Genomic DNA, 144,179 nt, shown 5'->3' with positions numbered 1-144,179 from the left:
TAGTTTATATTTATAAATATACATATCTGATTATATATATATATATATATATATATATATATACATATATATAGCATTCTGACGTGGCAGACCACCACGTCAGAAATTTTCTGACGTGGCAAATTTTGCAACGTCAGAAATTATATCATTTTTAAATTTTTCAAATTTGTAATATTTTTCTGACGCTCCAACATTTAAAACGTCAGAATTTTCTGACGTGTCTGAACAGACACGTCAGAAAATTCTGACGTGTTACTATTCACACGTCAGGAAAAATTTTTCTGACGTTTTATATATAACACGACAGAAAATTGCTGAGGTGGCAAAAAAATTACACTGTAGCACACGTCAGAAAACCCCTTTTTTTTTTGTAGTGATTCACAAAAGAGTCAATTGGAAATTTATTTGGAGGAACCTAGGTCTGTGGTTCTAAATGATTCATTTGGCATCCTTTCATTTTGGAAAGGAAATGAATTTCGATACCCTGAAGTAGCTACAATGGCTCGTGATGTTTTGAGTATTCCTGTTTCTACGGTTGCTTCAGAATCCACTTTTAGTATTGGTGGACGTGTGATTGATCAATATAGGAGCTTACTCAAGCCTGATATTGTTGAGGCATTAATTTGCACTAGAGATTGGTTGTATGGAGATCAAGGTAATATTATTTAGGGTTAAATACTCCATACCCCCTAGGGTTTCTTAACTTTATTTTTTTCCCCCTGTGATTTTATTTTTATCACAGGAGATCTCTGTGGTTTTGATAAGTGACCAAGTTAGTCCATCCGTTAGTTGACCGTTAGGACTGACACGTGGACCAATCAGACGTCGACACGTGGCACATATTTAATTTTTTAAAAAAAAAAAATTAAAAAAATTTATATATTTTTTTTAAAATTAAAAAAAAAAAATTATTTAAAAATAAATAAATAAAAAGGGGAAAAAATTGGGGGTGGCCATCTGGCCGGATGGGGGTGGACGAGCCACCCTCTGGGCACCAGGGGGTGGCTCGGCCACCCCCATGGAGCCTTGGGGGTGGCCGAAACCACCCTAGGGCTCCATGGGGGTGGTTTCGGCCACCCCCTTGGAGCCCAAGGGGGTGGCCGAGCCACCCCCTGGTGCCTAGGGGGTGGCTCGGCCACCCCTATCCGGCCAATTTTTTTCCTTTTTTTTTTTTTTTAAATACATTTTTTTAAAAAAAAAAAAAAAAACATTTTTTTAATTTTTTTTTTAAAATTAAATATGTGCCACGTGTCGACGTCTGATTGGTCCATGTGTCAGTCCTAACGGTCAACTAACGAATGGACTAATTTGGTCACTTATCAAAACTACAGGGACCTGATAAAAATGAAACTACAGGGGGGAAAAAATAAAATTGGGAAACCCTAGGGGGGTATGGAGTATTTAACCCTATTATTTATTTGCATATTTAATTTCTTCATTTACTTGTATTATTTTTTAACAACACTATAATAATACTAATTCATTTTTCTTCTTTTTTTTTTTTGATATAGCACAAATTAAGTTGGATAGCATAGAAGAAGAAATTTTGACAACTGATGTTAATTCTTGTGACATTCCAAATTCATCTAGAGCACAATTTGCTAATATTTCTTAAAATGTTAACCTTATTTAGTTTATATTTTGTAATGACTTTAATGATGATGGGTCTTGGAAACCTTATTTAGTTATTTTGTTTAGAATCTAATGATGATGGACTATGTTAACTATTGCCTATATGGAAAGGAACTTGTAATTTGTAAAAGTTCAGTAGTATAGTAGTTTGATGGAACTGTAATGGGTTTTGTTAGGATTCCCAGTGGGAGCAGCACTTTTAATCCTCATTATTGATGTTTGTTAAGGATGCTTAAAGTTCTGAAATTATTTGAGCATTTGTTTGGACTTTGGAGCTTATTTGGTCTTGATGTGTTTTGGGTCTTGTATTTTTGGGGAGTTAACTTGTGAAATTCAATGAAAATATTTGATTGAGCACATGTTGATACACAATAGAGATAATATATTGTGATTGATTGATTATTGGATGACCTCTAAAATACCTAGGCACGCACTTTGTAATTTCACTAAAAACCAGTACAGATATGTATGGATGTATATCATTTAATCATTGTTTTGTTCCTTCTAGACTATATTTACTTTGTAGTAATAAATTTTTTATACTTAACATATAAATCCTTTTTTCGTGTTGCAAACCCAGGGTTTTAGTATATAATTATGCATGCAGATTATTTAGATTTCAGATCAACCAAACAAATGATATAGTCAATTTACTTTAATTATTTGTATACAATATATAATTGAAAACATAAAGGATATGTTTAGGGATTTTAGCTACATGTTTTTTTTTTTTTCCCCCCGAGTCGAATTACCTGTTTAGTGCATGGGTCGTGTCAGGTCGTGTCGTGTCTACTTGATCTTACCCGGTAATGTTAAACGGGTCGTGTCGGGGTACCCGGGTATTTTCTGTGTCATAATCGTGTCAGACCCATTAACCCGATTAGCTAAACTGGTCGTATTCGTATCTTAGGTAATTGGGTCGTGGGTCTTAGCAGGTCTTAATCGGGTTTACCCGATTACCTGTTTTGCCACCCCATTGATTGATGAGTTCTTTTTTTCTTTTTTTAATTTAATTTTTTTATGAGTTTTTATTATTTGATAGATGGTTCTATGACTCTTTATGCAGCAATTGGCTGAATTTAAAGAGAGAAGTTTTCGGATAGATCTTGGAGCTCACCTCTTTCTTTTTTTTTTTTTTTTCATTTAATTGAATAAGAAAAAGAGTTACAAAGGAAGATTCTTACCACTCTTGATTCGAAAAGAGAAAAGAGAGTGATTTTAAAACCAAAAAAAGGGTGAGCTCTCCAACAACAGACCCAAAACAAACTAAAACAGTATAGAAATAATTACATAAGATAGGAAATATATCAAACGAGTGATCTGGTCCTTTTAAAGGGCCGCACAAGGCGATTACAGAAGCAAAAGAGGTACAGATTAAGGTAAACCTATTTGAACCCCATATGAAACCGGAGCTCACCCATTCGACCAACTGGTAATCAACCTTTAATGGAAGAATCCTATTCCTTGCAATTGCATGATAGAAGGTTCTTCTTGTGTGGATAACCAGAATCTTTAAAGAGAAAAGTTTTGATTGAATGCGTAGTGTGTATTCAACCTTTAATGAGAGAGAGATCTTGATTTGATATCTCTAAACTTGTGTTCACATGGTCGATTGGTTTAAGCCTGAGGTGAATAATTTATAATTATACAATGAATTAGGCTTTTTAATTAAATAAAATTGTTTTTAAGTTTTTAACATGATAAAAAGTAAGTAAATAGTCTCTAATTATGGTTAAAAAAACAATAATTACTAATTAAATGTCGCATTATATATTCACATTTCATAGTCTCAACGTTCATAATTTCTTTAACGTTCACAATTCTTTACTTGTCCCACTTGTTTACTTTTTATGAAAGTCATATTTTCACATTCATGGAAATCTCGAATGCATTGTTTATAATGTTTGCATTATACAAAAAAATAGAATTAAACACTTAGAAAGTCTTGAATGATATTGATGGTTAATTTAGATTTGTTTTCAAAATTAAAAGGTTTAAAAGAAATTTGACAAATAGAATAAGAGATTTGTTATTTTTTCAACTCTACATCCATCTCCATCCATACTTTTTTTAAATCCACCACTAGTTCATACAGATCCAAAGGTGAATTTTTTTATTTTTTATTTTTTATTTTTTTAACATGTCCGCATAAGAGGGGGGAGGGGATTAGAACTAGTGATCTCCACTTCATTAAGTGTGGTCCTAACCGATTGAGCTACCTCTTGGGAATTTAAATTTTTTTATTAAAAAAAAGATGAATTTGAGATATATAGAAGAATAGCATGTCTCATAGAAGAAAGTGATCCAATTAAGATATTAAATTAGATATTAAAAAAAAAGACTTTTTTTTTTTTTTTGACCAAATGCATGTATTGATTATAGAATTTTGTTGACAATTAATGTCTATTACAATTGCTTATGCAAAAAATAAAAATAAAAAATTGATAAGAACAACGATGTCACAAAAAAGATTAAATGAATTAATTATACGATCCATTGAAAATGATATATGAGAAAAATCTGAATATAAAAATTTAATTAGTAATTTTATATTCCAAAAAACAACAAAAATAATGTTTCAACAAAAAATTATATTATTAATATTAAAATAAATATGATTTAACTAATATTTAAATATAAATAAAATACCCTCGTTAATTTAGACCTTAAAAACTATATAGATTCCATCGAAATCCTTTCTCAAATCGAAATCCAAACCTAACGTGTTAGCAAAGTCATATATTGTGTCTGTGTTTTATCTCTTTCTCGTATTTCAACACTTCTCTACATATATATCTTCTTTTCTTCGAAAGTTGGTGTACATTAAATCATTAATATTGTCTTATTATGAAATATCGAAACAATATATTCTGATCCCCCTCAATTTTTGGATTTATTGTCAACTTGGTATCTGAACTTTTATTTTGGTCAATTAATCCTCGAAATTTGGACTTGTCATCGGTATATATATACATGACAAGATTAGTAAGATTATTGCAGATTATGCTTACATGTTCAAAATGCTTCGGTGTTATACTAAACATCATATGATTCCTCATGGGGTCAAGAGGACCTTGCTAAACATCAATTAACATATGCTTTACAATATGTTAAAAGTTGCTAATTAACTGCCCCGTGATCGACCGTCTTGACTTCTGAGGAAGAGAAGGCAGGAAAATCAATTCAATACCAAATATAGAATGAAAGAGAAAGGATTAACTTACTGATTTAGTTCTAAGAGAACTTACTCTTTTGTTTTTTTTCTGACTTTTCTTCCTTTCAATTCATTTTCTTCTTTATATTGTTTGTTTTTTAACACTCGAGTCTTACGTTAGGAAGGCGAGTAGTTGAGGTAGAGTGGGTGAAATATAAAGGCATTCATATATAATTGCTCAGTTTCTTATTAGGTTAGATTAAACTTTATAAGTAATTTTAAGAAAATCTCAAATTAACTAATCATTTTAGAATGATAGAATATATATATAGGTCATTTTCTAAATTGTTACAAATGTTATCAGAATAACCTAGCAACATTATGTGGTATTGGAATGATACTGATGTTGCCTAAATGAGGACGTCAAAGATTTAAATGAGAGAAATTATAACACATCCCACCTATAGTGGATGGATTACAAATGCACTCATGGATTCTAATTAAGTTTCACATTAGCTCTTTATCATATGAAACTAATACACTTTTAGCGTCATTTTAAAGTGATAGCACAAATATGATTATTGCTTTCTTTTTACAAGACTGTGCACGTACAACGTGTTAGATAATTTTGTAGTTAAAAATTTGTAAAAATAAATGTTATTTTCATCATTTCAAGATTTAACTTGTTCAAAATGATATATAAATTTTCGTTATTTTAGCTAACTCATAGAGAATTTACAAATCGACAAAACCTAGTGAAGGAATTTTCCACCTCCAAGAAATTTCCTCAATATGTCACATGTCTTAGTAAAACTGGATGAAGTTTGAACTTCCTGCTAATGGGTAGTTGCTCATTTACAGATTTAAGTTGATGGGTTTGTTTGCAAGTGCAAGTTGATAATATTCTAAGAACCTATGCAATTGATGATTTATAAATCAGGGCCGGAATTAGGATTTCCCTAAGGAAAGGAGAGGACAAAACATGAATAAGGAATTAAGCCTTCGATACGGATCAAACCTAATTTTTGGGATCTATATAAATATATTTTAAGGAAAATTTTAAAACTGGGAGGGGCATGGCTCCGGCCGCCTATTCCATCGTCCCTGATCTATATGCTTTCAATTAATTAAAAGAGTCCAATTTTTAGTAGGATTTTCAAGTTATATGCTATGCAAAATCTATGTAATTATTTTATGCCTTCATGTATTATGGTTGAGAAGGTCACAAAGCCGTGGATACATTTACAACTTAATTGGTTGAAAATGAATCAACCTTAATATAAAATTAAATCAACTTGTTATTAGGGAAAACTGGGAAAGTTCATGGAGATAATAAGCCAACTTGGTTGGTACCTTTCACCGATACTTTTTAAAATATTAATCGAATAATTAAATTCATAATTTTTTTATTAACTTTAAATTTTGAAATAACTGATAACCTAATATAATATCAATGTTGTGACCGCTACTAATACACATAATTACCATCCCAAAGTAAGGCAATCTCTAGAAACAGATCTAAGCTCAGAGCTTGGCTCAAATAGTTTTTTTTTTTTTGTCAAAAAATTTGTCTTACGAGCCTATTCTTGCATTAATTGGCTAGCCCATTTGTGTTTGTAAAACCTGGGGTTTGTCTGGATTCCAAACATGCCCTTAATACAATACAATATCTTTTTATTGTCATCACATGAAGATAATTCAGCTCTGAAGAAAAGTCGTTTGTGGATACAAATAAATGAAAAATATATAAAAGAAAAGAAAAGGAAAGTAATGTAGTTTATATTCTTCCGTAAAAGAATTGATAGGCACCCTTACATTAGCTCACTAAAATGATAGTTAACTATTTAAAATTACTCCTTCAAGTATATATATATATATATATATATATATATATATATTAGTAATGCTATATACTTAACTTTTATCCAATTTTCATTCTATTAGCTTATAAGCTAATGTCACAGTGATATAAAAGTGAGATCGAAGTCAAATATTTAAAATATTTATTTTTATTTCATCCCTTTAAACTTCTTTTTCGTTTTGTTTAAGAAGTTTTGTACCAAACAATCTCTAGCTTTTATTAAACTGAGCTGATCATTAATGTCTCTGATAATAGACTTTTTTTTTTTTTTTTACCACTTTGATATTAATAGACTTGATTCTCTAATCTGAGATAGAATTAGGCCATTTAACAGCCATAATAATAACAGTAAAGAGAGAATCCCATTATAATAACAGAGATTTTAACCCAAGAGAGGAAGCTAATTTACTGGCCAAAGAGCTGCATAAGCTTCACCTTTATTGACCCCTCTAGAATTTGACTTGGAAGTACAAACCAGCCATCACCTTACCATTTTCATTTCCTCAATTCCGGCCGGCCTTAATTCGTCCAAATATGACATATTAACGGATTAAGTCAACTCTTCTAATGGAAATGATTAATTTGTTATTTTTTGTTTACCATAAGGAGTGATTAATCACTTTCTAAAATTTAGGAAGCTATTTGTCAAAATTCCAAATCACAAGGACTAAAAATATATTTATTCCTTAAATGTAAGAGCATTTACACCATGTTCCGCTCACACCTGCTAGATGTTAAATGTTCAGTCGCAATACTTTCCATATCCTTTTTTTCTTTTCTTTGTTTGGCCATTTTGGAGTGACCGAGATAGTTCGTCCACCCTATTTAACACATTAATAAATTCTATCAATTTTTTTAAACAAAAAAATATATATTTATTTTATTTTTATTTCTTAGAATGATTAATCACTTTTAAAATTCAAAACCTATTTGTCAAAACTAGTACTTAGACAAAAAATGTAGTTATCACTGCATTTATGCAATTAGACAGTGAATTCCAGCTTGATTTCCACAATAACTATACGGCGTTGAGTACGCCAACATTTCAACCGAGATAGTTCGTCCACCCTATTTAACACATTAATAAATTCTATCAATTTTTTTTAAACGAAAAAATATATATATTTTTTTTTTTATTTCTTAGAATGTTGAGAATGTTGAATCACTTTTAAAATTCAAAACCTATTTGTCAAAACTAGCACTTAGACAAAAAAAAATGTAGTTATCACTGCATTTATGCAATTAGACAGTGACTATCAGCTTGATTTCCACTATAACTATACGGCGTTGAGTACGCCAACATTTCAAGTGAGATAGTTTGTCCACCCTATTTAACACATTAAAAAATTCTATCAATTTTTTTAAACGAAAAAAATATATATATATTTTTTAATTTCTTAGAATGACTAATCACTTTTACAATTCAAAACCTATTTGTCAAAACTAGCACTTAGACAAAAAAATGTAGTTATCACTGCATTTATGCAATTAGGCAGTGACTTTCAGCTAGATTTCCACAATAACTACGCCAGGCGAGTATGGCGTTGAGTACGCCAACATTTCCAATTTTCAGTTGGCATTCCTCCTTAGACTCCTTCTTTTTTTTTTTCTTTTTTTTTTTTAATTTAATTCCTTCAAGTTGCTAGTTCTTATTACATAATATATAATAAAAATTAGTTCTTAATCTTTACTCATAAGTCAAACAAAAGAATAAATAAAAACATAAAATAAAATAAAAAATTGATAAACTATGAATGGATAGTGATCCATACTTATCAATCTGTTTGTATGTGGAAGTTGGTAAAAACCCATTTTCCAAGTCATCTTTAGATATTTATACAATAATCAATGCAAGATGTGGCATGCATCTTCCATTGTCATCTAACTAGTGAAGACCATTTGTGCTTTAAAAATTCAACATCCTCATGATGGCCTTATAGGCTTTTACGATGACTTATTTTTTATGAAAGTGAAACCAACTTTCAAACCCTACCTATAACAGCTTTGATACCGATTATAAATTTGATATGAATCCAACATGAAATTAACAGATTAGGGTTGAGAGATCTGACTTGTTGAATTAAATTTATCGGGTTATAATTGACCTATATAGTCTTTATACCCATGCTTCGACACTACAAGAACCCGACACGAGACACTAGCTAGAGCAAACAATTCTTGACATAACTCGCGAACCCAACATGAAATTAGTGGGATATAGTTGATGGGTCTGACCCATTTAATTAAATAAATCGAGTCATGATTGACCTATATAATATTATATCTATGCATCAAATCAACCTGAATTTGACACACGAATACAAATTGTTACCCTAGGCAATGGGTATTATCAAGAATGGAGATCCGATTCGATACTCACACGGTATTTGCCTTATTGCATTGCAATAAAGAAGGGATATGTTCGTGCAAAAAAGGATTCTACCTGTTCGACCATACAAAAGCTCGATCAGTTCAAGCAAATAGGGCTCATGCTACTCGAGTACAAGGCGGAACGGTTGCACCTTTCTCTAGGTTCACATAGATATGAATTAATAGGATAAGAATATTGCACTGGATCTTCAATTCGTACGTGGTTTCATACCCACACATAGTGCCTAGTCAATTGCCAACCATTCCACCCCTAATTAGTCAAATTCTATATTATTAACTACAATAGATTAATCATTTATGTACTTTGGAGAATCTTCATTTTGCATGTTAATTTAACTTTTGTGCATACTTCCATGCCTAACTAGTCTAATGCTATATTTATTATAATCCAAACAACTAGTATATCATTGTCTACACCTACTACTTGAATTAACCACATCCCACGGGTTGGAATTGTTGAAGTCACCTTTTCAAAATATATAATAAATAAAATAAAAAATAAAAAAAAAATTGATAGTTTGGACTTTGGAGGACATTGATGCCGTCTTAATTCGGGAGATATTGTAAATTGAGTATTTAATTTGAGGGAATGTCTATATTTTTCTCTATTAATTTTTTAAAGAATAAATTGAACCTTTAATTACACTTTTTTTTTTTTTCTAATACCTTTAATTACACTTAACCCTCCTCAATTATCACTCATTTACACGTTGCCCTCGTGAAATACCGTTTAATTGATACATTCAATTCCCTTCAAACTACCAGTCTTTAATTGGCAAAAAAATCTTCCATGTTAGCTCAAATCATTGAAATTGAGAGAGTCTAGATCACGTGCCATGCAGTCACTACAAAAATCAATTTTTTTGTCACGGACCATTAGTAACATGTATATGGTGTTAACACGTTACTAAAGTTTAGCAATGTGTATATGGTGTTAACACGTTACTAAAGTTTAGCAACGTGTCTATGGTAACGTGTTTGACGGGTTATAAAATTGGACGTAACTATTTCAATTTTAGTAACGTGTCAAAATTGACACGTTACCATTTGGTAACGTGTTAATATTTGACACGTTACAAAGGGGTTATAACATGTCAGATATTAACACGTTACCCAAATATTGACACGTTATTAAAGTTGGCAGGAATTTTTTTTTTCAATTTTCTCCGGTCGGCACCTGGTATACGAGTTGTATTATATAATCCAACTAATCCAAAATCCAATAATCTATATAAAAATAATCTATCAATCCAACATCAAATATATAATCACAATAATCTATCAATTCAACTATATATAATCACAATCCAACTACCAAATAGTTTTATTGTTAGATTTTTTGTTTAAATAGTAATACGTTATTGATCTAATATAAAATAAAAATGAGTTTTGAATTTTATTATATTTTTTTTAGAGAAAAGTGAAGAAAAAAGAAGTTGTTTGATAATAATTTTGAAAGGAGGTCGATATTCTTTTTCCCTTTTTCTTTTTTTTTTTTTTTTTTTTTTAAGAGAAGTGAAAACAAGGAAAATTGTTTGATAATGCTTCAATTCGATCAATATCTATTTGATGGAGCCTTTATAATTCACATACTTAGACTTTTCTTCCTTTCAATAACTTTTCTTTAGACAGAACCAACATCTTCCCTTTCTTTATTTTGCTTGTTTTCGTAAACACCTCAATCATATGTTGATAATATGATTAGTTAATTTAGTAAAAATAGCTGTTATTTTGATTATTTAAAGAATTAACTCGAGCATTTTTCCATCTCCAAGAAATTATCTCCATGTGTCACATGCCTTGGTGATCAATGGGGATGAAGTTTGAACTTGATGCTAGTAATGGATAGTTGCTTATTTACAGATTTAAGTTGATGGGTTTGCTTGCAAGTGTAAGTTGATAATATTCTAAGAGACCAAGCCTATATATATATATATATATATTCACTTGCAATTATGGCTGACAAAACATGTACCTTACAGGACTCGTTTACGACCCATTTATCCTATATACGTATTTTTATAATAAAGTTCTTCTAGGCGTCATAAAGAATAGTTACATATATAGGATAAATGGATACCTATTTATTTGCCAGATACCTATTTTGCCAACCCTACTTGCAATTTCTCCTGGTTCTGTCAATTTTTTAGTAGAATTTTTGTGTTATATGCAAAATATATGTAATTATTTTCTGCCTTCATGTAATATAATATGGTTGAGAAGGTCACTAAGCCGTGGATACATTTACAAGGTAATTGGCGTGAAAATGATACAACCCCGAGAAAAAAAAATTAAATCAACTTGTTTTTAGGGAAGGAAAAAAAAAAAATCATAGATACAAGCCAATCAGGTTGGTACCTTCTACCACTATGTTTTAAATATTAATTAAATAATTAAATTCACAATTTATTTATTAGCTTAAGCTTTGAAAATTATTGATAATTTAAATTTCTTGAATTCGGATATCAACGTCGTGGTAGGGTGCTAATACACATAATTACCATCTAAACCACAACTCCCATGGGCTTGAGAGAGCCTAATGAAACAGATCTAAGCTCAAAGCTTGGCCCAAATCATTCATTTCTTGTCTTACGGGCCTAATTCTTGCATTAAATGGCTAGCCCATTTGTGTTTGTAAAACTTGGGCTTTGTCTGGATTCCAAACAGTTCCTTATAATACAATATGAATGTAAAATTAAATTAGTATAACTCCGTCAAGAGCCGGCCCTAGGTTTTCTCTCTAGACGTAGGGAGAAAAAAACCAGACTTGTGGGGAGGAGGGAGCTCTGCTTTCCCCTCCCCCCTACTCCCCTCTTCTTTCCTCCCACTCCCCTTCTTGTATTTTCCTTTCTTTTTCCATTTTATTTTTCTGGTTTTTCCAACTAGTTCAATTGATCGAGCCATCCCTTTGCTTATGCTACACTATCTCCGTCCGCCCTTCATTATACTACGTCGCTCTTCGCCTCCTCAAAATTGGTTGGACTTTTTGCCTCCCTTGACTCAATTGTTGTAGCTGTTTACTGGTTTTTTGTATTATGTTTTTGTTGATTTTTTTGAATAAGAGTTTGACTTCTCCTTAAATCTGTTTTCATAAGCAATATTAAGGATGAAGGTTTTTGTCCTTGCCTTTGAGTTGAAGATCATTAGTTTCGGTGTGAGGGGTTTGCTCTTATAGCCAAGAAAATAAAAGATAGAAATATGGGTTAGCTATGTATTAGATTGAGTCTACATACGTTCTATAACTAAAGTTTGGACATGGGCTAACGGATGTTAAAGTCATAGATAAGACTTGATTGTAAGATTTTATGTTTGTTTTTATGACGTTGTAACTTCATAGTTTTAGCTATGATTTATCAGAGCTTTATCCTTTTAATCTTAAGGAGTGCTACACATCCAAAAAATTAGTTCACAAATGATGTGTCACTATCTTATGAAATTTATTATTTTGGGAAGTGTGTCACCAACTCATGGGATGGTGACACATCATTTGGGAACCAACTTAAAAAAAAAACAATTTGAGATGTGTAGCAATTCTCCTTAATCTTTTTTCAATGAATGAATATGTTCTTCTTAAAAAATATATATATATAGCGTAACTCTTTGTTTGCATTGTCCTCCAATCTTCTGTTGAGATTGCAATGTACCATTTCTGCTAACAAAAAAAAAAAAACTTTAAGCTACAATTTCTCGAATTTTTCCTTTTTACTTTTTTTTTATATATAATTTTTCTCTTTTTTTTTTTATAACTTTTGTTTTTCCTGAATTATTTTTTGTTTTTTTTTTCGCTTTTCTAAGTTTTATAATTTTTTCATTGTTTGTGTTTTTCTGTTTTTGACATTTTTGGAGAGACATTTCAACCACAATGACAATTGTCAATTGTGGAAGTATTACAAAAATTAAAACATTGAACGGAACATTACACATAAAGCAATCATTAGAGATAGGTAAATGTAATTTCCTCAAGTAATTACAATAGATCCTGGCAAGCCAAATCCAGAGTATTACGTTGATTTAGGAATTTGGAAACCAAAGAAACATGATAGAAAAACTAATACTAAACTTACAACTTTTTGACATGTGTCATCACATGACTGAAACGATGTCGGTTACTAAAATAATTTTAACACCATTCAATCACTTGTTAATTCATATAACGAATAATAATAAAAAATTATAAATCTAACATTTTTCCAAGTAGAAATATGAATACAAGAAAAAGAAATTAAAAAAAAAAAAGACTAATAGTCGTTATCCTCCGTTCTGGGCCATATAATAAGACATGACTTGACAATAACATTGTATTGTTTTTTATTTTTTTATTTTTTTATTTTTTGTGAAAACTAAATTGGTGAATTTTATTGATAATAAATCGTAGGTGAAGCATAATATTTCTAGCAAATAATCATTGAGATAAAGTTAATTGTTCCATCAAAATAATATTACCAATATAATTATAAGTAGTACCCCTTCAAATTCTATCACTGACATTAGTAGTCGTCGTTTTCTCCATCCTATGAGCCGCCTCATTTGCTTCGCGAAGAACTAAGACTCAAAGTGAGTAGTATACGCCTCGTATCTTCAATTAGATGCCCAAAACGATTCCATGTGCCCATAGCTGAGTTGATAGCCTCCACAATTTGTTTGGCATTGACCTCCAACATTAAATTTTGTTCTCCCATATTCCTGCGTAAACAAACTGCACGATCGGTGGCATATGCTTGGATGAATACGACCATTACAAACTTAGGTTTTCATGACTGGGATAATTACCATTATACCAACTAGACAGTGACTTCCACCTTGAATTCCACGATAACTGCGCCTGCGCCAGTCCAAGAGTGCGTTGTCAACGTGACAACGGCAACATTAATTGGCATTCCTCCTTTGACAATAGCTCTTTTAATTCCTCGAATTGCTAGTTTTTCTTACAAAATAAAAAATAAAATTAGTTCTTAATATTTACTCATAAGCCAAACAAAAGATAAAAACATTAAAAATAATAAATAAATAAATGTGAATGTGGGGATACGATGGTTCTATCTGTTTACGTGTGCCATGACGTAATTCCCCGAAATATACTACAAATTTGAAAACTAATTGAGACGATAACATTTAAAGAGTTAAATAAAATATAGATCAGATCTGAATAAAAAAAAAAAAAAAAACTATATTTTTAATGAAATAAATAAAGAAGAAGCATTGTTATATATATATATATTGCTCTAACCTAAAACTAGCATATTGATTAGTTCGGTTGTTAAAATAATGTTTGAAATAAATTAAATTTTGTTTTGGGCAAATTAAACTGTACATAAAATGAATTATATGTTTTTTTTTTTTTTTTTTTGTAATAAAATGAATTATATGTAGATCACCACACAATATATCATTATTTGAAAATTAAACGTCTTGCAGTAAAGATGAATTCTACATGTTTGAAACAAAACTAAGAGCAAGAAACAATAATAAATTATTTTTAAATAAAAATTATAAATTAAAAAATTTAATTAATATTTTTTTTAAAATGTCACTTAAATTTATTACCTTAGGAGTTAGGCCACAAAACACATCAGCCGGCCTAGTCAACTCTAGCCCTATATTATTAACAACAATAGATTTAATCATTATGTACTGTACTCTTACTACTGTGGAGAATCTGCATTTTGCATGTTAATCTTACTTTTGTGCATACTTCCACGCCTAATTAGTCTAATCCCTATATTATTATAAACTAAAAAACTAGTATATCGTTGTCTACACCTACTACTTGACTAGACCGCATCCCACGGGTTGGAATTGCTCAAGTCACCCTTTAAATAAATAAATAAATCAATAAAAACAAAAAAACAAAAAATAGCATTTTGACTAAAATGGGTACCCAAAAAAATAGTAGCAAAATACCTTTAAAAATTGATCATCGATTCTCACGTCCTTTCGAAATTTAGTAAGTTAGCCCATCGTTAACTTTTTCCGTCTTTTCAGATGAAATACTAGTGACTTTTTTTTTTTAATCATCCGGGACTCCTCAAAATGCCAATGGGGTAAAGTGTTAAAAATAAACAAATTAATTAAAAAAATAAAAAAAAATAGGGTTGGTCAAGGCGGCCTCAAACTATTGGGGGTGGTTTCGGCCACCCTCAAATTTTTTTTTCATAGCTCCTTTATGTTAAATCACAACTTATCCTTAAAACGTAAGCCAATAGGAAGAAATAAATTTAATCATTTAATCAATACTTCAACATTTTTCTTCACGTGTGGACTCAAACTTCTTTTTAATAGGTGATGCTCAACACGTGAAATATAATTAAAATGAAGGATGAATGGAGTCAAGGTTCAAACTCATGACCTTTGGCTCTGATACCATCTTAAATCACTACTTATCTCAGAAACTTAAGTGGATAAAAATAATTAAATTTAATCATTTATTCAATATTTCAACACTTTTGAGTATGAGCTATCATAAGACTCCACTCAGAGCGAGAAAATACCACAGCTTTCACAAATAATTTTTTTTTCCTTGATTATTTTATGGGAAATTCTAGGTGTTCTTCTAGTGTTCTCCTGATGTCCTCCCAACTGTGATGTGGCTTTTAAAATTATCGTTGAACTTGAGATTATCATTATTGACTTTTAATCTATTGCTGATTTTAAAAGTAACATCACAATTGGGAGAACACTAGAAGAACACCTAGCATTTCCCTTATTTTATTGACAACAAGATGCTCTTTAAATAGAGTAATGATACTTAAACTGATAAGAACTCTAATTAATCCTAATTCTAATTCTAAAACAATCTAATCCTAATTTAGAAAATATAGTCCTAAGGAAATGGAATAGAATTTCAACTCAAATAATAAACCTAAGTCTAGTCTTATATCTATCATAGACCTTAGCTTCTTTCTTACAGATTGAAACCCAAAAATAAATCTATGATCAACATCAACAACGACATGGGTTGCTTTTTTTTATTATTTTATTATTATTATTCTAGTGATACTTATTTTATTATTTCTTTTACGAATCAGCAATCAATTGTGAACTCCACGATTCTTGTAAAGAAATATTTATGTTGCCTGGCATTTAAGTTATGCCAGCTACAAGATCTTTCAACCTCAATAAATAAATAAAACTACCAAGCTCTAAATCAATCTGATTATGACACATATTATCAACTTTAATCAAAATTTATGCTAAAAGGCAACCTGGCACAACCATATATGTGCAGTACAAGATTAGGTCATTTTGATTAACTTTGTAAAATTGTAATTCAACCAACATCCTTGAATCAAGTTTTTTGAAACTATAAATGATTTGTTTATGTACTAAAATAATCTGTCTTCTAGATTGCCATTGATTCTCAAACTAAGCAGTAGACAAGTAAGTGAATGAGACATCAAAGATGTGGACACAAGTTATTAAGATGGATTGCTTGCTTCAAATTGCCACCATATATCCAATGCAATGGAGGGAGTCAACATTTTAGTTCACGAGTAGAAAGATTAAAAAATAGAGTTGAACAAAAATTAATTTAATTAATTAACAAAATTTAATCATCTATAAATGTAATTTATAATTTATTTTTTTCATGACTAGTCTTAATTTATTCTATTGTAATTGACGAATTTAATTTTGTATATGTTTCTTCATTTATAGCTCATTGCTAGATTAAAACGCCACCATGTTTTTTCAAATTGTCTTTCTGGAAAGTTATAGTTAATTGGTTGACTAAGGTTTTTTAGATCCTTGCTATTAAGTTGCCTGATGGGTGGGGAATGAAAAATATTTTATTTTTATAATGGTGTTTGGTAAATCTGGTAACCATGGTTGGTAAATGAATTATCTTTCTTTCCAAGTAATTCCCAAGGTCTTTCTCTCAAAATAATAATAATAATAATTCACGCAGTCGTTGTCAAAGCGTCATTAAACAAAATTCAAGGGGCCACATCAACAAAGTTGGATAAAAGTTTGGTATATAGCATTACTCTTTTTAAAAATACACAAACTTTCATGCTCTAAAGACATGTTTATTTAATAGACTGAGTTGAAAAAAATTCATTCAATCCAATTTGGAGAAAAGACTTTATTTGATAACACTTTTTTCCTTATCCATTTTATTTTCTCTTTTCAAAACAAAAACATCAATTAATTAATAAACAACCCAAAACACACATAATTACTTTCATTTTACGTCACGTGAAAAAACTTTTTTAAACAAAAACAAAAAAATACCTTCTAAATATAGCATTGACAAAGAAAAATCTTTTTTTTTTTTTACATGTCACAATTCAATCTAGTGACATTCGCTTCATGAATCATCAAGCATGACCTCTAACAGATTGAACTTACCCCCTTAAGGACATAAAAAACATTTCTTAAATAAAGTAAGATTAGAGAAAACAAAAAGGCGTGCTACATGTGATTAGATGTAAATTTCTTGAAGGCCGACACTTTTATTCCAAGAAGCAACATTCGTGTAGAGGTTCCTTTTCTTGTCATTAAAAATATTCCATGACATGGCACGCCCTATTGCCTATTGGGATTTTTTTTTTTACTTTGCAAAAAGTCTACATAATCACGACACGAAACTAGTACAATCATACAAAGCAAGAAATTAAAAGTTAGCATAAAAAAGCCACTGTTTTTGGCACATTCTTACAACCAATAACAGTCAACCTCGAACCGTCGAGCATATACACGTACATTTTGTCGAATGTATTATTGTCTTCATTTTAACCTAACCTAACTTTTCCTCGTTTCACACATGGCTTGTCTCTGAATGATCATATTGAAAATGGAGGATCCATATTGATCCACTTGTTCAGACAGGACCTTTGGCTTTGACTATAGCTAATTGATCATTGGCTGGCATATGTAATATTAGACTTCTTAAATACTATTAGAGATAATGTTGTATGGTAATTAATTAATGGTGGTCACGGCAACGTTGAAAAATTACACTTTAAATCTTTTCTTCCACTAAAAGATGTGGACAAATTAACTAAGAAAGTAGAAAGTAGCTTTGTATCTTAAACTTAGGAAAAATTAAAGGAAAATTACTGCTAGTGCTTTAAATCAAGACATCTATTATGGAATAAATAATATTTTTTGAAGTCATAATTTTATATTCATCAGACATAGATTGTTATTCCAGACCCTGATTATTATTATTATTATTGACTTTGTTGTTACAAAGGTGATATGATAATTATTCATGAAATGGGATTCTAAAGTTTGTAGCGTACCCTAATGGAATAATATTGATTGGAGACTCAACTGGTATACCTACCAACCACTGCCCACAGAAAGACCACGTAAAAATCCACTTTTAAATTTTAATAATTATAAAACGATAATTTCGGTATTGTAAGGTACAAAGTGGGGATATTTTGAAAATGTCTTGTCAAAGATTCAAAGTGGCCGGTTTAAGTTTTGTTTTTTTTTTCTAAGAAAAAACTTCTTAATATTCTATGGGTGGCCCACTGCTTGGCCACCCCCACTATAGATATCAATAGCATCATTCTAGATATCACTCTAGTGACAAATTTTGGTATATAAAGGAATTTTGTAGGTAATTTATTTAATAATTCCCCCAATTTTTTTTTTTATTATTATTATTATTATTTTTTTTTTTTTTTTTATCTTTTAAGATGATCAATGAAGGCAATAAGAATAACTGCCAACTGCCAACTTTTGTACACTAAAATCTAATATAATATTAAAAGAATAATGCCTTTTTCTAAGTTAAATTAGAAGAAATTCAGTTTATTAAATTGATATTTTTTCTTAAAGACATTTCATGAACAAATTTTACATGTTCTATTATATATATATATATATATATATAATTTGCATATTTTAAGAGCATATATCAATTTAATAGACTAAATTAAAAATATATATATATTAAAAATAAATAAAAAATTCTTCAACTTTATCCATACTAAAATTAAGGTGGAATGTGGAACCTAATTTTGAAGTGATTTTTTTCTCTACTTCTTATTATTAAAAAAAAAAAAAAAAAGAGAAAGTTTAATAGAGTAAAGTTAAACTTAGTTATAATTATGTGACTAACTTCATTAATTACCTGGTCGTTATTCACTAATTATCCATCTTTAAAAGAATTAAATAAGAATTGTTGAAATGATTTAAATGACAAAAATGGTGCGTTTGAGATTGCGGTTTTATACACAAAAAGTGCAATTTCAAAACAGAAAATAAATTATTTGGGATTGCGTTTTTAAAAACTTTGATTTTTCAAATCGCATAAAAATGTGTTTTTCTGAAATAGCAAAATTTTAAAATCACAAGCTTTTAAGTACTAAAATGGGAGGCAGCAGCAGCACGATTTGGCTTTAAAATGCTGCTTGTTGGTTGACTTCCGCGACACGAGGTGCACGAGCTCCATGTTTAGGCTCATTAATTTCCTCGTAGGTTCCCTCCATGGTTTTCTTTTCCAACGACATGAACAATTGACCTCCGCCAAAGAAAAAATAACAGGCGCTGCATACACGCAAAATCCACGAGTAATGCACGTTCACACATTCTTTACCACATTTTAATATTTCATTTTCCTTACATAAATTACAGACTCCATCGAATAAAAGCTTTACTTTTTAATCTCTAATATTAAAAAAAAATAATAATAGATCAAATATTGGAACATTAATAGTACTGTTGCAGTTTTTATTTTTTTATTTTTTTTTATTTTTGCGTAAAATTATATGGGTTGATCAGATCCTATTGTTAGGCACGTATAGCACAGAAATTTAGACAGTCTAATAAAAGAAATTGTAGGCTGTTTAGGATTGTGTTAAGAATAGTAAAAAGTATTTTTCATGTTTGGTAAAAAAATTTAAAAGTACTTTTTTTTTTTGACTTTTTTAGAGTATGTATGTTTGAAATTGTGTTTGAAAATTTAAGTCAAAAAGTGTTTTTAGCAAAAAAAACTTTATTTTTAAACTTTTGTCAAATGCATTTTTAGGAAAAACTAACTTAAAATTGAAGATTTTTATTTAAAAAATAAAAAACTCTGATTGACTTTAAAAACTCTACTTCCCAATGCAATTTTAAACATACTCTAAACAGGCTCTAAGAGCCTGTTTGAAATTGTCTTATGGAGTATTGAAACTTTAAAAGTACTTTTAGTATTTAAAAAGTTGTGTCCAAACAAATCAACACAGATAGTTTATTTGTTTAGTAAAAAAATGTTTCAAAAGCACTCATTTGAATTTTTTCACTCTAAAAATAGCTAAAACATACTTTTGAAAAAAACTTAAAAATAAAACTTTTTTCCAAAAAAAAAATTGTTTTAACTTTAAGAATTATATTTCCCACTCTGGATTTAACTTAGGTGGTCAAAAAATAAAAAATAAAAACACCGTGTTAAATATTTTTCAATAGCTAGCCAAGATTTAATTTGAAGTCATTTATTAAAAAAAAAAAAATAGCTATTAAAGAAGCTACATCACATTATAACCTAGGCCAAATTCTAGAAAATGGTATTTTTCCAAAATTCTCTTTCTTTACCAACCTAGTTTTCTAGTGTGAGAGCAAACATTAATTGTTTGACTTTGGTAATATTTCCACTCCAATCACAAGCATAAATGCCTATAAAACATGCTCATTCCTTGCCATAGCGTCTCCCACACACAAGAAAAAGAAAGAAAAAGAAAACAAGAAACATGGAGCATTTCTACCTCTCCCTCCTCCTCCTCTTCGTCTCCTTCGTCTCCCTCTCTCTCTTCACCCTCTTCTACAAGCACAGGGCACACTTCACCAGCCCGAACCTTCCGCCGGGGAAAACCGGGTACCCCATGATCGGCGAGAGCCTCGAGTTCTTGTCCACCGGCTGGAAAGGCCATCCGGAAAAGTTTATCTTCGACCGCATGTCAAAGTTTTCGTCGGAAATCTTCAAAACCTCTCTTCTTGGGCAGCCGGCCGCCGTCTTCTGCGGCGCTGCCTGTAACAAGTTCTTGTTTTCCAACGAGAACAAGCTTGTAGTTGCATGGTGGCCTGAATCTGTTAACAAAATATTCCCTTCTTCCAATCAAACCAGCTCCAATGAAGAGGCCAGGAAGATGAGAAAGTTGCTTCCCCAGTTCCTTAAGCCCGAAGCTTTGCATAGATACATCAGCATCATGGACACCATTGCACAGAGACACTTTTCTTCCGGTTGGGAAAACCAAAAGGAAGTTACTGTATTTCCACTTGCAAAAAGGTAGCAATTGAAATAACCTTTTTTTTTTTTTTATTGAATTAAAATAATTAAATTCTATCATTTTTTTTCGTTCCAGCTTTTTTACACGGCTAAGGGAAAAAAAAAAAAAAAAAAAAAACGATATTATTGACAAATAGATATTCTATCACCTTTTTTTAGAGTCAAATCAGTTATCTTATACGTCATATAACCCGTCAATTTTGAGTGGTGAAAAAAAAAAAAAAAAAATTTACATTTTCGGGTCAAAAACTCGTTTTCAAATAAAACTACAAAAACCGTTTGAAAAAAAAAAAAAAAAAAAAAAAAAAAAAAAAAAATTGTTTGAACCGCAAGGGTTAATTGCATTTTTAGAACACGACTTTGAAGGTCAGAAAAATAATTTTACTAAACTAGCTATTAAGAGCTTGTTTGAGATTGCGTTTAGGAAATATAGCTTTTAACTCAAAAAGAGCTTTTGGGTAAAAGCTTTATTTTTAAGATTTTGTCAAAAGTGCGTTTTGTCCATTTTTAGACTTTTTTAACCTTTAAAATCGCTTTTAATTTTTTTACCAAACGAGTAATTTTTTCTTCAAACAGGCATTTTGAAAGTTAAAAGCACTTTTAGACATTCAAACGCAATCCAAAATATGCTCTAAGTGCATAGTTAATAAATTAAGGTTGCGTTTAGAAATCACTAAGCTAAACAAAAATTTGGGTACGTTTGTGTTTATGATTTGAAAATGCAGCTAATCATGCGATTGTATAAATACAAACGCTCCTTTGCATGCGATTGAAAAACGCGGATTTTCTTTATGTAATTGAGTTAATATTGATTGGTAATATATGTGTGTATATATATATATATATGTAGGTATACTTTTTGGTTGGCTTGCCGGTTGTTTCTTAGCCTTGAAGATCCGAACCATATAGCAAGATTTGCCGACCCATTTAATGCTTTGGCCTCCGGAATCATATCGGTCCCAATTGACCTGCCGGGGACGCCGTTCAACCGTGGGATCAAGGCTTCAAATTTCATCAGGAAAGAGCTGTTGAAGATCATCAAGCAGAGAAGGGCTGATTTGGGGGAGGGCAAAGCAAGCCCAACACAAGATATACTCTCTCACATGCTCTTGGCCTCCGACGAGAATGGCCAGCACATGACGGAATTAGATATCGCCGACAAAATCCTTGGCTTGCTCATCGGCGGCCACGACACCGCCAGCGCTGCTTGCACTTTCATTGTCAAGTACCTTGCCGAGCTTCCTCATATTTACGACGGAGTCTACAACGGTAATTTTTTTCTATTTTCTCTATAATTTACTTGATTTTCTTTTTTTCATTTGAAACTATTGCTAGTAATTTAAAAAGTAAATTTGGAAGTACATGTTCGAACGAGTTGACCTATAAAAAGTGTTTGGGGTAACTTTACTTTAGACCCATAAACTATCACGCGATTTGACATATTTTCGAACTTTGAAATCTCTCAATTTGTACATCTAAACTTTTAATTGTAGTCAATTTACTTACCCCATCAATTTTTGCCGTTAAAACTGTTAAAAAGACAAAATTATCCTTCAATTTTCTTTTTACTAAAAAAATTTGAAAAAAAATGGTCACAAGGTAGCCCAACCGTGGGTCACTTTGTGATTATTATTATTTTTAATTTAAAATTAAGGGTAAATTTAAAATTTTATAAAAAAATCAGGGGTATAAATGTCATTGTCTCACTTTTAAGGTTTAAAATCTGATGGATAAGTTCAAATTTATTATAATTGAAAGTTCAAGGTCCAAATTGAGAGGTTTCAAAGTTTGAAAATCGGAGGTATATTAAATCGCGTGATAGTTCAAAAATCTAAAGTGAAATTACTTCAAATTCTTATATTTATTTTTTGAACACTATAGCTTTTATTATAATTATTTTTTACAAAATGATAAGACAATTTATAATTGGGGAAATCATTAAAAGGGTATGATTGATAATTAAGTTAATTATTAATTAACTAATTAAATTGATAAATTATTTTATTTATAAATTATAGTAACCGAATATTTTACCCTTTTTTAAAAAAAGGAAAAAAAATGGTACTATGAACGGGGATGAGTCAATATCCTGTCTGGATCAACCATGCCATAAAGTCATACTATCAAATCATTCTTGGTTTGAATATAAGAAAATATTTTCATGTTTGTATCGAATTTTAATTAAAAAGACTTGAATGAAACCGACGTGTGACTTTGTAAATTTGGTGACCCGTGATCCCCACCAATGCGCGTTCACACCGGCCACTTTAGCACATGAGTATTTATAAATATTCATCTTCATTTTATTTTTATTTTTATTTTTATTTTTATTTTTATTTTATTAAATTGATGTAATAGGATTAAAAGCTCTTTTTCTAAAAAATAAAAAATAAAAAATAAAAGTAGATTTGAACTATGCCATATCAACTTAATTAGAAATATGAGAGTAAAATGAAAGATAAGTATGTAATATTTATGGGTAATTTTACTTTAGATCTTTGAATTATCAAATAATTTGAAAAGGTCCTCTTAAACTTCAAAACATTTCAATTGTAATCAATTTGAACCCCTCCGTCAAATTTTAAATGTTAAAAGTGAAACAATTATGTTTATACCCCTGACTTTTTTATAAATTTTTTTTTTAAAAAAAAAAAATTAGGAATATTTTGGTCTTTTTAGGGGTAAATCAGAAAAGTTAATGGCTATATATGACGAAAAGGTTCAATTTGACTACGATAAAAGTTTAGAGGTCCAAATTGAGAAGTCTTGAAGTTTGAGAGAGGCTTCTCAAATCGCGTGGTAATCTAGGAGTTTAAAGTGAAGTTATCCCTAATATTTACTCTAATAATTATTTTACAAGAAATGTTGCATATTATATTTTTATTTTACTAGGCTAATATTTAACTAAACCCCTTTAGCTTTAGGAGGTTCGGGGCCCTCCCAAAATTTAATTTAGGAGGACCTAAAGGACCAGATTTAGCTATCTTAATCAAGTACTTGTGTCCACTATATATATATATATTAGTTTTATCTTCCTTTTAGATCCGCCCAGATGCTAATGTTCTTTAATCCTTGGATCTGCCCATATTAAAAAATAAAAATAAAAAATAAAAATTAACTTGGGGAAGTGCCATGCACATGTAGCATTTCTCTTATTCTATTTTATTTTTTATTTTTTTGTTTGTTTTTATTTGCTTTCCTTAAGCCGGCAAAGAACAATATTTATTAATTAATTAATTTAGTGCAATTATTGAACATTCATTTGATTCTTGTTTTTGTGTTTGTTTAGAGCAAATGGAGATAGCCAAGTCCAAAGAACCTGGGGAGTTGTTGACCTGGGATGATATTCAAAAGATGAGATATTCATGGAACGTAGCATGTGAAGTCATGAGGCTTGCTCCGCCGCTCCAAGGAGCTTTCCGGGAAGCCATTAATGATTTCATCTTCAATGGTTTCTCCATCCCCAAGGGCTGGAAGGTCAGTAAATCTTTATACCTTTCTTCTATATATCCATCATCCCCCTCCCCAACACCCCTACAAATAAAAGAAAAATTACTGAGGACCCCTGAATTTAATATGAATTAGGGTTTAAAGTCTGACTCATTTAATTAAATAAGCCAAGTCTAAGATGACTTATATATAGTCTAATACCTATGCCGCATCGACAAGAAACATTTAGGGTTAGGTAAAGTTGAAGACTCCAACCCGTTTAATTAAATAACTCAGGTTATAATTGACTTATATAGTCTTATACCTATGCAGTTATCACTACCAAAGAAACTGCAATTTATGCCTTTTTAGGCTATATATATAAACGGCACCAAACAGTTAATGCCGTTTCTCAAACGGCATTAACAATCCAGTCAGAAATTTATTTGCTGCGGCAAAGGATGAAAACGACATTAATTTATGCCTTTTGAGGATAAGCGGCATAACCCAATTTAATGCCATTTTGAATAGTGAGCGGCATTAAATTTAATGAGTTTTGTTGGTGTTGTGCATGCGCGCAGTTGTACTGGAGTGCAAACTCGACCCACAAGAATCCAGCTTACTTCCCTGAACCAGAGAAATTTGATCCGAGCAGATTTGAAGGAAGTGGACCTGCTCCGTACACATATGTTCCGTTTGGTGGAGGGCCGAGGATGTGCCCAGGAAAAGAATACGCCCGTTTGGAAATACTTGTTTTCATGCACAACTTAGTGAAAAGGTTCAAGTGGGAGAAGATGATTCCTGATGAGAAAATCGTGGTTGATCCCATGCCCATTCCTGCAAAAGGCCTCCCTGTTCGCCTTTACCCTCACAAACCTTGAGTGTTTCAGCTTGGAGTCAACGCCTCTCAAAAGTCAAAAATCTTTAGGTTTAATTATGTTCTATTGTTCTTTATCATTCGCCATACAATTAAAAGCAGACAACCCAACCTTTGTCTTTTGTTTTTTTTAATATTCTTACTTTTGTCCTTTGTTTTTGTTTTTGTCTTGTATTGAAGGCTTCTACATCAGCCACCTGTACGTGTGACTTATATATTCCCCTATATATATATTTTAAAGACCCAAAAAAAAGGAAAAGTAAAATGGTTATAGAATAATTAACTATATTTTGTGGCACCTTTGTGTTGATAATCTGTGATTGTTGCAACATTTATTGTTTTGTTGACCAAGTTGCAATCAGCCTGAGCGGGCCTACAAGAAAGGTCGTATTTACAAGGCTTACTTGTTCAGATAGGCATCGGAGCAATTAAGATCGACCAAGTAAATTTTATCGGGGCTTTCTTTCGATTGGTTGCAATTTGAACAATGAAACCTATTGCAATTGACTATTAGATCAGACACCACCTTTAATTAATGCTGGGAAAGTGACGAGCAAATTAATCGACAAGTACACACATGGTGAGTAGCTGAAGACATCTATATGTATAATGAATTTGATATGATATGTTGGCGTTTAGTATGCTTAATTGATAAGGCAAAATTTTCAAAAGCTTTATTAAAACGAGAGTATGCCCTCTCACATTATTCTGAAATATTTAATTTGTTCCTTCTCTCTTCTCAAAAATACAAAATTCTGAGATATTTTGAGTTTAACTCCAAAAGTCTTAAAGTTTCATTTGTTTTTTTTAGAACATTTCTAACAATATTGATTAAAATAACTAGTGAAATGGTACAAAGTTTTTATTTTAACTACTACTTTTTTAGTTTTTTTATACACACTCTTAACATACTCTTTATTATGCACCCTCTATTTTATTTAAATATTATTTCTCAAAGGAAGAGAATGAGGAGAAAGAGAAGAGAGGAGAGAGAAGAGAAGAGGGAGGAAAAAATAATTAAAAAAAAAAAATTCATATGCGAAAGTTTACTATATATAGTAAATTTTTTTAAACTTTTTATTTCGAAGCATATGCTGAAGGAGTAGAGTGACTCATATATAATATCTAAATATAATTAATATAAACCATATAAAGAGTTTGCTGAAAATCTCTTTAGCTGACTTTCTATTGATGAGTGACAATTATTATATCAATTATAAGACGCGTTATATTTTTGCACTAATTATTTCTCTAAATATAACTATTTTGCACAAATTGGCACAAAGGGGTGGCTCTGCCATTGGCTCCCATTAACACTTCCTAAAATGAGTTCAGTCTCTTTGCCATAGGCCCATAGCTACATTGGATCCCCACAGTGACCCAAATGTAGAAGAGGCACTTGTTGCCCTTTTTGCACTTTACACTGCCCAAACACATACAATTAGCATATTCTCCTCTAATCTTTTTTTAAAAAAATCACTATAATACTGATCTGAGAATTGCCTCGTTTTTTTTATACTCTTGGCCTACTCAGCACTTTTGAAAGCCGGACCGTAACCAAGATCAATAGAAGCGTGAACTATCATGCTTACAACATTGTTTATTGAGCCGCTATAACTAATTCTACCGCCGGTTTTTCCATATATTTATATCCCCTACGAGATTTACCTTTAGACAATAAAAATTACCCTCCTTGTTAGATTTTGTAGCCTTTTTGTTTTGATGGGCCTTTCTCTTCATTGCATTTATGTTTCAGTACTAGTATTTTGTTTAGGAGAATAACTCTATAAAAAAGGATCAAAATCCTAAGCAAAGGTACTTGATCAATACACCTTTCGTTCTCTTAGCCTACTACCTCCATAAAAATCATCCAACCAACTTAGGCATTAAAGTGTCCCTCACTAGCCCAAAACCAACGAGGGGAACCGATGGATACCTTATTGAGGTGTGGCCTGATGAATCCCAAACCAGGCAAGTGGTCCGGATCGGCTCTAAGATAGCCATGGATCTAAGGAAGTCACTTGTAACCTTTTTGCACAAAATGTCTTTTCCTAGATGCCCAATGACATGCTTGGAATCGACCTCAAGATCATAGCCCATCAACTAAATGTTGACCCATCGGTCAAACTGGTGAGACAAAAAAAGGAGTTTTGAATCATAGCAGAACTAGGCAGTTGCCGATCGAGGTCGACAAGCTCTTATCGGCAGAGATTATAAAGGAACAACACCCTAACTAGCTATCCAAAGTAGTTTTGGTGAGGAAGGCCAACAAAAAATGGACATGTGCGTTGACTTCACCGACCTCAATAAGATGAGATATTCAGTGAAGTTACCCTTAATATTTACTCTAATAATTATTTTACAAGAAATGTTGCATATTATATTTTTATTTTACTAGGCTAATATTTAATTAAACCCCTTTAGCTTTAGGAGGTCCGGGTCCCTCCCAAAATTTAATTTTGGGAGGGCCCATAGGACCAGATTTAGCTATCTTAATTAAGTACTTGTGTCCACTAAAATTAATGTTCCTTAATTCTTGGATCTGCCCATATTAAAAAATAAAAATAAAAAATAACTTGGGGAAGTGCCATGCGCATATAGCATTTCTCTTATTCTATTTTATTTTTTATTTTTTTGTTTGTTTTTATTTGCTTTCCTTAAGCCGGCAAAGAACAATATTTATTAATTAATTAATTTAGTGCAATTATTGAACATTCATTTGATTCTTGTTTTTGTGTTTGTTTAGAGCAAATGGAGATAGCCAAGTCCAAAGAACCTGGGGAGTTGTTGACCTGGGATGATATTCAAAAGATGAGATATTCATGGAACGTAGCATGTGAAGTCATGAGGCTTGCTCCGCCGCTCCAAGGAGCTTTCCGGGAAGCCATTAATGATTTCATCTTCAATGGTTTCTCCATCCCCAAGGGCTGGAAGGTCAGTAAATCTTTATGCCTTTCTTCTATATATCCATCATCCCCCTCCCCAACACCCCTACAAATAAAAGAAAAATTACTGAGGACCCACGAACTCAATATGAATTAGGGTTTAAAGTCTGACTCATTTAATTAAATAAGCCAAGTCTAAGATGACTTATATAATCTTATACTTATGCTGAATCGACACGCAACATTTAGGGTTAGGTAAAGTTGAAGACTCCAACCCATTTAATTAAATGAATCAGGTTATAATTGACTTATATAATCTTATACCTATGTAGCTATTACTACCAAAGAAACTGCAATTTATGCCCTTTTTTTAATGCCTTTTTAGACTATATATATAAACGGCACCAAATAGTTAATGCCGTTTCTCAAACGGCATTAACATTTCAGTTAGAAATTTATTTGCTGCCGCAAAGGATGGAAATGGCATTAATTTATGCTGTTTGAGGAGAAGCGGCATAACACAATTTAATGCCATTTTGAATAGTAAGCGGCATTAAATTTAATGAGTTTTGTTGACTTATATAGTCTTATTACCTTATTGGAGGTGTGGCCTTAAGAATCCCAAACCAAGCAAGTGGTCCGGATCGGCTCTAAGATAGCCATGGATCTAAGAAAGTCACTTGTAACCTTTTTGCACAAAATGTCTTTTCCTAGATGCCCAATGACATGCTTGGAATCGACCTCAAGATCATAGCCCATCAACTAAATGTTGACCCATCGGCCAAACTGGCGAGACAAAAAAAGGAGTTTTGAATCATAGCAAAACTAGGTAGTTGCCGATCGAGGTCGACAAGCTCTTATAGGCAGAGATTATAAAGGAACAATACCCTAACTAGGTATCCAAAGTAGTTTTGGTGAGGAAGGCCAACAAAAAATGGACACGTGGGTTGACTTCACCGACGTCAATAAGGCCTGCCCTAAGATCAATTTCTCACTTTCTCATATAGACATATTGGTCGACTCCACAGTGGGAAACGAATTGCTTAACTTCATAGATGCTTTGACTTTATGTAAGTTTCAAATATGTACGTATGTGTGAGTCAAACCGGCCGTTTTGTTTTGTCGAATAAGACAATCTCTTATCTCAGAGTACAATGTTGTTACCTGACTTTAGATGGCCTGGATCAAAATCATTATCAAGCCTTGTAAAGCTTTAAATATCGAGGGCGCCTCCCATATCTATTTTCAACTATTTTTGCAACCACTTCTTTTGACCTTATTTTAGCTGACCAAAATTAACTCAATTCATAATAAATTGCCTCCAAAACAAATCTCTTCCTCTAGCCTCACCCATCTAAAAGCCTCAAAATCCCACCCCCCCCAAACCCCTAACTTGTTGTCTCTCACTCCCTTAGGGTCAACATTGAAATTAATTTTGATGCAGTCATTAAGAACTAGGGGTGAATAGGCAGGTTACGGTTAGTGGTTATTGGCTAAAACCGCTAACTGTAACCGCCTAGATGATTAGTAAAATCTACTAACCACCACTGCTAATAGCCTAGGCGGTTAACTGGCGGTTAGCAGTTAAAATTTAAGTAAAAAAAAAAAAATCCCAAAATGATGTCATTTCTATGGTAATACGATAATAGCATACTACATATGACATTGTTTCTAGATTTTTATACATTTTTATATATATATTTAAAATTTTAAACACAAAAACGACCTCGTTTCATGTAATATATATATATATATATATAGGCGGTTAGTAGTTAACAGTTAGCGGTTTTGAAAAAACCTAAAACTACTAATCATAAGGCGGTTAGCGATTTTTCCTAACTGCCTTCAAAAGCAATTAACAGTTAACAGTTTTTCCTAACCGCCTTTAAAAGTGATTAGCGGTTAGCGGGCCGCCTTTTCACCCCTATTAGGAACTCTTTCTCTGCATTGGCTGCCATTACACTTTCTCAAATGAGTTCATTATCTTTGCCATCGCTACATTGGGTCGCCAATGTGACCCAAATGTAGGAGAGGCATTTGTTGCCCTTTTTGCAACTAAAATTGCCCAAACACATACAATTAGCATATTCTCCTCTTATCTGTCATATTTAGTCTTTTTTAAAAAATCGCCATACTATTGATTGGAGAATTGTCCCATTGTTTCTAATACTCTTGGTCTACTCAGCACTTTTAACAGCTGGATTGTAACCAAGATTGATAAGAGCGTGAATTGCCATGCTTACAACATTGTTTTATTGAGTTGCTAGAACTAATTCTACTAACAGGTTTCCCATATATATATATCCCCTGCTGGATTTACCTTTAGACATTAAAATTGCCCTCCTTGATAGATTTTGTAGCCTCTTTGTTTTGGATGGGGAGAAGGATCCTCTCCATTTCAAATGAAATAGAGAGGATCCATTTAGTTGTAATAGAACATTTTTGTTCAAAATAAAATAAAATGACAACTCCCCTCCTAAAAACAACTAACCGATTTGAAAGGAAGAGGATCTTAGTCCTTTTGATAGCCTCTCTCTTCTTTGCATTTATGTTTTGGTACTTGTATTGTATGCTTTCATTTATACACTTTGTTGGTTTGAGGGAAAGTGCCTTGTTACGTAGGATAGGACAATTTGGAGTACCAAACCTAGGCAAAAGCACGTGGACTCAATGATGCCACAAAAGATGCAAAAAAGTACACAGCATCAACTCCACAATTTGTTTCCTGACTATCATGTGCAAAGAGAAAATGAATCACTGCTATCTTAAGAGTGCAGCAGCAACCCTTCATTGCCAAAAAAATGTTCATGGACAAGGCTAGTCTACAGCATTTACTTAGTAACCAATGCACGTTATCATGTGCCTGATTGTTAAAATGTCCAAAGTTGTATTGATGTGTGAGATTATTAAGAACAATAATTCTTATGTGTAATAAATTTCATAAAATAGCACATCAAGGGATAAAATTTAGTGCATGGCACATAGACAAGAGAAAGACCGTCCGTTATAAGATCAATAACCAATACATTAGATAGATCTTCGAACAAAAATTATGAATACAAGTAGAGGTTTAATCGTCTGAAGGATAGCATCAAATGTGAAAGAATTAAAAGAGTCTACACTTAAACCATGTCCTGAGACCTTAATATGGCTATTTACTAAAAACAAAAATCATTCTTGGTTTTGATTTTCTTCATTTATTCTACATTCATGGAAAACAAATTAATATTTTTAGTGTAACTAAGTTAACAGGGTTTTAGTTACTCACACGTGATGGGTAGCATGGATAGCTTGTTACTAACTTTTTTCTTATGTTTTTGCTGTCTAAAGTATAAGTTATTGTGGCTTAGGGATTGAGATTCAGTGCAATATCACCAGATGCAATACATTTTATTGGATCGTTCATTTAGAATGACCGGCACACATCATAACAAGAAGAAAAAGATGATAGCTTGGAGTGTGCCAAGGGTGGCAGAGGCTCGGGGGGTTTCTTGTTGCTAAATGGAAAGAGAGAATATGCATATACAAGATGTTTAGAAAACCTAAATGGGCGGAATCTAGATCCTCAGCATTTTGCAGCCCAAATTGCTAGTAATTTGAGTAAGAAATGTGAGAGAGCTCATATAAAGCTCACTTGTCCAAACAGGAGAGCGAGCTGCCCAAGACTTATTCGGGTAAATAAGCCTCATAGGGACTCACATTTGTTGCCGGAATTGCTAGCAATCCGAAATGTAAATGTACGACAAAAGAGAACTATGACAAGTAATGATTGCATTGTCTTTTACTAACAAAACCCATAGTTATAATTACATAGTTCAAGTGATGTGAACCTTTCTGCTACGCATTGGTCTCCAATTGTGTTCCAAGCTGCTGCAACCCAGAGTCTCACTGATGATCCGTTGCCCAAGAAAATGGAGGATAGTTCACAGACCACAGTAGCACGAAACTGGGTGTTTTGGTGTGCCAGGTAAAGTAGCAAAAAGACAGTATGAAACTCTCAAGAAAATTAATCTCACCCCAATGAAACTCTAGGGAGATGCATGATCGAAAAAGGATAAGGGTTAAACTGCTGAAGAAAATCTCAATAAACACTCATGAAGTCGTATAGCCTAGATACACTAATGAACTCAAGATTGACTGACATAGAGAACAGGCACCAACCCAGCCATCTTGCCATCCCTCCCAGGGCGTTTCTTCTTCACCTGTAACAAGCGTGGCATTACATTAGGCACAGACTTGACAACCTTAGCAACATTTTCCAAGCATATTCAACTACAATCTACACATTTGCCACTAACAAACTACAAAAATCCGGGTTCTTTCCCTGAATATGATCCTTAATTCCATATACTTACAAAAAACCAGCCGTCCACTTCGTCCTCAATTTCTACGTCTTCTCCCGCAGTCAAGTTTAACTGCAACCAACCAGCCAACAGGTTTAACTTTCAGAGAACACAAGAATGAAAATATCAAATGGCAAGATGAGCAATCCAATTGACATAAAAAAAAGGTAGTGCATGCAGATATGCTGGAAGGCCAGACCGTCCATCATTCGTCTAGAAATCTTTAGTCAAAAATCCAGATAATCAATAGGAGACAACTAACCTCATCATCTCCACCAGCAGTGAAGTCATATAGTGCCGTTCCGACCTTTGGATTTCCAGATGAAGCTCGTTCCTCTTCTCGTGACCCAAAACTCTGGGATCCACGCCCAGCTAAGGGATTCTCAAAAGATTCATGTGTGTATGATGAAGGCTCTTCTCTAATCTGATGAAACAAAAACAAAGAAAAAAAAAAAGAAGATGATGCGTTAACAATTTAAAGTCGGTATCATACAATACGAAAAGTACAAAACTAGATGAGAAAAGGCAATGAAACTAACCGGAGAACCTAGACCCTCATAAATTGAGGAACCACCAGTGGGAGGATTGCTAAACCTGCTTGCTGAAGACCTCTCCTGTTTTAGATAAACTTAGTGGGTCACAACTAGAATATCTTTGAAATGAAAAAGAAAATGTGTTCTAGCCGAAGAGGATAAAAATTGGCTTTCCGTTAGAATTATAAAATCTGGGCCTGACTGCTACTTTTAACCATATACACAAAAATGCAAATGAATTGCATATCTAGATTAAACACCACTTTTCATGAAGAATAAGAAGCAGGGAAGCCAGGCCCATCTTAATCGGGGTCTCAAGAGATGAGCAATTTTCATCCCCCTAGATTCAGTTTAGGGTCAATCTTTTACGCTTCATCCTCTAAAACTTTTATTTTATTTTATTTTTTCATTTCATATTACTTTTGATTTTCCACTTTCAACACTCCAAAATGTAAAACGAACAAAAGTACTATCCTTACAGTACAAAACAACCTGGATGTTCATGCTTATATTACTTGGAACTACTATGCACTGTATCAATCCTAAAAGCACAGAACACCTTGGTACTAAAAGCTTGGCAGATAAAGGAGACGATTAATATGAAAAAGAGTAAGAACGAAAGAAAAGAAATAGTAGTCATACCGAAGTTTGTGCAGCCCCATATGTGGTGGGCCGTGAGCTGAACAATGAAGGGTAGCTCATTCCACCAAAGTGGGATGATATGGAAGATTCAACTGATCCTGTTGACTCTGGTGAAGAAGTCCCAGATGACCTTGCATCATCTTCCTGTCATCCAAAAAACAAAATAGATGAATAATTATTCTCTAGGAAATCACAGGAGACACAAACGCCAAGCTCCAAAGGTATTGCATGTTAAGTCCAATTTAAGTAGGATTTGGCAGAACGCATACCTCTAATTCTGAAGTTTCTAAAAGTGTCTTTGCCCACATATCATCATAACTAACTGAAGGTCTAGAGATGATGTTCTCCTCATCAACATCAGGAGCATCAGCTCCCACACCAGCAAGAAATTCGTTAACCTAACACAAAGGAGAGATGAAATGATCATTTCACTCAAGTTATTGATAAGCAGCCCAAAATCAAAGAGAAGTTATATAATTGCAAATATTTAGCAGATGATGCCAAATAACTCATAAAAATTTAAGGCTACTAGAATCCGAATTGTACAAATAAGTTCCTGCTCAGCTTGTACCTTCTAATCAAGGACAAATTTGGTATGTACAGGATTCTTCTTTAGGCACAAGACTTATTCAGAAAATAAAGTAGGCCATTCTCAAACCTATGTAAGACACAGTTCGCCCATGCCATGATCAAAGACAAATACATCCAACAAAACTCTAAGTTTCCTTTCATTAAAATGGTGGGGACTTTATAGATACAAGCCAATCTAATAAATCTACAAACTGAAAGGATGGAGGAAAATGACTTAAATATTTACTTATATTTGAATGGGAGACATGAGGAAAAAGAGCATGATTTTTTATGTAAATAAACGCTTAAGAGTCGTACTTGTCACTCAATTCTCTCTTGAGTGAAGTCCTTAATCTATTGAATAAAGACCAATGATTTTATGTATAGATTGATGATATCAATCTTAATGTGGCAGAGCCCCATCATAGATTATTATGGCTGACCACTTGGATGCTTAGGAATTAGTATTTTCAAGAATAATACAGGGGTGGCAACATTTAGTTTTTTAATCCATAATTATCAAGAGGAAAATCCATAGTTTGCAATTCTAGGATCCACAGTTAAGGAATCCACCCAAAAGAGGCTAATAACATTGTGTTGAAACTAGAGTAATGATATGTAGAGTGCCAATTTGATCTGTAGTTTGCGATTCTTGCCAATTTTATTGTTCATGACTAAGAGTGCCTGAGAGCTTCGTTCTCTCTTCACTCTCATCCAACACAGCCTGAGTCCAGGCGTGTGGGTGGCGCGTGTGATCTGTTTGGGTGTCTAGATTGTTTAGTTGTTCGGTTGGTGTTATGGCTGATGCAAGAAGGTGGTCTGTGGAGTCCATGAAGTTTGAGTTGCTGATAAAAAGTACAGGGGTGAGGATATTTGAAAGAAGCAGTAGGTTGCAAAAATCCATTTTTTTGAAAAAGGATGAGTTGATGTGGTTGGTGCGCATTGTGGAAGACTTGGTGGCAGTGGAAACGTCTGAGGTTTTTTGGGACCAATCCAGAGCAGGGTTTCCACGGATAATAGCGCAGAAATGTTCCAACAGGAATGGGCGTTTTCTGACTGTAGAAGAGTTTGATGGTAGGCAGAGAAGAGGTTCGATTATTGTACCAGAAGGACGAGTTGGACAAGGTTAGGAACGTTTCATCTCAAAGGTGCGTCTAGCTAAGTCCTCCCTGTGCGAGGTCAGGGAGGTCAGGGTAGATAAGAAGAAGTTTGAGGCGGCGGGAAGAAGGAGTTTTGCGGAAGTTTTGGGATCATCATTGAAACCAGCAGATGATTGTTTTGTTGATTACTCCGAGCCGATTGCCAGGGTACCTAAATGGTTGAAGAAGGCCGCTGCAGATAAGGATAAGCAATTCCATGCTTACACGGAGAAGGAGTTGGGCTCGCACAAGGCAAGTATTAAGGCGAAGATTGGCGGGGGTGGCGTGGAGGGACCAAAGAAGAACCAATCCTCTGACGTGGTGGGATTGAGCAACCTGAAGGCAGGGGAGCCACGGGCTGTTCGCAACTGGGCTCCGGCGAGTAGTTTGAATTCCTCGGCAAAGCTGACAATATCGGAAATTGGAGCTGATCACATGAAGGGATGGGAGGGGGTAGGTAGGCTCGAAGTGCAGCACTGGTTTCGTGTGAAAACTGAACTAATTAATGCGAAGGAGTCGTTGAGTAAGCTGAGGGGAGATTGACGTGGGTCTAGATAGGATTGAATTTGTTATTAAATATCTGGGAGAGAAGAATGATTATTCATGGGCTGGAGGGGCGTGCGTCTGTGGTCTGGCAGGAGGGATTTCATCCAAGCAAGGGGAGGCCCAGCCCAAGAAGATGAATATGGAGGGTGATGATCTGGAGGGGAAGGATAGGTCTAAGAGGGGAGGCCAACGGCCCACAAGAAAGCTTAAGGGCAAAAAGAAAGTGGTGGCTGTGTATAGGCGTAGGAAGGTGGGCCTGGGTCTAGGTTAGACCAGCCCAAGCTCGTCAGGTCTTAACTGGGTAAGACCCACGGGGTCCTCTTACCCGTTAAGATCGATCGGTTCGCCGGAGGGTTGTCGAAGGAGCCCGACAGGTGACCCAGGTGCGTCGACGTCGGCGGCAATAGGGGCGCGCACAGAGGAGATATCGCCGGCTTCAGTGGAAGGTTTTACTGATGGACCCGAAGAGTCTTCCGGTGGGGAGAGAACGTCGATTCAGGCCGGAAGTAGCTGTTGTACTCTGGAGGTCGTGCCAGACAAAGCCGGAGAGGCCGGAGGGAAGACTGTTTCTTGTCAGACAACGCCGGAAAGGCCTTTCGTGGTGGTCGCTGGTGCCGCAGAACTGGTCGGCAATAAACCCAGTGCTCCGGCGGTCGTGATTACGGATAGGGGGAAGTCTCTGTCAAACCAGACAGCGTCGGAGGTGAATCTCTTGATTGCCGCTAGTGAGAATCTTGAGTGGGTTGAGCCCGAGGAGGCGTCTGGAGCTGGAGGATCGCCGGGGAAGGTGGTTCTGGGTAGTGGGGACGCTGCCTTGCACCAGAGGATGCCGGTGATGCCAGATATAGTAAGTGAGGGTATTTTGGTGCCCTGGTCAGCCGGCGAAGTGATACAGGTTGACAGTCAGGCGAGTGAGGGTCTGGGTCATATGCAAGAACAAGGGGATAATGGTGGGTTGAATGTTTTTTGTTCCTATTGGGATGGTGATCCTTCTAATCTAGGATTCAGGTGCTCAGGCTTGACTGAGTCTCGAGGGGCTGGTCAGATGGTAGCTATGAGTTCTGGGGGTGAAGTCAGTGATGACGCTAGAAGTAAGGAAGTTGGGAGGGCAGGGGCGAGTGGAACAGAGAGGCCTTCGCCTTTGAACAGTTATGATCCTAATTCAGGGGGTGCGGCAGGACACTCAGATTGGGTTATTCAGTGTGCCAATGAGATTTATCCGATCTTGGGGATTTCGTATGTGGGTCATAAGCTGTAGCTATTAGCATTGCTAACTTCTCTAGAAGAAGAGCGCCGAAATAATGGAATGGTAACTAATTCAAGTAGTGGCACTAAGGGGAAAAGGGAGATGAGGAATTTGGAGTGCTCGGTGAATTATGATGCTAGAAGTGGGAGCTCGACTCGGGGTAACAGGAAGGGGAGGGGGAATGTCGGAGTTTTATGAAGATAAGTATACTTTCTTGGAACGTGAGAGGGTTGAATAAGAGGGACAAACGCTTGAGGGTGAGTAATTTGCTTAGGGATTGGAAGGCAAATGTTGTTTGCCTTCAAGAAACCAAGATACGGAGTATGTCTAGAAACATTGTTCGCAGTTTATGGAGGCGGAATCATGTGGATTGGTGTTGTTTGGATTCGAGTGGAGCCTCGGGTGGAATTTTAATCATGTGGTATACTAGGGTGGTGGAGAAGATCGATGTCTGTATAGGGGAGTTTACCATGGCCGTGTCTTTCAAGAATGTGGTAGATCTCTCGGTGTGGGCGTTTGCAGGAGTGTATGGTCCGAATCTTGATAGGGATAGAAGGTTCCTTTGGGACGAGTTGGCTGGTGGTCTTAGTTGGTGGAACTTGCCATGGTGTATAGGGGGAGATTTCAATGTTACTCGATTCCCTAGTGAAAGATCAGGAGGAGCTAGTCTGGATTCTGCTATGATGAGCTTCTCTGATTTTATTTCTGAACAAGGGCTTATGGACTTTCCTCTTGTCGGGGGTGCTTGCACTTGGTCAGTTTCTCAAGATCCTCCACTATGGTCTAGGATCGATCGGTTTCTTGTTTCTCCAGAATTGGAAGCCTGGTTTCCTGGGGTGAGGCAGAAGAGGCTTCCTCGCCTTTGCTCGGATCACTTTCCAATCATTCTTGAGTTGGGGGAGGTATCCCAGGGGAAAAGGCCGTTCAGGTTTGAGAATATGTGGCTTAAGGCGGATGGGTTTGTTGCCTTAGTGAAACAATGGTGGGATTCTTATGAGTTCCAAGGTACGCCGAGCTTTGTTTTCGCTTGCAAACTCAAGGCCCTAAAGCTGAATCTGAAGACTTGGAATGAGGAAGTGTTTGGTAACATTGAGAGGAATAAGAGGTTGCTTCTTGAAGATCTTCGGGTGTTTGATGAGCACGAAGAAAGTAGGGCTTTGATCGAGGAGGAGTTAGTGAGGAAGGCCGAGGTTGTTAGAGAATTAGAGAAGTGTACTCTTATGGAGGAGATAAGTTGGAGACAGAAATCTAGGGTGTGTTGGTTGAAGGAAGGGGACAAGTGCACCAAATTCTTTCATTCCATTGCCAACTCTAACAAAAGATTTAACTCGATAGAGACCTTGATGATTGGGGATAATCTTTCTTCGAATCAGGATGAGATTAGTGAGCATATTGTCGATTTCTATCAAAAGCTCTTTACTGAGCAACATAATTGGAGGCCCTTGGTCGATGGTATCTCTTTGGATTCCATTTCGGAGGAAGAGGCTAGCTGGTTGGAGAGAGTTTTTGAAGAGGAAGAGGTTAAAAAGGTCGTGTTTAAGATGAATGGCAATAAGGCATCGGGCCCCGATGGGTTTTCTATGGCTTTCTTCCAAGCTTGTTGGGATGTGGTGAGGGAGGATATTACGAGGGTGTTTAGTGCATTCCATGCTGGCGGGATGTTTGTATAGAGCCTCAACGCTTCTTTCATTTCGCTTATTCCGAAGATTCCTGGTGCCACCAATCTCAAAGATTTCCGCCCGATTAGCCTTGTGGGAGGTATGTATAAAATTATTGCCAAGGTTTTAGCAAACAGATTGAAGGTTGTGTTGGATAAGATCATTTCCAAGTCGCAAAATGCTTTCATCAAAGGTAGGCAGATTCTAGATCCCATCTTGATTGCTAATGAATGCCTTGGTTGTAGGCTGAGATCTGGGGAGCCAGGGGTCATTTGCAAAATGGATTTGGAAAAAGCTTATGATCATGTGAATTGGGGCTTCTTGATGTATGTGCTAAGGAGATGTGGTTTTGGAGGGGTATGGTGTTCTTGGATTCAACATTGCATTTCCTCGGTGCGGTTTTCGATTTTGGTAAATGGGTCTCCCAAAGGTTTTTTTAGCAGCTCCAGGGGTTTGAGACAAGGGGATCCTCTCTCCTTTGCTGTTTGTGTTTGTGATGGAGATTTTGAGTAGGATGATTTCGACAGCGGTTCATAGGGGGCTGTTAGAAGGCTTCAAAGTCGGCAACACTACAGTCTCTCACCTTTTATTTGCCGATGATACCTTGATTTTCTGCAATGCTAGGCCTGCCCAGTTACATTACTTGCGGAGTTTGTTTTTGTGGTTTGAAGCTGCTTCAGGGTTGAAGGTTAATTTGGCTAAAACGATGCTTATTCCGGTGGGGACTGTGGAGCAAGTGGATTCATTAGCCGGTATTTTAGAGTGTGAGGCAGTTACTTTGCCAGTGAAGTACCTTGCTCTCCCGTTGGGAGGCTCTTATAAGTCCAAGCATATTTGGAATGGAGTTATCGAGAAGATTGAACACCGGTTAGCCAGCTGGAAAAGGTTGTATTTGTCGAAAGGGGGTAGGGTCACCCTTATCAAGAGCACTCTTGCTAATTTGCCCACTTATTACTTGTCTCTTTTCCCTATTCCGGTGAGTGTTGCTAGGTGCATTGAGAAGCTTCAACGCAATTTTCTATGGGGAGGGATAGGCGAAGAGTTCAAATACCACTTGGTGAAGTGGTCGCAGATTTGCACTCCGATCAAGGAAGGAGGGTTGGGTATTAGGAACTTATTGGTCTTCAACCGCGCTCTTTTAGGGGAATGGTTGTGGCATTATGGGTCGGAAAGAGATGCTTGGTGGAGAGTTGTGGTAGATGCGAAGTATGGAAGTTTATAGGGACGGTGGTGTTCTGTTGAGCCTGGAGGGACGTGTGGGGTGGGGTTATGGAAGAATATTAGGAAAGGGTGGGAAACTTTCAAAGGCTTTACGAGATTTGAAGTGGGGGATGGGACTAGGATTAGCTTTTGGCATGATTGGTGGTGTGGAGATTCAGCTCTCAAGATAGCCTTCCCGATCCTTTTTAGTATTGCATGTGCGAAGGATGCCTCAGTTGCGGATAACGTGGAGATGCTAGGTGAGTCCATTCAGTGGAATGTGAGTTTTTCGAGAGAGGCTCATGATTGGGAGGTGGAGGCCTTTGCCTCCTTCTTTCAGGTGTTACATTCTACTAGAGTAAGAAGAGTGTCGGAAGATAAATTATGGTGGAACTCCTCCAAAAGAGGTACTTTCAAGGTCAAATCTCCCTTTTTCTCCTTGGCATGTTCGGAAGGGAGGAGGTTTCCTTGGAAGAGCGTGTGGCGGACACAGGCTCCCCCAAGGGCAGCGTTTTTTGTGTGGTCGGCAGCTTGGGGGAAAATTCTGACCTTAGATAATCTCAGAAAGCGAAATGTGATTGTGGTGAACAGATGTTGGATGTGCAAGAAGAGTGAGGAGACGGTGGATCATCTTCTTCTTCATTGTGAGGTGGCGTCTGCTTTGTGGAGTACCTTTTTTAGCCGTTTTGGGTTATCATGGGTGATGCCTAGTCGGGTTTTCGAGTTGCTAGCCTGTTGGTGGTCTGCAGGAAGGGGGGGGAGTGCTGCAGTCTGGAAGATGGTGCCTATTTGCTTTTTTTGGTGTATATGGAGAGAGAGAAATAATAGGTGTTTCGAGGATGTGGAGAGGTCTTTCGAGGACACTTTAGCCTATTGTTTCCATACTCTCTATCTCTGGACTGTAACATATGTTTTTCCGATTTCGATTAGCTATAATGATTTCCTTGTACGCTTTTCCCCTTCTAGTTAGGTGATCCTATTTGTATACTTCCAGTGTACTTTGGGGCGCCACACGCTTTTAATAATATCAGTTACTTACCTATCAAAAAAAAAAAAAAATCCATATCCTTTACCTAAAAATAATGGAAATAAGTAAAAAGTGCAAGGGGCCACAAGCTAAGTACATGGGAGTATACAGGAGAATCAGTAAAAGGAAAAAGATATGGAATACCTCATAGAGTTCAAATTGTTAATTTAAGCTCAATAATCAGACAAACTAAATTCTTACCCTGTTCATAGCCGGTACATTGTTTCCCAACAAGCCATCATCACCAAGGTTTGCTGCCCAAGCATTTACTAGGTCATCATCAAGTGAATCAGGCTCATCAGGGGCTGGTTTAGATTCATAGATAAGGTCAGAAATTCCAGTAGCAACAGCAGGATCACTCAAACCAGTCGATGCGCTTATATTGTGCCGTGTGCGATAGATGTCAAGAAGTTTTGCACTGTCCAAGATTTCATGAAAGAAGGGGGAGGGGGAGAGAAGCAACAATAAAAAATGTGAAAAGAAAAGATTGGAAATTATATTAAACATGAAATACAGAAATACCAGCCAGAACAGATTAGAACTGAAGCAGTTTCTTTTTTTGATGAGTAATTTAATGTCATTGAAAAAGGGTAGAGAGGTGCAACCCTAGTACAATAGAAATATATAAGAGCATCCCTCATTCAATAGAAAAAGAACAACAGTTCAAAGAGTAAGAAAAAACTAGAAAAAAGTAATTTCAGAAGTGTTCATCAAAATTACAATAACAACATATACCCCCAAAGCCTAGATGAATGATAAAAGGAAATTTTGTTGAGGAATCACTTTTTTGCATGCCTTTTTCTAAAAGCATGCATTCCAAAAGGTTAGCAATAATTCATTTTGATGAACAAGGAACAAGGTTGCAAGTTTTGTTGTTATGGAACCACCCAGCTTTCTCATTTGAAAAGGAAAACTGTAAGAGTTTTAAATACTATGCAGTTCTCATTTTTTTGAACAGTAATTGCAAAACTTGTAAAATTAAGAGTTGCAGCAATCAAGAAAAGGAATTGGGAGAAGCTAGATATATGCAGCTGAGGAAGAGAAAGAGAGTGACGGCAGAAACCACGTGTGGGTATCATCATCATCTATTCTCTAGGCGTAGATTTTATTTTCTTCATCTTCATTTTCTACCTCACTCAAATTTTCTAATTAAACATCTCGTAGAAAGGTAGCCCAGATTTTAAGCAATTAAAAGTTTTTCTCTTAATTGTTCTAAAACTAAAGATACAGGTCCTATAACCAGGAATTCTTTATTACACATACAGATGGAGCTCCAACTTCAATTTGAAATCTCCCCTTATGGTGCGTAGAAAGCAAATACATAAAGTTTCACACATTGAAGTCAAAATTATAGAACATTTTCTGCTCCAAATATTGCATGACTATAGCACCAAATCAACAGCAAATATCAATTAGCACTAACCAATCGGTGATATTGTTTCTTGCCTGAAAGCCTAAGTAACAACTCATGAATTGCACCAAAAAGCATTTAGATTTAATTAATCAAACCATCAAGTTTCGATCATATCCTCAAATGGTAGAACTTGCATAAAAAATATTTGCAAATCAATGACAAAATGTCACAGTGACATTGTTAATTTAAAAAAAAAGGACATAATCTATATTTTGTGGAGGTGATGGTCCAAGTACACACGACAACTAAGATCCAATTGGATGTTCTCCCGTACAACTCCCAAATTCCACTGAGACAGTTCTTTACATGCCACACTCCTGCACGTTTCCTAAGATAAAGCACTTCAGACAATAAAAGGAAAAATTCTAAGCCTATCATTGATCTCTAATTTTTCAACTATGACAGGATTATTATCAGTCCATTCAAGCACATATGCCGCAAGGATAAATGTTGTACCTTATTGGCCCCAAAGGTAGATACTTTGCTCTTGGCACATAACAAAACAAAGAAACAAGATCAAGCAATCTCTCATGGGTTTCATATAGTTTCTTGAGTTCTTCATCTGTCCATTCTTTCTTAGTATTGTCGTGATTCCGTATTTCCCTGTTTATCCACACGGGAATTTTAATTCATGTTTGTAAAAGAAAAGAGACATTTTAACTTAGTAGTGAAAAGGAAAATTAATTCATCAAGAAAAAGAAATATAAAAACATCCGTTCTTACTTGATCAAATCATCTTGTGCTCTGTACATTTCATCAAGAACTTTTATCATAGGACTTATTAAAACTCCAAGGCCGGTGCCACTGGCCCCTTGATCTTCACCATTACTGAGATGCATCTCTGAAAATTGAGACTGCAAACCACCCTGTGCTAAAGTGTGTAAGAATTCATAGATCTGTAGCCTAAAAGGTTCACCAGACCTGACTGCAATTGTTGTAAGAGCTTGAGCAGCAATGATACGAATCTGTGAGTATCCATTTAAATCAGTCCACATAAGAAAAAAGAAAAAGAACAAAAGCAGTATAATCGTCTAGAATAAAAACATATCTTCTTGTTTGTTTTTGATAAGTAATAGCCAGTTTTATTGAAAGTGTAAAGACGCCCCAAAGTACACCGGGAGTATACATAAAATAAAAACATATCTTGATAACAACAGTACTGATCTAGAACAAAAAAACTGATGCAATCAGGGCAATTAACCTCTTAAATTGAAGTTTATATAGATTAGTTCAATATGGAGCAAGTCGTGTTTATTAACATACAAATTGAACATAAATAGTTAAATTTTCATTTTTAAATATGAGAGAAAAATTAGAAGCAAGACCTAAGGGAAAACTAGTCAGTTGTCATCCCAAGATACATGCAGTAAACAATTAACCATTGGAGGACCACTCAGGAAGGAATTTATACCTCCCAGCTGCCACTGAAAGCGCACCTCTGAAGTCGAGTCAATGCACCAGCTAGAGTAGGGTTACGTGAACTGGCAGCAGCGACCATTTTATCTGCATCTAACATCATTAATGCTGTACCAGGAGGGGTTGCAGATTCCCAAGCATATTCTGAAGCAGCATAATTTGCATTTTCTCCAAGAAACCATACCTGCAATTATATTAGTTCTCAAGCATATCAGTGCAGCGATTACCATAGTCAGAACTATAGCCTATAGGATTAATAGAATAAAAAGGTCTATTGATCAAATAAGATGCTTACTGCTGCTTGTACTAGCCTTTGTAATGCCAGAGCCGACTTTGGATCTGATGCAGAAACACTGTCCACTGATGTAAGCCCCAAGATTGACCCAGGTTGTGGTGGTGGTAGATCAAGAACTATGGTGACTGCCTCCAAAGCTGTGTGTTTTCCATCAGGACCAGCTCCAACAAGGCATGTCTGGAAACAGAATCATAAAACATATGAACATCGTTTCTGGGTACTTTCAAAGCAACTATCATAAACAAAAGACATGAGCCAGGTCAATAAAGAAAGTAAATGTTGCATTAATACAGAAGAGATTTAAATAAAATGACATGAGGCAAGTTCAAAAAGACAAGAAAAGATATGACAGTAGAACCTATCATTCTGTGTTTAAACCTATTTGCGCCTCTTTTTTTTATGAGTAATAATCCCTTTTATTAAAAGCATAAAGCGCCACTAAGTACACCGGAAGTATACAAAAGGAATCACCTAACTAAAAAGAGAAAAACGAACAAAGAAATCATCAAAGCTAATCGACAGAGGGGACACATAGGCCGTAGTCCAAAGATACATGAATAAAATATCCTCCAAGGTCCTCTCCAAATCTCAAAGCCTCTATTATTCCTTTCCCTCCATAAACACCGTATCCTTCCATAACTAATTCTTTCTAGAAACCCTAAAGTGTTCCCCTTACCATACTAAATTCTGAAAGCCTATTTTTTCCTCATCCTAAAACCCACCACAAGCACACATAGACAGATTCCTAAATCTGTCCAATGTCAGATAATTTTTTTAACTAATAAGGGAGTTGTATTAGTCAGCTCTACATAATCCTTTTAAAGGTGTCCAGTTCAGCCCCATGCTTTCTTTCATTTCAATTGACTTAAAACCATCTTTTCCCATGTGGATAACTGCGTCACACAGGCTGACCATTGATCAATTTATTACCAGCAATTGCATATGCATGAACGAGATGAAAGTTTGAATAACCAACCATATCAACATGCAAAATTTCACAGTGGGAAATCTTGAATTGTGTTTGGCTGTCCTCAAAATTTGAACTATTTTACTGCTTTGAGATGAAGAAGACATAAGTATACTCATTCAGCTGGCTCGCGTACAATAATGCTTAATGGGGAAAGGATTTCAAACATCCTTCTATAATAAGGAGCTATACACCAAAAAATTATAAGCTGAACAAATTATTTATGGCACTGTCCCTTAACATCTTCAATACAGAATTGCTCATTGTGTTATCATTTCAGAATATAAAATTTGAAAAGTGTGAGCACACAAGGTTAGGTTAGTAAAATTTACATGTCAAACCCCAACCCCCCCCTAGAGAGAGAGAATAGCCCTAGGTTGCATCATTCATATTTTTCATCAATTTTATGTTTGGGGTAGCAATTAAAATTCATTCAAGACAAAAAATAAAAAATAAAAAATAAAATCACAGGTATAGAGTTAGTACACGGGAATCTCTCATCAATTTTCTTCCAACAAATAAAAGCATGAATTTATATCATTAAACACATAAAAGCACTAGAAAATGTACAGACAATAAAATTACAAAGAAAGGGATTAAACTATGTTAGGTGAGGATTGCATGAAAACTTACTTTCCATAGTAGTTGCAAAACATCAGCATCAATCTTCCCAGGAACTTTAGTAGCAAAAATCCTTGCAATTTCAAGAAGAGTGACAGCCATATCTGGAGTTGCCTAACAAGCCAAAAAATTACAATTATTAAAAAAATTGCACAAAAGTTGGGGAATTAATCTAAAGACAACGAATATTTCACATAGTATACACTAAAGACTAAGATTCATCTATGAAGTAAAACAATAGCTGGACAACTAGAAAAGTAGCAATTTAAGCAAATGATAAAGTTATGAAAACTCACTCATGATATAACTACTTTGAATTCATCCGAGACTATCAAGACCACTATAAATCAGTACAACCAGCTTCCACCAGTTACGAGGACTCTTAATTACTCAGAAATGATATCTAGTCACTACTCACAATGTAACCTAGATATCTTATTAATAAAAGAGAAATGTTGCCGTTTGTTATAAAAAGCAACAGGAAAAAGATGGTGAAGTTAAATATTATCAAATAAATGCATTACAAGAATGGCTTCAAAAGGAAATATGACTTATGTCCAATTACATACCTTAAAACGAGCATGCAGGGTAAGTAAGATATCATTCAATAGTGTTGCTGGCCAAGCTGGATCAGAGAGCTCTGATGCAATAATTGATTCTAGTTCGCCAAATGAATCATGTGGACTTTGCATCCAGATCAGAGCCTTGATTACCATTGCTCGAACATATACACATTCGCATGCTACAGTTGTACGCACTACTTCCATCAATGAAGCTAATAAGCCTGCAATTGTATCCTTGCCACCTGTTCCATTAGATATAGAAGAGGTTCTTCGGGTACCTATGAGAGAGAGAAAATGGAATGCAATCAGATAATGATCCACCACATACACTAATCAAGCCCGCAAACAAACAAAAAAATCATTCAAACAGAATTATTAGAGAATGAGATGAAGAATATAGGTCATACTTTATAATCCAGAACACTTCGTCACCAAAAATTAGTTTAAGTAACATACACTGAGAATGAGATATTATTGTAGAAATGATCCTTCAATCAAAGATACGTATCCTACCCAACCTGATGTCAATATTGAAATCTAAATTAGAACCATATATCTGACTATTTAAAAGTGCATGCGGGGATAGCAGAAAGAATTCTTCAAACTATAAAAGTTTAGCTTATTTATCAATAGCAAATTTATGCCAGATATAATCTCTAGAGTGTTCCAATTCATTGATATAGCCAGTTTTTCTTAGGATCTTATATTTACCTCTTCCTATTCACTTAAGCTTTTGCGACAATTAGTGATTTAACATGGTATTAGAGCCAAAGGTCTTGAGTTCAAACCTTGACTCTGTAATTCACCTCATATTTCAATTAAATATCCCACATGTTGGGCCCACTAATTAAGGGTGAGTTTGAGCCCACACATGAGGGGAAGTGTTAGAATAAAAATTATTAAATTTACCTCTTTCTATCAGGGACAAGTGGTGATTTAATAATTTTAACATAATTATCCACAATGTGAAGAAAGTACTGAACAAACCATAACCTTCAACTAAAGATAGCCGGTTGGTTTTGGTCCGTCGTCGGAGCTGGTGGTGAGAGATCAGAGAGGCAATTTTTGAGATGTTGAGGATGGAGATTTTCCCTAACCTCTAGGGTTTTTTCCACTACCACACCCTTGGATTGGGCTTCTAAATACACCACATTAAACACAAAGGAGCCAAACTCCATATTTTCAAAGCATTATGGTTTCCCAAAGATAACATAACCTAAGTGCAAACTAAATAATACATAAACTTGCTGACACAAAAAAAATGATACTACAAGGGAAGAGGGAAAGCTGATTTATAGACAAATGTAGTAATTTGGAAAGATTAGTTTCCCTGCCTCCATGACATGTTAATCTGCAACACTGGTATATCAGTAACTGACATCAAATTCCTCAGAGTCAAATGGAATTAAACTTCAGTATGGAGCACAAACCAAGTGATCCATACAAAACTGACCCAAAAACATTTCCAGTAATGGACCATGACCACTATATACAACCTTCACAAACCAAAACAATTTAGGGCCAATTCAAATGAGAACATCACAGTTTGATACTCAGGTGCCATAAAGATGTTATATAAATAATTGCTAATACAAGCATAGACCAGAAAGCAAAAATAAAAAAATAAAAATACCTTCAGGGTGCAGGTTTTCATTGGTATCTGAATCATGCGAGTCTACAGTCTCAGCAAATGTATTAACATGAACTCCTTCATCAATATCCTGTAAGCCTAAAGCAAAAGCAGCAGCCCTACTTTTCCCCATCTCCTGCACAACTCTTGCAGCTGCATGAAGCACTGGCCTAGAGAAACTACGGAAAGAAGTCTCCAACCTGAATCACAGCAGGAATTAAAAAACAAGTGAACTTCAAAATTATGAAACCCATGCATATGAAAGACTGCCACTGACAAACTAATCCCCAGATTTGAGAGATAGAGAGAAAGAGATGTTTCTACCTTCTCATAACAAGTTTAATAAGGGGTTGTGGACGCCTGGTCTTTTGAGCTTTATCTTTGGTAGCTTCCTTTGATGCCACAGATGGTGCTTCTGGCAACTTGAGAATCTCTCTGGTTAAACGGTACCACCCAGCAGCGCGTTCTTCAGTCCTACATTATGCAAACGTAAGGAAGACTATATCCCAGCAGAAATGAGACAAAAACTGCTTGCCATGCTGTGATTACCCTTTGAAAGATGAAAATATCACAGCAGAGAAGTGCAGGTAGAAAAATGTTTTAAGATAACAAAACAAACCTCTCTGTGTTATCATGCTTTCCCAATACACACAAGATTGCCTCAAAACAAACTCTCTCACTAGGATCTAGAAGGAGTTGATAGAGCACCGAGCTGAACAAAGCTCTAATATCCGGCCTCTCTATACACAAAATTTTCAACAAACCAACCATTTCAAACATTGAGGGACAGAAATACTAGTTGTGTGATATAAAAATTTAAATTATTTACCATCTAGTGCTCGAGCTCTCGATATTGTATGGCACAACCTGGCTAGCGAAACTCTAGCAAGAACATCATGCAAATGGAGAACATCCTGCAAAGCACCTGCTTCATATAATACCCAAATGTGCTAAGGTTACTCAACAAGCGTCAACCCAGAAAATAAAAATAAAAATATAATAACAGTAACTTCCCTCTAGAAGAAGCAAGTAAACCCATATAGAGAAAAATATACATGCTTAGCAGAGAGAACCAAAAAACAGAGATTTTATATTCACATAGTGAACTTAAGACTCAAAATTCTTTCATTTGAAAAGTCATTATGTCACACATCTTATAATAGACTAAGCCTTCTTTCCTTCTTATGTGTGCAGCAGAAGAAGCAATTCTTGAAAGAGCAATAGAGTCATTGTCCAAGTAACCAATACTATTGGTGAAATTTTATTTTTTAATGTAAGAAGTATTATTTGAATGACAAGAAACCTCATGTATGCAGAGTGTATAGAAAGAGGCTCCTAAAAATTGCAATTATAGATTCAAAAGATCAATAACGTCTTTAAAAGAAGAGACAGATGCTGCCATATGCAGCCATCCGATCATACAATGATCTCAAAAAAATGGATTTCACCTAATTCGAACAAAGCTCAACTATATTGAAGATCTGATTATTCTCTTCCCTCCACAAAGTCCATATTAAGGGGCACTGATCAAAAAGATGGCCGCAAAGTCAAGCAAAAATGATGAATTATGCTATAAAATCTTGTCAAAGAAATTGATTCTCATTTCATATTATACTCGGATCCCTTTCTGTTAATGGACAACATATTTGATCGATATGCCATAGCTATACAGAACTGACACGGAATGCAGAAACGAAGGGTTAGACAATCATGAGTGTTTCTAATTAGCAACCATACAACTCAAGAAATTTGATAAAACAATGGAAGAAATACGCATAGACCTCAAACTAGGAAGAGAGCCTTTTAATTTGTAACTACATTTTCTCTTGATTTGGATTATATGGAATCAAAACCCAGAAACTTCATAAAAAAATATTCAAGTATTCAATTATGAAACTTCAAACAACAAAAGCTATCTACAATAATGGTAAGAAAAGGAGAAAGCTGAGAAACGATGCAGATTGGGAGAATACCTCCAGGCTGTGCAAGCTTTCCTGCAGAAAGATCATAGCAGTACAGTGTAAGAATACATTACAACAATAAAACTTTAGTTCCAATGTTACATCATGGAAACAAATATGCTTTCATGACAGCAAAAGCCATGGGAATGTGGAAGAGTTTACTTATCAAAAAAAAAAAAGAGTTAAATATGTAACCTAAGGCCATTGCAACTGCATACGGATCTCTTGTAGCTAACTCAGAGAGGATTTCCAATGCATGCCTCACAGCAACAGGATCAGCAAATGAAACCCTGTAACCACATGATACTCCCTTGTTATTGACAACAGAAAACGAAACAAAGGAGGAATGGTTAAACATACCATTTCTAGTCAAATAATCATAAAGTTGCTTAATAGGTAGTTAAAAAATTAAAACAATCTGCAATATTATGATGTATTCTGAAAACTTCAGTACCTTGTACAATTTACTAACTTCAAAGAAAAGTTAGGCTTCACCAATCTATGCTAAACCAGTTAGTACAACCAAATTTAGACACCAAGTAAACAGTCAAGACAGATAATTTAACTTCACACTGACGATTGAAAACATTCAAAAAGATACAAAAACAAATAATGTAACAATAACAACCATAACAACAAATCACCTATAAAAGATTAAAATTTAAGGGAAAATGATGAAAGAAATTTAACTATATGTTCAAAAAGAAGATTAAGAAAACAACTTGATCAATGTACATTAAATCAAATTTCCAACATTTGATTGTCATATATGCTACATCATCAGCACAATGAAACTAATCAAAAGGATGCTCCCATGCAACAACTCTATGCCATCAAAATAGAATGCCCAGAATGAAGAACTTACCCCTGTGCAGCACGATGCAGAAAAGCTGGATTTCCGGGATCTAGAGGAAGTCTTCTCAAAGCACTTAGTGCAGCATATTGCAAATTACTCCGAATGACAAACTAATAAAAAAATAAAAAATGCTTAAAATTTGTACAACCAGTGATCCAAACTCAAAAACTAAGCAGGTAAAGCATTTCTTATAAAATAAGTATAGCAAAGAAATGGAAAGCATAAGTTGCCTATGAAAATGTTTGCCTATCCACTCAATAAGAGAAGCAGACCTAAGCTAGTAAAGCTAGCAAGAATCTGTAATAGAAAACCAAATCAAAAGTCTACTTTCCACACACATAAAGCAAAGTTCTATATGTAGCAGTCAGACTCCTTTTGGTACTTATTGCAATGTTGAATTAACATACTAACATTTTTACAGTAATCCATTTTCAGTAGTCATAACTTTCACAGGGAAACTGAATAGACAAAGTGCATGTCATAATCGGTGCTAGCAATCTCAAGATACTATAATTATCCATTTTTGCTGGCAAGATATAATAATCAGTCTGGTATTTAGCAAGTCCCAAGAAACACACAAAACAATGACATAGCCCAAATGGAGGAATTTAAGATGAATTATAATTACCTCCTTATCAGCACCTTTAGTTCCAAACATGCCTTTCTTACGTTTTTGTGGGCCATCAGCGACCTGAAAATCAATTTCTGAACATTAAAGACAAGAAGATTAAAGTATTATTTTCTTCTGACTAGGACAATGTAACAAACAAAAGAATATTCAACGAAAAAAAAAAGCATTTCAACATTCTCCTCAGCTACATAGTTATTTCCCATCACAAAGTGACGTTTGTCACATGACTTTCATATTCTGAGCTTATAAGATGTCACATATTTTTGCAGGTACATGTGTCCTAATTTAGCATTCAAGGGTCTTAGCGAATTAGAGCCTACCACTACCCTAATTGTGACATTAAACAAGGAACCCAGGTTTTTATGGACAACTCAGCAGGTGTTGGTGCTCAATGTGTTTCAACTATTTTACAACTTCTGATTACATCAGCATACCTAAGTTGTTCACCATATATTTTATCGAACTATGTCTTCCATTAAATGAAGCCCACATCCCCTGGATCCTGTGAATCACATTTCCCCAAATAGATATCAAAGTTGTGTTCTAGGAAGGCAAAGAGTATGAATACATATCCAAGAAGACTCAACTGGTCGGTATTAAACCTTAACTTCTCAATTCAAAAGCTTCTGACATTCATGAATAACAAAATCAGTCTCTTTCAATCACGAGTTACCATTTACCTTTCACACTCATCAAACATCCCTATGTTGCCTCAAGCTAGAAGACAAACCACACAACACATCCCTCCAAGAACCATACACATTGTTAGTGTGGAAACGATAAACATGGTTCCGCCTTTATAAACATATTAATCTCTATTAACTAAAAAGAATAAGAAAGAAAGTAGCATTCTCCAGGTAAATATTTGTTGAAGAAATAAGAGTAGGACAAACCTTATCAAATATGCCAAATACAATTTCGTACAATCTGGACAAAATATCAGAGTTATTTGAAGGAGCATATGTAAGAGCCTTCAAAGCTTGCAATCTCCGTGCGTGAACTTCAAAATTGATGGATGAAAAAGTCAACTCATTATCTATAACCACTTCAAATATGAGTCAATATCCAATCCTAAAAGTAACAACCAGTTAAGGACATTTCAAAAAGAAAATGCAATCATTTTCTCCGTTTAGGCAACGGCTTCTATCTTGAACCATAACTTAGAACCAAACCTATATTACAATTCACACAAATCAATTGTCAAACAAACAAAGGAAATTCTTGAGAAGACTTTTAGATTCTGAACAAGCAAATGATTCACACAGCCGATGATCATTCAAAAAACAAGAGCGCCAATTCCAATCTATCTGCCAGGTGCCTAAGCTTAGAAATAAACTGAAGTAAATATCAAATATGTACGATATCAGTTAGCATCCATTATATAATTGCACCTTGTATGTATAATTCCTAAATAGACTGAGTTTAAATCAACACTCAACACTCAAAGATTGCTCGATTATAATATTTTGCAGTTAATAAAGAGAGATAGCTAACTAAGCACAGACAAAAATATTACAATAAATTAATTTGTCCATGGAGTGTCCCTCAAAACAAAGAGATTATGTGGTAATTTTTCTCTAATCAATTCTATGCAGGTATCTAGTACTCAAACAATTGGATAAACAATCATTAAGAGCTAGATGAAATAATCAGAGAAACAAGAAGCTGAAAATAAGAAAGGTTAAAAGTAAGAAACCACTTTACATTCAACATCAGCATTTGAGGCCTCTGCTGTAAGCTGTTCTACTATTCGGGGTACAACATCAGCTCTAGTCACACCTCCAACAGCATCAATGTCAGCTAGAGCATCCCAATTTGGTGTAGGAATCCCACCACCTGTGCTTAAACCTTGTGCTCCAGTGTCTGATAAAATTCTGGCCAAGTAATAATACACATACCGTAGAACACTCCTATCTTCACACTGCTGATTGAGCTGCCAGAAAAAAGAGAGAGAATACATATATCATCTAGGCAGTAATTAAGATTGCTCCGTTCCATGAAAAGGTAAAGACATGAATGCCAGATGTTAAAGCTGCTAGTAGTGTAAACTCAATAAGAAATTATACATTCAGCATGGCATCATACACAATTTTTCCACTTCCCAAATCAAGTGGCACCAGCGATTTCCTATGTGCTATCCATAAATAAGGGCATTAGAATGACAGGCAGAACTGATATTCCTCATCCTTGTTAACCGTGAACCCTTTGTTCATATTTTGTTTGCCGCTCCTAGAAATTTTAATTCTCTCTTCAAATTCTGAATACGCACTAAGGGTTGTTACCCATGCACACAGGAAATACAGGAGAACCCCATACCCCCTCCCCCCTGGCTGTCATCCCGCAAAAGAATAAGAAAAAGTGACGACAATAGATAAAGGTAAGCACTAACCAGCTCTTAAAATCCATAACAATCAATAAAATGAGAGAGAGGGAGAGAGAGAGAGAGAGAGAGAGAGAGAGAGAGAGAGAGGCAGATATGCTGGAAGCTTCAGCCAGCACACCAGAAGCACTAAATGCACCAAATTAAGCACAACAAGAAAGCTATGTAAACAAAAAATCTCCTATGCCCTTTAAACCTTTTCTTCCCAGCTGACCAACAGCTCAACCACCATTCTGGGCATAACATAGGAGATACAATACCTAGTGCAGTCAGGGGAACAAGTTCCTAGCAATGAAGCAGAGCAGCAAACAATGATCAACCATGTCCCAATTTCACTTGAAAAAAACAACACCAATCAACCAAAATATGTTTCCTCCTTATAACAGCCTCCACCACAAGGAACATATTCAAAGAAGCTATCTAGAACAAAGAAACTCACCTTAGGAGGCATGCTAACTCGCTAAAAGCTTTCAACGGAAACACAACCTCCTCAACATGCAGTAATAAGATTTAACACAAACTACTCACTCCCAAATAATCTCAAACTAAGACACAGAACGCATCTGAGGTTAGCTTCAACATTAAAAGTCACTAATTTGGAACCTAATGAAGTAGATGGCCCAAGTGACTACATATAGCCTGAGGTTTCAATAGAATAAAAGAGGATGACTTCATCTCATGCCCATTTTTTCTTCCTAAGTTTCATCTCATTCCCATTTAGTCACTAGCACCCAGAGCTATCACACTAAAACAACCAGCAAACCAAATGTTCTAAAAAGATCATGTTATGTCAAACTTAAGGTATTACTAAACTTCATTCTATAAATGCCGTATAAAGATCCCAGCACTGCACCAAGAGATAGTCAAATTCCTCGACCATCTAATACCCAGAAAGTTCAAACCTACCAAAATACATAGAACAGTAGTTCATAGTACACCATATCCATATGTTTTTCAACATGGCTGTATCACGCGACAACAGACAGAATAGGCAATCAAAGAAACTTCTATTGACCTATGTTTCACGACAAAGATTACCCCAAAAAAAAAGGATACGCTAAAATGAAGAAGTAATTACAACAGATAGAAACAAGAAATGACATCTAAAATGAGGAGAAAACAGCGAGAAGAAGACTCATACCATGAGAAGAGATGGTGCCAATGAAGGATCAACGGAATTGTACACAGCAAGTTTGGGAAACACATGATGCACCAACTGCTTCTGAGAGCTTTTCTATACAAAAAATTTTCACAGTAAAGAAAGAGAACAGCAAAAAATTAGGGAATTTCCAATCAAAACAAAGAACAGCTTAGGAGAATTATTAGAAAGAGGGCGATCCTACTTGATCAGACGTTGCAGCCAGTTCGTGAATGCTCCTCGCCAGTTGCGAATACGAAACGGGCTGTAAAGACGAAGCAAATTGCATTAAGCACCAATTCAAAATAACCAAACCGTTAATTTACAAATAAATATCGAATCAGTGATCCTGTCTCATCTCAATTATCTTAATCTTTTGCATCATTTTCTCAGCGATCAGAAAGAGACTAAAAACACATTGGGACTTTCCCACACTTTCTCAGCTACCAAACCGACCTTTTTCTTCTGCTTCTGGGGGATGATGTTGGCGCGGACGGGATTCAGAGCGGCCTTGGCTGCAGAAACGGTGTCGCTGTGGATCTGCATAAGGGAGGTCCTCTTGGACCTCTTCTCGCCAGCCGGCTTCCCCAGCGCCGTAGGCTGAGCCGCCGACGAAGGAGACATCGACGCAGCCGCCGGAATTCCGGACGAAGCCGGAGCCGGAGCCGGAGCCGGGTCCGCTGTTATAAGATCCATCAGCGTCGTCCCCGACGAGTCCTGCGACACACACAAATCAAAATCAAATGTGCGTTTGAAAATTAATTAATTAAAGAAAAATAAAGAAATGCGAAATGAGAATAGGGATCTAAGAAGGGAAGCATTAATCACCGCCATAGTACTTCTCTCTGTAAGAGCTTGTGATTGGAGAACGAGAGGACTGAGTCTACTGTATATCTATGGTTCAACAGTCAAGCTGACAGGAAAGGAACAACCATTTGCTGTTAACGACATTTTTTTCATACTTTGTTATAAGATGTATCCATTGAGGAAGAAAAAAAGTTTGCTCTGTTTTTTTTTTTTTTATATACAAAAATTTCCTCTAAACTCCAAATCTATAAATTTATTAAAAAATTATATTAGAAATCTTCATTTATTTTTTAATTAGCAATCACATAGTATATTGAAAAAGAGACATATTATTTAGTAAACCTTTCTATTTGGGTGTGCGTTTAAGCGTTGAGGGATCACTCAAAAAATTTATTTGAAGAAAAAAGTACATATTTGGTAAAAAAAATTTGAAATCGCTTTTAAGGGTACAAAAAGCCTAAAAATGATCAAAATACACTTTTGGCAAAGCATAAAAATGAAACTAAGTTTTTGCCAAAAAGAGTTTTTTTTTACTTAAAACCTATATTTCTCAAATACAATCATAAACATGCTCTAAAAGGCCGTTTGAAATTGTGATTTCAAGACAATTCTCTAGGTTTGATGATCTTGCTTTTGATTCTTTGGAGGCGGGTGAGGTCTCTCAGCTAGAAGTTCCTTTTTGAGAAAATTGAGGTTTTGGAGGTGGTGAAAGGCATGGATAAAGATAAGGTTCCAAGTCCGGATGACTTCTCTATAGCTTTCTTCCAAGATTGCTAGGAAGTGATCAAAGATGACATTATAGCATTTTTTCAGACTTTTATATTCGTAGTAAGTTTGATAAGAGCCTTAATGCTACTTTATCTCTCTCATTCCAAAGGTGCCTGAGCTTATGAGCTTAAGGAGTTTCATTCTATTAGTTGGGTGAGTGGGATCTATAAGATTATTGCAAAAGTTTTCACTAATAGGATGAGAAGGGTTGTGGATAGGGTGATCCATAAGCTTCATAATGTCTTCCTTAATGGTATGCAAATCTTGGAATCTGTTCTTATTGCGAATGAGTGCTTGGATAGTCGTATCAAATCTGGAGAACCAGGGCTGCTTTGTAAAATGGATATGGAGAAGGCCTATGTTCATATTGATTGGAAGTTTCTTTTGTATTTACTCAGGGGGTGTGGGTTTGGTGAGAAATGGTCTTCTTGAATAAAGCGTTGTATATCGACTGTTCGTTTCTCCATTTTGATTAATGGCACTCCTTCCAATTTCTTTAGAAGCTCTCGAGGGGTGAGGCAAGCTGATCATTTGTCTCATTTTCTGTTTGTCATTGTTATGGAGGTGTTTAGCAGGATGGTTGCTGCTTCTATTGAGAGTGGTTTTATCTTGGGCTTTTCAGTGGGAGCTATATTGTATGAGAGGGTTAACATTTCTCACATCTTGTTTGCAAGTGATACTTTGGTCTTTTGTGGGGGCGAATTTTGATCAAATTTGTTCAATTAAAGCTTTACTTGTATGCTTTGAAGTTGTTTCTGGTTTGAAGGTGAATTTTGCCAAATCCGTTTTGGTTCCAATAGGCGATGTGGATAATGTGGGTGATTTGACTAGTGTCTTGGCTTGTAGTACGGCCTCTTTGCATTTGAAATATTTGTGTATCTTTCTAAGGGGGTAGGGTCACTCTTATTGAGAGTACTCTCTCGAATCTTCCTATTTATTTTTTATCTATCTTCCATTTACCTACTTTTGTGGCCAAGCACATAGAGAAGCTTCAACGTGATTTTTATATGGGGTGGGTTAAGTGAAGAGTTTGAGTATCATTTGGTTAGTAGGGACAAGGTTTGTTCCCCTATCTCTGTAGGTGGGTTAGGGATAAGAAATCTGAGAGTGTTCAACCGAGCTCTGTTAGGGAAGTAGTTTTGGCATTATACGCATGGGAGAGAGGCCTGGTGGAGAATTGCAGTGGACACCAAGTTTTGTTCAGAGTGGGGTGGTTGGCACTCCATTGACACATCTATGTCGCATGGGGTGGGGCTTTGGAGGTATATTAGTAAGGGGTGATGGTTGTTTTCTAACCACACTAGATTTGATCTAGGTAATGGGTCCAGAATCAAATTTTGGGATGATGTGTAGTGTGGAGCCTCGACTCTCAAGGAAGTTTTTACAGGCCTATACAACATAGCTAGTGTGAAGGAGGCGTTTATTGCTACTAACATGGATTTTACAAGTGGGTCTCTCCAATGGAATGTTAGTTTCATTCGGTTGGTTCGCGATTGGAAACTGGAAATGCTAGCTTCGTTCTATACTTTGCTGTATTCCCATAGAATGACAAGGGAAAGGGAAGGACAACATTTGGTGGGTTCCGTCTAGTAAGGTGAAATTCGATGTTAGATCATTCTATAATATTCTTGCAATCAAAGAGGCTAGTCTTTTTCCTTGGAAGAGTATTTGGCATGCAAAGGCCCCTTCGAGAGTGGCTTTCTTCATCTGGACAACAATGTTAGGGAAGATTCTTACTATTGACAATCTTAGAAAGAGAAACCTTATTATGATTAATAGATGTTGCTTGTGCAAATCAGATGAGGAGTCAATTGATCATCTTCTTCTTCATTGTGAGATTGCATGTTCTTTATGGCATGCTATTTTTAGTCGGTTTGAGTTGTCGTGGGTCATGCCTTGTAGTGTGGCGGGTTTGTTTGATTGTGGTGGTTAGGAGGTCGTTATAGGAGTGTTATTGTGTGGAAAACGGTTCCTCTCTGCCTCATGTGGTGCTTATGGCTAGAAAGGAATGCAAAATGCTTTAAGGATTATGAGTGACTGTTTGAGGAACTCACAACGTTCTTCTTTTATACTCTTTTCACTTGGACAGCAGCTTGGCTCGCTCCATTAGTGATTAGTTATTTTGATTTTTATTGTTTTGTTTTCTTCTTTTAGTTCGGCGTTCCTCTTGTCTACTTCATGTGTACTAGAGTCGCACTCCTCTGCGCTTTTTGTTATATAATCATTACTTATAAAAAATAAAAAATAAAAAATAAACTAATATAGTGCAAACGATGCATAGTCTTTTTTTTTATGTATATATGGGGCCAACAAATTTCATAGTTCCTTACAGAAAAGCAAAAAAGTGAAAAGAAATTTCATTTGAGACACTCCTCTCTCAAAGGATCTCCTCCCATATCTAGAAGTGTGCAGATACCAACCTTATCCATTGAGCACAACCATGGTTTTGAACAAGAATTTGTTCTTCCCATGATAGATTAAAATTTATCACTGTGTCATTTTTTTCTGAAAACATATAAATAAATAAATAAATAATGTAAAACAATTAATTTTTAGGTATTTATATTTACTAATAACTAAAAAAAAAAAAAAAATTTGACTAAGAAATTTACTGTCCTCACCACTAAATTACTAACAGACAAAAGTTCAGTTGGTTGAGCTCCCCAGCATTCTATTGTAAGAATTGCTACTCCCTGTCATTTTTTGCATATCGAATCATTTTTAAAGAAAGACGTTTTTGCACCGACACAGTCCTATTGCATCATTTGCACTATATATGAAAAAAATAAAAAATAAAATTAGACAAAATACAAACCTACACACTAATCCTACACATTAACAAATTAATAAAAATATACCTTGGTTGTTTAGACCGGCTTGCAGACAGGTCTAGCTTGAAGCCAAATTGACCTCTCAATCGGGTGTCCACAATTGCATCTCACCTCATAGAATTTGTTTGATTAGATTTCACAATAATAATAATAATCGTAATACTATATATAAAATAAACAGCCTTTACCCTCAATTGGAATAGAGTCGATGGCGTTTTTGCAAAGCTTGTGATATCCACCACTCCACATGTGATACTAAGCACGTAAGTTGCTGCCATCACCAAGGCAAAAAATGTATTATAGGATGAATCGAAAGACCTTTTTTCGAATACCTAAACATTCACAACTTCAAATTGATGTGATGCTTTTTCTCAGATCTCATTGGTGATAAGCTCTTATTTAGATCTCATTGGTGATTAAATCTAATATAAAAAATTTGAATATTGGTAGACATTTGCAATATATGTTTCCATATTGTATAATTTTAATTATATATATATATAGCGCAATCGATGCATAGTTTATTTATTTATTTTTATGTATATATGGGAGTAACAAATTTCATAGTTCTTTACAAGAAAAGCAAAAAAGTAAAAAGAAATTTCATTTAAGACACTCATCTCTCAAAACATCTCCTCCCATATCTAGAAGTGTGCAGATACCAGCCTTATCCATGGAGCACAACCATGTTCTTGAACAAGAATTTGTTCTTCCCATGATAGATTAAAATCTATCATTGTGCCATTTTTCTGAAAACATAAAAATAAATAAATAATGTAAAACAATTAATTTCTACCTATTTATATTTACTAATAACTAAAAAAGAAAAAAAAAATTAACTAAGATAGAAATTTATGGTTCTCGTCACTAAATTATTAACGGACAAAAGTTCAGCTGGTTGAGCTCCCCAACATTCTATTGTGAGAATTGCTAATCCCTATCATTTTTTGCATATTGAATCATTTCTAAAGGAAGATGCTTTTGCACCGACACAGTCCTATTGAATCATTTGCACTATATAAATTAGACAAAATACAAACCCCACACACTAATCCTACAAATTAAAAAATGAATAAAAATATACCTTGGTTGTTTTGACTGGCTTGCAAACAGGACTGGATTGAAGCCAAATTGGCCTCTCAATCAGGTGTCCACAGTTGCATCTCACCTCATAGAATTGGTTTGATTAGATTTCGCGATAATAACAATAATAATAATAATAATAATCATAATACTATATAGAAAATAAACAGCCTTACCTCAATTGAAATATAGTTTTACGCATTTTTGCAATGCTTGTGACATCCGCCATTCCACATGTAATACTAAGCATGTAAGTCACTGTTATCACTGGGGAAAAAAATGTATTATATGATGAATCAGAAGCATCTTACCTAAATTTTATTTTCCACAATTATCTTTAACTAGATTTTCTGATTAGAAAAAATATTATTTAAAGATTGTTAGGCTCGCAAAAAGTCTTTTTCAAGTACCAAAAGATTCACAACTCACAATTAATGTGATGCTCTTCCTTAGATCTCATTGGTAATGAGAGCTAGTATAGACAGTTTGAATATTGGTAGACATTTGCAAAATATGTTTACATATTGTATATATATATATATTGCAAACATGCATAGTCTTTTTTTTTTTAAAAAAAAAAATTTAAATTTTTTTTTTTTATGTATATATGGGGCTAACAAATTTCATAGTTCTTTACAAGAAAAGCAAAAAGTCAAAAGAAATTTCTTTTGACCTTTCTCAAAGCATCTCCTCCCATATCTAGAAGTTTGCAGATATCAGCCTTATCCATGGAGCACAGCCATGGTCTTGAACAAGAATTTGTTCATAGATTAAAATCTATCATTGTGCCATTTTTCTGAAAACATAAAAATAAATAAATAAATAATGTAAAACAATTAATTTCTAGCTATTTATATTTACTAAGAACTAAAAAAAAAAAAAAAAAAAAAAAACTAAGATAGAAATTTACCGTCCTTGCCACTAAATTATCAACGGACAAAAGTTGAGCTGGTTGAGCTTCCCAACATTTTATTGCAAGAATTGCTACTCCCTATCATTTTTTGCATATCGAATCATTTCTAAAGGAAGACGATTTTGCACTGACACAGTCCTATTGAATCATTTACACTATATATAAAAAATAAAAAATTAGACAAAATACAAACCCACACACTAATCCTACAATTAACAAATTAATAAAAATATACCTTGGTTGTTTTGCCTGGCTTGTAGCCAAATTGGCCTCTCAATCAGGTGTGCACAATTGCAATAATCATAATACAACTACAAATTAATATTTTCTATCATTTCCGTAAAAGAAAGCAGAAATTATTAACGGATGGTCACATTATAAATTTTTGATACTTTGTTGAAGTACATTGCAAATTTTTAAACATTAAAAGTCAAATTGCAAATCGAGTGAAACTTTGGGGGTAAAGTGTAATTTTTTCTTTTTTCTTTTTTATTCATTTTTATATATCTTGTATCTAAACTATTTTTTTTTTATTTACATAGGGGGTCAAATTGTCACAAAGGCATGTAAATATGAAGGCACAAAATATGAAAAATTAGCCTTCAAAACTCGATCTCAATAATGATAATTTTATAAGTTATTTTGTCCAATTTATAGTGTTAAAAGAGTTTTTGACAAAATGTTACCGAGATACCATGACTATATTTACAGCTTGCTGTATTTGAAGGCTCTTTTCCCTCTAAGTAGACATCAAGAAATGTTTCTCGGTTTTTATTAAATATTCAATGTTTGACTATAAATGCCAACAATATCGATTGAGATTCGGTAAAAATATGATGGAAAACAAATAATAGTTTCAAGTGACACAACATTCAATTTAATTTATGATGATTAAAAAGTAAAGAGAAATATTATTTAGTACGCCACTATATTATTGATATGCAACTAAATTGATGTGCTAATGAAAATCAACACTTGAATTTTTTTTTTACAAGTCCTTATTATTGTACAAATTGATTTTCACTATTGACGTCATCCCAATTATATGACGGTTGTATAACAATATACTAAATAGCGTTCTAAAAAAAAATAATAACATTGCTCAAAGTGAAATTAGTGTTAGTATATAATGATAAAAACAAAAAAGAGAAAAAGATTACAATCAATAATAATAAAAAAAAAACCTACAAGAAGCACAATGAAATAGGGATGAAAATGCGGTTACTGTTAATAACTAAAACTGCTAATCATAACCACCTAGATAGTTAGTAAAGTTTGCTAATAGCTTTTACTAACCACCTAAGTGGTTAGTAATTATTAAAATTTGCTAATAGCTTCCACTAACCACCTAAGCGGTTAGCGGCCGTTTAGCTTTTTCACCATTACAAAGAAAAATGATATAGCAAAAAGCAACGAAATTGTTTTAAGAAAAATTCAAGACTCATTAGCATTTAATAACCCTCTCCCTTATTTCTTGACGTAGCTGTCTAAAACAATTTACTAGCATGACAGTGCGATGTGACACCACCATTTGAAGTTGCTAGCTTAGAAATTGGTCTAGCATTTCCATGGGTAGTGGACCAAACTCGTTAGGGTTAGACCACCACTTCAATCAAACCTCCTGAAAGGGTTACACAGGGGTTATACATCAACAAAATAGAATAAAAATGCAATTTATAGTATTTTTAATTGAATCCCCAAATGTTGTTATTTACTTTTTTTAATGATTTAATTTAGTAATCCATTAACAAAATACTTGAGGTACTTTATATTTATTTTATAAATTAATATAATAGTCCACGTAGAAGTGCCACATCAATTGCAATTGAATTTAATTATGAGACATGTTCGGCTACGACCAAGCTAATGCGGCTGAGGCAATCTGTCATGCCATGTCGACTTGGTCGTAGCCAAGTCTACTATTTAAACTTTTTTTTTAATTATTTAATGGTTGAAGTGACAAAGTGATGTGTGAACTTGAAAACTGATGTAATATTGTACATGACACTGCAATATAATTCATAATTACATCGAATTATTTAATGACAAATATAATAATTATCACGTAAACTGCTGCCTCAATTTATAAGAATAATTATAATAACCTAAAGCACACTCAAATCTATTATATGGGTTAAAACTGAAGATAAACTATTTGAACAAGATGTTGAGAATAAAAAAAAAAAAAAAAGCGTTGATTTCCAATCCAAGTAAAAACGATAAGAGGAGTAGAGGACGGGATGAGTAAATGAACACACACGTGGCTGTCAATAACTGGTCGGTCTGCAAGAACAGCCATGGGTTCCCACACAAGGCGTGCCACGTAAGACAAACAAAGCACGGTAAAATAGTAGAGCAGTAAAATAAAAAGAATAAGAGACAGCAGTAGAAGTAGAAGTAGATGTGTGTGGAAATAGCAAAAGCTAAACAAATAGTAATTAATTAACCGATAAAACCCCCATTTTCTTTCTTCCTGTTGGTCGTCTCGGTCTTCGTCTTCTACATTTTGCATACCCACGCATAGAGCGAGCAAGAGAGAGAGAGAGAGGGCTCAGGTGCAATCTTGACCGTCCATCTTGGGTTTTCGCTTTCCGATTCGATCGGAATCGCCGTCGCGCGGTCGGTCCATCTTGATCGAGGTACGTTTCGCGAGTATTCGTCGATTGAGGCTCTTAATGATATAGTAGAAAGAAAAAGAAATTTTTTTTTAGATTTTAGGGTCTGTTTTTGTGTTTTATGGACTTCTTGTTTTGTTGATTTTCTCAATTTTTGTTCTATGCTGTTTCTCCAGTGCTTTGCTTGGCGAAAATTCTTACATTTATGGTTTTGGACCTGTTTACGCTTCGTTGTAATATGTGAAAATTGAAGCTTTAATGACGTGAAATCTTGATATTGAAAGCGGTTCATATCAGCGTGTGTGATTTTGTTTGGTTTGGTGAGAATTCGACTCCGTTTTGGGGCTTCGGGTGTCTCAGCTCTTTAGGGTTTATTTATTTAGTATGATTAGTTTCGTTTTCATTTTGGCTTATGAGAATTTAGAGGGAAAACTCTTTTGGGCCCAACATGTAGCTAAAATCTTACCGTTTATTATGAGATTGTCTTTTTGTATGATTAGTTTCGTTTTCATTTTGGTTTATGAGAATTTAGGGGGAAATTCTTTTGGGCCCTACATGTAGCAAAAACCTGACCGTTTAGTATGAGATTGTCTTGTTGAGCTAATTGTTCTGTTCGGTTTTGTTTTAATTTTTTTTTAAAGGTTTTTAAAGAACTATCCGTTTTTTATTTATTTGCTATTTTCTATTTGTTTATTTACTAGCCATATATAGCTATGAACAACACGGGTAATATGATGATATTTAAAAGGTGTTCCTTTTGCTGGGTTTAGAAATAGGCATGTAATGGAAGGGTTCAGAATATTATTTGAAAGAGGCTGTGGATGAGAATGAATTGAATTAAGTGTTCAAGATAATAAAACTTAAGCTCCAGTTGGCTGCTGAAAGAACCAAGGGCAGGAGAGCAAATATGGAAGTTTGCATCTTACGCTTCATTTTGTTTTGTTTATCAAATAATGGACTGTTGGATGGAGGTGCTTAATTCAAACTCGCATTTCCCTTTTCCTTTGTTTATTCTGTTCCAGCAGTGTGTTATCTGTTTTTTGAAATTTGAATTCTCCTCAGAAAGTAATAATTTAGAGAACCCTTAGAGAATTAAGTTATTTGCAAATATAAGATTGTTGTTTATTACAGTCAAGACTCGGTGCTAAAATCTTGTGGAATGATTGTGGTTTTAGGGTTTTGCTGAGGGGGTTTTCAGTTTGGGATTTCTAATGTTGAAGAAATAAGAGGCTTGAAGGTTTTGCTGCCTGGGCGGGAAAATGTTGGAAGGTGGTCCAAAATTCACTGGAGTAATAGACCTGAACAGCCATGGCAACAACTATGATGATTTGTCACAAGTATTTTACCATAAGCTTGGCGAGAATTCCAACATGTCCATTGATAGTTTTGGAAGCCTGCAAACAAGCAATGGTGGAGGCTCTGTGGCAATGTCTATAGATAACAGCAGTGTTGGTTCAAATGACTCCCACACTCGCATTTTGAATCACCAAGGGTTGCGGCGGCGTGCTTCTGACAACCACTCTGTTGCACTGAGTGTTAATCGTCGAGGAAGAGTTACACATGCTCTGAGTGATGATGCACTGGCCCAAGCGTTAATGGATAGCAATTTCCCCACTTTGGGGCTTGAGAATTATGATGAATGGACAATTGATTTAAGGAAACTTAATATGGGGGCTGCTTTTGCTCAAGGGGCTTTTGGGAAACTCTACAGAGGTACTTATAATGGTGAGGATGTTGCTATAAAGATCTTGGAGAGGCCAGAAAATGATCCAGAAAAGGCACAATTGATGGAGCAACAATTTCAGCAGGAAGTAAAGATGCTGGCAACATTGAAGCATCCCAACATAGTTCGGTTTATTGGTGCCTGTAGGAAACCAATGGTTTGGTGCATTGTAACTGAGTATGCAAAGGGGGGTTCTGTTCGGCAGTTTTTGATGAAGCGACAGAATCGGGCTGTTCCATTGAAACTGGCAGTCAAACAGGCATTGGATGTTGCAAGGGGGATGGCATATGTGCATGGTCCTGGGTTGATTCACAGGGATTTGAAATCTGACAATCTTTTGATTAATGCAGACAAGTCCATCAAGATTGCAGATTTTGGAGTTGCCCGCATTGAGGTGCAGACTGAAGGAATGACACCAGAGACGGGGACATACCGCTGGATGGCTCCGTAAGACTTTTTGGCCCCTTAGCTGTCAAAACTTTTATACTCTCTCTCCCTCTCTCTCTCTCTCTCTCTCTCTCTTCTGGTATTTATAGAAATTTCATTTGAAGATTTTAAGTGTTCTGGTTGGTGTTTCTATCCTAACTTTGGCAATTTTGTCATTGCTGGCTTCTTTATTTGTAATGTTTATATCATTACATGGGATGCTCTTTAGGTGCTCAGGCACTTAAAATCGCATTAATGCAACTTACTGTAGAAATTATACATATAATCTTTTTAAATCGAAATAGTAATGAGTGGCATCTATTACATAACAATGTTTCGGAATTACAAATTGCCCCTTCTACTTTTTGCTGGCATTGCTGATAAATAGTTGTAGAATTACATCTTATTAACCTAGGTTTCATTTTCTTTTTGCCATCAAAGAACATGTATAACTGGATTTAAGAATTTTAAATATCATAATTCCTTCTAAGTTCTATGTCCATTTGCAGTATTATATATTGATCACTATGTTTTAGATACTCTAGAATTTAGGTCCTGAAAGTTCTTAATTTACTGATGTAAGGACTAAAATCTATTTTACTTCTCGGTTTCAATACTATACGCTAGGTTATAGCTCTGGGTTATATAGACACCTCTCCATACTCCGTATGTGAATACATCACTAGCAATTTTGGGCTTTGTTGGTGGTTGTTATTTACCACATGTAAATCCTTTATAAATTATTACCCATTTATGTGTTTATGGTGGAACTTATCTGCAGTACTAAACCATCTCTGTCAGTTTTCACCCATTAGATAGAGTTCAGCACAAGGCTTCCACTCCTTGGTGGCTTTAATTACTGATCCAGGACAGCTGTTGCTGCATTATTTGTAGGTTGGAAAATGTGAATGAGCTTGTGTTATTTGTTTTGTCAGGATAGTTGGCCAACTTAGGGCTATTTTTTTTTAACTTTTTAGTAGAAAGGTTGAAGTCTGAGAGTTTGTCCATGGAATTTGTAACAGGTGTGGCTGCAAATGTGGGTTAATAGGAGTAATGCTAAATGTAAGACCCATGTCCCTTGTGTCCCCCCAAAATTGACATGGCTTTTAAAATCACCTGTGGATTTGCGATAGATCAATATTGGATTTTGATCCAAGGGTGATTTAAAAGCTACTTCAGTTTTGGTGGAACACAACAGAGATGAGGTGACATTTAGCATTACTCGGGTAAATAGATATCAAAAAATGGCCATAGAAGTTCAAATGTAAGGTATAATCTGATTGTCTACCTCAAAAAACCCCCTTCCTTTCTCCTTGCGTTGTTTGCGCTTTGAAAGATAAGGCTTTAGATCCAATCAATTGTTCTGAATAGAACAAAATCGGGAGATTTGTAGGTCATTCAGTGAGGAAAGAGATGAGAATTTTGGCTATGGCAAGGCGCTGACAATAAGCTCAGTACATTAAGGGGCAATTGGACATTCTGGCAAAGTTTGCTGATGAATTTTTCTTTTTCTTGTTAACATATTGAAAGGGCTATTGTAATTTGGAATTAATTCACAATGGAGTCATTAACCTCTAGCTTGAATGGCATATCCCCCTCCTGTAAGAAGGGGGGTGAAGAGCAAGGTCTTGGGTTCAAGATCCACTGGGTGCAAGTATAAATTATAAAAGAAATAAAATTTAAGTTCCAATGGGAATATTGCAGTATGTAGTACACCCTTTGCTATTTATTATCTTAAAGTAGCAGATGGGTAGATTACACACGATCAGCAGTGGAAGTGAAACTAAGTCTAATGGTTGGGTGAAGGAAGCAATCAACTGCTGGTGGTGGCAAGGACAACAGGCATGCAAAGGATGGTGGTGGGTATTGATTAGTTTAACCAGTATCATACTGGAATCTTAATAAATGATGTTATATCCGTGGACATTTGTTTATGTATGAAAAACTATGGCAACTATATTGTCCTTCAATGTATAGGCCACGACATGAAGCCTAACTTATCTACAGTAGTGTCGTAAGGTACACATGTAATGTTTTATGCAGATTAGGGCAACAATTTGGAGGGTGGTGGCTGACATTTATGCTCAGTAACTTTAATGTTGCTTTTGTTTAGAATTTCGTATATTGAAGCCAAACTTTTTGTGGGGTCTGTGCGGTAGAGTTTAGTAGCTATTAAGGATCCCAATAGTGATCAATTTGGAGATATTATAATGCAAAAATGAGAAAAAAGAGTGGAACATTTCACTTTCATGACATTAACAGAAACAAAAAAAACATTTGAAAAGATTATGTAGTCAATTTATTTTATTGGGTAGAAGTTTATATTAGTTACATAAGTTGACAATGACAGTTTTGTTGATTGCTTCAAAAGGCTTTTATTTTCCCCCCATAGAATTATCGGGTAATTATCAACATGTTTTGGATGTATCTTGATCTTTCTTTCAACTAGCATACTAGTTAACTGAAACATGTAACTAATGGAATTGCTCAATTAGATTTATCAATTGTTTAATGAGGAAAACAACTTTCTTATTCATAGCAGCATGTTGTGCTAACTGCAATCATCTCGTAATTCTGGCGTGTCAAGTGAAGGTCATTGAATGTATTGTTGAGAAAAAGGCGATTGATTCTAGTTTGGAGGGACAATTAGAAGTAACATGGGTGGTAAAAGGACTCATGGAGCCAATCCCTTTATAGTTGGGATTAAGACGTGATTTTGTTCTAGTGATTGATTTAGTCTAATAATTTAGCCATCAAGATCTTGTAAATATCTTGTTTTCTAGTCATAATCTTGTTTTGCCATCCATTAAGGATGGTTTGGAAATTATTGATTCTTGAAATAAAGTAGTTATGGTGATCTATTATTTGTTATGCCTATTTCTTAAAATTCAAATTTACAATGTTGTCTACTTGCCTTTCTTCTCTGGTTCTGCAGGGAGATGATCCAGCATAGGCCTTACACACAGAAAGTAGATGTCTATAGCTTTGGGATTGTTCTCTGGGAACTCATTACTGGAAATCTTCCATTTCAAAACATGACAGCAGTGCAGGCAGCATTTGCAGTTGTCAACAAAGGCGTCCGGCCGACCATCCCCCATGATTGCTTACCAATTCTCTCTGAAATCATGACCAGATGCTGGGATGCCAACCCTGATGTTAGGCCGCCCTTCGCCGAAGTTGTCAAAATGCTTGAGAATGCAGAGACTGAGATCATGACAACTGTCCGCAAAGCCCGTTTCAGGTGTTGTATGGCCCAACCGATGACTGCGGATTGATCCCCAAAATAATAAAAAAAAATTAAAAAATATATATATATATTGAACAAGAAAACAACTATAAGATCAGTACAAGAGAAATGGTGAAAAGCTGAAAGAAGGGCATGAGAAAATGATTGTATCTTAGCCTTGTGTATTTATCACGTTTGAAAACTGTTATTACCATAAGAACTGTTTGTTTTGGGCTTTCTATTTTAATGGATTCTGTTGTTGAATTAGTAATAGACGAAAATTGATGCGTATGTATACATCCCCTCTCATGCGGAGTATTGACCTTCCTTGTTTACGTGTTCCATTTTCTCCAAAATTTTGCAGCTTTCTCAATCACATGGATTCTTAAAATAAACTCTTGTGGATATTAAAAATAAAAATGTAGAAATAGGTCATCAATAAGGAAGGAAAAATATCAAAAAAGAAAAAAGAAAAAAAAAAGGTTGCACTTTCTCCTGTAAAAATATGTACAATACGCAGGAACATTATTAGAAAAAGAAGGAAAAAACCAAGGAAGTGGAAGGAAACTCCACTAATAAACCTTACAATGCTAATCAGTCAATGAGATAGAAAATCATTAAATCCTTTCGTCTCAATTTTGCATGAGTCTTTTTATTTTTTATTTTTTGGTACATAACAAAGAAACTACAAATTACAACAATGGGTTGGGCACCCCAAACAAAATGCCACCATCGTATCAGATCGGGCAATGCATCAAATGAATGATGCAGGCCTATTATTTTTTGGCACGAAAACCAAGAAAATGGATCACCAATTAAGGTGGTAATATATGGTGTGTCAAAGATGACACTGCCAAAAAGTCTAGAAAAGAGCACGAAACTATAAAAGTTCCGCAATGCACTCCAAACCCCAAAGGACGGATAGGAACAAACAATAATAAGGACTCTTAAATACAAAGAAAATAACAACATAGAAACAAGACTAAAAGCCCAGAACAAAAGACAATCAAATAACATAAGAAGGAAATAAATAGTACAAAACAACAAGGTTGTTGGCTGAAGGGACAGAGGAAGGCCACAAGGCCTTCCAATGCTAAAAACTCAGTCAATGAGATAGAAAATCATTAAATCTTTTCGTTTCAATTTTGCATCAGTCTTGCTTGTTCGTACTTTGGAATTTTCAGGACTTCAGCACATAATTGCCAATTGACAATGCGATGGTAATTAGAAAGGTTAAATACTATAATTGCATTTAATAATGTTAACATGGCATTTCCAATCAACCATTATATCTTTTTATTTATTTATTTAATAAGGATTAATCTAATGATTCGTTGAAAGTGTCACGCCAGTATTATTAGATAAATATTGGGCAGAATTATAGTATCTAGCTGTACTCATAGTAGCACATCCTACTTCTTTTAGGAAAATTTGGGTCAAACTTCTTGAGTTCTCACACAATTTCAAATTACTTAAGAGTTTCTAAAAACAAGCTTTTAACTCTTTTAAGTTCAATTCATCCATTCCATCGAAAATTGTTTACATGTGCCACATGTTAAAAATAAATTTTTATTTAATTCAAAGAAAAAATATAAAAGGGGCACAACAATTCCCTGGTTCAGAGCCTATTTGGAATTATATTAAAGAATTTAAAAATTACTTTTAGCACATAAAAAAAATTCCAAACAAAAACTAGTCCCTTTAGTAAAAAAAATTTAAAAGTACTTTTTTGCTTTTAAAAAAATCCAAAACTACATTTTAGAGAAAGTATGAAATAGTCTTTTTCTATAACCAAAAACTATATATTTATCAATACAATCTCGAACAGATTCTATATATTTTTCAGTACTTTTTTGCTTTTAACATGCGACATGCATACTGCTTAGTGCTTACGTGACATTAACAGGTTAATTTCATGTGTAATCAATTCTTTATGGACAGAGTGAATTTTAAAAAGTGAAAAACTAAACTTGAGAAGAAAATTGAAATCGCACGAAAACATAAGTTATTCTGAAATTTCCCTTCCTTTTAAATTTAAAAAGAATCATTAATAATGTAGCTAAAAATTAACATAACACTTCAATTTTGCAAAAGCCAAAGAACAAGAAGTAAAAAATAGTGAAGGATATATAAAAATATTATAGAATGATTGCCAAAGTAATATTTACATGGATGCTCTATACAAATATTATAGAATGATTGCCAAAGCAACCATATCACATGTATTGGATAATCAATTATGACATAATTGATTGTCAAAGTCTTCATCTTCCATCAAGGTTAAACCCTAAGACTGCAAAACAATTTCATCAACTCTCCTGCTTCAGTTAAATTGTTTGGTTTTGTTATGTAAGCAACAATATAAATACAGAGAGATCCTGCAAGCTGAAAAAGTCATTCTCCATTGGGGGGGGGGGGGGGGGGGGGGGGGGGGTGGGTGGGGCGCTGGGTATAGGATGTATTAATATAAAAAGTGCACTTTACCAAGCTTTAAAGATGGATGCCATGCAACATTTGATCATGAGTTGGTGTCATCTGAGACCACTGTTAGAAGATTGAGTTCATGGTCCAAAGTCCAAGAAGGCTCATTTTGATGGTTGAGAGTGAAGCTGTACTCCTGGAAGTGCCCATTGTAGTTTATTATGGATATGGTAGCCCTGGAAAATTCAAAACCAAAAGAACACAAAACAATAGGGTGATTCCTACAATATATTCAGCAGATTATAAAGCTTTAAGCAATATATCTAGGGTTTTAAAAATCAATTCACTGCCAGGCTTATATCAATCTATCTTTCATAAATGAGAAACCTCAACTGACAAGTGAAATAAAATCCTCAAGTGCGGCCAGGGTTTTAAAAACTAATTCCCTGCCAGACTTCTTAAAGAGCTGCTACATCATTTTCTACCAAAACAAAGAAAAGGCACGACATCTGTTTTTTCAGGATCAACATTGATAATATTTTCCGTCGTCAGTATAGATGCTAATGCACTTGTATGACCAATTGCAAGCAAGACTATCTTCAATTTTAGAAAGATGATCTATGAATGATTATTAAAATTACAATGCAACTTCATCAACATTGACATATTCTCAGCATAGCTGCTGGTAGCTTCTAATTGACATTGAAACAAAATCCAATATCAACTCGGTAACAATATGATCAATCTACAACATGATGTGTATTGATCTAGGAAATAACCAGAAGCATCAAGTGACTGTAATAACTTAAGGCAACGAAGGACACATGGAAACATTTCATAAATGACGCTTTGGTACCACTAACATCAGCTTGAGGTGGGGTTTGAGCAATAACAAGGGAAACAACCATGCAGGGCGCTTCTTGAGCTAGAGGGTATGCACCTTTTGATAGGGCAATCAGTGTGAAAGATTCAATGAAACTTCATATTCACTAACATGCAGAGTAGCTCCAGAGTGCTGCATACGCAGTAAGATCAGTACTAACCTCTCTGAATTTGTTGAGGTTTTGCAGAAGATGAATTTCATATTCCTTTTGTGATACTTGTTAAGAGATTTATCAACATAGGTACTAATCTAAGTAGACAAAAGCTCAAACCCAACAGTGAAGCACTGGGGAAGTGCTGGGGAAGAGAAACGGAAAAACCTGCCAAAGAGGCAATTTTAAAAGATTGGCACAATGTCAGAAAACTCACTTGCAATATACAGCTCCAGATGTGGATGCATTGGCAAGCTTGTCAACTTTGCGAATCACTGCATTGCTGTACCAGAACAACTGATTGCATAAATAACTGACCTAAAAGAATATTTAAAAAAAGAAAAAGAAAAAAAGAAAATAGAGAAGAGAGAGAGAGAATAAGAACAACAATGCATTTCTATGTCAAAAATGACATTTTGACAAATTTCTACATTCTACACCATCTACTAGTATAAGTCGTGGACTGTCATATCTTTTGTTTAGCTGGAAACTTAATTGAAATATCGTAGCCATCATATATAGCATTGCTCTGTAGGCTCTATGTACATGTACCTTTTGTTTTATTATATTCAGCATTGAAAATTTCCATATTCCCCCTCACAATTTTTGTTTGTTCTCCAAATTCTTGTTCAACTTTTAAACATTAAAGAAATAGAACATTAACCAAATAAAACCAAAAAAACTAAAATAAAGACCTTTATTTCTCATAAAAATAGAATGATAAGTAAGACACAAATCAGGCAGTCCACAGCCATATGGATCTGTTTCTTTTCCATTCATTCTTTCTTGGAGTAATTTTATCCGAAGAGAATGAATGGAAGGAGGAACTTGAAAAACAACAGATTTTCTTCAATCTCAGCCAAGCAGATGCTGCATTGTAAGATGCAAATCAGGCAGTCCACAGGCCTATTGATCCGTTTCTTTTCTTGGAGTTATTTTAGGTTTATCCGAAGAAAACGAAAGGTAGGTGGAAGTCGAAAATCAACAGATTTTCTTCAATCTCAGCCAAGCAGAAGTCACAATGTAGGTCACAACCCCAGCCATACAGTATGCCATATTTATAGTACCATAATCTTTCTAGATCAGCCATTTAGTTCATTAAAAAGGATACATTATATCATTTATACACAGCTTCACCTTTTAACTCCTGCTGTAACAGCACTATGAAGCACATGATGGTGAGCTGGATCCAGTGCATCAGTGACAGAGTCAGGTATTATTGATCCAAGAATGCTACTTGATTTCCGGCTTCTGCCAAGAGTAAAAGTATGGAGAAAAAAAGATTATATATTTTTTGCAAATCCTTTATAAATCACAACTGTGACTAAAAGGATTGACAGAAAATAATACTGTCCAGGCCAAATACAGAAACCATATAAGGTCCACGAAACTTTTGAAACCAAGTGGTTAACTAAAAACATCAAGCATCCATTGAAACATCGTAAAACACAACAAAATATAACAAGTCATGTCCTATATTATTTGGCCATGTACATATCCCCATTGGTTATTGTAGAAATAAAAGGAGGACAACACTAAGGTATAGTTCTCACTTCTCACCTTTGATTTATAGCAAATCCCAGAGAGAAAACATGAAGAGAACCTGAAGAACTTGTAGCCGAAAGAATATCTGGAAGTTGTACAGATGGCCCAAATGACAAGGAAAATATAGTTGACGGATATGTCCCCCTTCGAAAACTATATGACTGCCAAAGAAAGACAAGTTAGATTCAAATTCCAATGTAAGATATTACAACCAGAGATAGCGCTGTACTGCTTCTAGAAATCTAGTTTATTTTGAGTCAGGGGATAAGAGGAAATCTAAGCCATAATTGATTATGCATCATAATAACAGTAGGACACTGCATCATGCTACGAAAAGATTAGGTCCCGCCAGTTATGGATCCATTTCTCAGCTCCATTCTCTGATTGAAAAATTTGATTTCAGAGCACATAAAGAAAGATAATTATTTTAACCTAGAAAATCACTGTAGATTAAAGAAACTGTCCTGAAGAACATTTAAGACACTTGAAAAGGAATTTCAATAGTTAGTTTCTTATCAATTCTAAAATGAGGGCCACATTAGATACGAAGCCCCCTGTTTTTCTTTGGTCCCCATCTCCATCTGTAATGGCAGTTGTCTTTGACAGCCCGCTTTAAGCATATAATCAAGTACATAGATACTCCATATACCAAGTCCTATGAATGGATGGTGCGCTATTCCCACCTTAGTCGCATCCGAAACCAAATAGACTCTGATTATGGTTCCTTGTTCAGAAGCAGTTGCTATGTACGTCCCGTTGGAAGAAAGGGAAATTGCAGCCAGAGGTCCACGATGGGCATCTATCTGTAATTCAATTTGAATGAGAACGTGAATGAAATGAACAAGAGAATATTTTTTGTTCAATATCTAATAACAAGTGAAATAAGGGCACAAAATTCAAAAACAAATCTGCTCCTTCATGTATAAAAGCATGAATCAGATCTGCAAGTATAACCAGCGGTTCTTCTTGAGGCTCATCTCAACTCATACCTCAAGGCAGTTTGCCCAGGTAGCCCACTGGTCCTAAAAACTCCTCAAGGCTTTTCAAAAATAAAATGTAGCGTGTCTAGGGCTTATGGTTCATGTGACTGATTTCCCTTCCCCCTTCCGTTGGGGCCAATTACTAAATAAATAAAAAATGGTTCATGTGACTTAATGAACTATCTAAAACTTGAAAATCCCCATATATTTTGGTTTGCCTTTTCCTATGCAATAGGTTTCTGGGTTATGCTGGCCAAACAAAAGCACAAGCAAAGATTCAAAGACAGAGATCATTAAGTGACCATATTGTCAATAGCTAAAAAGTAGATCATCTAGATTTTTGTTATCTTATCCACTTAAGGCTGCAAAGTATAAGTGCTCTCTGCTTCACTTTGAAAAAGCTTCCTATCATCGTGATCATAAGAGGGGATAATAATAGCACAAGCAAAGATTCAAAGACAGATTATTAAGTGACCATATTGTCAATAGCTAAAAAGTATATCATCTAGATTTTTGTTATCTTATCCACTTAAGGCTGCAAAGTATAAGTGCTCTCTGCTTCACTTTGAAAAAGCTTCCTATCATCGTGATCATAAGAGGGGATAATAATAGCACAAGCAAAGATTCAAAGACAGAGATCATTAAGTGACCATATTGTCAATAGCTAAAAAGTAGATCATCTAGATTTTTGTTATCTTATCCACTTAAGGCTGCAAAGTATAAGTGCTCTCTGCTTCACTTTGAAAAAGCTTCCTACCATCGTGATCATAAGAGGGGATAATAATAATAATAACTAAAACAACATTTAATCGTGCCAAGAAAGAAAAAAAAAAACATTTAAATGTGACAGAAATAAACTGAGGAGGATTCCTGATGTTTAAACATCAAATTTCATAATATGTAAAGAAGAAATATTAATTCTGTAACCTCACAATGTGAAAGGCACTCCATGACATTGTACAACAACACCAATCCTTTGGTGGTGCTAGCAGGAAGAGCCAAGAAGCAACCATCCAAACTGGGCGAGAATCCACAAAGCCCTGGGAAATAAGGAAAAAGAAAAGGAAAAAACAGCTTTTAAAAATTCGAGTATTTAATATGACGTCAGTTCTGCAAAAGTCAAATTTTTTGTTTGAAGGATAAAGCTTTACAGATTCTATTTCAATGTAACTATTGGATTGCTGTGAAATAGCAATATTTGATGCTTCCCACCAGACTACAATACTCGATCCAAAATATGAAACTTAAAAAAAAGAAAAACCAATACAATATTCATACACCTCCAAATACACATCGCAGGATGAACCAATGGAAGCATGTGAAAGATATAACAGGCAAAATTCTCTATATAAAGTACTATCATACATAAATCAAAGTTATGTAATCTCTTCCTCTAGAAATTTTAATATCTCAGACAATAATATAATGTAAAAATCATATCCTTGAATTATATGCCTTTGCTCCATTTGCTTACCATAACCTTCTGTTCCTATATTGCATTGCATTAGAGCAATTAAGATAAACAGGAGTCTTAAATGTTGAATGCTGTTGAGTTGCTCCAATTTTATTCACTAATAACTATCATACCAAAGCAGTTTCTCGCACAAGTGTGATTAGACATCCTAAAAGAATATGGTACATGTTCTGTAATGTTTTTGGTACACATCAAACCATGACACTTGTATGCTATAAAAAGTCAGTTAGGTTGGATGTTATTCACATAATGTGTTACTGATACTCTTGAACTTCATTATTTCAATTATATTCAGAAAAGAAGTAGTTAGTTGCATAATTAGCTGCAGAGTTAGCAAAATAAAGGTAAGTCGTATTATGTATCATCAGATTCATGCGAGCGGCTGAACAATCCCGAGTTTATTACCTGGATGTCTTTCCAGGTTGACTTATAAAGTGCTGACTCAATTTGGAAACTATTTTGATATCAATCATGTAGGAATAAAAGTGCTATAAAAAGTCAGTTGGGTTGGATGTTATTCACATAATGTGTTACTGATACTCTTGAACTTCATTATTTCAATTATATTCAGAAAAGAAGTAGTTAGTTGCATAATTAGCTGCAGAGTTAGCAAAATAAAGGTAAGGTAAGTCGTATTATGTATCATCAGATTCATGAGAGCGGCTGAACAATCCCAAGTTTATTACCTAGATGTCTTTCCAGGTTGACTTATAAAGTGCTGTCTCAATTTGGAAACTATTTTGATATCAATCATGTAGGAATAAAAGTGTCTACCATTGTTTCTGTCTAATAAGCAAAGAACTTCATAAAATAAAGAATTTTTATCTAGTTAAAAAAGAAAAGGCCAAAGAGGTATTGCCCAAGTACTCAAGAAGTCCACAAGAGGAACAACAATGGAAATTAAAAACAGAAGGAATCAATAACAGCAACAAAGGGGAAAAAAAAGTACAAAACTAGGGAATGAGAAAGATAAACAGCAGCCAGAACTTTATGAAAAATTATCCACATTGAACAAATTATGAATGCCACTACAGGAGCTAAAGAAACATTTTTCAACCTCACCTTTTGGATTTGGCACCGTATCAATAGTACCCAATATTTTAACAGAATTTAAGTCATACACATATGTTTTATCCTGCAAAACGACAACGAGCCTGCATTTACCAAGATAGAATATCAATAAAATTAACAACAAACAAAACAAAATTAGAGTCCTCTTCATGAAAGAATAGTCATGTCTTATGGAAAAGCTAGATTTATACCAATTAAAAAATGTTTAATGGACAAGATCAAGAATATAATGAATCCCGACTCTCAAGAACATAATAAATCTTGACTTCTAATACAATAATGTTACACAACATAAACAGATCACAGGTATAGAAATGTTTGATACCTATTATCAGGCCTAATTGAATTACAGAAAAGAAAAAATATCAGCAAAAGATATGTGAGTTTAAGCATCAAGTAAAAAGTACAGAGAGCCTGAAGTACACAAGTTTGAAGAGAGCTACATTACCAACAGTAAACCCCCCATATAATATTCTTACTGGTACTCATTTTCGATATCCAAATGAAAATACAGAATGCATATATCCAAATAGTTTATGAAAAAAAATCTTGATAAATTACGACTTCTTCCAAAAGTTTGTGTTTATAGAAGATATTGAATTCTATCATTCATTCTAATACACCTTTCAAGCATGGAAAAAGAATTCCCCCTTAACAAGTAGAGTCTAACACATGAAATTCTTAACTATAAATGGAAGGTATAGAGTGGAAATACGGTTCAAATCTAATACCACCTACTTGATACTTGCCTAAAAGTTTAAGAGTAATTCTACACACACTCCCATTCTCACACTCACACTCCCTGACGTGATTTTTAAAATCACGATTGGATTTGAGATGGATCACTATTAGATTTTGATCTAATAGTAATTTTAAAAACCATATCAGGGAGTATGGGAGTGGGAGTGTGTGTAGCATTACTCAAAGCTTAAATTGATATGAACTGGTGCATTAATTTTCTTATTCTAACAACTCTTTTAATAAAAGAAGTCCCAGCCAAGTCCAACTCACCTCTAATTTAGGCAAAATATCCAAGTTCCTCTTCTACATAGTATTGAATCACTAGTTGTCCTAAAAGCTTAAGCTTATAGAAAATGGTAAATCCAATCATTTAACTAATATTCTAACACCTCTATCAAGTGTGAGCTCAAAATCCTCCTCAACAAATGAGGTGAAACAAGTGAAATATTTAATTAAAATTGGGGATAAACTATAAAGGCAAGATTCAAACTTGAGGCTTATGCTCTATTACTATGTTAAATCATTGATTGTTCCAGAAAATTAATCTAATAAAAAATGGTAAATTTAATCATATTATTAATATTCTAACACATAAGTTTCAAGTGCTATCAAAGTTGACATACATGAAGTAGGCTTCCCCTTAAATTCCATATTTTATGAATTGCAAAGTTAGGCAATATAGATGTGTTTGTGAATCTACTATGTTAAACATACCTCTTTACTTACGTTTTGATGCATGTACAAGGGCCATAAGAGCAAACTGACAAGGAAAATACCTATATGGAATTATACTCCTCAAACGAAGAGCCCCATTTGTACAATCATGCAGTGAAGGCATGTCGACAAGGCATGTGAGTCTAAACAGATGTTAGACATGTCAACAAGTACCTAATATCCCCAAGTGTTACTAGGCATTTCAAATATCTTAGCTCAACATTATTGCTGCCCACATAAGGAGAAGATCCATTCCGCGCACATATCCTCATTCATATTAATTTTCGGACAGCCATGAACAATGTTGCCATTACAATAGCCCTTCATTATATAGGCTACTATCAAACATATTTAGCCCCCCCCCCCTTATTATCAAAATAATTATTGCCATGGATCCAGCAGCAGAAAATCAAAACAAGAATCTCTAGCACAAATTCACTTTCTATGTAAGATCTTTTACCTTTCCCTATTCATGCGAACAGCAAGTATTGAAGTTAAAAAATTTAGTTTTCGGCGAGCAGCCCCAGTTTTTGTATTGAACAAACAAAGACAGCGTGGGGATAAAGATGGCTGTTGCAGTCAGAAACAACAAAAGTTAGTAATGAGCAAGTAAGATATGGATATCGTAACACCCTCTGTGAGTAAGATGTCCCAATTACTTATCAAAAAAAAAAAGATGGCCCAATTACCTGTTCCCCAGCTCCAACAATGGCAAGAAGACTGGAGCTAAACCACATTTCAACAATAATGAAGGCTCCAATAGCTAGCAAAAAAACAAAAACTTATTTGTCATGAACTTAATCTAGGATTTCAATTAAGCTTCACTATAAAAAGAAAATTCAAGTGAGGCCATCACAGTAAAGCTCAGTTCTTGCCGAAAAGTGCTCTATAAAAGAAAACCAACAATAGATTACTAGTTGAAAAATATTGACCATGTGAAAATAGTATATAAATCATCTGTAAAATATTGATCACGTCTCTCTAAATACACATATACATGGCTGACGGTTGATTGAACCATGAGTCACACATGGATCCCACTGTCAATGTGTTGCATTCAATGCAAAAGTGGTGAGACCAACATGTAAATGTGTACCAATCACAGTGTGATGGCAGCAACTACCTGAATTTCCTCTGTTGTATTGAATGTGAAGCTGGATCAGCCATGAAGGTTATTTCTCATTTGTGCTTCATGTGCATGTGCATGTATGCATGTGTGTGTGTGCGTGTCAAGAGAGAGAGAGAGAGAGAGAGAGATTATATAGAGGGATGTAGATCAGTCATGCTCCAATACTAAGCACTAAATGCATCTTCTAACAATGTCAATCCATCCAATGCTGCCTTTTTTGTTTTATAACCACATCTTAAAACCTGACAAAAAAACTTAGCTGTTGTTATCTTTGCAGATATCTTTTGTTATGAATTCAGATAAAACTAGATTAGCTGGAAAAATCCATGTCTCTGGCATATACTCACAAATAAAGGGAGAATTGATACTCCTACTTCATTTTATTAGTTCCACGTTTGATTTTGAGATATATTTACTACATTCCAACAAGATGGACATCACGAAGGAGTCAATTATAGGTCTGAACTAACATATCATCAAAATTAATTTGTAGAGTTTCCTATATTCCTAAAATTTACACATTGCATAAGCTTCCATCATTATCTCGTGATCACTGTCAGCTCCTTACCTTGCACAAAGCATCTTTCTCTATAAAAGATGCGTCTCCCATACAAGCATTACATGCATATCGAAAGGGCAAAATATCCACTTGTTTCGTCTAAAATCTCTAGGTAAGCGTAAATTACCCTCAAACATAAGCTCGAAATAAAATCTCTCGGCGAGAAACGGCGAGCATATAGTCATGCTGTTCGTGGACAAATGGTCGATCTTTACGTAGGGTTATCGCATATCTAGAACAAATTTTACGGGGCTTTGCAATTTTTGATGACAAATTCCTAAGAAGACACAAAGTTTGAGCTTATTCCACCATTCCCAGGAATCATATTAACCGAAAGTAATTCGGGCTTTTTAATATTTTCTTTCCCTATTTTACCTATGCTTTCTATGCAACCAAACATAAAATAACAGTTAACTTATGTAGCAAAAAACAAATTGCAGAGCAAAAGTACTCAAATTTAAGAGTTTTACTCAGAAAACTCGCCTCGCTCGTAACAGAGCCTCCCTGTATTCGAATCAAAGATTTTGAACCCTTCACTTGTGCCTATCGCAAAGCAACTGCAAATTGGTAGAAAATAAATTCAAGTTATCATTCTGTCACACATCGGAATTCTCCGTTTGTTGTTTCCACAGAATTTGATTTTCACTTCCCGAGAAACGATTTCCCGCGAAAACAAATCCCAGAGTTCAGAAATTTCCCAAATTGAAAGGGAAATTATGGCATTGTGAACGAGAAATGGAACAACAGATTTAAAAGTTTTAATTATTATTCCGGGTTTTGGTGTACCTGGCGTCCTGATTGAAGGAAGCGCAGAGGATTGGGTAGGACGAGGACTGATTGGCCATTAAAGGAATTGTAGCTGCCCTCTGTGTGGAAGATGATTTCCTTTCGCAGATTCGAGCCTTCGATCAGCAGTAGAACTTGTTCCGAAAGGCGGTGACGGAATATATATTAATTATTTAATTAAATGGGTTTCCTACAAAAGATAGGACTCCTATTTCACCGCCCTATATATATATAGAGAGAGAGAGAGAGTTTTACTTCTCACAAATTCTCAGCTGTGTTGCCGTCGTGTTAGATCTCTTTCTCTTTTCTCCGACAACCTTCGAACGCCCAGCGTAGAAGGTTAGTCTTCCTATGCTCCATGTTTTTTGTTGTTGCTAATTCTCTCTTCATCTTCTTTTTTTTTTTTTTTTTTTAAATAAAAATAAAAAAGTAAATTTGTATTTATTTTTTCTTTTTCTTTTTCTAGAACGTTGAGACAAAAACTGCCTCCTTTTTTACAAGCTTGAGAGTTTTTATTTACAGTTATCAGTTGGTATTATTGTTATTATATCTGTTAAATTGAAATCCATATATTGAACTATTGAAACTGTACTATTGCGGTGGTAGGAGGTTTGGAGAAAGCTTTCAACATATATTATGAAGCACAAACCTGACCGGATATCCGGATTGCCGGAAGCTATTGTGGAGCATATTCTATTGTTTGTCCCGTTGAAACAAATACTTCAACTTAGTATATTATCCAAGAGATGGCAAAACGTTTGGACTTTATTCCCCATTCCGGAATTTGATTCAGACTTGGATAGGTCAATTTTGTATGAGAATTCATGCAATGAGAAAAAGCAGAAAATCAGGGTCGATGAAAAGGAATTCAATTATTTTTTGGAGAGAACTTTAGCAAGTCGCAATATGCAAAGAATAAGTATAGACAAGTTGAAGCTCCAAATACATGGATCGTCAGACTATGCTCTTATGAACCGTTTAATTGGGTATGTAATTGAAAGCAATATAAAAGAGTTGGATCTTAATCTACGGACCAAAAACTATTAACAGGTGCCTAAGAGTTTTGTAGAAGCAAAATCAATAACTGAGTTGGCGTTGTATGAGGATGAGTTTTACAATTACAAGCCAGCTTTGTTGTTAGTTCATGTGGATAAGCAAATTGTCCAAACCGTAATTGCTAGTTTTCCTGTTGCAGAAGAGATAACATTTGATTGTTATGGATTGAAAAATATACATATGTCAGGTCTCCCTAAGCTCATTACCTTTCTGCTGCTCCCTAATCCTACACTTGAGAGCTTTGAGATGGAAGCACCAAATCTAAAGAAGCTAACATTAAATTTACCTAATTTGACAGACAAATTGTTGCACAGTATCCTTTCTAAATATCCACTCATTGAGAGCTTGAGCCTAATTACTTGCAATATGTTAAAAAGGATTAAGATTTCAAGTGATCGCATGAAAAGTTTGACGATTTGTCATTGCAAGAAGCTGGTTGAAGTTGACATTGTTGCTCCTAACTTACATAAACTCTCTTATAAATTTGGTGATGTTATATCCATTTCTTCCAACACTTTGGCGCTATCAGAAGTTATTCTCATCTTTAAGAGTAATAATGCTCCTTTGGATGTTGAGAAGATTGAATTTCTCGCAAAGTTAAATCACCCGAAATTATTGACTTGGATTATTACATATGTCAAGGTATTCTAGTTTCTTTTATTTGATTCTCTTTATTTATTTATTTATTTTTTGTAGTCTTTGTTACCGTGTACATTAATTATTATCATATATTATAAAAATCTAACATGTGTTTTTGTTCACTTTGTGAAGAATGTGATTGCTCCAAAAGAATTGAGAGAAACACTACGATCCCCTTCATATAATGTCAAGCAATTCAAGCTAACGATTACACATCTATGTGAAATATATGAAATCACCGAACTTGTGGATGCCTTATTGTGGATTTTCCCTCTTCTAGAGACTCTCTTTATACAATGGATGGAGGATGAAAATCGATATTATAACACAATTCACAAAATATCTTTCCAGGTATTGGATATATTTTATTTCTTTAATATGATTGCTATTGCTGCCACATGCTCATATTTTTTACTTATGTTTCACCAACATTTTACTTTTTGCCTAAAGCAGATTAATTCGACACCATTATTAAAAACCTTTAACTCTTGAGATTTTTTTTTTTTTTTTTGGTCATTGTCGGAAGAAACATAAATTAGGATGATGTTTGAACGTTTCTAATAATGTTACTAAATTAATTCATGCTTGAGTTTCAGTTCTCATATGAAAACCATGTTCATAAAGGGGAGAATCCCAATTGTTGCAAATTCCTTCCAGTTTTGTGTTGGCGACATTGTTTAAAGACTATCAAGATTGAAGAGTCCGAAGCATCAGCATATGTGAAACCTTTAGAGACATATTTTATTAAGAATGCAGAAATATTAAGGAGCATCCAATATTCTGAAGGACTTGTATTGCTTAAACAAGACAAAGATCAGGAGCTGGAGCTGTAGAGGATTTGCAAATGAAAAGATTATGGAAAAGTATCTTTTAGAGATTTACCATTCTTTGAAAGCATCTCTCACATATTGAGACTTTTGACTCGATTTTGTTGATGTTTATTTTTTCTTGAAATAAATCTTGTAGAAGACATAATGTTTTCTAAGATTTATCCATCCATTCACCAACTTGTTATACATTATAAATTGGTCTTGTTTATTTTCCATTATTAGCAACTAGCAATACAATGTTCTTAATTTCTAGTTATTTCGGAAGATTCTAAATTGATTTTAGGACACGTCAAGTCTAGAAAAATGACGCAAGAAAAGAATAGGAGGAAGCGGTGATCTCTAATGACTACTTCGAGAGGGTCGTGATCTTCACAAACATAATAAACAGTATTAATTAACAAAAAATAATCATCGTGCATACTTTTTCATGAAGACTCCCTAATCGACTAGGATTATGACCGACTTTATTAACTCACTAGGACTCTAAGAAGGCTATATATATATAAAAGTTAATTTAGCACTTCACAAAACAATTTGTCAATTTTTAGAAATTCCACGATTGTGTTTAAAGCACAAAAAATTTTCGTCTTGGAGCGTGACAGGAAAAAGGTTGGTCTTCGTATGATTTCATTTAGTTAATTCGGAATATTGCTCCCAATTTTACTATTGGCCTGTTTTTTTTTTTTTTAATTGAATAAGGGATACTATTGCCCTGTTTGTTGTGAGGTTTTTATTCTGATTTTCTATTTTGTCAGTTTTTCTTTATTGGGTTAATTTTCAATTGATATACCCCCATTGTGAATGTCCCCCAAACTACCAATTGTGTAAATGTCATCCCTAAACTATCAACAAAATGCCAATGTCCCTTAAGAACAAAAAATATCCTTCATAAAATTTAAAAAATCTTCAAATTATTATTCAAAAAAAAAAAAAACTAAAATTAAATAATTAAAAAGAAAAGCCAATTTATAAGGTTATCTTTTTAAAAATTAAAATCCAATTTATAAGGATAATTTTTTTATTTTTTCCAGATTTTATATTTTATTTTTATATCCAGATAGTTATATTGCAATGATATTTTTGTTCTCTTTTAAGAGAAATTTTTGTTCTCTTTTAAGAGAACAAAAATAACCTTGCATTATAACTAACCGTTCAAATGATTTACTAGGAAGTCTAAAATATTGGCTTAAAATAAATAAATGACTTAATTAAAGCTTGGAATTAGAAGCAAAGTCTCCGCCAAGCTAGGAGCCTGTAGCAGGAGAATTTGTTGCGAAAGGCGGTGACGGAATATATATTAATTATTTAATTAAATGGGTTTTCTACAAAAGATAGGTCTCCTATTTCACCGCCCTATATGTAGAGTTTAAGTAATGCTATATCTTCTTAGAGTTATCACAAATGTGATCTGTCTTTTAAAATCACTAGATCAAAAGTTAATAAATTATATTTCAAATTTAATGGTAATTTTAAAAGTTACATTATATGTATGAGGACTCTAAAAAGACTTATAACATTACTCGGTTTGAGTTTTACTTCTCACAAATTCTCAGTTGTGTTGCCCTCGTGTTCGCCCCTGCAAAGATTTTTTTCTCTTTCTGTTGTGTTGCCGTCGTCTTCGCCCCTGCAAAGATTTCTTTCTCTTTTCTCCGACAACCTTCGAACGCCAAAGGTTAGTCTTCCTATGCAGCTATGCTCCATGATTTTTTGTGTTTTGTTTTTTGTTTTTTGCTATTTCTCTTTTTTTAAAAAATAAAAATTTGAACAAACAACTTAAATACAAACAAAATAGTAAATTTTTATTTTTTCTTTTTCTTTTTCTAGAATACGTTGGGACAAAAACTGCTTTCTTATTTACAAGCTTGTGAGTTTTTCTTTCCGGTCATCAATTGGTATTATTATTATTATTATTATATCTGTTAAACTGAAGTCCATATAGGTTTGGAGAAAGCTTTCAGCATATATAATGAAGCACAAAGATGACCGGATATCTGGATTGCCGGAAGCTATTGTGGAGCATATTCTATCATTCATTCCGTTGAAACAAATACTTCAACTTAGTATATTATCCAAGAGCTGGCAAAACGTTTGGACTTTACTCCCCATTCCGGAATTTTATTCAAACTTTCAAAGTTCAATTTTGCGTAAGAATTTCAATTATTTTTTGGAGAGAACTTTAGCAAGTCGCCATATGCAAAGAGTAAGCATAAACAAGTTGAAGCTCCGAATATGTGGATCGTCAGACTATGCTCTTATGAACCGTTTGATTGGGTATGTAATTGAAAGCAATGTGAAAGAGTTGGATCTAAAATTACTGCCCAAAAACTATTACCAGGTGCCTAAGAGTTTTGTAGCAGCAAAATCAATAACTGAGTTGACGTTGTATGATGAGCAAGATCAGTTTTACAGTGAAAAGTCAGCTTGCTTGCGAGTTCATGTGGATGAGCAAATTGTCCAAACCCTAATTGCTAGTTCTCCTGTTGTAGAAGATATACCAAATGATTGTTATGGATTGACAAGTATACATATGTCAGGTCTCCCTAAACTCATTGCCTTTGAGCTGCTCTCTAATCCTACACTTGAGAGCTTTGAGATTGAAGCACCAAATCTAAAGAAGCTAATATTACATTTACCCAATTTGACAGATAAATGGTTGCACGGAATTCTTTCTAAATGTCCACTCATTGAGAGCTTGGACCTACATACTTGCAATATGTTAAAAAAGATTAAGATTTCAAGTGATCGCATGAAAAGTTTGACGATTTATTATTGCAAGAGGCTGGTTGAAGTTGACATTGTTGCTCCTAACTTACATAAACTCACTTATGAATTAGGTGATGTTATATCTCTTTCTTCCAAGACTTTGACGCTATCAAAAGTTAGTCTCTCCTTTAAGAGCGATAATGCTCCTTTGGATGCCGAAATGATTGAATTTCTCGCAAAGTTAAATCACCCGAAATCATTGACTTGGAGTACTAACTATGCAAAGGTATTATAGTTTCTTTTATTTGATTCTCTTTATTTATTTTTTGTAATCTTTGTTACTATGTACATTAATTATTATCATATATTATAAAAATCTAACACGTGTTTTTGTTTACTTTGTGAAGAATGTGATTGCTCCAAAAGAATTGAGAGAAACACTACGATCCCCTTCATATAATGTCAAGAAATTGAAACTAATGATGAATAATCTATGTGAAATATATGAAATCACAGAACTTGTGGATGCCTTACTGTGGATTTTCCCTCTTCTAGAGACTCTCTTTATAGAATGGTGGGCAGAGGATGAATATGAAGGCACATTTAACAATATATCTTTCAAGGTATAGCACATATTTTATTTCTTTAATATGCTTATTGTTATTTCTATCACGTGCTCATATTTTTTTAATTATGTTTCAACGACTTTTTACTTTTTGCCTAAAGCAGATTAATTCGACACCATTGTGAAAGACCTTTTAACTCTTGAGTTTTTTTTTTTTTTTTTTTGGAAGAAACATAAATTAGGATGATGTTTGAACGTTTCTAATAATGTTACTAAATTCATGCTTGAGTTTCAGTTCTCGTATGAAAACCATGTTCATAAAGGGGAGAATTCCAATTGTTGTAAACTCCTTCCAGTTTCGTGTTGGCGACATTGTTTAAAGACTATCAAGATTGAAGAGTCCAGAGCATCAGTATATGTGAAAGTTTTAGAGAAATATTTTATTAAGAATGCAGAAATATTAAGGAGCATCCAATATTCTGAAGGACTTGTATCGCTTAAACATGGCAAAGATAAGGAGTTGTAGAGGAATATTTACCATTCTTTGAAAGTATCTCTCACAAATTGTGACTTTTGACTCGATTTTGTTGATGTTTATTTTTTCTTGAAATAAATCTTGTAGAAGATTTATCTATCCATTCACCAACTTGTCATACATTATAAATTTGTCTTGTTTATTTTCCATTATTAGTAACTAGCAATACAATGTTCTTAATTTCTAGTTATTTCGGAAGATTCTAAATTGATTTTAGGAGACGTCAAAATGATATAGGTAAATATTAGGAAGAAGCGGAGATCTCTAATGGCTACTTCGAGAAGGTCGTGATCTCCATAAACATAATAAATGGTATTAATTACCAAACAATAATCATCATGCATAATTTTTCATTTTAAATAGAGGAATTGAACAATACTGATTGGTTACAAAGATAAATACAAATCCAAATCGAACTCTTAAACTATCCAAGTACGTGATCAACTAGGATTATGACCGGCTCTATTAACTCACTAGGACTCTAAGAAGGCTTTTATATATATATATATATAAAAGTTTAGTCCTTCACAAAATAATTTGTCAATTTTTAGAAATTCCACGATAGCGTTTGAAGCACAAATAATTTTCCTCTTGGAACGGGACAGGAAAAAGGTTGGTCTTCGTATGATTTCATTTAGTTCGAAATATTGCTCCCAATTTTACTCTTGGCCTGCTTGTTGTGAGGTTTTTATTCTTATTTTCTTTTTTGTCAGTTTTTCTTTATTCGGTTAATTTTCAATTGATATTAAAAAAATTGTTTTTTTTTTTTTGAAAAGTACACGTACCCTCAAACTACCACCCTATTGGTATCCCCTAAACTACCAATTGCGTCAATCTTCTCCCTAAACTACCAACAAAATGTCAATGTTTCCCCATAAGAACAAAAATACCTTTTATAAAATTTAAAAACAATTCAATTTTTTTTTTTTTTTTAAAAAAAAGTAAAACTAAAAAAAGTTTAAAAGAAAATAAAAAGAAAAACCAATTTATAAGGTTATCTTTTTAAAAATTAATTTTTAAAAAATATATATTTTTTATAAAAAAATATAGAAAAAAACAGAAGAAAAAAAATCCAATTTATAAAGATTAATTAGAATTTTTTTTTTTAAAAAAAAAAACGAAAATCCAATTTATAAGGATATTTTTTATTTATTCCAAAATTTTATATTTATATTTTTATTTAAATATATATTAAAATGAAATTTTTTTTAAAAAAAAAGGAAAAAAAATTATATATATATATATATATATTATTTTGTAAATTATTTTCTGTTTTGTTTTTTGTATTTTTTTTCTTTCTAATTTATAAGGATATTTTTGTCTTATTGAAATTTTTTAGGTTTATTTTTGTCTTTTTATTGGCTTTAAGGGATACATTGACATTTGTTAGTAGTTTAGGAGGAAAATTGACACAAGTAATTTTGAGGGGACATTTACAATGGAGTAGGAGTTTGATTGGTATTAATTTGTACTCCCCCCCCCCCCCCCCCTTTTTATTTTTTATTTTTTTTTTATTTACAAAATACTATTTTTTTTTTAATGGAAATATAAGAATTTCATTAATTAAAGATCACAAGCATAAAGCTATTACAGAGCAGAGTAAAAAACTCTTACAGCACAAAGCATAAAGCTCTGCAAAATCATAGCCGCATGCTATGAGGTTACAAAGTCATAGATACAAACAAAAATTCTTACAATCAAGTGTTATCTATGACTTCAATTTTACGCTAACCCATTTACAAATATAGTTAAAGAGCAAATCTGCTTCGAGTAGACTAGATCTAAGACATTGGTAGCCAAATTTTCTAACACAATTTATTTAAAACCGGCCATGAGAGATAACCCCTCACATTAAACTATACAGGCTGTGAGAAATAACCCTCACACCTAATTATTTATCCTCGCTCATAAGGGCAGATCTAGAGAGAAGAACCATTTTATTCAAAACAAAAAACACAAACAAACAACCAACAAGTAACAGCAGCGGCCGATGAGGAGATGAACGGTCAGGGGTGGACCCAAAATTTTACAAATTTTACAATTTTTCATAAATGTCCTTCAAATATATTAATTTTATAAATTTGTCCACCCCAAAAATCATATATTTGTCCCCCCAAAATATTGTTTGTGTCCCTTTTTAATTCTTTTTCTTTTTTTAATTTTGCCCCCCAACATAATATTTGTGTCCGTTTTAATTATTATTTTTTAGTTTTGCCCCCCAAAAAAATAATTAGTTGTGTCCCTTTTTAAATTTTTAAATTTATTATCATTATCATTTTAGTTTTGCCTCTCTTTCAACATAAAAACACCTAAAATACCCAATTCATTTAGTTTCCCTCTATATTCTAGTTCACTTCTAGTCAAAAACTTAATTTGGTTTAGGACTCTTATTGAATATGAGAAAGAAAAAGTTAAATGGTTTTGATTCTTTGAGTGGCTTCTAACCAGCAATCAATTTTTTGAGTGGTTATTTTGAGTCATTAGTTTTATAATATTTGTTTTTACATCACAAGTTAAATGGTTTAATAATTTATAATTGCAAAATTGTTTGGCTCGACTCTTAGCATTGTTGCTATTTGGGGCTCCAGGTGATTGTTAAGGAAAAAAAAGTTCACACTCAAAGATACATTTTTCTTGGACCCTATAGATTGTGTTTAGTCTATTTTGCTAGTTTTTTTTTTTTTTTTCCTAAGCTATTAATTTGCTAGTTTTTTTATACTATTGTGTATTTGCGATGATATGAGATTAAATGTAAGACTTCTATGCTTTATTTTATATAAACACGCACAAATATATATATAAAAAAATTATATGTATCTATGTAATTTTGTATTTATATAAGTCGGTCCATCTCCCCAACCAAAAAAAAAATTTCATCCCCTCACACACTACAAATCCTAGTTCCACCCCTGTGAACTGCACAATACGGTGGATGGACGCATAGCGAAGAGGCCGAAGTTGCTGATCTAGTCGGAGAACACCTAAAAAAAAAAAAAAAAAAAAAACAGAACGGGAAGGGGAGGAAACTGTTTTTTACAAAATACTATTACTATTGTTATATTGGGAAGTTTCTTACTAATCAAATTATTATATTAGGACGTTTCTCTTAGTTTGGAGGAAGCTTTGAACCTTAGGACAAAATGGATCGGATATCCGCATTGCCAAAACCTATTGGAAGAGGTGATGGGCTTATCAATTGAGTCCACTGTATTGAAGGGCCAACCATTTCATTTAAGAAGCAATCATTTTTCATAAAACTTGTATTATTTTCTTTACTTTATTGAAAGTTTTATTTTAATTTGTAACATTTTTGCTGTTGTGAAGAATCCTACTACTTCAGTGATAATTATTTAATATCAGCTCTTATATATTTGATATTTTGTGGTTCATTTGTAGCACTGACATTAGATGCTAAAAGTTAATGGTGGTATTAATAAAATGCAATAATGAAAAATGATTGTTATTGCTATCTTGTTTTCATATTTCTATATTCTTCTTCTTCTTTTGTTGGCCTAAAGTAGATTGATTAAACACCACTAATAATATTTACTATTGAACTATTTTTGGTTGGAAGATGCGAATGTTAAGATGATGCTTTTTTTTTTTTTTTTTTTTTTCTGATAATGTTTATTTCTCTGTGTTCGTATTTCAGTTCTCATATGAAAATCATGTTCAGAAACTGGAAAATCTCAGCTATTGCAAATTTCTTCCAATTCTCTGTTGACGGCATTTTTTAAAGACTATTAAGATTGAAAATTCTTCAAAAATTATAGATGAAGAAGAGGATCTTAAAGAGTATTTTTTTGAGAATGCACAAATGTTGGAGAGCTATTCCAATACTTAAGAACATCCCAATTGCCTAAAGAGTGCTAAGATCAAGAACTATAGAGAACGTACGTGCACATATATAGAAAGATAGTAAAACAAGTATATATCTTTTAGAGTATTCATAATTCTTTGAAATTTTCTAACAAATTTGACTTTTAAATGTCTTGTAAGATCTTTTGACTCGGCTGTGCTTATGTTTATTTTAAATTTTAATAAATATTGTAGAAGACATAATGTTTGGTAGGATTTATCCAAGCATTCACCAACTTGTCATACATAATAAATTTGTCATGTTGATTTTCTAGTGTTATTGAAAAAGCATTAAGGGTGGACCAATTTTTTTTTTTTTTTTTGAAATTTCCTTAAAACTCTATATTTTTATAAGGTGGACCCTTAAAAATGAATTGTTTCCCAGCCCCTCCCAATTTTTTTTTTTTTTAATAGTTTTGTCTGATTATCAAAAAATTTGGTTATATATACCCCTCTCGTAACTAGCAATATTATGTTCTTCACTTAAAAAAACAAAAATATATAAAATAAAAAAATAAAAAAATAAAACAGCAATTCTCTTCTTAATTTCTAGTATTTGGAAGATTTAAAATTAACTTTAAGGGATGGATATATAACTATTGATGGTGTCTAGTTGATTTGAATTAGTTGATGTTCTCAATCTATTTTTCATCCGATTAGAGGGCATATGGAGATAGAAAGTATACTATTTACCAAATAGGATTTTTTCAGCTTAAATGAAAAATATCTAATTAATTACAGTGAAAATGGAAAAGTATTTTTATTTTTTCATTTTTTTTAAAATAAAAATACTCCTTAATTATTACTAACCGAATATTCTTGAACTGAAATCCAACTTCTACACGATAATAAAAACTATCACATAGAAGCTATTATGCAAAACGGGGCAGTTTTGCATAACAGTTTAAGTAAAACTGTGCCGTTTGAAACCAAGAAGCACAGTTGCACAAGAGAAACCGAACTTGCAAGAGGTTTCGCCGGAGCCGGAGTGCCTTACATTCACAAACAATTGTTCCCTCACCACATTATGCAGCCGGCCGAAGAGCTCATTTCTCAAGGCATCAAAAGACAAATCCAACCTCTCCAGCATCTGCAGCGCGCTCTTGTTGTACATGAACAATCCGTAGTACAAATGAAAGCTATCTCCGGCGCTGTTCTGCACCAAATCCAAAAATTTCTCGTAACCCTTTGTGTTAATGGGTGTCGACTCCAAGCTCAGCATCTCCAGCACCCTTCCCACCGTGTGGGTGATGAACTGCGACCCCGCCGCGTGCTTGCCGTGCTCGGCGCAGCTCATCTCCACAATTTGGCAACCTTCTCTCGCGAACACGCGCGTTGAGAAATTTCTCGCACCGGGAAATTTTGAATTTTTCGTCGCCGATTCGAGCTTTCTCGCAGACAAAGAAGTGCCTGGCGCTCTGGGGTCCGAACATTGGGTGCGAGCAAATCAAGTCGAAATCGGGGGGCAAAAGGTCGAGCAGGAGGTCTCTGGGGAACTCTTTGACGGAAAGAACGTCGACGAACAATGTGCTGCGCTTGAATCGATGGAGGGGTAGGGAGGAGAGGATCCGTTGGGTGGAAATTATGGAGGTGCAAAGGAGAATCAGTGATTCTCCTCTGCACCGGACAAGCAAGGCAACCGCGTTTTCCGTATTTCACTCCGGCTCCGGCGAAGCCTCTTGCAAGTTTGGTTTCTCTTGTGCAGGGAGGTCACTGCAGCCGTGCTTCTTGGTTTCAAACGGCACAGTTTTATATATCTTGTGCTAACGGCGTGAGTCAGAGAATATATATATTTTATATTTTATTATTTATTATTTATTAAATAAGGCAAAGAACAAAACCGACCGCACAGTTTTAGTTGAAGTGTTATGCAATTCTATGCGGTAGGATCCTAATTCGCTATTTACTAGAAAGTCTAGAATATTGGCTTAAAATAAATAAATGACTTAATTAATTAAAGCTTGGAATTAGAAGCAAAGTCCTCGTCTTGGAGAATTTGTTTCGAAAGGCGGTGATGGAATATATATTAATTATTTAATTAAATGGGTTTCCTACAAAAGATTGGACTCCTAGCTATTTCACCGCCCTATATATATATAGAGAGAGAGAGAGAGAGAGAGAGAGAGAGAGTTTTACTTCTCACAAATTCTCTGTTGTGTTGCCGTCGTCGATCGTGTTCGCCCCTGCAAAGATTTCTTTCTCTTTTCTTCGACAACCTTCGAAGTTTCGAACGCCCAGGGTAAAAGGTTAGTCTTCCTCTGCAGCTATGCTCCATGTTTTTTTTTTCTTGTGCTATTTCTCTTTTTTTTTTTTTAAATGAAAAATAAAAAATTGAACAAACAACTTAAATACAAACAAAATGGTAAATATTTGTTCTTTTTCTTTTTCTTTTTCTAAAATGCGTTGAGACAAAAACTGCTTTCTTATTTACATGCTTGTGGGTTTTTCTTTACAGTTATGATCAAATATTATTATTATTATTATTATTATATCTGTTAAATTGAAATCCATATAGGTTTGGAGAAAGCTTTGAGCATATATAATGAAGCACAAAGATGACCGGATATCCGAATTGCCGGAAGCTATTGTGGAACATATTCTATTGTTCGTCCCCTTGAAACAAATACTTCAACTTAGTATATTATCCAAGAGATGGCAAAACGTAATTTGGATTTTATTCCCCATTCCGGAATTTGATTCAAACATGAAAAGGTCAATTTTGTATGAGAATTCATGCAATGAGAAAAAAGCAAAAAATCAGGATCGATCAAGAGGAGTTTAATTATTTTTTGGAGAGAACTTTAACAAGTCGCAATAGGCAAAGAGTAAGTATAAACAAGTTAAAGCTCCAAATATATGGATCGTCAGACTATGCTCTTATGAACCGTTTGATTGGGTATGTAATTGAAAGCAATGTAAAAGAGTTGACTCTTAATTTACGGCCCAATCACTATTACCAGGTGCCTAAGAGTTTTGTAGTAGCAAAATCAATAACTGAGTTGATGTTGTATGAGGAAGAGTTTTACAGTTACAAGTCAGTTTGGTTGCGAGTTCGTGTGGATGAGCAAATTGTCCAAACCCTAATTGCTAGTTGTCCCGTTGTAAAAGAGAAACCATTTGGTTGTTATGGATTGAGAATTATACATATGTCAAGTCTCCCTAAACTCATTGCCTTTGATCTGCTCTATATTAATCCTACAAGCTTTGAGATGGACGCACCAAATCTAAAGAAGCTAAAATTATGTTTACCCAATTTGACAGACAAATGGTTACACGGTATCCTTTCTAACTATCCACTCATTGAGAGCTTGGACCTATGCATTTGCAATATGTTAAAAAGGATTAAGATTTCAAGTGATCGCATGAAAAGTTTGAATATTTCTTGCTGCAAGAGGCTAGTTGAAGTTGACATTGTTGCTCCTAACTTACGTAAACTCGATTATTATGGTGATGTTATATCCCTTTATTCCAAGAGTTTGACGCTATCGGAAGTTAGCATCTACTTTAAGAGGGATGCTTATTTGGATGCTGAAAAGATTGAATTCCTTGAAAAGTTAAATCACCCGAAATTATTGACTTGGACTACTAAATATGCCGAGGTATTCTAGTTTCTTTTATTTGATTATCTTTATTTATTTGTTTATTTTATGTAGTCTTTGTTACTGTGTACATTAATTATTCTCATATATTATAAAAATCTAACAAGTGTTTTTGTTTACTTTGTGAAGAATGTGATTGCTCCAAAAGAATTGAGAGAAACACTACGATCCCCTTCATATAATGTCAAGCAATTGAAGCTAATAATAGATCATCCAGGTGAAATATATGAAATCACAGAACTTGTGGATGCCTTATTGTGGATTTTCCCTCTTCTAGAGACTCTCTTTATAGAGTGGATGGAGGATGGATATGAATACATATTTAACGATATATCTTTCAAGGTATTGCATATATTTTATTTCTTTAATATGCTTGTTATTGCTATCATGACGTGCTCATATTTTTTAATTATGTTTCAACAACTTTTTACTTTTTGCCTAAAGCAGATTAATTCCCTTTTTAACTCTTGAGTTTTTTTTTTTTTTTTTTTTTTTTGTATGTTGGAAGAAACATAAATTAGGATGATGTTTGAACGTTTCTATAATGTTACTAAATTAATTCATGCTTGAGTTTCAGTTCTCCTATGAAAACCGTGTTCGTAAAGGGGAGAATCTCAATTGTTGCAAATTTCTTCCAGTTTCGTGTTGGCGACATTGTTTAAAGACCATCAAGATTGAAGAGCCAAGGGCATCGGCATATATGAAAGACTTAGAGAAATATTTTATTAAGAATGCAGAAATATTAAGGAACATCCAATTTTCTAAAAGACCTGTATTGCCTGAACAAGACGAAGATGAGGACCATGAGGTGCTGGAGCTGTAGAGGATTTGCAAATGAAAAGATTATGGAAAAGTATCTTTTAGCGATTTACCATTCTTTGATAGTATCTCTCACAGATTGTGACTTTTGAATTGACTTATAGAGTGTTTTGACTCTATTTTGTTGATGTTTATTTTTTTCTTTAAATAAATCTTGTAGAAGACATAATGTTTTGTAAGATTTATCCATCCATTCACCAACTATCCATCTCATAATTTTTCAGTGGAAGTAATTAAAAAGAGACCGGTCCTTAATGCATGATCTTGCACTATCAGCTTCACTCCCCAAGACTATTATTTCATTTGTCGTTGGTGCTGATGTAGCTATTGAGTATATGTGTGAGTGTAAAAAGAATAGAATCTCACATATGCAATTTACAAAAAAATGTGAGTGATTAATATAGTATTGTTGAATCCAAACTCATGAACTTAAGCTTAAGCTTTTATATATATACACGGTATTAATTGCCCCTTTAAAATTGAACTTTTAGTTCCATCCTTGAAGGTGATTTGGTTTGGCCGGTTTGGCAATCTTACGAACACCACCATAAATTATTATTGTTATTGTTATTAATGTTATTATTTAGTCCGTTTTATATAAAATAAATATATTTTTTTAAATAAATAAAATAAAGTGTTGGGGCCCATGCACTACTCTATTAGAATCCATTTTTTTCTAAGCTAATGTTAGTCCCCTTTATGCATGTGGGTGTCACTCACAAGTCACAAGTAGGGCAATAGGGTCTCTGAAGTTGCAAAAAGACGTGGTCAAATAGGTGGGCGGCACACAATTGATTAATAATTTAATAGTATTAAAAAAGTTAAAGTGAAAAGGAAAGATATTTTCCCATACAACGTGGTCTCATCATAACAAAATCATCTTTTATTTATTATTTATTTATTGGGTTAAATACTAAATTAGTCCCTAGGGTTTCACAACTTTATTTTTTCCCCCCTGGGTTTTCATTTTTATCACAGGAGGTCCCTGTGGTTTTGATAAGTGACCAAATTAGTCCATCCGTTAGTTGACCGTTAGTTGACCGTTAAACTGGACACGTGGACCAATCAGACGTCGACACGTGGCACATATATTAATTTTTTTTTTAATTTTTTTTAATTAAAAAAAATGTTTTTTTTTTAAAAAAAAATTAAAAAAAATATATTAAAAAAAAAAAAAAAAAAAAAAAAGAAAAATCGGAAAAAACTGGGGGTGGCCGAGCCACCCCCTTGGCAATTTGGGGGTGGCTCGGCCACCCCCTTTGGCCATGGGGGTGGCCAGGCCACCCCCATCTGGCCGGATGGGGGTGGCCGAGCCACCCCCTGGGCACCAGGGGGTGGCCGAGCCACCCCCTTGGGCCCCAAGGGGGTGGCCGAAACCACCCCCTTGGGCCCCAAGGGGTGGCTCGGCCACCCCCATGGAGCCTTGGGGGTGGCCGAAACCACCACCAATGGTGGTTTCGGCCACCCCCAAGGCTCCATGGGGGTGGCCGAGCCACCCCCAGTGGGAACCGGGGGTGGTTTCGGCCACCCCCTTGGGGCCCAAGGGGGTGGCTCGGCCACCCCCTGGTGCCCAGGGGGTGGCTCGGCCACCCCCATCCGGCCAGATGGGGGTGGCCTGGCCACCCCCATGGCCAAAGGGGGTGGCCGAGCCACCCCCAAATTGCCAAGGGGGTGGCTCGGCCACCCCCAGTTTTTTCCGATTTTTCTTTTTTTTTTTTTTTTTTTTTTAATATATTTTTTTAATGTTTTTTTAAAAAAAAAACATTTTTTTTAATTAAAAAAAAATTAAAAAAAAAAATTAATATATGTGCCACGTGTCGACGTCTGATTGGTCCACATGTCCAGTTTAACGGTCAACTAACGGTCAACTAACGGATGGACTAATTTGGTCACTTATCAAAACCACAGGGACCTCCTATGATAAAAATGAAAACCCAGGGGGGAAAAAATAAAGTTGTGAAACCCTAGGGACTAATTTAGTATTTAACCCTTATTTATTTTTATGAGTTTTATAACCTTGAAGTGGTGGATGATGACACTATACGAGTCACAGTCAAGTTATTATAGTTTTTACTATAAATTTGGTATCAGTTAACGTGGCATTTACTTCGGTTATTAAATAATTAAATTTATTTGTTAAATTTTATTATTTAATTTAAAAATAATTTCACAAAACCTTTTCGAACTTTCATGTATTTTGAAACTACTACTCTGAAATTCAAAAACTCTTGATTTAAGGTATCAAACTTTTAATTTTTTGCAATGTCCTCAATTCGTTAGGATATTCCGTTAAATATTTTTCAAAATTCTCATAATTCTATTTTTTTTTTTAATAAAAAAATAAGATAAAAAAGAAATTACAAAGATTTAGGGGTATGTATTTTTTCTAGTTCCATTAAATCCTGGCCAACGCCCTAATTAATCTTTGCAATTCAAAGTTTAATACCTAATTAATTGAGAGTTTTTGAACTTTAAAGGGTTAATTTTAAAACGCGTGAAAGTTCATGATGGTTTTATGAAGTTTCCCCAATTTTTTAATTATATTGTGTCAAGTGACACTTATGTGTACTACTATTATATAAGTTTATAAGGAAGTTTTAATAAAAATTATACTAAATTAAATATTTTCGTAATTAGTAATATATTGTGAGCAGGCCGAGACCAGAGAGCTAGTAACTTCTGTGTGCTGATCCATTAACTTGGCCCAAATGAGTGAGTGAGCTATTGTTTAGTGTGAACCCAGCTCATGTAATTGGGCTTTTCTGCAAGACCATTTTGTCGGACAATTTAACCACAACAAAAGTAACATGTTTATCCAAACCATTTTAGATTGTCTTTTACGGACATGTAACAAAAATCTAGCTCAAACCATTATAGTCTTAGCAAATTTGTGGAGCATTGTAGATAAAAAAAAAAAAAAAAAAATGCATAGATAAATTAATTAAAAAAAAATCAATATGATTCGCTTCTCTTTGAGAATAGTGAAAGTGTAAAAAAAATAAAATTTTAAATAAAATATTGAAAGTGAAATGTAGGAGTGGGATTAGAATGAGTAATTTTAAGTGGTCTATTTGTGTTTTATTTGTGTCAGACTAAGAATAATGTGGCTATTAAAATTACAATTGAGCTTGTAATTGATCATTATTGAATTTTGATTAAATAGTGATTTTAATATCAACATCATTCTTAGTAAAACATAAGTAAAATACAAATAGGTCACTTAAAATTATTCGAATTCAAACTAGTGACCTCTACTTTATTAGGCATGATCCTAATTACTTCACGGAGACCCCACCTTTTGGCACATTAGTTGTAAAGCTACAGTATCTTTTCTTTTTTCCTTTTTGGCTGCTAATGTAGACATTTCCTCTTTTCTTTTTTGGATCATCAATATTAAATTAACACATTAAGATTTGAATAGTCTAATTTATTTAATTATTAAAATGAGGTGAGTGTTGACATTTTGGTGAACTCTCCCTCTCTCAGATGCAGGGCCGCCTGCATGGTGGCATTGTCTGTAGTTTTAGCAGATGAAGAGGCCCATTAGTATTTATTCAATCAAGGTCTCTGAAATGTACCTGTGGAATACATAAATGTGGGTAGATGAAGTGTCCATCTCACCTTCTTTCTCATTAAAAGCCTCTTACCTTCTTTATCATTTTATTATCATCATTTCCCCTTCCCCTCATATTTATAGCCTTTTTGGTCTGATTTTCAAAAAACAAAAACAAAAACCACCCCTTTTTGCTTTTCTCATGCATTCATATTATTAAAATATGATGAGTTTTTGGGGTTGAATATAAAATAGGAGTAACTATTACATATATATATATATATATATATAGAATATAACTTCATTTCCATATCAAAAGCTCTTTGACTGTCCTTTCTTCGTTTCTTTAACAATCTAAAGGCATGGATAATCATGCTTATTGATGATTCTCTCTCTCTTTCTCTCTTGTACTTCATTTTCATTAATGAAACTTCTAAAATTCCAAATATTTGGTTTGTTCAAATACAAAGCTTCTTCCTTTTCAGCAGGGAGACACAGTAAGGTACTGGTTTGCAGGTTAAGTTGCTTTAGCTGTTTATTCTCTCCATCTCCCATAAGAAGCAGAGAAGCAGCACTCTGTTTCTCTTAAGAACACAAGTTTGTCTTTTATATATCTATATTTTGCATGAATGTTGTAAAAAAACAAAGATCTGGGTCGAAAACGCTCAATTTCATCAGAAGAACTGAGACATTTCTAATTCAGTTTTATTTTCTCAGCCTTTTTCCTTCTCCAGAGCTTCTTTTTAGGAAAAATAAATAAATAAAAAGCTTTCAAAAGCTCCTTTGCTGGAGCCTGGAGACACCCACTTCGTCATTCCTGCGTGAGAGATCTCAGTATCTCCAGCTTTCAAACCTTTTTCATTCTTTATCGTTTTCTTCTTTTTCTTTTTTTCTTTTTTAGTTTGTAATTTATTTATTTTTTCTCTGTGTTTTATTTTGCAGAATATTGAGCTTTAATCAGAACCGTCTGATAAGAGATTCCTGATTCATCTTCCTCTTGGATTAAGAGCTGCCCAACTTTCTCTTCAGGTAACTCTCTCTCTTTCTCTCTCTTTCTCTCTCTCTCGGAAAAATTAATTGCTCTTTCTCTGCTGTCTGACTTTTTCCTGAGACATTCTGTCTCTTGCTGTTCTCTGTTATGATAGTCCCGAACCTGGATTTTGATTTGAGCTTTAAAAACAATCACCTACCACTGAGGCTGCATTGCCAATTTGTGCAACTCACTCTCTCTGCCGTACACGTGGCAAATGATCACGATTAAATCTTCTTCATTCAAAAAACCCAAGTTCCCATGTTGTACGGGAATCTAAGTATGACAATCATGTGCAATGTCATAGATTCATTATTCATAGTACAGTTTTTGCATTTCAATTCTCGGATTGACTACAATGCCCTTCTCCTCCCTTCAATTAGAATATGTGTTCGATGGGCATTGCTGTCAACTCGAGCTTTTTCTTTGCGGGCGTCACTTTTGTTGCTAGCTCTTTCTCCTCTCCTTGCATGCTTGTGTTTGTTGTCCACCCTAGCAAGCAACCTGCAGAGACCCATAAAAGGAAATTCACATCACATGTTGTAGGTTAGATCAAGACATTTCCTGTTAATATGGATACGTGAAATCCGGGGTACTTTTACCCATCCTTGACCAAATGTCAAAAATATCCCCCATTTCATTGGGCCCCATTTTAGGGTGGAAATATTTGACCCCAAGTTTTTTTCTTAAACAAAATGTTGATGGTTTGTCTTTGTCGGATCTAAATTTCGCAATTCGTACAATAAATATGAAAGAGTCTTTAAGAAAACACTTGTCGAACAGGTATCGGCTACTCGTGATCTATTTGACAAGTTAACAAGTGAATTTTATAAAAACCTGTTAACTTTTTTAGCAATTTGGTCAGCAAAATTAGTGAGAATATGAGTCGTTTGTCCTATGTGGATTAGCTAGGGACCCCTAGAATCCCCAAACGAATGTTAGGCCAAGAAGCATTGTTGTGTAGGTGGTTGGTGGCGGTCTCGATGAGTTTAACCTCGGCCCTTGTGCCCTGTTTGGTCAGGTGGAGTCAGGCCTCAGAATTTAAACTTCTATTAAAATAATGTTTTTTTTTTTTTTGTTTATTGGGTATGAAAACATATTGAATTTTGAACGCAAAGAAAAGGTGTGACACAGTAATCATACCAGTAGCTGATTTGTCTAAGAGTAATGCTCTTTAGCCTCTTTTCTAAGCTTGTAAAAATTCATCACAAAAGGTGGGAAAATGGTGGAGATGAGTATATATATATATATATATATATATATATATATATAAACAAAAATGTTCTGGAATATAATAAGGGGGGGTATTATTTAGGTTGGTGAAGGGTAGAGAAGGAAAGTAGTGGGGACAGGGATTGCTTGCGCAAATCTAGCTAATCTGGGCTTCTTCTGAGGGAAGAAAGGTGAAAGGTTTAGAGAGGCAAAAGCAAAGCAATGAGATATTCAAACCGTACGCCCATTCCTTCATTTCTTGCCACATTTACTTTGGCTTGGCCTCATTATGTTTAGACAGTCAGTCACAGCGTGGGGGCAGAAGACACGCGCTCAATCAAGGCAAGCCCTCATGTCCTCACCTTCTTACAACACACTCTATCTAAACATTTACACAAAACTTTTTTTTTTTTTTTTTCTTCTATGAAAGTACAGAGGAACCCATCAAAGGGGGTGCTTTTCAATCCCCCCTATTTCACTGTTTTTTTCTTTTTCTTTTTCCTTTTTTCTGAATTTAATTCATGTTTATTTTGACCCATATGCATCCACCTACATTGTTGTTTTTTTGTGTTTTGTTTAAGAAAAAACCCACCTTTGTTTTTTTTTTTTTTTTTAAAAATCTCAGTCTGTCTCTCTGCACTTGTGATGCTAGGCTTCTGGTGGAGGAGTAGCAGCAGCAGGAGGGGTGAAGCATGGGGAGGGCTGTGGCTGTCACTACATGGAAGAATGAATCATGGTTTATCTTTTTCATGAGAATGTTTGTGAAGCAAATAGGACTTACTCTTCTGCTCTTCCTCCTCCTCTTCTGCTTTTTTCCCTTTTGATGGTGGTGGTGGTGGTGGTGATATTGGCGGGACGGCTCAATCTCTTAATTTTATGATACAGTTTTTTTTTTTTTTTTTCTTCACTTACTCTTTTTCATGGTGATGATCTTTTTCACAATGAAAGATTATGCCAAAAAAAAAAAAGGGGTTAATTCTAATGACACTAACTTGCTCCTTTGGTTTTGCATTTGTGCCTTACTGCTTGTTGAAGAAAACTAGATTATTCCTTGAGGAAGCAAAGAAAGAAATGGAGCAGTAAATAGGAGTTGGTGAGTAAATCTGCAAAGCCTTGGGAGTTATCAAACACTGTTTTATCATCAACATTTCCAGATTCTGTCAGTCTTTGCTTCTTCTGTCTCTTTTATGATATAGTTTTGTTTTCTCTTGGGAGATGTGGGGTTTGATAGATAGCCCATTTCGAATCCAGTAATCCACCAGGAAATTTCATTTCGTTTATGTATACCCATTTGAAGAAAAATATTATACAAGTGTTGATCTTATCCTTGGGATTTCCTTTTCATTCATATAATTTTGCTGTCAATTTTTTATTTTATTTTTTTGTTTTGCTGCTTTGTCATGTTCGTTTAGATCTATTTGTTTTTGGGTGTTGAGGTGACATTGCAGGAAACATAGGGTCCAGTGGGAACAGTGTTAACACAAACTCTAGGGGCCCTAATAATAATTTTTTTTTTTTTTTTGCGCAAATATAGAGAGAACATTATGGATAGCAGTAAGGAAGAAAACAGAAGGAAAGACAAGGAAAGTTGAGGCATGAGTGACGGAAGGAAAGGCCTCATAGTCCATGGAAATGTCCTATCAATTTTGTGCACTGCAATGGGGGGCTCTTTCCTGCTGCTTTTGGTTTTTGTGTGCATGTGAAAGCATTGGCTTTGTTTATTAGCTTTATTTAGGTTATCTTATGTCTTTTGTGGGACCTTCAAATAATTGTGATTTCGAGGAAAGTGGTGGGGAGGCGGTTGGATTGGGAGAAAACAAGGATGGAATGGATCGATCATTTGTGATAGCTAGGAATTTTAATTCATTGATTTCATTTCCCAGTTCCCACCTTTTCCTCCTTGGATTCGCAACTTTCTTCTTCTTCTTTTTTCTTTCTTGTTGTTTTTCCTGGTCAAGGATTGTGGCTTCACAATTGAACTCAAAACTCATATTTGGATTCTATATATATTTCAAAAATCAATGTGGATATGAATGTCTTTTCATATCCACATTGATTCTGAATTGTTTTTTCACATAACTGAATCTTAAACTTGCATGGGAATTTGTGCTAAAAACAAAATATCTAAGTATATTTGCAATGTGATGAATGATGATCCTCTTAATTCACTGTTTCAGTTTGATATTTTGCTCCATAGATTGATTTGGAGAATGCCCACTTTATAGGTAACAAAATTGTATGGTATATAGTTCATAAGCATTTACATAGAATATATATATATTGTTTTATTCCTTCGAATTCTCCTGTTATATCTTTTACTTTGACTCGTTAGAGTCACTTGCCAACCAAAAATTAGTATTTAACATATTAGTTAAATATATTAAATTATAATTATACCCTTAATTAAATATATGGGACTTACATGTCCTAATAAGTTTTTGGGCTGACCAATTACTCATCCCGGCAAGCGGGTCTCATATGGATTTTCTTACAATTACTTTCGAAATTGCTATCGATTTCAATCCACTCCCTTGAGGACTTATGGCTGTCCGGGATGGAGGTCATGCCTTTGCACTCACTCGACCGTCTTGTGGCTGGCCTCCACGATCCACCACACACGAAGGTTGTAGAGGCAAGCTTCCCGAATAGGTTGTGGAGGCTCTGCGACTCACCCGTTGCCTTCGCAATCTGTCTTCATGTTTTGTGTTTAGATTGTTTGATAATGTTTATATTTGAGAAGAAAAAAGTGTAATCAATCAGTTTCAGGCTATGTCTTCATAATTTTCCAAATCTTTTCCATTTTTCTTGTGTTTTTCCCTCTTGTTCAGCAAATTTGGAGCACAAATCTTTTATGTAACGAAAGCCATATTTCATTTTCATGAAAAGAAATGAACCATCACTAACTGGTGATACTTGCATGTTCCTGCACCAGCTATAAACATTTGCCATTTAAGGTAAAAACCAATGAAGCCCCTATCTTGTTTAATTGTAATTCTCGAAACTGCACATGTTTAGCCACTGATATACAAAGTAGCTAGGGCTACCAAAAACATGAAAAAGGGAAGAAAAATCAGGTCAAACAAGGAGATAAAAACAAGGGAAAAGAAATAATGAAAGGAGAAGAAAACATCTGATATAAAGACAAAGTGTCTTTAGCTTGTTGGAAAGCCAAACATTGCAAACAAGCCATGTTTCCATAATAGTGTAGGCTTCTACACATGGCATGTACCAGTGTCTGCTGCAGAGGCCAATAATGGAAAAACGAAAATTACATCCACTCCCACACTTGCAATCACAGATGAGTGAAATGAAATCTTAAGCTGATATTCTTCTGCATCAGAAAAGAACAAGTCTTTAGGGTCCCATTGGGGATTTAGATGCATTGAACCTTTTAATTTTCTTTTTGGTTCTGCAGAATTGCATGCATCTCTCTCTCTCTGAATAGGGAGAGTAGAAGCTAAACTCCAGCAGGATTAGAGTGCCTCAACATCATTGATGTTGCAGCAAGTGTTCAATGTGTGGTCAAATGTTAAATCATCACTGTTGGGCCTATGCGACAGCAAGCCCACATAGTCAAAATGTCGATCCACTAACCCAAGTTGACCCAATAGTTAAAACAAATGATTCCCTGTCACACCACACCACATCCACACCACTTGACTATTTTTGTGCCACCTAGGCCATGTTTATAACCAACCCACGTGCCCTAAACTTTTAATTATAAGGCGTCCTATAATGTAAATAAACCACCCTAGAAATGATGGCCATGCAAGAACTGACAGGGTGCAGTTGAGGCCAAATTATTATAAAAGGCAATCCACAATCAGGTAAAAACGACTTTTGTTCTCTTCTCAAAATTCTGTCATGTTTTTATTTTAAACTCCTCTTTAAACACTTTACAAACTTAGGTATCAGAGTCATCTCCGTCGGTCAGCACCGGGAAGCTCCTTTGCTTATTTTTCTCCTCTTTCGCAAGTGATTTTAATTGATATTCGATAATGTTCGAATTTAAAACCTTTATTCTGATTTTATGTTAAGTTCAATAACTATAAATTTATCTCTCAACCCACGTCTTAGGAAGAAAGGCTTTTATAACCAGCCAACTTACATTTTCTGTTTGGTTAAGAAATCATCACCAGAAATTGACTCCTTGTAGTCATGGTTGCCAATGAGGCTTCCTCTTGCAACTTTTTGCCAGTTGCCCCCACACCCTCAAATGATGGCCATGACTTTGTGACATTGACTTGTCTAGCATGTTTCTATTTTCCTTTTGGATTTCATAACTGAAAGCATGCCCATTTGGGAATCTAATCTGTTCGTGGAAAAATAATTCAATTCTTCCATAATACTCTTTCTTATTCCTTTTGTTTTTTTCTTTTCAAAACAAAAATATTATTGAACACCTAAAATATAAAACACTCAAAACTATTTTTATCTTTATATCACATCATAACATGTTTTTAAATAAGAAACAAAAAACATTAACAAACGAGTGAGTTGCTTACTGGCAGTGCTATGAAAGAGGATAAATAATTTTTTTTAAACAAAACCAACTTGTTACAAGAACCCACGACTAGCAAAACTTAACCAAAAATATAGAATGAAATTTGAACAATATTTTTGTGTACAAACTTCCAAAGATATAAGCCATAAAATCTTAGCGTCCTTATAGATACTGGAGCTACAATATGTAGTTGAATATGGAATTAATTTCGTTCCCTCTGAAAAATAGATGGATGGTGATAAGTAATGAAAGTTGTGGAAAACCTTCAACAGTGAATATATCGGCAAGAAGCGTTTTTTTTTATATATAATCTTTTTTGATTGCTATGTTAGTTCACGTGACACTTATTATTTTTATAAAACGTAGACTGCCATGTGACTTTGTAAAGGAAGTTGTAATAAAAGTTGTAACACCTCAAAACAATATAGTTGGCAACATCTCACTTGTTAATTTGTCAGATATAGCTTTAGAGTTCCTTAAGAAATGTAGAGGATCTTAATACTTTTAAGTCTCTAAATTTAGAGTACCTATTATCTCTTTTATATATATAATCATTTTCTTCATATCTTCATTGTGATTATTATGATTTTCACGACGTGTTGTTAGATTGAATGGTATAGAGTTCAAGAATAAATGTAATTCAAATTGCCGTATCTTCAAACTAGAAGATCAAACACAAAAACAAAACAAAAATAAGATTTCAGCATCTCCCAAAGATATGAGAAGTTCGAGCCATGGACCCCAATCATAGAAAAAATATATATATCATGTCGTTTGGATCTTTATCTTCGTTAGAAAGTTAAAGATGTAGATTTAGATTTGGTGTGAAATTTCTAAAACTGGCGATTTAAAATGTCAAAGGGTTTCGAATTTGAGTGTTGCTAAGAATAATACAGTTTTTACTATAAATTTCTTATAAACTGACCTGACGGTTTACTTTAAACTTACCTCCTCAACCACTAAATACTCATTATTGGCCACATATAGAAGGAAACATTCACTTCAAGAGCTCTTTAAGTTATATCAGAGGGCTTCAAATAAAGCAACATGTAATGACCTGGGTGCAAGCTTTCGCCACCAGTTCAGCTGAATTTAACCATTATAAAATTTTAATCAATTAGATAATTGGCCATACCTACCAACAACATCCAATTGCTTGTCTACCAAGAGGCGATAAAACTAGGTTCCAAGTACTGCTTTAATGAAGCATGTCTACAAACCTCAGTGAAAAATAAAGCAGAAATATGGTGGAGCAAAGCAAAACTATGAACAATTGTACAGCAAATGCCGGCTGCATAAATGGAGTTTAATAAAAAGAAGATATGGGAAGTTTCAACTTTGACTCAAAACAAAGACTACCGCCAGAGAAGATAGGGTGGACAGTCAGCGGAAGCAATAGTGACTATATTCAGTTACTCGGTGGCTATTGAAAGGACAAGAAGAAAGATACACTAAATATGAAAACCTATCGGCAATAAGACTGACCAGGGAAGAAGAAATGAAATGCTCAGGAATCATAAGCACCAGCAACACAGCAGAAGCCTGAAGGCTATATAACTCAAGGAGGAAAAGAAATATTATAATACCCAAATTTGTAGAATAACAAGTCTCAGGAAAAACTACCGAGGGCTATTGGCTCATAGGATTATGCCACTATTGAGTGGAAACTATCTGAGAATCTAACTAATACAAAAACAAAAAGTTAAGTCAGTCAGATCACAAGACACTGCACCATTAGGTAACCAAAATGACGAAATCAGTAGACCAATGCGGTGCATGTAAAGCGAAGTATTAAAGAAAGCTATCACTTCAATTTCTCGTAGTGCATCACAAAGTAGCAGAAGAGTAGCCATAAGAGAATATAACAGAGGTGGCAAATAGAACAACTTAAGGTACAAAAGAACAAGAGCAATTGGCAATTTGTTCTAGGGCTTCTGAGCTGGTTGACTTAAGTAAAACATGGCAAAAGTGGCAGAAAGAGAGAAGCCTGAAACTCATGTAAAACAAAGACAATAATACTCCTCAATCATAACAACCGAGTCATACATAACACAACATTTTTTGAACGTATAATTGATTTACCACCAGATTAAGAAAAGAACCCAGATTTCTTCCATGCCAGCCACAACTACGGCCAACACCTCTGTCATGTTCTGCTAGATCAAAAACTTTTAGAAAAAGAACATCTGCACCCAATCTTGGACAATTGACATAGACATTACGAATAGTATTACCGAACTACATATGAAAATAACTCCTGCACCTATCCAGAATTGTTCACGAGGCTTCAGCCTCCACTCACAGTTTATTGGCGGAGAAAATGGAAAAAAAATTATTGAAAATACTCGTACAATTACAATGGATAACAACTGAGCAGTAATCAACCACGATTATAGATCATAAACTGAATTATGGACTTGCGAAGCACTTGACAATAACTCAGCAGCGCACCCAATGCTCACAGAAACAGTAATCCTCTAGAGATGAATCATTCTATATAAATAAAGTATCACAAATAATCAGCAAACATAATTGGTACAAAAAACTATGTTCGGGTAATCAATCACCTGAACTCATTGCTTGACATTCTCCAAGTACCACTTGTAGGTATCAACAAGCCCATCCCTGAGCGGAATCTTGGGGGTCCAACCCAACCCAGCAAGCTTCGAGCTATCCATGAGCTTCCGAGGAGTCCCATCGGGCTTGGAAGAGTCCCAGACAAGCTCTCCCTGAAACCCCACCACCTCCTTCACCATCTCAGCCAATTCCCTAATGGTCACCTCCTTCCCACTCCCCACATTCACATGCCCCAACCCACTGTATCCCTCCATCAAAAACGCCACCGCATCGGCCAAATCGTCGACATGTAAGAACTCCCTGAGCGGACTCCCAGTCCCCCACACCACCACCTCCTTCGCATTCTTCACCTTCGCCTCGTGAAACCTCCGCATCAGCGCCGGCAAAACGTGCGAGTTCTCGGGGTGGAAATTGTCATACGGGCCGTATAAGTTCGTGGGCATACCCGAAATCGCGTCGAAACCGAATTGGATTCTATAGGCTTCGCACATCTTGATCCCGGCGATCTTGGCCACGGCGTACCATTCGTTGGTGGGCTCTAGGGGACCGGTGAGGAGAGCGTCCTCCGGGATGGGTTGGGGGGCGAATTTGGGGTAGATGCAGGAGGAGCCGAGGAAGAGGAGCTTGTGGACGCCGTGGCGGTGAGCGGAGTCGATGACGTTGGTCTGGATCTGGAGGTTGACGGCGATGAAGTCTGCCGGATAGGTGCTGTTGGCGTGGATGCCGCCGACCTTGGCCGCGGCGAGGATCACGAACCGGGGCTTTTCGGCGGCGAAGAAGGCGTCCACGTCGCTCTGGCGGGTCAGGTCAAGCTCGGCGTGGGTGCGCAGGACGAGGTTGGTGAAGCCCAGGTGGCGGAGCTTGCGCACGATGGCCGAGCCGACCAGGCCCCGGTGGCCAGCGACGAAGATCTTCGCCGACTTGTCGTCGGAGAAGGACGATCCTGTTGTGAGAGAGAGAGAACAAAAACAAGGTTAGGGTTTTGGAGATCCGGGAAGATAGGCAGGCATTGTTTGGAGGGTGAGAAAATGCGGGAAAACAAAATGAAGAATTTGACATCTTTTTACATTGTATCAGTTGCCAAATACAAATAGAGAGAGAGAGAGGGAGAGAGTACCGTTGGAGGAATCTCCCATGCTGGGGATCGAGCTTGTGCTGAGACCAGTGAATTCCTTCGACTTCACCCGCCAACGCTTCGGTTGAGACAATGTATTGGGTTGGGTTCAGCAAGTTTGGGCTTCTAACCTATCTTCCGATCTACTCCCACCGACAATGTTTCCTCTTGTCTGGTTTCAAATCTGGGTCCAAATATTTTAACTTAATTTAATAAATGGACATGTGTTTACAATTCATACACTTAAAAAATGCATCTAAAATTCTATTAAAAATACATATGTGAATCTCAGTTTAATAAATTGAATTGATAAAAACTCGTTCAACCCAATTTAGAAAAAAAATTTGACTGTTCTTCTGCCTTTGTGTTGCACCCATTGTGACTTATATCATTTTCCTCAACCTAATGTGTATTTTACTACCGCTTTGGCTTTGCTAATAACTCTTTTACGTTCTACTTTCCCTAAAAAAAAATAACTCTTTTAGTACGGTATCTTTCCGCCGACAACGGGAATTGAAACCGGAAGAAGAGGGAAACATGGAATGCAACCAGAAAATGAGCACAAAAATTTGCACTTTTATTAACTTTTTAGCTTCTCTTGAGTAAGATGTTGGGATAGTAATGTACATTCTCAAGATCATGCAAATTTAGGGCATGATTGCCTAGCGAATGTGTTACTATCCTAAGTGGCAACCCACTCTTTTTTTTTTTTTTTTTTTTGACATGTCCACATAAAGAAAGGGAGGAGAAAGATTCGAACTAGTGACCTCCGCTTCATGAGGCGTGATCCACAGTCGATTGAGCTACCCATTGGAAACAACATCCCACTTTTTATGTATGACACATTGACATTAATATCATAACATATTAGTACACTTTTGAATTCATTGTTCACAGCGACTTACTCTATCTTATAGATTATCCCCGTGATTCGAACCTGATAACATGGTGTCAGACTTTTATACCAAATAATACTTAGGATGGACCAAATTTGAACCTAAGAAGAGTAGCAATATGCTAAGGATGTTCGTTGTGGTAGGGTTCCCAAGAAGACAAACGAAATGGGACTTTCCTCATATTTGGACAACTTGTTAAGAATGTTAGATTTCACATGTAAAGAAACTTCGTTTGTCAATTCCACATATATACATAAAATGTATGACACCCCTTTACTTCAACCCAACTTACACCAATAATTAGGGCTGAGCTGGACAGAGTGGACAGCCCTAACTTCAAGAACGTGGATCTCAAGCCCACAAGACCCATACAGCTGTTCTTCATTGCCCATCTGATTTACTTGCCTATCCTTTGAACAATGAGGCCCATACCGCTGTTGATTGCCTATCTGCCATTCCTTTTGGTTTTAGGCCCAGGCCCAATTTTTTATTTTTTTATTTTCATTAAACATCAGTTTTAAAAGCCCTGTAAAAACATTAGTGTGAGAATGTAAAAAAGTATGGGTAATATTACTCTTTTTCTTTTTTCTTTTTCATTTTTAAGTTTTACCCTCTCCAAACCCAAAATGTTGATTCCTTGAGTGTGTATACAAGTTGGAGCCCAAACCTGATGCAGCCAGGCCATAGGGTCCAGGCCCAAGCTAGAAAGAATACCAAAAGTCTCAATGCTTTTTGTGCATGTTAGGGAGATTGATGTTTCAGGAATTTTTCTTTATTTTAGTGAGCCTATAACATAGTATATTGAGACACCAAACAATCTAAAAGCTTAAACCAATAAGTTTGAGCCAAACAACGTTATATTAATCACTCACTTCATATATATTTTCAATGTAAAACAAACTCATATACATATACTCAACAATACTAACAAAACAAATACAATGAGAGTGATGAAAGGGAAAACCCTAGTCCCTATCTAGCTAGCAGCCGCTTAAATAAGTATGTAAAAAGCAAAAAGAACGTCAATATCAGCTTTAAGCAAAGAGATTTGAAACGTGAGGCTAAAGATAGAGGTAAAATGCATGGCTGGAGATAAAAGCAAATTCTCTGGCAAATTAAGAGAACCTTAAGCAGAACGAACCTTTTTCTTTTTTCTTTTTTCCTTTTTCTTTTCACTTCGCTTTCTCTTTCTTTTTTCCCCCTCCTCTCTTAAAGAGAAACCCTTTTGTCTCTACGTAAAGAAAAGCCCCTGGCCCTCCCTCCCTCTCATATTACCTTCCCATCAATCAATCAATCAATCATTAATCCAAGAGATTTACCACCCCTCTTGATTTTGTCATCGTGGTTTGTCGCAATCATAGTGCCGTCATCCTACGCCATGCATGCAATCTCTTCAAATTATTGGGGGCGGGCCAACGAATAGGGTATGTGCATGCTGCCATCTCACCAGCCCTATCACGGGCATTTATTTTATGAAAAATGTTAGAAGTAAATAAATTTTTTTATATTTAGTTCATTTTTTTTTATAATTAAATATTAAATTTGTAGATTTATATAAATTTTACATAAATTAATGATAAATTTTACAAATTCAATAGTTAATTGTAAGAAAATATAAGTCAAATATAAAAAATTTATTGACTTCTAACATTTATCTTCTTTAATTACTACTACATGTATAAATACGCACTTCACTAATCACTAATCACTAGTCAAAGTTTTATTTTTAATAATAATAATAATAACAACACAGCCCACTTGAATAGCCGGGATCCGAGGTAGATAAGGAGCCACATAAAGTCTTTTTTTGAATTAACTTCAATGTAGGATTTGTTTGGCAAATGACGAGAGGATTTCTAGTACACTGTTCATACATGGGTTGACGAGATGTATCAAGTATGAAGGCTTGACGAGACAGTATGCAAGAAAAAAATGAAGGTCAATTTGAAAAAATAAAACAAGTGAAATTTTTATATTGTCCTTACTTTTTGCCAACTAAAATAAACACCCAACTATTTTGTCATTCTACCGCAACCCTGCAAACAAAAATTGCTAAAATTTGACGAAAAACAATGCCGTGGAGCGTTTGACAACATTCATTGCCGATCAACGCCATAAAATTTTAGGGTTGTTCATGTCATACCCTTTCTAGAGTTGTCCTTTCTTACACAATGGGTTTTTTTTTTTTTTTGAGGGGCATCTCAACTCTTGCCTTGTAATGGACACATGAATGGACGGTTGTCACATAGGTGCGCAGCAACGGGGTAACTAGCTGACGGGCGTGTAGCTGTAGAGTAGCCACCTAATGGGCATGAATCATAAAAAAAGAAAATGAAGCACTCAGTCAGCCAGTGTGACATCAGATTGCCTAATCAATACTTAGATTATTGATCATGAAATTAGATCGATATTTGATATACTTTTCTACGTGAGAAAGACTTTCATTTTAATTCAATTTCAATGAAAGTTGAAATGTTAGGCGGCTCCAAACCCTAGTATTAGTTTGGATTTGGTTCCGTTGACCAACTACTATACTATAAGTTTTTGCATTGCACATTTCGTATTAAGTTGTTGCCATTGCCAATTTCTTGGAAGCTTCATAAAAGGGTGTATTATTATTATTATAATTTTCAACAGCAGCTCCAATGTACCAAACCCATTTTACTTTATTCAAAGCATGGCAAGAGAGAGAGAAAGTCACGAGAAAGCAACTACGCAGCAGCTTCATCGATCACATGGAAGGAAACGAAGGCATTTTCAAAGTAAGCATGAGGAGGGCAGGAATCTTTCAAAGCTGACCAACAAACCACCCATAAATATGGTTTTATGCTTTGTGTTGTCTTGTCTTGTGTTGTGCAGCTCATTTGTCTTTGTCTTTTTATACAAACACACTCATTTTACCTCCTTACTCCATCAACACTTCGATTGACCAAACTACAAAAGACAACCTGTTTTCCCAAAGTTTGCCGTCCACATATTAAAGAAGAGGACTAGAAATCACATTTTCATTTTACCCTACACTTGATAGTTTCAATAAATCATGAATTTATTATAAAAGATTACTTCATATTAATTAATTATGGGCATGACATGGGTTTTGCATGTAGTGAAGTGGGATTTGAGATCCTAAACAACTTGTTGATTTGTTGCTCAAATTGGTAATAAGAGAGCTCCAATAGAATTACTAGAAATTTCCTATCCACCATGAGTGGAAAAGATTACATGATATTACTATGGGAAAAACGACAAGTGACAAACATTTGATCGTGGCATTGTCCTTAACATGGAAGAATAATCACAAGTTAAAAGTTTTAAGAACAGTTTGGTAGGCTGGAAGATCGATCACATTCAAAATGCTTCAAAGCCCTCGAGTCAACACTATTAATTATTTCTCAAAAATAGAACAAGAACAAATAAAGATTCCATTAAACAGAGACAATGGCCAAACCTCAATTATTCCAAATCATAGACCGAAGACCCAATACATTGGAAAGACTATAGACTAGTAAACAAGAAAGACACTTCAAAGTTCAAAGAAACGACCACCACATAATAATGGACTGCCAATTAACACCGTAGGCAAACCCTACATAAATTACCGAAGCGCCACCCAACAATCTCACTGGCAGTGACAGAACAGGGCTGACAACTGACACTCTGATTGGCCCGCCCTAAGCTGACCAAACACATGGACACGCCGTGACCTCCTCTTCCTCCAACGCAACGTCATTCCAGCACCGCAAGACAGCTTTGGTTGGCGTGGGCACAGCGCAGCCACCCGCCTTAGCCTTCACCGAATAAGCCAGGTACACCACGCACCCGCCACCTGGCAGCTCCTGCTTCACCACGCTCTCACACGTGTACCCATCCACGTCAGCACATTCCGTGGCCCAGTTGACGCCACCAAAGCAAGTGATTGCCACGGAAAACTCGGCCGGACCGAAGCACTTGAGAACCCTCTTCACCAGCGGCTCGAACCCAGTGGCCTCAGGGTCGAACCCCAGGGCCTCGTAGCTGGCGTAACTGAACCCATCCTCTGGAGTCACGTGCACGGTTGAATAAGCAGAGCCGTCGATCCCATTCATGGAGTACCCACACGGGTCAAACTCGAAGTCGCAAATCACGTGAGAGGGAATAATCTCGGATATTCCGGACAGTTTGGTCATTTCGCCAGCCCTGTATCCCTCCGAGTTCTTGAAAAACACGGACGCCTTGTCGCGGTCCAACCCGGTCATGCACATCTCGAGAGCAATCGGGTCCGTCCGATTACCCTCCGTAGTGGCGGAGTAAACGTGCCAGTTACGATTCGGGACCGTCGGATCGCCGATCACAAAGGCGTTGGGGTTCATGTGCCCAAAGAACTCATTCAGAGCGGAGACTTCCTCATTGAAGCTGCGGTGAGGAGCAGGTTGGGCACCCGGGAAAATGAAGCTCCCGCGGGAGTACTTGACCGAAACGACAGCGAGTGAGCGGGACTCGGCGAGTCGGAGAATCGGTGGGATCGATAAGAGGAGCTTGGTGGTCCCACAGGTCTTGATGACGAGTTTAGAAGGGTAGACGAAGAGGCTCGACTCAGAAAGAACGTACGAGTCCAGCTCGTCGTTGGAAAGGTGTGAGACGATGGTGCAGCGAGCCGCGTCGAGGATGGAGTCGATCTCGGGCCGGGTCAGGGCCCGGAGGCCGAGCCCCTGGGGGTCCGAGAAAAAGGATGGCTCCGAGAATGTGATCTCGAGACGCTTTTCGAAGCCTTCGAATCCTATCGGTGAAGACGGTGGAGGGTCGTGGCTGAGGATGGTCATTGTTCAGGGATTTTTTAGAAGCAATGGAAAAAGACAGAGAAACAGAGTGTATGTTTTTTTTTTTTTTTTTCTGGGTTTCGTTTACAGCAACAGAGAAAACTTTGTTATACGAATCAAGCAAACAAACAAGGAAGAAGAGAAAGATTATTGAGTAAATGAAATCCTAGTCTACCGAGGGAGGCATTCCAGGGATATATCAGGATGGCTTCCTCACGCACTGCAAAGAAAAACAACCCAAAAAAACAATTAGAAAAACGAATGAAGAACAAAACAATGAACATTTTTCTTGTTTTCTTTCTGAATGACCAAGAAAGAAAGGGCTTACGTTGGAGTAAGCAGCAGATCGGAACTTCTCGATGCCACCGTTTGGGCGAACGTCTTCAATGATGTAGCCGAGGGGAACTTCGTACTGCTTGGAGCCACTACTACTGCTAGACTTCTTTTTCCCACCCTTGGTCTCCATTAAAACATCCACGCTTCTGAAACCCACAACACCCATTACGATTTCAATCATATTTCTTTAGAAAAACAATAAAGAATCAAACACATGAACATATATAAGTAAACCCCACAACCCCATCAAATTTCTTTCACAAAAAATAAACGAATCTAGATTATAACCTTTCCAACATACAAGATAGATTCTTTAATACCCAAATGAAATCAAACCCCGTACATGTAGAGGGCAAAAGACGAACAAAGAATGAGATGTATGCAAAACCCTAGATTTAAAAGACTTACAGTTTTCCTTCTTGTTAATCTGTTGATGGGAAAACCCAAACAATCTCAGGAAAAGGATTAGGGGAAAACCGCAATGAGACTGAGGGAAGCAAAGGGGAAAAGCACAGAGAGGGAGGCTGGGTATTGATTTGAGGGCAACGAAGATACAGAGAGACGGAAGGCTTTGTGTGAATAAGAAGGCAGCGGAAAGAGAGTATTTATAGAGGAGATATAGAAAGCGCAGCGGGCAGGGCAATTCTAGAGGCCCATAATTTACCGCGGTAATCAGTGAAAAATTTGGCATTAAAATTTTTTACAGTTGATTATATTATTATTTTGAAATGAAATATTAATTTTCTCGCGTTAGTATTACGTACGTTTTATTTTAGTATTTATTATGTTTTAAAAATAAAAAATATTCTATAATAAAATAATGAAATGTTGATTCAATCTACCAGAAAATAATGTATTTTGAGAGTTTTTTTGTTTAAAAATTTGTTTTGATATAACATAAATACAAAAATTATTTTTGTTTTATTATGAGAAAACAAAAAAAAATTAACAAATAGAACCACAATCTCATGCATTTACCCCATCAACTCCTCCAAATCGTTAAATTTTTAACCCATTATGACAAAAATGTAATATTTAGTTGAAATAATAATTAGTTTTGAAGAGTTGTACATACTAAAATATGTTAGGAATTCTTAAAAAAAAAAAAAAAAAAAAATCTAGATTTGTAATTACAATAAATAAATAAATAAATATTAATGTGCTAATTTTTTACACTTAAATTTTAAAACATGGTTGGCTTTTTAAATATACCTTAAAAAAAATATTTAATATTTATAAAACGGAGATCACTAGTTTGAATCTTTTCACTTCCTTCTCTTGTGTGAATATATCAAAAAAAAAATTATAATAATTGTGAAAATTGTGCATTCTTTGTTAAACAATTTTTCTTCTCAGTTTTACTTCAAAACAAACATTAATAAATAATATAAAATGCTTAAAATTATTTTTATATTTTCAGTTACCTCAAAATATTTATTTATTTATTTATTTTTTTTAAAAAAAAAGAACTTTTTTTAAAGTGGCATGGGGTTTCATGAATGTACATTGATCTAGGGTCATCTGTGACCAGCTCTGCATGGCAGAGATGCATTTGTTTGCCATGTTAAATGAGGCTCTTCCACGAGTTCTTATTTGGTCACAGCCACAGGCAACACAGAAATTGATTCCTTCTGTTGCAAGGGAAGCATCTTCCACGCGGCTTCGTCTCCAAGATAAATGAACTGGAAAGCATATTCTTCCGTTCTTACTTTTAATTACTCTGTTACCATTTACCATCCTTCACTCCTTAATTGGAATAGAATCACGAGATTTACCTTTCTTTGTTTTGTAATTTTTTTTAAATTTAAAATTAGTTTTGATATAAGGTAAAGGTAAAAAATAAATTTGTAATTATTTTGTGTTTTGGAGTACTTGTTAATATATATTTATATATATTTTAAAAAAGGGAGAAGCAGGTTTGTTTGATAATATTTTTTTCTTCTTTGTTTTTCTTTTAAATAAAAACATTGACAAATAATCATACGCTCAAAACTACTTTCACGTTTATGTCATCTTTTTATAACAAAAAATAAAAAACACACTTTAAAATAACATTAACAGTCTGAGTAAAATATGTTTGAAATTGGCTTTCAAACAACAATAATTTCCACCTACTTTTCATTTAGGTTCATGCATTATCCACGTTGATTATCACTAAATGGGCAAGAAAGGCATGTTCGAGTAGTAATTAGCCACCGAAAGCAATATATTTATACTTATATTAATACGCTGATAATTTACTTGGGTTGGACACTAATTTCCCGGCCCAAATTTCTGGCAGATAAATTGATAAGTGACAATCATCTAAAATCACCTCATTAAAACGACAGTTTAGACAGGTGTTTGGATGTAAACTTCTAGTAAATGATATCTTTATAGAAAACAATATGTTCATTTAATTTAGGGTTGAACGTAGGTCCAATAGGCTTTAGATTTAGATTAGCCTTTATTAAAAGAAAAATTAATGATTACTAAACTTTGTCACACCATACTTGTAGGAATTTTTTTTTTTTACATATTTGTAGGATGTTTATGTGATATATATTATTACTCTTTTACTATAATTAGTGCCTTACTCTTATCGCTTAAATTTTTCATTTTTTTCTCCCTTTAAAGTCTCAATATCTTGTGTATTCAATTCTTATTTTCATATTTCAATCGGAAAGTCTTTTTTTAATCATAATTAAGGCATTAAACATTTTTTTTTAATAGAGTGGGCCTTAATTATACCCTTACCATTTAGGGTGCTTATTCCACTAGGGGCTAATTAAGCTGCTTAGGCGGCCGCTTAAGTCACCTAAAGAAATGGCTATACATTTGGTCCCGATGCTTACAACTCTTATCGTACTTAACCTATCGTTTTAGGTGATGTCTATTTTATCTTATTTTCTTAAATTTTGAATTTCCTCAAATTCTTATTTTCTCCCTAGTGTTACATATTGCGTTTGAACAAAAAGCTTATTTTTTTGAATTTTGAATTTTTAACTTTTAACTTATTACTCTTATATTCTCTAGCAGACCTTATGATAATTATTTCTCTTTTTATGGTTATACTCACTTATCAGTATTCAATGTCTTAATGCTATATGCATACATTATACTACAAACTAGAGATTTTAATCCAGCCTATAAATTGCTCTTTATAACTCGAATTTGTGATGTAATGCGTGCTCTAATACCAACTGTTAAAACTCTAACCATTCATCTAAAAACCTTAAGACTTAATTATTAATACTGTTTTGATTAAACCCTTAACTTATAATATTGTAACATTATATTCCATAAATCAAGTTCCATGTGATAGATAAAAGTCACCTTTTTTTTTTTTTAACATATCCGCATAAAGAAAATGAGATTCGAATTAGTGACCTTCGTTTCCTAAGGAATGGTCCATAACGCTACTCCCTTAGAAACTAATAAGTCACTTCTAAACATACAAAAAGTATACCATATCATCGAAATAGATCATACACTAAATTCTTCAATTGAATGAAATAGAGAGGAGCGGTTTAATATGGTACTAGAGTTAGAGGTGTTAAGTTCGAATTTGGTCTCCATGATTCATTTCTCATTATAATTAAATATTTTAGGTGTCATATTTCACATATTAAAAGAGAGCTTAATCTCACATGTAAGAGTGGGTATTAAAATCTGATTAAATTTAGATTTTGCAATCACCTTTTAAGACAATTAAAGATTTACAATATCTATTGATTAGGTTAGGATAAAACTGTTATAAAAATTCTCGAAAAAAACATAGAAATATCATATATATCATTGTCAGTCGGGTCAAGGTTGTTGGATTTACCAATATCCTCAACCCGCGGGTCACATGACTATGTCGGAATCCCCTTTTCCCCCACCTGACCGACCGACAGGAGAAGGGAAACCTAACTGAATATCGTCAATTCGGGTTGAAATAATCGGGTCCGTCGATTAATTAACTACTCTTTTAATTGGCCAACCCGATGAGCATTCCTCTAGTCTTTCTTAACTCTGTTTTAACTACCGTACAAAACCCATGTCATAAGAATGATGAAGAAAAATCACAATAATTCAATGGCTTGACACGTGGAAAAGTCAACCTTTTTTTTTGTTTTTTTCACAAACGTTTCTGTAATTGTAGGCAAGCAGACAAATAGCTTTGAACTTGTAACATTTACAAAGAACGTATGTAAATGTCTCCCAACTCCAAGGCCAGCCTTATGCTCTTTACTACTTAGTACTTACGAATCATTAGCTTTGCCACATCTAAGAGTATTTCCAATAAATGATAAAATTTGTTGAAATAGTGACTACGAACGGATAGTTCGCTATGTTCTTTATGCCATAACCTTGTAAAAAGACCATTGGTTATAATGATATACTAGTAGTGACTACGAATGGCTAATTCTCTATGTTCTCAAGAGGTAACTTAATCGGGTAGGAATCACGCTTCATAAAGTAGAGGTCACTAGTTCGAATCCCTCTTCCTCTTATGTGTACATGTAAAAAATAAAAAAAATAACCATTGGTTATAATGATATACTAGTAGTGACGGTGAAACCACCAAATTAGGGATTGAAATAAACGGTTGAGATTTATGAATTTGAGAATCTCAAATTTAATGAGCCATATTTCAGCATTTAATGATGAAACATGGCCTATTAAATTCCTTAAGGATAACTTCCTCATTAAGTTTCCTCATTAAAATTTGAAAAAATTGCCAAATTATAGTATAAACAAATCAAACTTGAAGGGTTTAGAGAGTTAGCTGATATTGCTCTGCTCTTATCTATGTGGTCTATATCCATGCATATTGCATAACACCCATATTTTAAAGAAAAATGTTAACATACTTTATCACTAGTAGATTATAATTCAATAATACTAATCTATATATCACAAATTCAATAAACGTCAGAGTAAAAGTGTAAGTATAAATATGTGTAGAATTTATAGTCTCTACCTTTTTGTCGTACTCTTTGTCATTGATGTTTATTGATCCAAAATCTGCTATAAAAAGCGCCAAAACATCAGCTCGATGCCATATTACCAACATTCAAGGCCCCCTCTGGGCGGCTAAATAAACAAAAGAAAGTGCTAATTTGGTTTTGGAATCCTGGCATCCTGCACAAAGTGGTGGGGGTGGCGCTAAAATAGCAATTAATAATAATATTTGATGGATTGAAGAGAGAGTAGTCAAAGATAAGATTATCGTAATTGGGATTCTTTCCCACTCTCTTCTATAAACAAGTTGATAGCAGCCTCGAGGCGGATCATTATCGATTCTAAAGTATAAAGGACTCTCCAATATTCTCTCTATATATATATATATAACTTTTTGTTGAAATTCTTTTGGCAAATTCATTGTTAATTACATATTATCGACATAATTATTACTAATCTAATATTATTTATTATTTAACCCAAAACCCATCTCTTTAATTGTTTTCAAATATAAAAGATTCATGACTTTCAACTATTTTATAGATCTAATGGTTTTTATTCTTCAATCAACTTGATGCTTGACAAGCATGATATATTGAGCCTGAACGGCTGAACCCATATAATAATAATAATAATAATAATAATAATAATAATTATATATATATATATTGATATGTTGGTATCACTAGAAAAAGATTTCCACGACCCCTCTAGAATCATTAGGGCCAAATTGCTCTCACAATTTCCTTTTCTAATTGCTTTCACAATGAATTAGTGGTACCATATGCTTCATCGATTAGGCTATAACATATAAATTAGAGAAAAAGGCTATAACATATTTGTTTTTTGTAGTGAGATCTCTAGGCATCCAAAAAGATGGGTAGAGAATCTAGGCATGCATTATACGGCCAAAGAAAAGGGAATCATCAATAAAGTTTGTGCATGGTACACCAAACTTTGAAGCCTAGATGCCTCCCTCTTCTCTCAAAGGGCCATGGCAATGATATACAAATGACTAATTAATTGCCAAAAAGTTTTCAGACCCATTGAATCACGTTATAGATTTTCTCTGATTAAAGTGAAATGATACGATATATATTTTATAGTTCAAATTTGATTTTACCTATTTACTGTAAAATGTAGTCTAAACCATAAAATAATTATTCTTAATTTCACTTGAAATAATTATTTTCAATCACGTTAAGTGCATTTTTAAAAATTATATTTTCATTAGCCGCGTTTTAAAATCGGTAAACCAAACAGACCATTAATCTTGTTTCCTACTTTTCCTAAGACCTAAAACTTTTTGCGAAGGGTAGACCTTAATTTATGGATTGAGATTGATTAGTACAATGTCTGCATGTCTGATTGACTTATGAGAAAGAGCCCGATTAAATCCACCTATTCCAACATGACCCATCTCTACCTCAATAGATAGATCTCATAATATTATTTATGAATTATTCGTATTGCATGCAACACAGACAAATGATAGCACCTTGTCCAAATCATTGATTGATAGACATGACTGAAATCTCCTCATGCCGTGACAGGGATCAAAAAGAAACCATAAGAAACATTAGTTTATCATATATGCAAAAATCAAGTTTTCCAATATATAATAGAAATTTGGACTTATGTGAATAAAAATATGCTCCTATGACATGTGTCGTACTTTGTATGAATATAATTAATTATTTTCTAACCCTGTCGATTCAAATGGCTAGTGAGGGCTAGAGAAAATCCAAAACCCAGACCATATATATATATATAAAATAACATTCATCAATAAGTAAAGATTGCCAACTTTGTAAACTATATATTCTTCTTTAGCTATACTTTAGTTTATCCATCGTGCCATCCTCTCGGGCATAGACTCAGCACCCACTATACAATGTGAAAGGAACATATAATTTGGGGATTAATGGATAAGACTACATGTGTTTGAGTGCATTTTTATTTTTTATTTTTGGATTATAAATCAAATGAATTTATTTGGTATTAAATCACCGCTTATTGCATGTGATTAAGTTGATAATAGATGCAAGTGTGTGGAAGATTTAATTGAAATTAAAATAAACTGTAGAGTTAAGATTCGAAGTCAAAACATCTTTCTTAGTACATATTAAATCAGCAATTATCCAACATTTTTTTTTTTTTTTTTACATGTCCACACAAGAAAAGGGGGAAGAGAATTCGAACTAGTGACCTCCGCTTCATTAAGTGTGATCCATAGTCGATTGAGTTACCCCTTGAAAACTCAATTATCCAACATTTAAACCGACAGTAAAAGCTAAATTTATTATTTAACTAATATTTTAATATTTTCATTTTGGGCTAATTTAACTAATGTTTTTGGGCCAATTGCAACCATCATACTTGGTCTTGGTGGGTTAAGTGCACTTATGGCTAAAAAACGAGAGTAGGTGCAGTACAAATACATTGTATAATTGTTTTTACTTTTTAGATGATTAGTGAAAAAGGAAAAGCAATGTCATAAAAAAAAATGTTTACTTACTCCAATTATTAACTTTATGAAGTAATCATTTTTCTCTTGTCCACCATTCATGTTACTAATTGGCCATTATGATCTCATGAAATATCCATGTCCCCCAAGCTCATGAAATGGGACATTAGAGTAAGAGAATAAAGATAACCTTACTCTTTCTATTGGGTTGGGTATTAATAAACATACATGACGCATCCCTTTTTCCATCGTGCAAATATGTTACTATTGTAAGCGTTTCAGTGTAATTATAACTATATATATTATATGTATAAATTTTTGAGTACTCTCCTCTTGTAAATGGGTTTTCAATGGTGAGTTCTACTTGAGATTTATATCATTTGATATCAAGATCACTGCTATATCGAGTACGAGATCAGATGCAATTCGTCGAGTATGCGATTGAATGAGTTGGGACTTTGTGGCTGAATCTTAGAGGGTGTGACCTACATGCTAAATTAAAATGTCTTGGTATTATTTATAGACATAGCATTATTAAGTCATTGCATATTGCTGGGTAAATAGAGTCGTCAAAAGAGAAAGAACTACTATTAGAATAGTATTGATAGAGTAAATCGTCACATTGGTTACACGTAATCTTAATCATATCATATGTATATAAATTTTTGGAATACCATTTCATTTGAAGTCGATTTTTAAGGATAAGTTATACATGAGTCATGAGGTTTAAAAGAAAATATTAAATATCCTTTCACACTCGTACGTTTGTTGCATCATGCTTCTGTACTCTAACCAAGAGGAGAGTTAAATAACAATAATTGACAATGACCTTCAAGTCTGAGTTTTGTTATTAAAAATAATAATAATTATAATAATTTTTTTTTAAAAAAAAAAAAAAAAAAAAAAAGAGCTCGAATTTTGGCCGGAGCCACTCCGATGAAGGTTTTCGATCGTTTGGGAGTAATTCTAGTTTGTCTTACATCAATCATGCGCAGAAGTTCCCCACGCCAAAAACCTGTTCCTGGTCTGGACTGTGGAGTACGACAATTTTTTTCTGTTTTCCCGGGTCATGCTTTGTTGCATTGTTCTAATATATATATATATATATATTACGTACGGATGTCTTTTGTTTTGTTCATGAAATTAACTCGGTTGTTCAAATTTTTTAAAAAATGGGACAATTAAAATAAAACAATTGTGGCACATTGACCGATGTTTTATGCTGATGGAGTAGATGAATATTGCGATCCTACTTTTTTTTTTTTTTTTAAATGGTTCATATTGTGTTGACCAATGAGTCCTAAAAACATTAAACACTTATAAAATATTCAAAATTATTTTAATTTTCATGTCACGACAATATAATTTAAAATATTTTATAAGTGTTTAATGTTTTTAGGACTCATTGGTCAACACAATATGAACCTATATATATATATATATATATATATATATATAAAGGATTAACAAACGAATATAATTGTCTCTAAGGGGTAGCTCAATCAGCTGTAGACCACACCTAATAAAGTAGAGGTCATTAGCTCGAATCCTCTCTCCCCTTCCTTTGTATGGACATGCAAAGAAAAAAAAAAAAGCAAATGAATATAATTTATTTAGTAGGAAGTTTAATCAATACAAACGAAGACAGCAAGGGAAAAACTTAGTAGGAGGATGAGACACAATTCTTCTCCTCTTTTGGTCCTTCTCTCATCTTTTCAATTTTCAAAATGATCATAAATATGGGATAAAGTTTTCTTCCAAATTGAATTGGAGGAATTTCTTTCAATGTAGTCTATAAAAATGACATGTGTTCCTTAACATGTGAGATGCACATGTTTTTTTAATATTAGAGACAAAGTTGGAATAAATTTATTAAAAACTCATGTTTATTTCATATATTATTAAAAAAATGAACACATGTTACTTTTATAGACTAAATTAAATCCTCCGACCCAATTTAAAAAAAAAAAAAAACTTTATCCTTAAATATGTGGACTCACGTAGGTTTTCACACAAGAATCCTACGGATTCGTGGTGAGTTTGAAAATTAAGAAGATGAGAGAAAGACATAAAGATAATCCATGGGCTTACAAATCCAAAAGCATAATAAAGGCATTTGCAGTTATGGAGCTTTGAAAACAAGAAACAGTGAGCAATGAGTTGGGATAGAGACATGGTGCAACAGAAGGTGTGGGCCTAGCGTTTTCTCTTGTGTCTTTTTCCATACAGCTGCAACCCATGAATTCACAAAGCTCTCGGCATTTGCAGAAATCGGAAAGTATTTCCATATATACCATAAAAATAGGCTGATCAATATCTTGGCTTTATCTACCTTTTCTTTGTTTGCATTTGCACAAGTATTGATTGGTAGGGGACCCTCCACATCCACTACACTCCCATGCGTGTCTAACTATTTATTTAAATATTTAGTTTCATATATTTTTTTTACAATTATTGTTCAAATTACTAGTACATTTTCATTGGACTGGGAGTATATAATTATTTGTCCCAATTGTTTATGAGGGAGGAATTTTAGGTCTCTCATGGCCATGCATGCTTAGGATTGTAAAACTTTTAGTTTAAATTCCAATGAGAGAGCATCCTAATTAGTTCTGATGTTTCTTGCATTCTTAAGGTGCATGGCTCATCTGTCTAACGCTTTCGTGGGAGGGGAGATTGGTATTGGCCATGGCCCCCCTTCAATTCCTAGGAAAAAAAAAAAAAAAACAGTCAACCGGCCCCTAGCAACAAATTTGTTTTACTTCTGACCCTGCTCATAATAGTTTCTGGCTCCGTTCTTGTTCGTGGGTCTTTTCTCTTATTTTCTTGTTCAATTTTTTTTTAAAATTTTTTTAATTCCAGCATGAAACTTCAAGATATCCCAATTCATTTTGAACATGGTAAATAAAGTTTGATGTCACATGTAGTTTTTGTCTAGAACATATTCACTACCCTCCCTATCACTTTTTATTTTTTCTTGATAAGCAAGATTGAACATAAGTTATAATTAGATGTACAATGAAATTTTCTCTAAATTGAGTTGGGAAAAAAAATCTTTCAAATTTAATGAAGAAAATTCCTTCAACTAATTCTATAAAATTGATATTTGTTTTTAGAGCACGTGATTTGAGAAATCTATTAATTTTTAAATAGAATATAGACTAATTAACGAGTAAACTGGTAAACAAGAAATATACAAGCACCGATTTTGTCATTTTCTTAAAAAACTATTGATAAAGGTCGAAAACACATGAATCATAAGGCTTTTGGAAGTCTTGAAACGAGGAGAATGGATCTCTCCAGTGGCTTGAATGGATCAGAAACATCATCACATCCCTAAGCTATTCAGGATGGATATCTGTTGTATATTGGGCCAACAGTCTAGGCCTTCCGTGGCCCATGTGAATTGGTTGAACATGTGAATGAGGCCCAACCCATGTCCACAAACCAAAATTGGAAGATTTTATATATATGTATATTCTTTGAAAGAGTAATGTTACTATTCACTCATTTTACATTGGAAAAACTACACAAAGGATCTATGAATTACCAAGCAATTTGAAAAGACTCCAAAATTTTAAAACCTTTCAATTTCACCACTTGAACTTTCAATTTGATGCATTCTACCCCATTCTGTAAGTTTTTGTACGTTAAAAGTAATGAAATAACCTTTATACCCCTAAAATTTTTATAAAATTTCAAATTTATCCTTAGTTGTTTTTTTAAAAAAATTGAAGGGTAATTTGGTCTTTTTAGTGGTTTCCATTAGGGTTTAACGAAAAAATTAACGGAGGGAGGTTAATTGCATCAAATTAAAAGTTCATGTGATGAAATTGAGAGTTCTTAAAATTTGAGGGGGTTTTCTCAAAACGTGTGGTAGTTCAGGAGCCCTAAGTGAAGTTATTCCTTTTATACCGATTAATATGAAGTGTATTAAGTGGTTTTCCTTTTACTTTTTCAAGTGACTGGCTTGAGAAGTCACGAAAAGCACGCTATGTTACCCAATGTGAAATAAGCGTGATAAATGAATATGAAGAATATCATTACTCTATTTAAAAACTTTACGAGTGCAACCCACATAGTACTATAGCTTTTATTACAAGTACATAAATGTGAATTATTGCTTGGTGGTAACCCACACGACACTTATCTTGTTTTTCAAACCGCGTGACAGGCTACACCCGTCATTAAAATGTGAATGCCACTTAATTATAAGAAACTGTAGTAAAAGTTGTATTACTAGCATCTGATCAACATATTTAAAGTGCCAAAGCATATGGAGGACAGTTGGAAATGCATGAACAGTGTTGGTGTTGGCCTAAAGTTCAGCCGCCTAATTGACAGATTTCTGCATCAGTAAATGGAGTCCCACCTTGAGTTGGCCAATTGGGTACATACAAATAGGTGTTCAAATTGATCTCGAAGAATTAATGTTCCAAAATTATGTGCCTCAATCATTGGAATAATAATAAGAAGAGGTAGTGGGATTCATGCTAGAGATACCTTCAAACCACATATCTAGAATCTGATTTTGACACAATTGGTGTAGTCGAATCTGCAAAATACAAAGATTTTTCATAATGATTTGCATATGATAGTGGATATTGATTGCACCTTTATGCTTTTTCCCCAAGTTCATCCAGAAGTGAATTGGAGTAAAGATTAAGGTTATGATTTTGATACGATTTTTCAAGATCCTGATTGCTACTTTATTGTTTTCTGGGACCCAATTTTATGTCTCCTAAACCTGTTTGCTTTGCTAAATTTTCTTGGGAAGTGACTGCCCCCATAAACATTGCTGTACTTGTAATAATATATATATATATATATATATATATATATATATATTTTTTTTTTTTTTTTTCTTTCTATATATTCAATATGGGAGAAGGGAAAAGGGAAGTTGTGTAAATTGTTAAAGTTCTTATTAGTGAAGCTGCTAGAGTTTACACAATGAGAGAAATAAAAAGAATAAGATTTGATTTGATGCTTCTAATGGCCCAATTTGACATTCTTCTATATTTTCCACTGGACTCTCTCTTATCAAAATCCATGACAAGTGGACCAATAGCAATCATCTTGAGTATGACAAATTTCCCTACTTATATTGCTTGGAATTTTACTAGAAAGCTCCACCTCAATATTGTCAACTCAACCACAAGTGGACGAATCGGGGTTCTATGAAATTTTTTGCTTAAATTTCAAGAAATTTGGGTAGGAAATGAGAGAGGAAATCTTGAGCTCGAGTGCTTGGAGCAAGCGAGCCATGTACTCGGAGCTGAGTGAGTCGACTGAGCCTAGACATTTCAAGCCCCACACCCTTCTCTCTCAATCTTTGAACGAATTCTAATAATTCCGGACCGAAAATTTTAGGGTATGGGAATTCCAAGGGAACTTCTTAGATGTCTCCCAAAAAAACACAATCTATGTCTTCCTCATTTTCTTCATCTCATCCAACGGTAACAACAACAGCCTTTGCACCCTATTTACAAGCTTATCAATCTCTTTCTCAAGCTTAATGTCTTCAAGTTAATATCACTTATATGGTCTTTCCTAATATTATCATAAAAATTTGAGAATAACTTCTATAAGGTCTTGGCACAAATTAAAACTTTTATGCCTTCCAGCAGCCATTCTACCATGCACGGAGTCATTAACGGGTGGCTCACCGAACTAAAATGTAATAATAATAATAATTTTCTTTTTAATATATATTATTTTTATAATGTAAAAATTATATGATAATTAAACACAATTCAAAATAGAAATATCAATGAATTCCTTCAAACTAAAACTTGAAAGCAAGTATGTGCCATGCTACTTATACTACCTATAAACTGTTGAGGCAATCACTCTTTATACACAAAAGTTAAAAGACTTGACAGCAAATTTGAGTCTTCTTTTGTTTTTGTTTTCCACGAAAGTTAAAAGACCAACTCTCATAAAATAAAATAAAAAACAAAAATGCTTGAAGAAAACGTCAAGAGGGACCCTCACTATAAAAATTTGTCTTCACCACCTTGTTGCCCACCCTTAGAAAAAAAAAAAAAAAAAAAGGCGAAATGAAAACCCATTGAATAACTTTTTAAAGGTAAAACTACTCTGAAATAGACAAACACAATAATGCAATTCACTATATAAGATTAAAGATATAATCAATTTATACTCACAAAACCTTTATAGTATACTCTTGATTAGTACCCGACAAAATGATCCATTTGTTGTACAAACTTACAACTGGATTAATGTGATAGTATCCATTAGTTTTGTAATAAACCTTTATTAAAAAGGAAAAATACGAGTTGAATTTTTTTTTTTGTTTAATAATGACTGATCGAATTGTTAGTTAAGACTATTACGTTAATATTGTTGGATAATTGTAAGATAAAAATATAGAGTATGTTAGAAACTACATTTTTATTCACCACTATTCTACCATATTGATGTGACAGTGCCAATTTACCGTTAGTTTTTTTAACATTTACTAAATGAAACTGTCACCTTAGTAGGATGAGGTAAAAGTGTATTGGACATCTTTATTTTGTTGGAGGGCCGGACTTGAGTTTAAAAATGTATTATAAAAAGAAAAATAGGCCCATACCACATCATGCCCTCCTCCATAAAGTAGGAGAAGTGGACCACCATAGCAAAGGTGGAAATCCCATTACATTTTCACATATCCAAAAACTTTGGGCTAAAAAATGGCATAGTTTGTGTATTGAGAGCATATATTATAATTTATACAAACTCATATTGTGGACCCTAAAAGCTGAGGAAGGAAAGGGTAGGGCACGGCGTGCGTCACCTTTTGCTTTTTCCCATTCAAAAAGAGCTTTATGGCTTTTGCCACCCTTTATTTTATATATATATATATATAATATATTTATTAAGTACTGAGAAAAAGAGGCAAAAGAGCAACTAAAGCCAACGTGGAAGTATCAATTCTAACCCCATGGAAGAATAAACGCACTCCAACGAAGATTTGGATATGTGACCATTCCTATTATAATACCATTATCCTATTTCTTTACTATTTCATGTAAATATCCACTATATTTGCATTTGGATTTCTAAACCTTCTCTCTTTTCTATTATTTTATCAACCATTGTTGGTTTTGGGATGGGGGATGGGTTGTTCTTGTGGGATCTTATGGATTTTTTTCTCCAAATTTTAAGAAAATTTGGGTAGAGAATGAGAAAGTGGCTTTTGGCAACCTGATTGCAGTCCAAACACCTCAAATCCTCTGAAATTCGGATAAAAAATTTCAGACAATTCGAGTTCTGCACACTTGCGCAAGGAGATAATCTCAAACAAAATTGAAGGTGGGTTTTGAAATTTGAAAATATTACATCAACTTGGTCAACAATCAACAATGGTGGTGATAGCCATTAGCCGATATGGAATCAAAACTTCCTTTTTTGATATATTCGTCTTCAAGTTGCTTGCCTTAATTGAATAGATCATGATGCTATGATTCTTTAAAATGTCATTGTTTCAAGCTTCTACTAGAAAAAGTGTGCCAATGACCATGACTGCAATGATGACTTGATTTTAGATCATGAACATGCCCACAAAAATCAATAAATAAAAACTAATAATTACACAAAAATCCTATAAACAAGAGATTATAATGATTGAGTTAACAATGCAATACATTATGTTGTCACATACCTAAAGTTGTGCTCGGCTACAGTACATTAAGCTTAACTTAAAGTCTGTTTGGAATTGCGATTGAAAAATAAAACTTTTAAGGCAAAATGTATTTTTTTTACAAAATCTTCACTTTTAAGTTTTTGACAAAAATGCGTTTTTGACAAATTTTAGGCTTTTTGGACATTTAAAAGCGCTTTCAATTTTTTTTACTAAACGGATATTTTTTTCTTCAAACGGACTTTTTGAATGTTAAACGCAATTTTAGACTTCTCAAACGCACACCCAAACATGCCCTTAGAATATGTTTAGAATTGTGTTTGAGAAATAGAGCTTTTAAGTCAAAAAAATTCTTTTTGATAAAAGCTTTATTTTCAAGTTTTTGCCAAAAGTGCGTTTTGACAATTTTTAGGTTTTTTGAACCTTTAAAAGCGCTTTCAATTTTTTTTACTAAATGGATACTTTTTTTTTTCAAATGAACTTTTTGAGTGTTCAACACAATTTAGACTTCTCAAAAGCAAACCCAATTAGGCCCTTAATTCGTATAAACTCGTACGACTTTATCTTTATTATCTTTATTATCTTTATAGTATTATTTTTAACTTTGTAAAGAGAACATTTTAGTTTTTTAAAAAGATGAAAGAGAACCCTTCTTCTTCAGGCAAAGGATATAACTTGAATCTTTGACAAATTAAATAAGTCTTATATATATAATCAGAAAACCCAGAAGGGGGCATGCACCTTGTAGCCTAGCCCATCAAGCAAAGCAATAAGCAGGACCATTGGCTAGTTGAGGAATTTGGATCATAGAATATGCCACACTGCTCGGAATTGATTCAAGTGGGAAAATCATCATAGATGCCATGCATTTTCAAGAACCCTAAAGCTATTGGTCTTTTCTTTTGCTTATTGTTTCTTAATTAATTAATTGCTTAGTTTTGTGTAAAGTATGTAATAAGATAGATAGATACCTAGGATAGGAATTTATAACAATAAGCTTTATATCATGCTGTTACTGCTTTAAACAAACCAGGGAACAATTAAAGATAATATTCTCCAATTTCTGGTTCATGATGATTATTGACCATGCACTTGTTTGGTCATTTTCCTTTCTTTTATTGGCAATGGAACTGTATTTGATGCTTGAAAATCTTTTCCTTTTTCCAATTCCTTTTGGGATTAAGTTTTTCACAAAACTCAGTTTGAGAAAATTCTCTCCATCAAATCTATTAAGTGTATTTCATATAATTTATACATGCATTTTTAATAGGATTAATGATATCTGTCATTAAAGCATGCGATACTTACATACATTATAAAAATACAAGTGAGAGTCGTATGTTCTAATATATATGTCAATTTAGAAGAATGTTATATATTATATTTTTATTTTGCAATTATCTCACAATGTTAATGTGGTAGTCCAATTAACCCTTGTTTGTTGTTTTTTAATAACAAAAACTGATCCAAAAGATTGATTCAAAATACTATATCATCATTATGAAATAATTGTAAGATTTAAATTAAAAAAAAAAAAGATTTTTAACATTATTCGTTAATTTAGAGCCCGTTTAAATTTACGATTTTATAGATAAAAGTGTGATTTTAAACAAAATCGCAAAATGTACTAAATTACAAAAGTTTCTTTGAACCCAATTGAAAGGAAAACTATATCCACCTCATCCATCTCAATCCCAAATGTACCAAGAGTATTTTCATTTGGGGATTTCAACTTGAAGATTTGGTTGATAGAAGTGGCCCATAGATGTTGCATAGAATTTTTCTTGGAAAAGTAGCATTCCCATTAAAGCCTTTTTCCCTGTTTTAAGAAAGAGGCCTAGAGAAGCTGTCAGTCTTTCAATATTTTACTGCAAATTTTTTTTTTATTTAAATTTTTTCAGTTTCTTGGTTCTTTAATCATTGCTTTATTACTTTTTGCTCTCTTATAATTTTGATATTGAAAATGCACGTAGTTTAACACTGGTACAAGGGAACAAGTTTCCTTTTGGGTCCAGATAAGAGTACACATATAATCATAACAATTGGATGGTTTCATCTATTAATCAGCATAGTTGAACATTAGACCATTGACAGAAAAAAAGTTGATATTTCTTTTCGATTTTTTTTTTTTAATCCTAAATTCAAATTCCATTGGAGGGGCATGGAGTTATCATCCTACAAATCTCACTTATGAAAATTAATTAACAATTCCCATCAATATCACCATCCCCATACCCCTCCCTTCAATTCTTGCAAATTTATCATTGAATTTTCAATGGTAAATTTGTAAGAGTTGGACGAAAAAATAACCAATAGAAAGGAAAAGAATCATTTCTTTATCTTTTATATAATTAATAGTCATGGTCATCACCTTCACTATTGTAACAATCTTATTATTATTTTTCATAATGCAACAAACATCATGTTGCTATCATATTTGTTGCTATTGCTAGAAACAGGATTAAGAGGTGAGGGGAGATTTATCATTCCCTTTTATTTTAATTTTTTTTCTTTAAAATAATATATATGCTTTTGAGTATAAAAATTAAGCTTTAACCCCTCGTTCATATTTAATCTCCTTTATGAAAAGTAATAATTTCACTATCTATTGTATCGTAATATTGCCTTCATAGCACTATTACAATTATTGCCACCAACAACTCCCTTATCACAAAGATAGGATCCTTTCAATTTTAAGTGAAATGAAGAGTTATTTCATTTGCCATTTTTTTTTTTTAAATGTTATTCATGATGCCACTCAGTAATATATTGTCACATCTTTTAAAATTTTTAAATGATATAATATCATATACACCGTTAGATGAAACAAAATAAAATATGGACGGTGAAATGACTCCATTATTGCCAATGAAATAAAACAAAACATCAAAATACTGACAAGTAGTTCCCAAATTGTAACTTAATCGGCTAGGGACTATGCCTTATGAAGCGAAGATCACTAGTTCGAATCTCCTCTCTCTCCCACTTGTGTGGACATATCAAAAATAAAATAAAAGACTGACGAATAAATATATTGTCACATCATTTAAATTTTTTATATAATATGATACCATAAACACGGTTAAATAAAATACAATATTAATTATAAAATAATTACTCTCTATTTCACTTGAAAAGGAAGAGAACCCTTGTTCATTATCACCTATCTCGCCACAATAACACTTCTTTAAATGTCATTATTGTTGTTGTCATGGTTGTAATTATCTCCATCACTTTTATTAAAACTATAATTCTATACTTTCACTATTATAGGTTATTATTGTAACCATTACCACTACCATTGCTATAATGGATGATAATTCTAATCTCATTAATTTAAATAATTTCTTTAAAAAAAATTCTTAAATTTTTCATCTAAATACAATATTATAGACCTAGTTTGGATCAAAAAACCATGGCCATTCAAAAGAATATCAGGTACATGTTTTTTATTACTTGATTCTCAAGGAACTAAACTGTCCACATCATAAAATTAAACTGATTTCCCAATTGACCTCCCTTTGTACTAATTTGTCCTTTTATTTTTTGGGGTGATACGAAAAATCTTGTTAACTGACAATTTCCCATCATTTTTTGTTTGAATAAAATGTAAATAGGCCCATCCTACTATTTGTTGTATACCCAGAACCAAATAATTCCTTACTTCTTTCTGCCACAAGACAAGAGCTCTACTGTAGAGACTATGTTTGTTTAACATGTTTTTTTTTTACTGTAGATAAGAATAATTGTTTTTTTTAAAAAAAAAATTATAAAAGCATGCTTATATAAATTCAAAAATTAGACCCTAATTTGATTTGGCAAGCCCATTATTAAATTACAAAATAACACCCTTAAACACAAGAAAAAACAAAACCCAATTATTCTTGTCTCCTGCATCAATCTTAGAACTGTTTTTTTTTTTTAAATAAAAAATATTTTAATAGAATAAAAAAATTTTGTTAATATTTAAAGTGAGGGATTTACAAAGTTGTCATTTATTTTGGCAAAGAAAAGAAGAGAAAAAAAAGGTACATAATTATTGAATGCTAATAGGGGCACCTCTTAGACCCACTAGCATAGCACATCAAAAAAAAAGAAAAAAAGAAGATAAGCAGCCACCAAAGAAATGAGAGAGAGTTGAGCCCCTAAAATCAAATCAAGCATAAACTCCTGCATTAATGGGTCTTGATTCTCTTCTGTATTGGGATTCACCCACCCCATGCTTAAGCTCTGGAACAAGCAAAATCCAGAGAGAGAGAGAGAGAGAGAGAGAGAGAAGCCAGCCAGAGGCAGACTCATTAGTAGTACAATCTCAGTAGCCAGAGGCCCAGAACCCATTCATGTCCCTCTCAATTTCTACGCGCGCGCACACACACCCACACACACCCTTCACCTGACAAGTCGTATCATCTACCTGATTCACCTCTCTTTCTCTCTCTCTAAAATCATACAAAAAACATACACACACTTGTTATATATTTTGTTACTTTTGTATACTATATGTAGCTTCTTTTTCCTCTCATCTTTTGTAAAGCAAAGGTTGGTGACTGAAAAAGAGACACTGTGGAAAGACCCAACAAAGAAAGAAAGAAAGAAAGAGAGAGAGGGAGAGCTAGAGTCGATACAGAGAGAGTGAAATTTTGCTTTCAACATTGTCGTGGTCTTTGTGGAACATGTTCATCACCATCATTCTATGAGTCTATGACCATGGCTCCCAATTTTTTTCTCCTTCTTCTTCTTCTTCTCTTTTCTGCTACACTTTGTGTGTCCTATGAGCCTCGCAACCATGAAGGTGGGCAAGAAAAGCAACCCCCATGAACGACCTTTTTTTTGGTTTTGCTTGAATTTGGTATATTCATTTTTTCTTATACATATAAAGGTGAAAACTTTCTCCGGGTTTTGTTTTCTTTGTTGTAGTGGAAGCTTTGATAACCATAAGAACAAGCCTGAATGATCCGCATGGAGTGCTGAACAACTGGGATGAAGACTCTGTGGATCCTTGTAGCTGGGCCATGATTACTTGTTCTCCCGAGAACCTGGTCATTGGCCTGTGAGTTCGTATTCTTCAATGGTTTGGTTCTATTATTAACTAAATGGATTTGATTACGCATATATAAACTCCATTTTCGTTTCTGGGTTCTGTTCTGCAGGGGAGCTCCAAGCCAATCTCTTTCTGGCACTTTATCTGGGGCCGTTGGAAATCTCACAAATCTTCGACAAGTGTAAGAAAAATTGAGTCTTTTCCCTTTAATATTCGCCACAAGAATGTTAACAAGCCCATTTTGGACTCTGGTTTTTAAATTTTGTTGTGTCTTTGTGAATTTGAAGATTGCTGCAAAACAACAATATCTCTGGCAAAATCCCACCGGAGCTCGGCACGCTTCCAAGACTTCAAACGTTGGATCTCTCAAACAACCGATTATCCGGTGTCATTCCGGGGTCTCTGGACCAGTTGAATAGTCTCCAATACCTGTGAGTATGCTATTTTAATGTGTCTGTTCTTGTTATCCCGTGTTTGGTTGACAAGAAACTGTCGGAAAAGAATACAAAGCACAATCTAATTCTAATGTCTTCTTTTGCCCTTGTTGAAAACAAATTTTTAAACTCAGACCCACTTAGGCATACTTTCGTAATAGACTTTTAGGTGAAAAATGTTGTGATAGTAGTAGGTATTAAATATTATATATAAATATTTTTTTTTTGTCTACGACTCTACATGATCCTAACACACTGTATTTTTGTCATGTAATGAGTCTAGGAGGCTGAACAACAATAGCTTGTCTGGGCCTTTTCCCGTTTCTTTAGCCAAAATCTCGCAGCTTGCTTTCTTGTGAGTATGGGTTTTCTCTTTTACTCTGTTTCTCCTTCTCTCTCTTCCTCAATTTGTTTGTTTGTTGTAAGTGTATGTCTTGAAAAAATCGAAGAAAGTGTGCAATGTGTTTGTCTTTCTGGTCGGCAGAAGTTTTTTGTTCCAAAATCTTATCTGTATCTATGGGTTCTGTTGATGATAATATGTTCATTCAGGGACTTGTCTTATAACAATCTCAGTGGACCAGTGCCTAAATTCCCAGCCAGGACCTTCAAGTAGTCTTTCTCTCTCTTTCTCTCTCTATAAATATAAATATAAGTATATATATAGTCAATTACCATATTTTCCCTGATTTTGCTTTCTGTTCCTTAATTATGTTTATCTAGTATTGTGGGAAACCCATTGATTTGTGGGAGCAGCTCCACTCAAGGTTGCTCTGGCTCAGTCACACTTGTCCCTCCTTCCTTCTCTTTAGAATCGTCACCTGGTAAAGTTCTAAAACTCCCTCTGGTTTTAAACCATCTATATCTTTTTCTTCCCTTTTAAATAAAATTAATTAATTTTCTTTATAGGAAAACACAAGTCCAGGAAACTAGCAATTGCACTTGGAGTCACCTTCAGCTCTATCTTTCTCATATGCGTTGCACTTGCCATGTGGTGCAGAAAGAGACAGAGAAGTCAAACCATCCTACACATTAATGGTCAGTGACTTTTGAGACTTCAGAATTCGATTTAAGAAACTCCTCTAATTAACAACGACTGATCATAACCTCAAGCTGGTGTTTGATATTTGTTGCAGACAACCAAGAAGAGGGACTCATGAGCTTAGGCAACCTAAGGAAGTTCACTTTCAAAGAGCTTCAATCAGCAACCGACAATTTTAGCTCTAAGAACATCCTTGGTGCCGGAGGTTTTGGGAATGTATACAAGGGAAAGCTAGGAGACGGAACCATGGTGGCGGTGAAGCGGTTGAAGGATGTGACTGGAACCACTGGGGAATCGCAATTTCGAACAGAATTGGAGATGATCAGCTTGGCAGTTCACCGGAATTTGCTCCGCCTAACTGGATATTGTGCGACCCCTAATGAGAGGCTTCTGGTGTATCCTTACATGGCTAATGGCAGTGTTGCCTCCAGGCTTAGAGGTTGGTCCTTTCTTACTTTGCTGCGATTGCTGTTGCTAAAAATTCTTATTGTGCATGATTAATTTCGATAGTGCTCTTGTTAGAATACTGCACTACCCACTTACCACATTATAGCATTTATCCAGATTTCATATTGCATTCAACATGGGGGGCTGCACAAATTTTTTGTAGTTCTAACATCCAACTTATGTAGATTGGGACTTCGGAGTTGGGACCATATTTAGTAGTTTTTAATTCCTGGATATCATTTTCTTTTGCTTTAGTCAATAATTGTTTCCAACTGCCAATTTTACATTAAAAACAGAATTCCAAAACTTTTAATTTTAATCTGGCATTCTAAATGATTTGCCAAATTTCTTGAATGTTATTCGACCGATATGTTGGATTCTTAAACAAATAATATATTGGAAGGCATGATATACAAAGAACAAAGAGGTTGCATCCAAATTTAAGCTCAAAGTTGAAGTTAATTTAGCCAACTATATGGATGCTTTTTCTTCCCATTTACTAGCTATGTTACTCAAAACTATTCCCCTAGTGAGTTTGTGGATATTTTTATTTGATAATATTTTAATAGATCTTCAAAACTGCTATGACTTCATTTGATTTGCTAGACACAACCTAAAAATTACTACCCAATCAAAATCAAGAGGCAAGCTTTGGCAGAAGGTAAATGTTAATTAAGATGCTTAATGTATTGAATAGTTAATAAACCACGTTGAACAAAATATAATATTGATGAGCGGTTTTAGTTGATGAACATAATGACAAGTTAATCCTGATGTATTCTGCTTTTGGTAAAATCTTGAGTTAAAAAGAAAGAGGGCAAAATGAAAGAAAGTTGTAGACTGATCTTCTTTCCGAGAGTAAATTTTAGAGCTATACCCCTTACAATATGTTTTAGGCCTCAGCGTTTAGTCAGTTTCAACCTTTCCTGCTAAGTGCTAACAACTGTTCTTAAACCCCAAAGCCGCTGTGCATTTTGTTAAACTGTTGGTATCCGTTTCAATTATGACAGTAAAACCAGTACTTGATTGGAACACAAGAAAGAGGATAGCAATTGGAGCTGCTAGGGGCCTTCTTTATCTACATGAGCAATGTGATCCAAAGATCATCCACCGAGACGTAAAGGCTGCTAATGTTCTCCTGGATGAGTACTGTGAGGCAATCGTTGGCGATTTTGGCCTTGCAAAGCTCCTTGACCATGAAGACTCCCATGTTACCACTGCTGTCCGTGGCACTGTTGGGCATATTGCACCAGAGTACCTCTCTACTGGTCAGTCATCTGAGAAGACCGATGTGTTTGGATTTGGCATTCTCTTGTTAGAGCTCATTACTGGAATGAGAGCTCTTGAGTTTGGAAAAACGGTTAATCAGAAAGGAGCCATGCTTGAGTGGGTAAGTTTCCTCTGAAACTACTGCAAGCTGAAGTTGTCTATAATTCAACAAGCAAATGAAAGTACCTTTTTAGTTGATTGCTAAAAGCTTGAACCCAATTGCACCTTATACTCTTTTTTTTTTCACAAATGCATAATGAGTATATGTATGCGTCTAGATTTGTTTGACCATAATTTTTTCTTTTTCAAAAACAAAAAAGAAAGACAATGTAGAGTTGACCAAAAACCCTAGCATTTTCATGTATAAAGCTAAAGTGAATAATGTTGATGACAGGTGAAAAAAATACAGCAGGAGAAGAAAGTGGAAGTTTTGGTGGACAGAGAACTCGGAAGCCACTACGACCGGATTGAGGTGGGGGAGATGCTGCAAGTAGCTTTGCTATGCACTCAATACTTGCCAGCCCACCGCCCCAAGATGTCCGAAGTGGTGCGAATGCTTGAAGGCGATGGCTTAGCCGAGAAGTGGGCGGCATCACATAATAATACCAATCCCAGTATGAACCATTTCAACACTAATAGTAACAGAAGCACATCCCGACCTACCGCAACATCAAAACATGATGAAAGTGGTCAGGATCGTTCTAGCGCCGTGGCCATGGATGAAGATGATGATGAACATTCTTTGGATTCCTATGCCATGGAACTCTCTGGTCCAAGATAGAAAAGAAAGTGAAAAAGGAAAATATTAAAAAAAAAAAAAAAAAAAAAAGAAAAGAATTCTTTGTCTTAGTTCCTTACAAGTGGAAATATCTTTTTTTCTGGAAAAGATGGGTTTGGATAACTGTTTCATAAACTTGGTTTTGTATTTCTGTCCCCTTCGGCCTTGTAATGTATATAGTTTTACTTTTATTTTCCCTCAACCTTGTTTTGGTTTATTAATTTGTTACATTACATGAGCAGAGTGTTGTTGTTGTATAGGGAAATACGAGCGACTATACAGGAGGAGGGAGAACAACATAAGATGCTCTGTTCTGCTCCCAAGTGCGAGACAGAGAGACTCTAGTCTTTTTACAGGTTGATTTTGACGGTTTGACTGAAAGTTGGTGTGAGATTTGCACTGTTTTTCTTAGCCCGTTTGATGGTGAGAGTGAAAACTGTGAGGTGAGAGGTTAGGGTCAAAAAGGGGTCGTTTTCTTTTGATGCTTTTGCAGGCTCACGCGCCCTCTTTTGGCTCAGTTGCTCTTTTTTGGTAAGTCACTCTTATCTTATCCCCCCACCTCTCACTTTTTGTGACTCCATCTACTTTGACCCTTCTCTTGTATTATCAACATGCCTTCTCAAGCAACAAAGTGTCAGCCAGGCGTGCATGATCCTTTTTATTTATTTATTTTTATGTGCAAACCTCAAGATTTGAATTTCTTCTTTGGGATCCCAATTCCTACACCTTAATTGAATGTTTGAATTTGTAGCCAATTTAAACGGATCCTTTTGTCTCCAAGAAGTAGCTCAATCGGCTGGGACCACACTTAATGAAGTGGAGGTCATTAGTTCGAATTCCCCTCCCCCCTCTTGTGCGGATATGTCAAAAAAAAAAAAAAAAAAAGGATCCTTTTTGTTTCATCTTCGGTCGGTGTTTTTAAGAGGAGTAAAATTATCTAAAAAATTACTACACTTTTGTCATCTTAAAAACACTAATCGGTTTTTTTCCATTTCATTTGAATCTCTCATATCAATAGAGAATTATCTTCTCTATTTCATTCTCCGTTATTGTTTTCGAGAGGGGCAAAATTGATTAAAAAAATAAAATGACAATTATGCCCCTCTTGAAAATATTAATGGGTTCCTTTTCATTTCATTTGAATCCCTCATACAATAATGTGTGATAAAATTAGGTCATAGACCTAGGATATCCTTCGGGTTATGGGTGGAACTGTATATAAGTTTGGGGACAGTAGTCCTCAAGATTTTTTTTTATTTTATTTATTTTATTTTTTATGAGATAGATCTTCAAAAAATTAATTTTGTATCCTCTCAAGAAGTCTTCTTTTTAGTTTTCCTTCCTACCCAAAATTCTAGTACCGTCGCGTGCTTTTATTTTGCCAAGGAATGAGGTTCAAATTTCAATTCTCTAAAACAATGCAGGAGAAGTCTATATACCCCTCAAACTAGTATCAAATTGACAATGTTTACCATAAACTTTTAATTGCGACAATATCTTCCCTAAACTACCAAAATTGTCAATGTCCCCCTAATGACAAAAATATCATTAATAAAATTTAAAGTAATTAAAAAAAAAAAAAAACTAAAACTAAAAATTCAAAAAAAAAAAAGTGAGTGAAATTTTATTTTTTTTTCCCGTTTTTTGAAAGAAAAAAAATTATAAATTTTTGTTTTTTTTTCAAATTTATAGAGGTATTTTTGTCTTATATTGACAAAAATTTATAATCATTTGTGTCTTTTTGCTGACCTTGAGGAACATTCCTAAACCACGAAAATAATATAGACATCAGTCTGCAATAGCAACTATATTCGCTTAGGAATTGCAAGGATGAAATGATATATTCCAGCTACTATTCTCTGGTTCATATATATATATATATATATATATATATATATATATATATATATATATTTTGAAAGAGGTTCATATAGATATTGTACATTAGACTTTATCAGCAAAAAGAGGCCTAAGAATCCAATTTAATTTATGTTTATGAATGAAGGCATTGCATTTGCAAGACCATTCTCTAGAGTTCTTCATCTTAGCAATCTTTAGGCGATGCAGATCCTCCTAAGTATTGGAAGCTCTCCAATATTTATGTGTTATCAACAAAATTCTTTCTTAGATTATCTTCCTCTATAGATCCTTTCAAATTTTCAAGCTTGATAGTCTTTAGGGAATGCCTCTACCAGAGAACTTGAAGCAGTTTGCAATAGTTAGGAGGACTTTTTCCTTGATAAATAGGATTTGAATGTTTTTTTTTTTTAAAAAAAAAAAATTAGTTTTCTATTTTTTATGTTTTATTTTATTTTTAATGAGCTAAATGGCCACATGCTAGTTTCTTATTGATTTGACGTGGACTTTCGTTAATTTTATTGACAAAAGTACGATCTCTATTTTTAGTTATAAGCGTGGTACTATAAATAATATGAATTGAAATTGAGATAAACAAAAATAAAGTATTTAAACTATGTATTCTAAAATGGAATTTAACAATTTTCTTTACAAAAAAAAAAAAAAAAAAAAAAAAAAAAAAAAAGGGTGTGGGGAGATTTGGTGGAATATTATTATCAGGTTAGAATTGGGCAAATATGGGAAGACTAGGAGAAAAGACAGAATTGAGTAATGGAGTGGTCGAATTGTAAAACTTGGTAACTTTTTGAGGGTACATTGCAAATTTTTAAACATTAAGGTTTAAATTAAAAATGTGGTCAAACTTCGGGGGTATAGTGTATTTTTCCCTTACTAAATTGATGCTTACATTTTTTTTTTTTTTAATGTAAATTTCATGGATTAAATTTTTTAGATTTTTCAAAATATTTTTATGTGGAGATCTAAAGATTTTAATCATTGTTCTTAAATTTAATGGATCAATTTTACAATTTGAAGTGACAATTTATAATTGGTGAAATAATGCAGCAAAAAATTAGATTGAAAGCATTGGTTAATTCAACTAAACTAGACACAATAACAATAGCTCCACTGCCACAAACACAATACACGATCCTTCCCCTAAAATCAATTTAGAATCTTTTAACAACGTAGAAGATAATATTGCAAGTTATTAAGGTTGAGAAATAATCACAAATTTATTATGCATGACAAGTTGGTGAAAGCCTAGATAAATCTCACAAAACATTCTGCCTCCTACAATATCTTTATTTGAAGTAAAAATACATATTATCAAAATTGAGTCAAAATATTGTACAAGACGATTTAAAAGTCACCACTTGTGAGACAATTTCAAAGAATTATGCATTATGTAAACGATACTTTTTTTTTTTTTTTTTAAGAATCTTTTCAGATGCACATTCTCTACGGTTCTCGATCTTAGTAATCTTCGGGCAATCCAAATCCTCTTCTACATTGGAAGCTTTCTAAGATTTCAGCATTCTCGAAAAAATACCTCTTTAGAGTATTTTTTCCGACAT

General features: G+C 34.4%; 8 protein-coding genes, 1 long non-coding RNA gene and 3 pseudogenes across 13 annotated transcripts; 7 read left to right on the top strand and 5 right to left on the bottom strand.

Annotated features, from left to right (window-relative positions):
* Nucleotides 1-20,697: 20,697 nt before the first annotated feature.
* On the top strand, nt 20,698-25,844 carry LOC132184488 (beta-amyrin 28-monooxygenase). The gene is made up of 4 exons (XM_059598138.2): nt 20,698-21,255; nt 22,106-22,524; nt 24,545-24,732; nt 25,266-25,844. Exons 1-4 carry the CDS (start codon nt 20,720-20,722, stop codon nt 25,563-25,565), a joined length of 1,443 nt encoding a protein of 480 aa, XP_059454121.1. The 5' UTR covers nt 20,698-20,719; the 3' UTR covers nt 25,566-25,844.
* A 6,356-nt stretch (nt 25,845-32,200) lies between these two features.
* Nucleotides 32,201-56,192, bottom strand: LOC132183886 (SH3 domain-containing protein). The gene is made up of 27 exons (XM_059597351.2): nt 56,051-56,192; nt 55,679-55,939; nt 55,428-55,487; nt 55,226-55,318; nt 53,409-53,637; nt 52,598-52,704; nt 51,702-51,764; nt 51,083-51,183; nt 50,413-50,507; nt 50,230-50,250; nt 49,086-49,181; nt 48,876-48,996; nt 48,581-48,730; nt 48,260-48,456; nt 46,633-46,904; nt 46,076-46,177; nt 44,476-44,652; nt 44,176-44,364; nt 43,488-43,729; nt 43,221-43,367; nt 41,552-41,768; nt 34,234-34,362; nt 33,965-34,108; nt 33,329-33,403; nt 33,052-33,213; nt 32,802-32,861; nt 32,201-32,648 (listed from the first exon to the last, which is right to left on the bottom strand). Exons 1-27 carry the CDS (start codon nt 56,054-56,056, stop codon nt 32,574-32,576), a joined length of 3,591 nt encoding a protein of 1,196 aa, XP_059453334.1. The 5' UTR covers nt 56,057-56,192; the 3' UTR covers nt 32,201-32,573.
* Nucleotides 56,193-64,070: 7,878 nt separating this feature from the next.
* On the top strand, nt 64,071-69,911 carry LOC132184213 (serine/threonine-protein kinase STY13). The gene is made up of 3 exons (XM_059597755.2): nt 64,071-64,263; nt 65,415-66,409; nt 69,324-69,911. Exons 2-3 carry the CDS (start codon nt 65,499-65,501, stop codon nt 69,661-69,663), a joined length of 1,251 nt encoding a protein of 416 aa, XP_059453738.1. The 5' UTR covers nt 64,071-64,263; nt 65,415-65,498; the 3' UTR covers nt 69,664-69,911.
* A 1,812-nt stretch (nt 69,912-71,723) lies between these two features.
* Nucleotides 71,724-82,442, bottom strand: ATG18B (autophagy 18 B-like protein). 3 transcript variants are annotated; one of them, XM_088517980.1, is made up of 13 exons: nt 82,324-82,442; nt 82,069-82,276; nt 81,766-81,839; nt 80,284-80,357; nt 80,055-80,164; nt 78,131-78,222; nt 76,522-76,634; nt 75,298-75,417; nt 74,630-74,775; nt 74,207-74,320; nt 73,287-73,352; nt 72,099-72,271; nt 71,724-71,907 (listed from the first exon to the last, which is right to left on the bottom strand). In XM_088517980.1, exons 2-12 carry the CDS (start codon nt 82,125-82,127, stop codon nt 72,133-72,135), a joined length of 1,107 nt encoding a protein of 368 aa, XP_088374106.1. In that variant the 5' UTR covers nt 82,128-82,276; nt 82,324-82,442; the 3' UTR covers nt 71,724-71,907; nt 72,099-72,132. The 3 variants fall into 3 exon arrangements, with proteins under 3 accessions (XP_088374106.1, XP_088374105.1, XP_088374104.1); XM_088517979.1 differs by having other exon boundaries at nt 82,069-82,258; XM_088517978.1 differs by having other exon boundaries at nt 82,069-82,202.
* A 262-nt stretch (nt 82,443-82,704) lies between these two features.
* LOC132185448 (putative F-box/LRR-repeat protein At3g18150) lies at nt 82,705-84,596 on the top strand (annotated as a pseudogene).
* A 1,963-nt stretch (nt 84,597-86,559) lies between these two features.
* On the top strand, nt 86,560-88,387 carry LOC148584338 (F-box/LRR-repeat protein At3g26922-like). Its single transcript, XM_088518154.1, has 3 exons — nt 86,560-87,582; nt 87,704-87,919; nt 88,157-88,387. The coding sequence occupies exons 1-3, from the start codon at nt 86,560-86,562 to the stop codon at nt 88,385-88,387; spliced, it is 1,470 nt and encodes a 489-aa protein (XP_088374280.1).
* Nucleotides 88,388-93,158: 4,771 nt separating this feature from the next.
* LOC132185449 (arogenate dehydrogenase 2, chloroplastic pseudogene) lies at nt 93,159-93,909 on the bottom strand (annotated as a pseudogene).
* Nucleotides 93,910-94,796: 887 nt separating this feature from the next.
* On the top strand, nt 94,797-96,676 carry LOC132185450 (FBD-associated F-box protein At3g52670-like; annotated as a pseudogene).
* A 3,866-nt stretch (nt 96,677-100,542) lies between these two features.
* On the top strand, nt 100,543-103,803 carry LOC132184596 (uncharacterized). Of its 2 annotated transcripts, none has more exons than XR_009440573.2 (3): nt 100,543-100,727; nt 101,168-101,254; nt 103,120-103,803. It is a non-coding gene; the product is annotated as an uncharacterized LOC132184596 (long non-coding RNA). The 2 variants fall into 2 exon arrangements; XR_009440574.2 differs by having other exon boundaries at nt 100,543-100,741.
* A 5,167-nt stretch (nt 103,804-108,970) lies between these two features.
* LOC132184167 (putative GDP-L-fucose synthase 1) lies at nt 108,971-110,870 on the bottom strand. 2 transcript variants are annotated; one of them, XM_059597684.2, is made up of 3 exons: nt 110,666-110,870; nt 109,539-110,491; nt 108,971-109,464 (listed from the first exon to the last, which is right to left on the bottom strand). In XM_059597684.2, the coding sequence occupies exons 1-2, from the start codon at nt 110,682-110,684 to the stop codon at nt 109,545-109,547; spliced, it is 966 nt and encodes a 321-aa protein (XP_059453667.2). In that variant the 5' UTR covers nt 110,685-110,870; the 3' UTR covers nt 108,971-109,464; nt 109,539-109,544. The 2 variants fall into 2 exon arrangements, with proteins under 2 accessions (XP_059453667.2, XP_059453666.2); XM_059597683.2 differs by having other exon boundaries at nt 108,971-110,491; nt 110,666-110,868.
* A 4,073-nt stretch (nt 110,871-114,943) lies between these two features.
* Nucleotides 114,944-116,554, bottom strand: LOC132184484 (S-adenosylmethionine decarboxylase proenzyme). Its single transcript, XM_059598131.2, has one exon. The coding sequence runs from the start codon at nt 116,355-116,357 to the stop codon at nt 115,230-115,232; it is 1,128 nt and encodes a 375-aa protein (XP_059454114.2). The 5' UTR covers nt 116,358-116,554; the 3' UTR covers nt 114,944-115,229.
* Nucleotides 116,555-136,013: 19,459 nt separating this feature from the next.
* LOC132184806 (protein CLAVATA3 INSENSITIVE RECEPTOR KINASE 3) lies at nt 136,014-140,947 on the top strand. Its single transcript, XM_059598574.2, has 11 exons — nt 136,014-136,529; nt 136,655-136,787; nt 136,888-136,959; nt 137,066-137,209; nt 137,496-137,567; nt 137,762-137,821; nt 137,933-138,033; nt 138,119-138,247; nt 138,346-138,690; nt 139,709-140,088; nt 140,362-140,947. Exons 1-11 carry the CDS (start codon nt 136,439-136,441, stop codon nt 140,746-140,748), a joined length of 1,914 nt encoding a protein of 637 aa, XP_059454557.2. The 5' UTR covers nt 136,014-136,438; the 3' UTR covers nt 140,749-140,947.
* The last annotated feature ends 3,232 nt before the right edge of the window (nt 140,948-144,179 follow it).

This window comes from Corylus avellana, chromosome 7 (genome assembly GCF_965113065.1).
Source record: "Corylus avellana chromosome 7, dhCorAvel1.hap1.2, whole genome shotgun sequence".
Taxonomy (NCBI): domain Eukaryota; kingdom Viridiplantae; phylum Streptophyta; class Magnoliopsida; order Fagales; family Betulaceae; genus Corylus; species Corylus avellana.
The sequence above is the reverse complement of the archived record's forward strand: the minus strand, read 5'-3'. Positions and strand labels throughout refer to the sequence as shown.

What these genes read in the sequence shown, in the direction of transcription:
- ATG18B (XM_088517980.1), bottom strand. Translation starts at nt 82,127, where the DNA reads ATGGCCAATCAGTCCTCGTCCTACCCAATCCTCTGCGCTTCCTTCAAT. An exon ending in GTTACAGCAGGAGTTAAAAG is followed by an intron (nt 73,353 to 74,206) that starts GTGAAGCTGTGT and finishes GTTCTGGTACAG; the next exon opens with CAATGCAGTGATTCGCAAAG. An exon ending in TCTGGAGCTGTATATTGCAA is followed by an intron (nt 72,272 to 73,286) that starts GTGAGTTTTCTG and finishes TGAATTTTCCAG; the next exon opens with GGCTACCATATCCATAATAA.
- LOC132184484 (XM_059598131.2), bottom strand. Translation starts at nt 116,357, where the DNA reads ATGACCATCCTCAGCCACGACCCTCCACCGTCTTCACCGATAGGATTC.
- LOC132184806 (XM_059598574.2), top strand. Translation starts at nt 136,439, where the DNA reads ATGACCATGGCTCCCAATTTTTTTCTCCTTCTTCTTCTTCTTCTCTTT. An exon ending in TTGAATAGTCTCCAATACCT is followed by an intron (nt 137,210 to 137,495) that starts GTGAGTATGCTA and finishes TAATGAGTCTAG; the next exon opens with GAGGCTGAACAACAATAGCT. An exon ending in ATCTCGCAGCTTGCTTTCTT is followed by an intron (nt 137,568 to 137,761) that starts GTGAGTATGGGT and finishes ATGTTCATTCAG; the next exon opens with GGACTTGTCTTATAACAATC.
- LOC132184213 (XM_059597755.2), top strand. Translation starts at nt 65,499, where the DNA reads ATGTTGGAAGGTGGTCCAAAATTCACTGGAGTAATAGACCTGAACAGC. An exon ending in ACATACCGCTGGATGGCTCC is followed by an intron (nt 66,410 to 69,323) that starts GTAAGACTTTTT and finishes CTGGTTCTGCAG; the next exon opens with GGAGATGATCCAGCATAGGC.
- LOC148584338 (XM_088518154.1), top strand. Translation starts at nt 86,560, where the DNA reads ATGAAGCACAAAGATGACCGGATATCTGGATTGCCGGAAGCTATTGTG. An exon ending in GGAGTACTAACTATGCAAAG is followed by an intron (nt 87,583 to 87,703) that starts GTATTATAGTTT and finishes TACTTTGTGAAG; the next exon opens with AATGTGATTGCTCCAAAAGA. An exon ending in TTAACAATATATCTTTCAAG is followed by an intron (nt 87,920 to 88,156) that starts GTATAGCACATA and finishes CTTGAGTTTCAG; the next exon opens with TTCTCGTATGAAAACCATGT.
- LOC132183886 (XM_059597351.2), bottom strand. An exon ending in TGGCACCATCTCTTCTCATG is followed by an intron (nt 53,638 to 55,225) that starts GTATGAGTCTTC and finishes TTTTTCTGGCAG; the next exon opens with CTCAATCAGCAGTGTGAAGA. An exon ending in ATGTACCGGCTATGAACAGG is followed by an intron (nt 34,363 to 41,551) that starts GTAAGAATTTAG and finishes CCTTTGTGTTAG; the next exon opens with GTTAACGAATTTCTTGCTGG.
- LOC132184488 (XM_059598138.2), top strand. Translation starts at nt 20,720, where the DNA reads ATGGAGCATTTCTACCTCTCCCTCCTCCTCCTCTTCGTCTCCTTCGTC. An exon ending in GTATTTCCACTTGCAAAAAG is followed by an intron (nt 21,256 to 22,105) that starts GTAGCAATTGAA and finishes ATATATATGTAG; the next exon opens with GTATACTTTTTGGTTGGCTT. An exon ending in CCATCCCCAAGGGCTGGAAG is followed by an intron (nt 24,733 to 25,265) that starts GTCAGTAAATCT and finishes GCATGCGCGCAG; the next exon opens with TTGTACTGGAGTGCAAACTC.